Source organism: Epinephelus lanceolatus, chromosome 14 (genome assembly GCF_041903045.1).
Source record: "Epinephelus lanceolatus isolate andai-2023 chromosome 14, ASM4190304v1, whole genome shotgun sequence".
In the NCBI taxonomy this organism is placed as follows: Eukaryota; Metazoa; Chordata; class Actinopteri; order Perciformes; family Serranidae; genus Epinephelus; species Epinephelus lanceolatus.
In genome coordinates, this window is record NC_135747.1 from 43,003,538 (window position 1) to 43,105,540 (window position 102,003).

General features: G+C 43.2%; 2 protein-coding genes across 5 annotated transcripts; both read left to right on the forward strand.

The window, feature by feature from the left end:
- The first annotated feature begins 987 nt into the window (after positions 1-987).
- rbm44 (RNA binding motif protein 44) lies at positions 988-13,371 on the forward strand. Of its 4 annotated transcripts, none has more exons than XM_033617156.2 (19): positions 988-1,114; positions 1,471-1,588; positions 3,677-3,704; positions 3,802-3,908; positions 4,190-4,264; positions 5,101-5,318; positions 5,452-5,669; positions 7,287-7,845; positions 7,919-7,980; positions 8,068-8,217; positions 8,881-9,046; positions 9,153-9,187; positions 9,292-9,373; positions 9,516-9,615; positions 11,178-11,303; positions 11,408-11,475; positions 11,640-11,713; positions 11,976-12,198; positions 12,489-13,371. In XM_033617156.2, exons 1-19 carry the CDS (start codon positions 1,091-1,093, stop codon positions 12,780-12,782), a joined length of 2,727 nt encoding a protein of 908 aa, XP_033473047.2. In that variant the 5' UTR covers positions 988-1,090; the 3' UTR covers positions 12,783-13,371. The 4 variants fall into 4 exon arrangements, with proteins under 4 accessions (XP_033473047.2, XP_033473044.2, XP_033473046.2 ...); XM_033617153.2 differs by having other exon boundaries at positions 1,008-1,114; positions 1,388-1,588; XM_033617155.2 differs by having other exon boundaries at positions 1,008-1,114; positions 1,388-1,588; positions 9,295-9,373.
- A 1,504-nt stretch (positions 13,372-14,875) lies between these two features.
- itgb5 (integrin, beta 5) lies at positions 14,876-89,589 on the forward strand. The gene is made up of 16 exons (XM_078174745.1): positions 14,876-15,455; positions 17,564-17,649; positions 18,953-19,160; positions 19,281-19,530; positions 21,913-22,081; positions 27,358-27,519; positions 31,197-31,292; positions 31,381-31,470; positions 34,335-34,469; positions 43,286-43,460; positions 44,361-44,615; positions 76,826-77,048; positions 79,717-79,817; positions 84,154-84,273; positions 85,046-85,212; positions 86,827-89,589. Exons 1-16 carry the CDS (start codon positions 15,377-15,379, stop codon positions 86,920-86,922), a joined length of 2,412 nt encoding a protein of 803 aa, XP_078030871.1. The 5' UTR covers positions 14,876-15,376; the 3' UTR covers positions 86,923-89,589.
- Positions 89,590-102,003: the final 12,414 nt, after the last annotated feature.

Consider the following 102,003-nt stretch of genomic DNA (forward strand, 5'->3'; position numbering starts at 1 on the left):
GTGAGCTGAAGTAAAGAACAGGAGGGTGGATGGAAATCAACAGGAGAAGAAGTTAGACAGGAGTTTCTGCTTTTGCTGTGTTGTGCATCCTCAATCAGATATAGTAACAGGTGTATTTGTGTGGACACTACTCTGCAGTATCATGTCTGTTATTAATTCAGCCGGGTGTTTACCAAGGGTAGGTCCACACAGAATATTATACTGTCTGGCTAATGATTTCAATGTGCAACACTCTTAATTTAAAAAGCCAAACAGCTTTGATTAATTCTTCCTCCTTGACACATCAGTAAAGTCACATGCTCAGTGTCAGAGTTCAGCTCATATCAGCTCTGAGTTCAAATGCTTATTACATAGGCTACAACAGTGGCAGGAGGTGACAGTGATATTAATAATATAGTTCTGTACAATAAGAACAATAATACGTTTAAAAACATGTATGAAATATAAAACGGTATAAAAAGTAACAATGAACAATGTTGCACTTGGATAATAACGTACAGGGGCAACATAAGACTTGTGTTGTAGACTTGTGTGTAGTTAAGTGTTTCTATTGGTATTAATTTAACATTTTAATTAGCCCTGGAGCACTTTTATCGTTGGATATGTTGTCTGTGGTGTCTGGAACTGTGTCAAGAGATGACTGTTGTACTTTTAACTGCAAACCAAATCTACTTTGGGGGCAAATCAGTAACCCGAACCTGAACCAAGTTATGGTTGCATCAATTACTCAGCACAATACCCGTTTCATTCATTGAAGTTTTTATTTAAATTTTGGATTATTTACATGTCATACAAAAAAGACAAAACAAAACAAACAACAAAAAAAAAAAACACTGAACAACTACCTACTAACAGGGGGTCCTTTGTTACTTGGGCTGGTTGGATAAGGTTGGATAATGTTAGGAAACTGTTTGGTATTTTGGGTGGACAGGTCCTTTAAACGCTTCACTGTACTGTAGTTTCCAATTAATTTAATTAGCAGGTTGACCCACTGCAGGCCCAGATAGCTAACATCAGGCACCACCTCCAAACGTTTGCAACTAAAACCAACTGAAACCCGCCATTAAATATATATTTTATTTTTTCAAAGATGCTGAAAATGGCAGCTCGGCAGGTAACAAACGTTTAATGTCGTTGTTACTTTTTGTTTTTTGATATTCGTTTTGCTTTATCGAGCTAACGTTAGCTAGCTAACCGTCAATTAACTGTTAGCCGTTAAGATAGCTAACAGTGTTAGCCGTTAAGCTAGCTAACCGTTAATTAGCTGGCTAGACGTTAAGCTAGCTAACCGTTAATTTGCTGTTAGCCGTTAAGCTAGCTAACCGTTAATTAGCTGGCAAGCCGTTAAGCTAGCTCATCGTTAATAAGGCTGGTGTTAATTTTTCAGTCGTGATGGAGCCACACTGGTCGACGGCTGCTTATTCCGATTTTCGGACAGTTTCGCACACTCAACCCATGGCTGTGTTTCAGACAGTGTGGCCTGCTTTCCCCATCACGTTACCGGAGGAGCAGACCGTTCACAGGCTGCCATACGCGGTGGCGCCGTTACCCTGTTATTACAATATGGTGATTGGAGGGCCGAGTCCAAGTAAGTGACCACTGTTATTAAAAAGGAGGTGTTGGTTAATCTTTACTGGGTTTCCACGGTCATGGAAAACCTGGGACAATCATAGAAAATTGCCAGTCACATTTTCCAGGCCTGGAAAAGTCAGGGAATTAGTAAAAATCATTTTGGAAAAGTGTGTAATGAAATTGCTACAGAAATCTCATGTGGATAATCTTCCATGTAATGTAATATATTAAGGGTTAATTTATTTTTTAAAGCTGTTGAGGTAATGAAGCTCTAATATGCCTTGATGTGACAACATTTTGTTCATCATCACCCATGTTTTTTCATTTTCTGCCCACATTTGTTCTCTCCCTTTGTGTGCGCCAAACAAAAATCATGATGGGTCCTTGAAAACTCATAGAAAAGTGTTGAAATATTGTCAATGAAAATGTGTGGGATGTGTGTCTTTATTTAGGCAAAATATAGGGATGCACGATATTGGATTTTTTGCTGATATCCAATATGTCAGTATTTAACAACTCATCTAGCCGATACCAATAATAATTTAGTGATCACCAGGTCTCCTCTGTAGTGGAATTAACATCATATTGTATACTTTTATTGTGATGGCCCACCAGCAGATGGAGACATCAGTCAATCAATCAATCAATCAATCAATCAATCAAACTATTGTTTATTCAGGGAAATTGGCTGATCATTAAGCTCTTTTACAGCAGTGCCCTGCATTCACATTCAAAGGGCCAGAAGGATACAAGTATGTAATGTAATTGCAATATAAAGTGATGAAAAAAGTCCACACAAACAAATAAGTAGCAGCAAAGTCTAGTAAGAATTATAAATAGTAAAAAAAAGAAAAGTTAAATAATATGAATTAGGGATAGACCGATGCGGATTTTTTAGGGCTGATGCCGATACCGATATTTTTCCATCACCCTTAGCCGATGACCGATTATGGACTGCCGATTTTCTTGAGCCAATATTTGGGGCCGATACTGCTTTTGCTCCCTCAATTTACATCAAAAAAAGACACAATGATAACAAATATTACAGGTCTCAAGTTTAAAATAAGAAACATTTATTGAACAGTAAAAAATACTAAAACAAGATGGAAAGTTGAGGTAGAACAGGTAGAATGTTATTATTATTATTATACATTCAAATAAAAAAAAAGAGTTCAGTGCTCTTAAATCTTCCAGTAATGTCTTTATAAAATAAACAAATATTTAAGCTGAAGCATAAATAAAACAACAACTACTGTACACAGTAGGATTCGCTGCATGTGCGCTGCAGGGTCTTCTGGCGACACAGAGCTGCCTGTGGATGCCTGTCTGTAAATCATGCCAGGGAAAAATAAATCTGCGAACCCACGCACGTATCGGCCGATGCCGATACAAGTAAAAAAACTCAAATATCGGCCCGATATATCAGCTGGCCGATGTATCGGTCTATCTTTAATATGAATAGGGTCTGCTGTAAAGGACGGATACACCACCACAACAACAACAACAATATAAACAGTAAAATGTAGACAATCTTGCTGTCATTTAACCAAAGCAGGAACACTGTAAAACAACCGTATCATTTAGCATGCACTTGAAATGATCTAATGACACATACCTGTCTAATTTAAATACCTGTTGTAACACTTTCCATTTATATGGTGCAAAACTAAAGGCTAATTTACCGAGCTCTGAAATGATCTGAGGAGTTTCAAAGGATAAAAACTGTTGTGAGCGTGTGTGCTGAGAGATGGATTAGAGTTTTAAAAGAGAAGTGAGGTAGAAGGGCAGCTTTCTGCATTAAATGCAATACTTTTAAATATATCTAATATTCATTCTTGTGCAAATTAAGAAAACGCATGTTGGCTGATTCTGACCATCTGACTGCTGATATTATGGTGCATCCCTCGTTAAACCCCTACAAAGTGACTGGTTTCTGACTTGTCACACCATTTGTGCTGCTGCAAGAGGCTTTGAGTGTTTAATACTGTTTCTGAGTGGGCTGTAAATTTAATTACTTACATAAAACTCTCAGCAGTAATGTCTTGTTATGAATAACTTCCCAGGATGTCAGTCATTAATCCAACTGTGGTTTCTTCATCAACAGCAGAGATAAGGAAACTGTTTCTGAACAGGTAAGGTAATGCAGCTACATGAGCTCTCTCTACATGTTCAGTTTAATGAACGTGAATAACTATGAATAACCAGGAGCTGTTGTTCTGCACTCTACAGGTCTGTATTTGATTTGGTGGATGCTCATATCTGCCTCGCCTTAACTGACCCCAGGCTGCTGGGTTGGTATCTCAGTTTGTGTCCAGAGGACAGAAGGATCATTCAAGGTACGTTTCAGTGGGGCTGCTTATGCTGTTCATTTTGAGTTGAAGAATGAAGCAGAGAGGCTTATCCTGTTTAGACTGTTTTAGACTCTGTTTCCTTCCCTTTTCCTTTCTTCATCCTCTAAATGGAAGCTGAAAATATTTGGCAAAGAAATGATTAAGAGGGAGACGCCTGTAGCCATTATGTTTTATTAGCGCCAGTGCCCACCATTGTGTAATAAATTGGAGGAATAATATTAGTTTTAACATCACTTAATATCAGTTTTTGTTTTCCTTTCTGCTAGATGATGGAGGGTTCAACCAGTTCCTGCAAAGACATCCTGCCTTAGAACTGTCGAGGCATCATGTTTATGTGAGGAGTAAGTCTGTTAAGATGCTCTTATCTTCTAAAAGCTGTGCACAGATTACAGTTTTCCACAACACAAGTATTCACAAGCAGTGCAGATAACATCGACACTACGAGGCCTGCTTAGCTAATCATGACGTTAAACAGTCGTATGCACGTCACAAAGTGAGTGCAGTGGATTGATAACACGCCACATCAAATGAGTGAAGGTTTTAATTTTAAAGTGATTTGTTGTTAGACCTCTGTTCAAGGATCTGAAATGTCAGGAGCAAAGATGTGCGGAACTCAGTGATACTATGTATTTATTTATCTTTGCACTTAATATGATTTTTAAAAGAGAAACAAGGAACTTCTGAGATTCTAAAGGCATTATTGATTATTATTCTTTGATATAAATTTGTCTCTGGTACTGGTGGTGATGGCTGAACAGCTACTGAAGCTCCTGTAACATCATCAGCTCGTCAGACACAACACACAGAAGCTTTGTCTGGAAAAATCCATTGGCTTTGAATTTCTCTGAATCAATTTGAGCACCAGTGAGAAGCATGTCAACAGAATTGGAACAAAAAAAGAGCCAGTTTTCCAGACTTTAACTGAGCCTTGTGATTGACTGTAACAGAAATCTGTGACTGAAGTCTGAAACTTCAGTCCAGTAAATAAATCATTGTCTTGACGTTGTACTACCTGGATGAATAACCTTCTGGAGACATTTTTTAGTCAAGGACTGAGTTTAATAATCTGTAATCTAGTGGTCCAAGATATTTAGCAGTCAGCTATCAACAGTAAAGCCAGATTTTCATACTCAAAAAGCTTCATCTTACAGTTCTGTTCATTTGCTCCTCTTATAAGAAACACCCCGTACACATCCAGACATGGAGGTGCCTCCCAGAGTGAGGGAGACATTGACCCTGCTTGGCCGGAGCAACAGGGGGGATGGATCACCAACGCATCCACATGAAGGAATCTACCACACCAAACAGCAAGTCCACCAGCAGGACCACATCCAAACAACCTACGTCAGCCCCGTCACACAGGAACGAACCCATCAGAAAGCCCATTCAGTGAGGGTATGAACAGTTTTCTGTATATATATTAAACAGCTAGTTATGTCACTGGTGTAGCCTTTAATTGTTTCTAAAGTGTGAAAGCAAAGTTTTCGTTTTTTTGGTGGAAGGGTTAATACAGGATTTGTTTTTGAAGGGTTCCACCCATGTGAACGAACCAAGGCCGTCACAGCAGATGGCGAGCTGTAGCAGCAGTGCAGCTGTGAGGAAGGATCCAACAGCCCTGGTGAGCTTCTCTCTGGATGTGGAGCTGGAGAGATGCAGACAGGGAGGACAGCCTGAGCTCAGGAGCCAGACTGCAGTGACACAGTGCCAATGTGCTGAATGCAGATATGCTGAAGTCAGTCCCTTACAGTGAGTGTGCATCTTATTGCTGACACAGTACAGGATTTGTTCATTTCCTGCAGCTCAACCCCGCCCAAAGTCTTTGTTAAATAACATTTTATAAATGCAAATCTGGAAATTATTAGAAGTTTTGATTGTAACTCAGCAATTTTAGAGCTAGTCTATAACTCTACCTAGGCTGCTGTCAGCCCTGGAGTCGTCTCCTTTGGTCTGAATCAGGGACTCATGTTGTTCCAAAGTTGTATAATTGCCTAGAGTTGGTTCGTGTTATCACGGGAACATTTACAAGAGGACCAGATCAAATGCCTTGTGTGAGAAAGCTGCTCTTGATTGGTCAGAATTTCCATGTGGGAAAAATCCAGGAAGTAAAGCAAACGTTGAAGAAGAGTACACTTGCAAGATAAATGTGACACTTTCTAATGTCACAATGGAGGGACAACTACGCAGGTTGATTTTAGCGCTGCTCATCGTGGACTATATTGCTGTCATTGTTCATTTTAGTCAAACCATACAGTTTGAAAACGAGGCGCGGCTCCAACTAGAAAACAATGTTTTGATGCATTGGATGTGCTGAATGTGCATATTAAGGCAGTACAGGAGGAGGTGCACATTAATAATCCTCCAGGACTGTAACATGCTCATGTTTAACCCAAACAATGTGTCATGTGACTGCAGTTGCTTCACATCCAGGTTGGAACACCTTCTCACCACAAACCAACCGCACCAGAGTTCCTTTGGAACCGGACTGAGACCACCTCTTCAAGAAGGTCTCAGTCCGGTTGTTTTGGTGTGTTCACACCTGCACAAATGAACCGCACTGAGGGGGCAAACCAACTTGAGTTTGATTGAACTGAACCAAACAGGGCAGGTGTGAACGCACCCTTAGATCAACCAGGGCAAACCGCATCTAGCTGCAAGAGATATTTCACCTCACTGCGGTGTGTCCATTAGTAGTTAAATATCTTGCAGTTAATTAAGGAGCTAATATGAATACATTTAGATGTCCCTTATTACATGTCTGTAAAGTTAAGTCATGCGTCTTTCAGTTGAGACGCTCTGGTTGCTGTGATACGAATCTCCACATAAATAAAGATGTCAGCATAAGGTAGAGTACTTACTTTGGTTGAAGGTAAGGGTGAAGCTTGCAGGCAGAGAGGACAAACCCATTGGTCTGCGTGGGTTCATGGGAGTAAACATAGTGTATACAGTACATGAACAGATTCTCCCCCAGTGTTGTTGCTCAGCACCTATACATGGAAGATATGACAGTTTGTCTCCTGCACTGTGAATGAACTGCTGTGTTGCATGAACAAGCGCAGTGTTTTCACCCAAAGTTGAACATTTTTAATGCTCGGCACTCAGAATAAAAATGCCCAACAGATGGCGCTCATCACAGAATTCAGTGCACATTGCCTTGTCACTGCCGGCAACTGTAGCGCGGTGTGAATACCCAGCGCTAATATTGCAGAGCATTGCAAGAATATGCCGGCCTCAGAAAGAAATGCTTCAGTGGATACGGCCCCTGAGTGTATTGTTTCCTTATGAAACTGTTTCGGGTGAACTGTTATGTGTTTGATGTGCAGTATGAATTCTTGATGATATGAGCGTCATTGTTTCTTGTTGCAGCTCAGAAGTGCCAACAGCTGAAAAAGGTTCATCTCTTGAGTTCTGCAGCTTTGACAGTAACCACATGGATGCTGCTGAGTACAATGACGAGAGTGTCAGCTCTCCTCTGGACCCAGCTGAGGAAAACAGCACCGTGGAGGGGTGTCAGGATTACGTGGTTAATGGTAATGAGTACACTGAAGATAATGATGAAGGTATCCTTACTTTTGAAGACCACATGGACAGCTTCCACAGCATCATGGAGGACGATAAGAGCATTGTTGTCTGTGTGAGCAGCAAAGATGTGAAAGCTTGTAACAATGGGGTTCAGTCAGGTCCAGTCACTGCGGATAGTGAAGCAGCCGGCAGTGAGATGTTGAAGTCTGATCAGACTGTCATCAAGAAGAAGACTACAGAAAGGTACACCTCCCCTGTGCCCTGCGTTTCTACCTGTGACATTATGGTCAGCACTGAGCCGCTACTGTGCACGTCAGCTGTCACCCAAACAGATGATCCAGAAACAGCTGACAAGCATGTCATCACTGAAGTCCACATGGCAGATCTGGACTATCTTGCAGAGGTAAGGTTGAATCCAAAGAGCAGTCATTATCGTAGTGCCAGCAAACACTGAACAACCTCTTTTAACATTTCAGGAATTTATCAAACTCAGCACGGCTCAGCAGGAACTGAGAGCGCTAAAGGAGAACCGTGAAAGGTAATGTTTCAGATACACACAGTCCTGCATTAACGTTACGAATTTCTTCCAACAACAGGACTAATCTTTGACAGTATTTCTTTCCAGTTCTGGCTGTCAGTTGAGGAAGGAATGTGACTGTGTCCACCGTGCTCAGCAGGCAGAACTGTCCCTGCTGGCCCTGCAGTACAGCATGTGCAGACACTACTGCTGGAGTCTCTGCTGTACCTCTGCTGATGGAGGCCAGCTCAACCCAAAGTAAAGATAACCAATCAGTATTGATCACATTTGACTGGTGTTTATCTGTGCTCCTTCACTGGGACACTTCTCTAATGTATTCATCGTGATGTATTTTTATAATATAAATCAGCAACAAAAAAGGAATTCCAACTGTTAAAGGTGTAGTTCAGACCTTTTCAAGTGGGGTTGTGTGACGTATTAACCCACAGTCAGTCTAAAACCAACAGTAAAAAGTCAGTCGACACGCTCCCACTTCAGAGAAGCAGGCTGGAGTTTGCAACGTACTGTAGACGGGGGCAGCAACAAAGGAAGTGACCACCATGAGACGGTGTATCATCTCTAGTCAACAACTCTCTGTACTTCTGATCTCATTTGCAGCTTTTCAGACTTATTTTGTGGCTGAATATAATTTGTAGCTTCTTAAAATCTGAATGAGGATAGTGATAGTGAGATACTGGCTACAGTGATGAAACAAAACCAGCATCAGATGGATCATAATCAATACGCCACAATAATATAAATAACCAGCGCCAATTCATCAGTCAATGAGAATGTGTGTGTGTGGGCGGGGCATAAGCACTGACTGTGGATCAGTGCTCCATACAGCCCTATCTCAAAAAAATCTGAACTGTCCCTTTAAGGCTGACCGTTATTTACGTAGTTATTCCTCCTTCTCTGCAGGGCAGGTAACCCTGCTGTGGACATTGTAAGTGCTCTGCAGAAACTGGAAGCTGACTTTAATCAGATGAGAGAGAGGATCCTGTCAGGAGTTCCTCTGGAGCAACTTAATCCTCTGACTGTTGATTTTGGGAAGGTGACCACAGCAGCCAATTACACCCCTGCACAGGTGAGACTCAGCCGACTAACCCAATACTGTCTGAATACTTCAAATTATTTGTGATATATTTTAACCACAGTGGTGAGAGTAATAGTCTAATTCTGTCCCTGTTTAGACCACAGGTGATGTGCTGGGGATTGTTCCATCCTGGTATGTTAGAAAAGACACGCATGTGTGTTTGATGTGATTTAATTTCACTGGTTTATCAGAGTAGACTCTCGAGATGCTGTAATGTTGTCTTGTCTGATCCCAAGCAGCTCCCAGGAGCCACAGAAACAAGATACATCAGGTGACGAAAACAGACGTCCCTGTAACCAAAGCAGAAGTGGCAGCCAGGTACGCTCACACACTGAGACGTCACAGAAGAGTACTACTAAAACCAAACCCTTACTGTGCTTTATTGCTGCTTATTGATCCCAGTGTGGCATCAAGTCCTTGTCAGTCTGAACAGCTTTGGTGTTCGGCTCATTTCAAACAGGTCAAGAAGGAGGAGAGCAAATCGAGGAGAGCTGTCACTCTTATCCCTCAGGGTAGAGATGCTACACACAGAGCAGACAAGCCAGAGGAAAAGCAGACAAGTAACAAACACACTCTCACATTTGTAATTATTACCTGGCACCTCATTACAGAAACTTCCTCAGTCTGAAATCCTGTCGTACCTCAGTTTAGGATGACATTTGGGATTTGTGCGATTACAGAAACATGTTTGTGAACATAAAAAAAGAAGGACAAAAAGGAATTTAGCTTTTACAGAGCCATCCTAACTTTAGGGATTTCCCAAGTTAGGAATCCTAAGATAGGATGGTCCACACAGACCTGGTTTGAAATTCAGCATAACTGCCAAAAATGGCAGCAGCAATGTTGTTAGGTCTGTATGGCAGTGACAGTGAAGACTGGGAACAACATGGACACCAAAATATAACGATTTAAAGACTACTCAAACCATATGGTGACACTTTAAAGAAAACTACCAAAACTTTTCAAAAGGTTGGGTTTCCTCTTCTCCACCAACTCCAGCTCCTCATTGCTACAACTGAATGTCCGTCTTTTGTCCGTGATGGGGAGCTAGCTCACCACTGACAAGTAAGAGCCATTGGTATTATGGTTGTCGATCTCGTGTAGCCCACCTGTTCTAACATAAGCTGCGTTTCCTTCAAAAACTTTTGTTTTAGTTCTTTTTAAAACCAAAAGTAACCCCTATGAACATGTACCTAGACCATAGCTCCGTTAAGCGTTCCTACTGCAGACAGGACTCTTCAATGTAGGCATGGTTGTTGTCACTCACTGCTCTGTCTGGCTCTTCACTGGTGATGCGGATGGAAGTCTGCACCTCGTTTGTCCTCAACAGAACGGGGTGGGCACACTGACATTTTCAGAAAACGAACAGGCTGCAGTGAGAGTCTCTGTCAATGCAGGTTTGTGTATTTAGTCTTTCTCAGGCAAGAGCAGGAGTTTAGTGCTGCAGAGGTGCACCAGAATGATGCTCTGCCAATTTTTTCTCTAAGTGAGGAACCGGAATATTGGCAGTTCACATAATCTGGTTGATTCAATTTTTTTAGTCTATGGCTGCTTGCTGTTAAGTGGTTCAGATGAAGAGGCAGAAAAACATCCTTTCATGGTATAGTTGTAGTTCTCTAACATATGTAAAATATGCCACAGTATGAACAGTGGTTACATGAGCTTCAAAACCAGACACAACTCAGCCCTGAGCAGAGTGACCGTCCTCCACTCACAATCAGACTGCAGTGTTCACAGCTCCATCTTTTAGTACCAAATCTGTGTGCTAGGTACCCCAACAGAGGGGAAACCAAACATGGGGACAGGAAGGAACGGTTCTGTTGGTACCATCCACAACTTTTCACTGTGGAAATGGAAAAGTAAGCATTGTAATGTGGACCAAACTGAACTGAACTGCTACAGTCATGACAGGACGAGTGCTGATTGAAGAATCACATTTATACTTTGGTCTGAGATAGGATGGCACACAGCTGTGAGTTTAGAAATTGTTTCTGAAATAGGAAGATAACATTTTTCCTATCATAGAATCTTAAGATAAGACAAGCAGTTGGGATATTTTTCTGTAACAAGTTCCCTGAAGCAGCTGATTAAATAAAAAGATTTGCATTTCTTCATGGGACAGAAAGTGAATGCAAAGAGCTCAACACATCTGAGGCGTGGTACGATGCTGAAGAAGACCTGGAGTGTGCAGGACCTGTGGAGGCTGCTGACACGGGACAGGACCCAGCAGTGAACGCTGAAGATAACGGTAAGTGGTCACTGAGTGTAGGTAAAGCATTACAGCTGCATATGTAGAGATTTTCGATTTCATTTTCGATGAAATCGTTAGTGAGGAATTTTTCTTAACCACAGAATCAGCCAGTGAGGAGGTGAAGAGCTCAGTACTGTGTGTTTCCAACCTACCCAGAGATGTGACAGAGGTGAGTTTGTATAAACATTACTGTCTCAAAGTCTTACTCGTGAGAATAAGTTCATATGTTGGACATTTTTAATAGCAGTTTGTTGTCATGGTGATGCCTTGTACAGTACTGCTACAGCCAGCAGAGGGCACTACAGGCTTTAACTAAAACTTTGTCTTGGCCAGAGTGATGTGATGCAGTGGTTTGAGAAATACCATCCCACTGAGGTCAGCATCTTGGCTTTAAAGAATGATTTGAGGTGAGCGACTGCTCTGCTGTCTGAGTCAAAGTAATGTGTGAAAACAGATGTCAGTCTCATCTGTATCAGATTCATCTGTTGTTTCATGTAGAAGCATGACCGTTCTTCAGCTGTAACTGTGTCTTATTACGTCTAACGTCCGTATTCATCGGCATCAGTCAGTCAAACTCTTCATACAGCCGTCTGAGCAGCAGTTTGCTTCCCAAATCAACACATGAATGTCAGTGTAACACCCGCCTGTCTCGCTGGCTGCGTTCTCCAGAGTTGCCATAGTGATAGTAAGTGGAGTCCACTCTGCCGAAGCTGCAGTGAGAGAGCTGAATGGCTGCTGCATGGAAGGCCGTACTTTACATGTGAAGCACATCAACAGAGCCAGTGATGGAAGCCAGAGCCAGGCCTCCGCCTCCGTCAGTGGGCCGGAGCCTTCACAGGAGGCCGCCAAACCACAAAACTCCAACACTCACTCCAGCAGCTCCGAAAGAGAGGTGAGAATATGAGGAGGAAGAGGATGAGGTCTTTTTATGAAGAGAAACTGGTGGACATTGTCGTATATAAGAGTGAAATGAATCTCTTCAGCGTTTGGACTGTTGTTCAGACAAAACAAGCAAAAACTGACATTTTTATAGAGAAAACGACACCGACAGTAATCAGGAGTGGCAGCCTTAAAATAAAATATAATGGCCTTGATCATTCATTTTACGTAATCCTGAACATTTAAACAGCTGTGCGTGTTTTTATGTTTTGGGATTGACTCAATTTTCTGTCGTCTCTGTAGCTGATAACTCGGCCTCCGCTCAGCTCCAGCATCAAGACCAGGAAGGTGGTCTGCATCTCGCCCACAGCGAAGGGAATCTGCGTGCCCCAACACTACGGCACCATGGGCAGCTTCGAGACCCTGATGGCAGAGCTAACACAGCTCCACCCAGACGTCGGACGGCAGAGGATTGTGGATGCTTTGCTCAAGCTGAAGGCCAAACACCAGGGTGTCCTCAGCGGCCTGCCCCTCCGCACAATCAGAGAGATGATATCTGAGCTGCTGACCAGGCCGGCGAGAGCCACACAGTCATGAGGAGGCTTCAAAATGTTTCTTTTTGTTAGCAGTGATTTGTTAGAATGGCATCTAAACCCCTCAGAGTTTTCTTTACACCTCAGATATTTGAACAAATGGGGAAATTATTCATCTAAAAAGAGTTTGAAGAGTAGTTTATAATCCATCGTAGCATCAGATCGTTGATGAGAGCAGTTTCTTTTGGATGTTCAGTAAGTGTTACATTGAAAGTTGAAGGGCCTCACACAGCGCCTCCTCTGTCAGTTATCTGACAGTTAAATTAGTTTTAAAGAAAATTTTATTATTTTAATCTTATTTTTAATTAAAGTTTATAAAGATTTCTGAAACTGTTTTAAGTTGCACACAGCTGTATATGCAGCAGCTTAGTTTGGATTCAGTCAATAAAAGACTTAGTTTAAAAAACTTTCTACCTCAGCTTTGTTGTGGTCGTCGTGAGCATTGACTCAAGCGCTTTTCATTTCAGTTGTTCAAAGAAGCTGTGTTGGCATGGGAAACATGTTTACATTGCCAAAGCAAGCGTTAAAATGAAAACCAAACAAATGTACAATAAGTAAAGATCTACTAGAATAAAGATGTGCAAACAGCTCTGTGAAACTGCAGCATTGTTATTGAATTATAAATGAAAATACTTAAAGTTCAATTTAAAAATACAAACAGAAAAGTTGTGGTTTTGATCTTAAAGATATATATTTACTGATCAGTCACAACATTAATCGCTGACAGGTGAAGTGAATAATAATGATGATCTTGTTACAGCACAATGTCCTGCTGAGAAACCTTTGGTCCCTGGATCCAGACATCGCAGGACACCCCAAGAGGTCCTGTGTCTATCCATACCTCGACAGGTCAGAGCCAAGTGCAACCCAGAGAGGCCCACTGTGGATCCGGGGTCAGATTTGGATCTCGGTAATTTAGAGGCCAGGTAGACGTCTTGAGCTCAGTGAGAGGTGTACTTCCTGCAACAGTGTTTGGATGGATAAGTCCACATGGACACCAGGACCCAAGGTTTCCCACCAGGACATTGCATTGTAACGATTATGTTCACTTTACCTGTCACTAGTTTTAATGTGTGGCTGATTGGTGCATACGTACATACAGATAAGTAAAGATAGCTTTCTTTGATAGTCCTAATTGTTGGGAGGCAGCAGCTTAGTCCAGAGGCTCCAAACTTGTGCAGCCACAGGGTCCAGATTGTCCTTAGTCAGTAGTTCAATGTCCACACAGTTTAACACATTGAGCCTCATACTTGTGTTTGGCCATGTTGTCAAGCCAGTTTACTGTCTCTGTGAAGTAGCTGTTCATTAGTCACTCGCTCTACAGCAGGAAACAGCTCTTAAAAGTAAAAGCTTTGTGTCAGAAATTCACTGTACTTAAAAATAAAGTGTGTTTGCAGTCCATGCAGAATAGACCCACAAGCTACCAGTTGGGAACCACTGGCTTAGTCCAAGGACTTGGGTTGGGAGCCATTGGGTTGCTGGTTCAAGTCTCCATTCCAAATATGGAGTGTGGACTGGCTGCTGGAGAGGTGCCATTTCACCACCTGGGCACTGCTGATGTGCCCTTGAGCAAAGCACTGAACCCCCAACTGCTCAGGGCTCCTCTCCACGAGCAACTCTGACATCTCTCCATGTAATGCATGTATAGGCTCTGTTTGTGCGTGTGTATTTCAGGCCTGTGTGTGTATAACAGTGGAAACATTGAATTTCCCCTCAGGGATTAATAAAGTGTATCTTATCTTAATTGGATGATACTGCAGACACACCGCCCACCAAGAGGAGACCGAGGGAAGAAACTTCACATGTTGAATCTTCAGCTGAGAAGTTAAAGCCAGGTGAACACGGCTCCCTTTGACCCTGTGGACCAGGTTGTACATGGTGCACTGACTCCTCACAGATGGCACCACGTCACCATGAGCTGTTCTGTACTTCAATACCTTTTGATGCAACAAATGTCCCCCCTCAGTTCCGGGTCCAGTCCTCAGAGCCACCACTAGGTGTCCCCTCCGGCTGCAGTGTCTCAGGGCCGAGCGGGTGTTAACCACAGCGGAGTGCCAACTGTTCAACACAGCCACCAAAGGGTTAATGTAATCCGCAGTTGGGAATGGGCGGAGCCTCCAGCTGGGACGCAAACCGGACAAACCGAAAAGGCAACACTCAAATCTGGACAAGAAAAATCTTTGTCGGACTCATTTATGTATCTGTTGGATCTTTGTGTTTCCTCTGTGGCTGCAGCTCTGCACCGACCCTGATCCTGATCCTGGTTCTGAACCGGGCCGAGAAGAGCCACAAACACCGATGGAGAAGTTTTGGAGTTGCTGTCAGATATGGGTGAAGTAGTTAGGACGTGGAGAGCTGGAGAGGCGTCCCGACAGAGAAAGTCCAGACTCGGATCAACAGGGCTGAGAGGAGCGCTCCCTGTCTGCGCGCTGTGAAACTATGTATCCTTCAGCATGAGAGTAAACGGGGTGGTTCTCTAATGTGCTTCACACACATGCAGCAGGATTAACTCCAGTCACACAGGTCTGATGGTGGAGGAATAACTCGGTGTCAGAACAGAGATACAGATTGGTGTTTGCCGAAGCGCTGAGTGACACCATGTGGAGCCCGGGGACGTGGATGTGGAGAGCGGCTCTGTGCTGCATGCTCCTGGAAACATGTCTGCAGCCTGCCAGAGGTAGGACAAAGCGCGCTTGTGCTCTGCAATCACTTCTCTGTTATCTGCTATCAGCCTGTCCGTGCACAGCGGCTCAGTGTTTGGTGCTCACACACGAGGAGCTGCTGTAAACTGGAGCCACATGGAGGCAAAGTAAACAAGACAACATTAGGTTGTTTATGTTTACGGATTGTTTACAGAGGAGAGAGGTGGCTGTGTGTTTCACTCTGCAGTCAGACCCCTCAACAGATCAATGAGTAATATAACAGTCTGTAACACAGCCAGGCTCACAGGTCCTTGGTCTGACACCAGCCTGTCTCTGAGATCTGCACCTAGCAGGTCCCTCACATCCTCTGCTGGAAGGATTTCAACAAACATCTCATGGGGGACCAGTGTTCAGCCTCTGCAGCCCCAGAGCTCCACCTCAGTGGACATTTTTAGAAGAAACCTTAAAGGGTAGCTTCGATATTTTTCAACCTGGACCCCATTTGTCGTGTTTGTGTGTCTTAGTGACTCATGGCAACGACAGTTTGAGAAATTGGTTCAGTATTAGTGACACCGCTGCAGCAGACTGCAGTGTAACCACTTGGGGCAATTGTGCATCATAAACGTAGGTCCACCAACACTGCCAGGCTCAGATTGGTGTTCGAAAGCCCGTCTCCACCAAACACTTTAGGACACATCTTTAAGAGATGCACAATATTGGATTTTTTGCCAATATAAAACAACTAATTCGGCCGTTAACTGATGCAGATATATCCTCTTGTTTCTCCTCCTGATGTTAGTGATCATCAAGTCTCTTCTGTAGTGGATTAACATCATATTATACACACAGACTCTTATGGTGACGGCCCACCAGCAGATGGAGACATGAAATACTGTTCAGTGTCTGTAATATTCCGTCATTGTGCTAAATAAGAAATGGTGGGTGGGGGGACACTCCCCTGCCCGTATTGTTATTAATTATTATTCAATTATTGGTGTTAGTGGTAACAGGGTGAAGGTAGGATTAGTTTTAATATACTTTCTTCTGCTTTTTCCTGTCACCTGTCAGACCTGTAGAGTATAGACACACAGACACAAACACACAACAGCCAGTGCAGCCTTGTTGTGTTTTGTCAGTGTTCCAAAAAAAAGGCATGTTGGCTGATTCTGATTCTGATTTTCTTTATTTTAATTTTTTAATTTTAAAGCCCATATCTGCCGACAGAGATGACGCACTGACTCCATTGTGCATCCCTGATATCTTCTTATCTTGGCTTTTACTGAACTTCTTGTCGTTGGCTCTGTGAAGCTCTTTGGGCTGCAGGATTGTGTGAGAGGGTTAGGCCAAAAGAATATGAATCCTGAAAATGTCATCATGTCAACACACTTCACACTGACTGACCTGAACCACAGAAACACCTGTAAAATGTCATGCACACCTAGTTTTTAATATATTATATGCCTATTCTTTAATAGTTGGCACTGTGTCAGATCAGTGGTATGTTTTATTTTCAGGGATCTGTTTTATTAGGTTGCAGATTTGGGGGTCACAGGGGACACAGGGGACACATCCCCCTCTATAGTAATAACATGTGCATTTGTTCCTGCCACTAAAAAGATAAAAACAAGCAGAAGACTTATTTTGTTTCGATGAACTGTAAGAACATGACTCATAGACTTACCAGTGCCTCGGGTGAAGTAGCTGGTGACAGTGCGCAACCTCAAAAGCAACAGTTACAAATCTGCCATAAAACAGAAACTATGTGGGATGGAAATGAGTGAGACATTTCCACCATAAACTGGTGCATAAACTGGAATGTCTTCATATGTATCCCTCCAAATGTTAGAACTAAACCTTCATCCTGACAGACACAGATAAATAGAAACACTAGAAACATCTTAAATACAATGCAAATTAATGCAGCATAAAGCTGAATAAACGCCTCTGTAACAAACTGCCTACCTAAACTAAACTGACCACAGAGTGAGTGTTGTACTGTGTCACACAGCTTTGCACTTTGGGCTTTTGTTTCTTATCCTGTCCCCAGTTTGAGTCCCAGCAGCGACACAGTAGTGATTGTTTTTCCAGTTTTATTGTCAGCACTGTAACCATCTGTCTGTGATCTCCTCCCACCCTCTCTCAGGTCTAAACATGTGTATGAGCGGCAGCGCTACGTCATGTGAAGAATGCCTCCTGATTCACCCCAGCTGCGCCTGGTGCGCACAAGAGGTAGAACTCACCTGCTGCGTTATTCTCAAGATTTAAACATTGACGTTGCAGGTTGAGTGTTTCAGCTCCGTCACCAGGAGGGAATGTTGGCGTTTAATGTTTCTGCAAACCGAGAATACATCACATTTTCATGTGTGGTACCAGGGTGTCTGCAGGACCTTAAAATGTCTTAGATTCAGTTTTATAAATAGGTTTATATTTGAATCTGTGTGGTTTTAATTGCAGCAAACATTTAAATGAACCATCTTTTTATTTGTGTTTGTCAACATGATTCAAGCTCTTGCATAAACAACATTTCTGATGTTACAAACCTTTAAACCAACCACTGAAACTAATACTGTGTCTTTACTTTATACTTGAACTCACCTGTTGGCAAAATGTAGACTGACATGACTCACTCTAATAACCATATTCCTACATAAGACCTACCTCTGCAGGGGACAACATAATATTGTATACCATAAATTTATACTTGCATGCAATACTTGAATAAGAAAAGATGATTTGTCCAAAAAATGATCTAGAAAAGGTCCAAAAAAAGCATTAAATTTAAGTGTCTTATACCTGTAGACACTCTACATCATGTCAGTGTTTCTAAAGTGACGTACTATGTGAACTGACTTTGTCACCTGGAGGTGGAGGGGATGACACCTAGGCTAGACGCCCGCCAATCTGCAGACCGTTGTGTGAGACCAACAAACCATAAAACCTGTTGTGTTTTGGCGACCCATCACTGTTTTTCAAGCTGCTTTTTATGCAGCAAACGTGGGTGTTTTGTAGCAAAATGTTGTTGTTTTGTCATCTGGGAGAGCAGCACGAAAAGCATTTGTTTTTACTGAGACATGGCTGCATTACCTGCCAGGAGGGTGGCAGAAAAAATGTTCTTTTTTGTGAGACTTTGCTGCTTTACATTCTGTGATAGTGGCACAAAAACATTTTTTTCACAGAGACATTGATGCTTTTTCAGAGGAGATTGTGCCACCATAGTTAGGTATCTTAACCCAAAACATGATCTTTTCTGAACTACAGTATAACCAGGTGTTTTTTGTGCCTAAACCTAACCAAACATTAACCACAGCATTGTTGTCATGCAAAGTTTCAGTGTATCCTGCTTCATAATAACCTGCAAATGTAACATTCGTGGTTTGCAGAAACATACAATACCAACATTTTCTCTGTGCTTGGGTAGAGTGTTTCCACAGAGGTAAAACAATGATTTCATGCCATACGTGTCATCACAGTTAAACTCCTTATATTTTTATGACAGTCAGTAATGAAAGGTTTGTGGTTCTTCATCCTTCAGGAGTTCGGGAGGGGGCGGACTCTGACGTCACGCTGCGATTTTATTCAAAACCTGCATAAGAGGGGCTGCGAGGCGCGGTTTGTTGAGTACCCTACCAGCAGTCTCTCCATCCTGAAGAGCAGGCCTCTGAGCTCTAAAGGATCTGGGTCGTCCCAGTATGACGTGGTCCAGATCATGCCTCAGAAGATCTCCCTCAGCCTGCGGCCAGGTATGTACAGACAGTTAAAGTTAGGAGTAGTGAGAGAAGGAACACCTTTCTTCTCTTCTTGACTCTTGTTTGTTTTCCTGAGTACACCAGCTAACCAATTCCTCTATCCTTTCCATCCAGGAGCCCAGACGTGGTTTGGGCTGCAGGTGCGGCAGGTGGAGGACTACCCAGTGGATCTCTACTACCTGATGGACCTCTCTCTTTCCATGAAAGATGATCTGGAAACCATCCGTAACCTGGGCACCAAACTGGCCCTGGAGATGGGCAAGCTCACCAGCAACTTCAGGCTGGGCTTCGGTTCCTTCGTGGACAAAAACATGTCGCCCTTCTCCTACACAGCACCCAAGTATCAGGAGAATCCATGCAATGGGTGGGTGGAGGCAGCAGGGTTTACTGCAGGTTTAAAGAGGACGGTGCTGTTACGACGTTTGCATTCAAATACAGATACATACAGTATGTTAGCTCAGTGTAAATGTAGCTCTGCCAACAGGACTGTATGTGAGGTTGGTCTTAAGAACTGTTCTCTTGTGACTTTAACGGGCCAGGAAGAGAAATCCTGAAATAATAATTTACTCAAACCCACACAGTCTATTTTTGCACATTCATGAATCATGCATGGTCAGAGATCCTGCAGATGCAGGACGGGAGATTTTTCCGTGTTCGATAAAGCCGAGTGAATAAACAGTTCTTCAAAATGGCCCCTCTCCTCGCCGCTCCTCATTGTTTGTTGATGAGGGCGAACTGAAAGGGAGCAGAACAGATAGAGGCTGAAAAGCTGCGGCACACGATGTTCGCCCCTGAGGTGAGGCTGCACTGCACTAACTCAGCGCCCTCCATCGCGCATCACTTCCCATCTAGGTTATGGCTTTGGTCGGGTGCATGCATGTGTGTGTGTCAGTCACACACAGTGAAGCACGGCAGGGAAATATTAAAAGAGATAGATGACAGCACTTTGACCCCTAACCAACCCAGCTTCTCTTCTGCTGTTGCTCATCCCGTTTATACAAGACGAGAGCGCGGCCTACATTCAGATCGGTCGGGGCTTTAAAGGAATACGTCGTCCTAAAATGACCGCCACGTTTAACAACAGCAAAACTATACTGGTACGTGTCTGTGCTATAGAAAAAGGATTTTTCACGTCTCCATGGTGGACGAAGAATCCAAAAACCCAGGAAGTTCTTGATGTCATTAGGGTCCACAATTAACAACAGCGAAACTATATCAAAACATCGACTTACAAACTCACACAACTTGTCTAGTTTAATCTGAGTCTCATTTATCTAGTCCTGCGCTCAGCACTTCCAAACATGCATTCTCAGTAAAACTGTTATATTTAAAACTGAAATGGAAGTGAAACTTGAAGCCTTCCTATGAAAATTAGCACGTGTATGTAGTTAAAAATAGGTGGTAGACATTTTCCTAGTGCCAGCTGACCAGACCTATGAACAACGATCTGCAGCTGATGAAAATGCCTTTAAGTTTCTGTTTTTTCTGGTGCATCACGGTCAGTATCACTGGTTGGAAAACAGTTGACAGCAGCACGGAGGCCACTTAAAAATTGTAACTTATTTAGTCTCTTTCAAACCCAGTTCTGACTAAATTTTGAATTATTTTGAACGCTGCTCAGACAGAGACCGGCAGTATTTGGTGCAGACTGTCACTGCATCACACCGGCAAAGGAAGCTAAAATGAGTGCGTCCAGCCGGGTGTCATATTTCCATCACTGCTGATCGGAGCTGGAGCCGATAAGTACCTGTGACTACCGCAGAGTCATTTGTCCAGAGAGTGGATACAGATTGTAACCCAAGCACAAAAGCAGATGTCAGCGGGTGTTAGTGGGTTATTTTGTCCAGTGGTAAAAGGGGCTATACCTATGCTCTCTTCAAAGCCAGACTCCCCTGACAAAATCAGTAGTTTTAACTCACAACACAACACAAACTAACTAACCGATGGATGCAGTGGTAGAGCAGTGTTAATGGAGTCTGGCTCTGAAGAGAGCAGAGATACGTTTCACTTTGAGTTCAGTTTTAAATACTAACGTTTTCATAAAAATGCATGTGTTTGAGAAGAAACTGAGGATACGACTGGATAAATGAGACTTGGATTATACTGCACGAGCTGTGTGAGAGTTTGTAAATGGATATTTTGATTGATAATTGCTAATTATCAAGAGCTTTCTTTGTTTGTGGATTCTACGTTCTAGGTGGAGGCATGTGAAAAAGTTTTGTACACAAATTCAACACAGGGTGAGTAATCGATAAACAAATGTTTACTTTAGAGGTGAAGTATTCCTTTAAGAATACCCAGTGTTACATTTTACGTCGCTATCGAAGAAATATTAGCTGTTGGTGATACTTTAAAATAACGCTGCTTGGACTGATGCAACGTTTTAATGAATGTTATACAGATCAAGTCAGCTTCATCACGGTGGTGTAAATAAATAGCAAAGATAAACAGAGACAGATTTATTTTAGTTTATTTAAGAAAGGTCAGTGTAAATTAATAAATACACATGGTATAAAAATGCAAGAATCAGCCAAGAGGCTATTTTTCATCCGTACTCCCTCGGCTAAGATGTAACGCAAGGCTGCCTAAAATCCAACAAAGAACAAAAAAACCAAAATGACACAAAAAAGAAAACAGTGCATACAGTTTAAAAGACTTCTGTAGATGGAGGCTGAACCTTTGTGCTGCTTAGCATATTGTCCTGATCCAAACATCCTGATCTCTACCTCTGCGTCACCCTGCACAGATACAAACTGTTCCCCAACTGCGTCCCTACCTTCGGTTTCCGCCACATCCTCTCACTGACGGACAAAGTGGACCGCTTTAACGAGGAGGTGCAGAAGCAGATGGTGTCTCGCAACCGGGATGCACCAGAGGGCGGATTTGATGCCATCCTGCAGGCTGCTGTTTGTAAGGTGACGTGTCTCATTTCTTAATCTCTGTTCTTATAGACGCTGACATCCATCAGCTACTGAGGGGTCTTTATTTTGAGATTCCTCGACTGCTCCCTGACTCGGCTGTGCTGAGTGACAGCACACGTTAGGTTCAGACGGAGGGGGAAGCCGCTGTGGAACTACAGAGATTCCCCCGTGACAAGCGTCTGGCCTATTTGCCTGTTAATTAAAAGCACCGGGGGGATGGACAGGAAGTGCAGTCTGGTGCAGCTGGTTAAACATGAGGACGAGTCACTCGCAGGCCCGGTCATATCCCTGTTTTCCTCTCCCAATTTAATTGTTTTCTACAGGAAGAGAATGACTCCCTGCGAGCAGCTCCTGCCTTGTAATTTACTCATGCTGCACTATTTCAAACGCTCACTGGTCAGGAGGGAGGGCCGGGTCCGTCCACAACCCTCATTGATCCTGGCTCTGTCTTATTTTTAAATCTAAGTCCATTTAGGAGTTTAATGTGCAGGTTATCACGTGAATATGACTTAAAATAAACTAATTTATTGTGTGTAAAAAAAGAAAAGTACTTACTTAATTTGAGAAAAAGACAAGCTGACTCACTGTCACACAGATGTTCATTTTTATGTGTGCGTGTTGGCAACAGCTATAGCTGGATGCATTATGTTTTTTGGGTTGTCTGTCCATCCGTCTAACTCCTGTGAACAGTATCTCTCAAGAACACCTTCAGGGAATTTTCCTGTAATGTGGCACAAACGTCCACCTGGATGTCAGGATGAACTGATTAGATTAAGGCAGTCGAAGGCTTGTTCAACCAACAATAACCCTTCTGTTTTCATTCCTTTAAGGGTCATTCTGACTGATGTTAATGTAAAATATGCAATATTGTGAAACCGTGATATTTTCTGAGATGATTATCAAACCATGAAAATCTCATACTGTTGCAACCCTAATTTGGCACAAACATCCACTTGGACTGAAGGATGAAGTGATCAGATTTTGGTGGTCAAAGGTCACTGTGATCTTGTGGCTGTCTCATTCTCATGAGTCCAATATCTCCGAAACCTCTTGAGGGATTTTTTTTTTTTTTTTTTAAATTTATTAACAAACAAACAGACAATCAGATATACAGGCAAGCAAACAAACAGACAAAACAAACACAAAGCAAACAAAACAACAGTAGACATCGAATATAAAAGAGGGAGGAAGGGAATAGGACAAAATTATATTCATGGCAGAATGAGAGGGAAAGAAAAAAAAAGAAAAACTTATTAGTGACATGTTAGGCTGTATGCATGTGAGGAGGTGTGTGTGTGTGTGTGTGTGTGTGTGTGTGTGTGTGTGTGTGTGTGTGTGTGTGTGTGCACTTGTGTGTGAGCATATATAGTTATGTTTTGTATTATTATTATTATTTTTTTTTACTTTATAGGGACAATGCAGTTAACATAGTTTGAGTACAAAGCATGAATCTGATGTGCTGCATATAGAGTTATAGCTACAGCTAATTTCCAACTCCTGTCCCTAGTTGGGCTTTTAAACAAATACAACATACACAATCACAATCCTATAAAAATACAATATACAAATACCCTATACAAAAACAAGTACAACCTATCCTACAGAATTAAGTTCAAAATAATCACAACTCTAAACAAAATAGAATAAACTTATAAACCAATACAATATACAAAATACCCTGTACAAATAATCCTGTACAAAGAAAACTTAAACTACAAGGGTTAAGTTTAAAATCATCACAAATCTAAACAACAATAGTAAGGAGAAAAAAAAAAAATAAAATAAATAAAAAAAATAAAAAAACATCTTACAAATGTATTATCTGTTTATGTTAGAAATAATGTAATCAGTGTAGGTTCATGTACCGAAGATGCTATGGATTGTGTGGTGCTGTGAAAAGGGAGTCAGGCATCTATAGAAATCAATTTGTTGATAAATGAGGACCAGATTTTGTTGGAACGGGGTATGTTGTGATTAACTGATGCAGACATTTTTTCAATTGAAATTTGATCTATTAATAAGTTCTTCCAGTGGGTTATGTTCAGTTGATTTCTTGTTTTCCAGTTTAGGAGGATAGTTTTCTTGGCAACAGCTAGGGCTGTGAACAGTGTAGTTTGATACGATTATTTAGTTGTAGAGTTGACATGTCTCCTAAGATGCAAAGTTGGGGGGATGGAGGGATGCGGCAGCTCAATGTGTGTAATAAGTGATCTGTGACTTGAACCCAAAATTGCCTAACTGATGTGCAATACCAGAAAGCGTGTATATAGTTGTCGGTGGTGTTTTGTGTGCAATGAGTGCATTGGTCTGATGTACTGAATCCCATTTTATGTAACCTGTCTCCTGTATAATGTGTCCTGTGGTTAACCTTGAATTGAATGAGCTGTAGATTTGGGATTTTACAATGAGTGAAGTTATTTTTGCAGATTTGGTGCCAGAAGTCTGAGTTGGGAGTGATGGAGAGATCCTGTTCCCACTTTGAAACTGGGAGAGAAATAGAAGTGTTGGTACTGATTAGAAATCTATATATCTTTGAGAGTAATTTGTTAGAGCCAGAAATCTTTACAAAATCATCTATGACAGTGGTTTGATCCTGAGTACTGAATGTATTGTTAAGTTTTGGAAGAATGTTCGACTTAAGCTGTAAATACTGGAGGTATTGACTATTACTGATGCTGAATGTCTGGCTTAATTGTTGAAAACTGATAATTTTGGATTCCTGAATGATATGGTGGAGATGTGTGATACCTTTATCTTTCCATGATGTGAAGTTTAATGGTTTTCTATTTATTGTAAAATCTGGGTTGTTCCATAATGGTGGATGAATGGATGGTGCAACTGTGGAGCTTTTAATGCAAAAGATTTTCCACCAAGCTGTCAGAGCTGAGGCTATGGAAATACTTTGAAAACAGGTGTGATATTTAATTGTTTGACTGATGAATGGGAGATCTGAAAGATTTATAGTGATGCATAGTGCCTGCTCGGTTTCTAACCAGTGTGAATCAAAATCTGAGGGGTGAGCCATTGTTTTAAGTATTTTAACTGACTTGACAGATGATAAAGTTCAAAGTTTGGTGCTTCTAATCCTCCCTGAGTTTTGGGTTTCTGTAATGTTTTAAGCTTTATACGGGGTGTTTTATTTTTCCAGTAAAACTGTGATATTGCTGTATTAAGAGAATTGAGCCAGGGTGGATTTGGAAAGGTAGGGATCATAGCAAATAAATAATTATTTTTTGGGAGGACTGACATTTTTATTGTTGAAATTCTTTCTGAAAGTGAAATGGGTAGTTTTGTCCAACGATTGAGGTCATTTTGTATTGATTTGAATAATGGTGTGTAATTTAGATTGAACAGCTCTGACAGCTTGGGGGATATATTTAATATTTCCTATGGGGAGATGAAACTCTGAGGTGAGGGCTGCCACATCCCTTGAGGGATTTTCTCAAATTTGGCACAAACGTCTACCCAGACTGAAGGATGAGCTGATTAGAATTTGGTGGTCAAAGGTCACTGTGACCTCACAAGAAATGATTTTGGCCATAACTCAAGGATTCATATGCCCTCATGACAAAACAGACATTTGGTCCACTAATCTTGGGTGTCGACCTTGAAGCTGTGCTGATTTTACAGACCATCTGTGCTGTCGTGTTGAAGACGTGTGTGAATCGTCCATGTTTTAGAACTAGTAGCTTCTTTGCAGCAGCGTCCATATTTGAAGCATCATCTACTGTCATGGCTCCATATGAGTCTGGACAGACATGGATGTAAACTGTAACTGCAACTTGACTGGTTTTGAGGAGGGTTATAGCCTCAAGGCTGTAATTCTAGTTTTATATTTGAAGCCTCTGTTGAGGTTTTTGTTTTAAGCTTCGAATGTCTGTCTGTCATCCTAAAAAAAGTTGAACAAAATCATCAGTTAAAGTGAGCTAGTCCTTTTTTGTCATTAAATCGATGTTCTTTGGTAATTAATGGTGCTGTTAGACCGGCTCATTAACACAGGTGCGTGTTTACCTTTTGTGTAGAACAAGCTGGAGAGCAAAGTTTGTTTTGTTTTTACCGCAGTGAAAATGTTGTTACAAAAGGCTTAACAGATATGGACTAAAGCAGAATATTTTGATAGCAATTAACTTTGACTTTTGGACTTGACAACACTCTGGAGTTACTTGAAATGTTTGGAATCTAACTCTACAAATAGAATAATACTGATAATATTAGTGTGGCGTAATCTTTATCTGCAACTGTGCAGATAAAAACAGGGTTTCAACAGAATGAATAGACATGAAAAAACAAAACTGCACAGTATTTGAAAGTCAACATTCTAACTGGAGCTTAAAACTTTTCAGTAAACATGTTTAATGCACATACTTTGTCCATGAGTTGAACCCACTTTATCTCCTTGCAACATAATTGCTTCCCTCAATAACAGGAAATAGTCATTGGTGTGTATAAAACTTAACCTTCTCACACACAACTTAAATTTGTGGTGCTGAATGAGGCCTATGATGGGGGCATGATTCATGGCTCCTTTGTACAGAAGGTTCAGGGGACATATTGAACAAAAGAATGACAGAGTCCCTCTCATCAGTGGCTGAAACGTCATGTTTCTGAAGCGGCGTGCGTTAGTCAGCACTCTGTCAAACGCTCACTCTGCTGTAGGCTGTTGTTTCCTATTGATAACCAGCCTGCAGCAGAAAACTCTGGCTGCTGATACACTCTCACTGTGTGTGTGTGTGTTTGCATCAGTGGTTTTCAAGTTGTGGAAAATATTGATGAGTTTTAGTTAAATGCCGGTAGAAGCCAGAATATGAAGCCGTTTACTGATGTGTTTATGTTGTTGAGAGCTGGAAGGAGTTGATTGAGAGACAGTTGATGAGGTGAATAATTGTTTCAGTCATTTTGTAGGCAAATAAGTCAAACATTTGCTTCTTCAACGTGTGAATTTGATGCTTTTGTTCATCACGCATGATAATAAACTGAATAAAACTCAATAAAACACCACTGTAAGACGTCACCTTGAGCTATAAGAAAGACACAGGACATGTTCCACTATTCTTCTGACATTTAATGACCAAACGATGAATTGAGGATGTAACAGTTGTTTCTGTCGTCTGTAGCTGGAATGCTCTCCTCACATGCTGACTCTAACAACTAACCAAAATCATCTTTTTTGTATGATGCTAATAATCAAACATAATAATAGTACCAAGGTTATATTAAATTCTCTGCACAGACAAGAAGGGTACATAAAACGTCTCCTCTGCTGTAAACAGGAGGAGATCGGTTGGAGAAAGGAGGCCTACCACCTGCTGGTGTTCGCCACAGACGACGTGCCTCACCTCGCCCTGGATGGCCGGCTGGGAGGCCTCGTCCAGCCCCACGATGGACGCTGTCACCTCAATGAAAAGAACGAGTACAGCGCCTCCACACAGATGGTAAGACGAGCTGCTCCCTCTGTTATTTGACTCTCAAACAGAGCAATGTTTAATATCAGAGGTGGGTTAAAGACCCCTCCACTGGGGCATCAGTGGCTTAGTGGTAGAGCAGGCGCCCCATGTACAAGGCTGTTGCCGCAGCGGCCCAGGTTTGACTCCAGCCTGTGGCCCTTTGCTGCATGTCACTCCCCCTCTCTCTCCCCCTTTCACGCTTGTCTGTCCTATCAAATAAAGGCTAAAAAAATGTTTATCAGTCTAGACAGTTTAGGTGTGAGCTGCAGAGTGTTGGAGATATCGGCCGTAGAGATGTCTGATTTCTCTCCAGTATAACAGAACAGGATGACACTCATCAGTGGCTCTTTACAGAAATCATGACCTGGTTACTCAAGATAATCCACAGACCTTGTTGCTGCAGTTTCATGTAGGAACTATTTTCTTTCTACTGAACTACACCTGCCAACCGAAGCACTTCAAAGAAGGTGCATGAGCAAGAAAGAAGAAAGAAAATAGTTCCTGCATGAAACTCTCTATGTCGATGTCTGTGTGTGTTTTTTTGCCACTTTGAGCTCCACAAGCTGAGTGTCATCTAGTTCTGTTATACTGGAGAGAAGGCAGACATCTCTACGGCCCATATCTCCAACACTCTGCAGCTCACACCAAAACTGTCTAGATCAGAGGTGTCAAACATACGGCCCAGGGTCCAGTCCGGCCCACTGGATGACTCTACACACCTAATAGTGATGCACTTGTGACGACGAAGAGGTGCCAGGTTTCAGGAGCAAGTTAAACACTGAGTAGCTTTCTTCATTCATCCTCTCCTTCCATACTGACCAGAATACAGCTCTTTTCTGTCACTTCAGTTTGGTGATCACGACACAGGAGGGGAAATGTATGGAAAAATGCAGTGAGTAGTAGACTGTGGAAAAACTGTTGAAATTGCATTTATGCTTCTGAAAACATCACAGCGTGTGTTTACAGCGTTTAGCATTTTTTAAAATTAACTTAATTAAACCAAAAAAAAGGGGAAATTGGAGGTGTTTGTTATTTTTAGGATATTATGCAATGGTTTCACTGGTCAGGCCCACCTGCGATCAATCACACTGTATGTGGCCTGTGAACTAAAATTAGTTTGACACCCCTGATCTAGACTGATAAACAGCTCCACAGGTCAAACGAAAACGATGTATTTTTGATTATGGGGTGAACTGTCCCTTTAAGAGAGAAATACGAGCAGTGTTATTTAAGCAACATGATCCATTAACCAGTGTAACATTTGAATGAGCTGGAATTATGTAGATCTTACAGCAGCTTTTAATCCTCTGAGTTCAAACCTGGACTTTACTGTAACACACACACACACACACACACACACACACTGTAACACACGTTCCCATAGCTGAATGAAGCTCAGGTACTTTTCCGTACAAAACCCAGCTGTGAATGGACACTGGAATTTTCAGTGTTTACCCAAAGAATGACTAAGAGGTCTGTGTTATTCGTTGAACCTGCTTCCTTCTCTGATGACAAAGCTTTGTATGATTGCTTGTTCACCTTTTATGGATTTCTGGCTCCACTTGGCTCCTGTCAAACCACAGATTACTGGATCTGAGTGCATTCAGTGTCTGATGTGTTTGATAATCCGTCTTTATGTCAAAGAAAGACTCGAGTGAGTTCAGCTGAAGTAAAGTACTAATTTAACCCGACAACTTGAAAAGGAACACATGCTTATTAATAGCAGCAGTCTGCGGTGGTTGCTGCCGAGGGAAGGACCAATGCAAACGGCCACACCTGGAGGCTGCCAGTAAAACCACACTATGCACTGCTGACCTGTCAACACACGTCAGAAAGGTTCAAAGATTTCTCTTTGAGAACTTTGGCCCACATTTTCCACCAGACTCTTCCAGCTGGTACCATCTGATCTGATCTGAGTGTCAATGCCAATCAGGAGCCAGTGGATTTTTTTGTTGGATGCAGCAAAAGCTCACAAAGAAAGTTTTACTCACATGATGCAGTTACACAGTGTCTGAAGATGTCGGAGCGCTGATGCTGTAAACATGGATCAATATCATGTGGACAGCACTGAGCTCCCACAGCAGAGTCACCAGGAGAACATGTGGCATTGAACATTTCTGCAAACCACAAATATTTAACATTTGTGTGTTTCATACGGATCATATCAGCATCAGCAGTGTATGAGCTGACTTTGTCATCAGGACATCTAGACGAGACGGCTGCCAAGCTGCAGACCACTATTCAAGTCCGACAAACAACAAAACTGGTTGTTGTTTAGTGACCCATGGTACTTTTGCAGCGGCTTTTCAGCCCTCAAACATGGGTGTTTGTTAGTGACCTGTCACTGTGTTTCCGGCAGCTTTTCAGACCCTTATCATGGTATTTTTTTTAGCGACCCATGGCTCTTTCAAGTGGCTTTTTCTCTGTCAGACAAGAGTGTTTGTTAGGGACGTGTCACTGTGTTTCCAGCAGGTTTTCTGCCCTTAATGATGGGTTTTTTAGTGAGTCATGGTCTTTTTTTTAAGTGTTTTTTTTCTCCCCCAAATGAGAGTGTTGTTTAGGAACTCATCACTGTGTCTCCACCAGATTTACAGTCGCCAAATGTGGGTGTTTCTTAGGGATTCATCACTGTGTTTCCAGCGGCTTTTTAGCCTCCTGAGTGTTTTTTAGGAATCCCTAGCTGTGTTTCCTGCAGCTTTACAGCCATAAAAATGTTTTTTTCAAGTGGCTTTTTCATCCTCAAGCAAGGGTATTTTTAGGGACCCGTGACTGTGTTTCCAGTGGTTTTTCTGCCCCCAAGCATGGATGTTTTTTTAGGAATCCCTCGCTGTGTTTCCAGCGGCTTTTTAAAGTTAAAGTTAAACTCTCACTATGTTTCCTTTGGCTTTTCTTTTTTAGTGACTTGTCTGTGTTTTTCCAGCGAGGATAGTGCCGTGAAAAGACCTTCTTGCTTTTTCACTGGGGATTGTCCCCCAAAAGCAGTTTTTTATGCCAAAACATGATCTTTCCTAAACCATAACTAAGTGGTTTGTGCCTAAACCTAACCACACATTAACCGCAGCATTGTTAAAGTGTTAAGTTTCAATGTATCCACCACATAATAACCTGTAACTGTAATGTATCCAGGGTCTGCAGAAAAGTACAATGCCAGCATTTATTCAGGCGATTGGGTTGATTTTTCCGTTTGTTTTTCTGGTCTATTTTCCACTAAAAGCAGAATTTAAAAAAATCCTGTGTAGAAACTCTGTTGTGAAAGGAGAGGATTTATTTTTGACCTCAGTCTTATCATGCATGATACAGATCATTCAAGGGACACACTGTTCCATATTTCTGTTTTTGAGTAAGAACACTGGATGTCAGAGTTTGTTTCTTTTCCATTGTCCATCTGAAATAAGAATCTCAGTAGGAACGGAGCTGCATCCAGTGAAAATATCCACATCTCACAGTTTGATCTGGAACGTTGTCTTGATGCCGAAGAAGATGAAGATGAGCTCTCGTCTTAAAGGACATCAACCTTTAGTCTGGTGTCAGAGGGCCAGCAGAGCGATGTAAACACAAGAACTTCGACATCCGTTAGCGAGCTCCCTGACTGAACTCTACTTTATCTACAGACAGTATGTGTGGAGGAAAATACCCATAATGCCCTTTGCCACCTCTCTGTACAGGATTATCCCTCTCTGGCTCTTCTGGGGGAGAAACTGGCAGAAAATAACATCTTCCTCATCTTCGCTGTGACAAAACGGCTCTACGTTATTTATAAGGTACGTAGATTTTTATCTTAAAGGACACATACTTTTCCTATTAATGAAATATTTATGTAATTGATGCTGTATCTTATTTCCTTCAAAGAACTTTACTGCACTCATACCTGGAACCACCGTGGAAATCCTGGACCAGGACTCTAAGAATGTAATTCAGCTCATCGTGGCAGCTTATAATGTGAGTAAAGAAAAGTGTCAGTGTGTGTGGTTTCCTGTTTATGTACGTGTGTGTGAGAGTTGAGTAACGACACAGAGGGGTTTGAGAAGAAAGATAAGATGAGGGTGAGGAAACGGGAGGGAAATTCTTTAAAGTCTTCCCACTACTGTGACACTCTTAATGAGCCTCCAGCTGACATGGGTGGCTGCACGCAAGCTGGATTTCTCATCTCAGTGGAGAGGATGGGAGAGACGCAGGGAGTTCAACAGCTGACTTTGGAGCTAATTAGATTATTTAAAAATGCTGTGCACGTTTGTTCAGCCTCTCAAATGTGAGGATTTCTTGGAAAACATTTTTAAGGTTTGGACTGTTGGTCAGACAAAACAAAGAAGATGCCACAGTATAGCTAAGAATCTGTGATGGACATTTTTCAATGTTTTCTAACAATTTCTAGAATGATCGAAATTATTAAATGCTGCCCTGCTTTGGGACGTTTCGTTAAACCTGGGATCAGCAAAAATCTTCTTCAGCCTCCTCCTGCAACTCCCACCTCTTTGTCCTAAGCCCCTCCCACCAGACCCACAGGCATATGCACGGGCTTCATACAGTAACCCAGTGTTTCACATACACTGATTTATTTAATCACATTTCATTGCAGAGTTGTTTGCAGCTCATTCACCCCCTCCTCGCCACTCTCTCACAGTTTATCAGACCACAAATGAGACGAGAATTAGCTGCTAGTCGCCTTATGGTCCCTCCACCTCGCTCCCCGCCACTGTGGAGTGATTCCCCGGGAGGAGAGCAGGAAGCAGCTTGGGAACCTGCCAACAAACCCCCAAGTGCCGGGTGTCACAGTAGGCTATTGGATAGCAGCAGCGCCAGGTCTAACCTGCGTAACAGCAGCAACAGAAAGTTTGCTGATCCGGCGAGGAGTTGAGGCTGCTCAGTCTGGGGCTTACTGGATTCAGGTTGCTGGGGCTGCTGACTGGGGGTCAGTCTCAAGAGTTGTTGCCCGCTCTCCTCATGACGAGGTGGTCTTAAGCGACGGGGAGCTCCACTTCACTGTGACTGGAAACTTACTTATAGTGATTTGAGGCTCTAGCTAACGTTGGCTACGTAAACTGTTCATTTATTGTCAGGCTCTCTGTTTGATCAGTCCATCTTTCTTTTTCGGATTGTTGCTCTGTAGTGTAGACTGTTGTTACCAATGATGGAATAGCAACTTTCTCAGCAGGATTCTCCACCATTGAATCAGGCTTTCATACACAGGACACCCATCAGCTTTTGTAGAACAGCCAATAGGAACCCCCACTCTATGAAATGACGTGTGATTGGCCAAAGTCTCCTGTCACTGGCTAGATTGTCCAACGCCTGAAAACAGAGCCAAGAGGTGGTGCAGAGGTCTAGTTGTCTCTCAGTCCACTTGAATTATTATGCTCAAGTTTATGATGGAATTTTTTTACGCCAAAATCAAATTGCCTACCCTAGCTTTAATTAGTAAAAATAATATTATAAGTTCAAAGTTCAAAATCAAATCTTGATGAGTGGAACCAAAGAAATAAATTCATGCAAAGTAGTGTCAATACAATTTATGATCAGCTGTTGTTTTAAACATTTTTCTATTTCTGAACAGAAGATGCAGAGAATTGGCAAAGTAATCTGTTGTAACCTGAACAGTGAAAACCAGCGACTAGTCTCTGCTTTAAAGACGTTATGGACTCCAAAGCAAAGGAATGAAGATGCAGAGATCAGTGGTACACTCATGTCTGTGGTCGTGTCACGACTGGTATATCACTTTATTAAAGGTTTTTATATGAGGGTGTGTTGAGTCTCAGCAGATCTCACTGCAGCAGTTTGGACTAATAAGTTGTGACTGCAGACAGTTTCAGAAATATTAATTCTCTAGACTGTCCCTCCTCTCTCCGTCTGAAGCCTCCTCTGGCTGTCCGTCTCATGAGATTTATTTTCATGTGTTTTCTGAAACCAAAGAACTGCACTGCGTGTCGTCAACCTTTCCCTAAATGTTTTCCTGTGTGGGTGTACAGATTTTTTTCCTCGCCTCAGTCAGGAGGAACTGCATCTTGTTTTGGCCCGTGGCGGGGTATTCTGTGCGACAGAGTCACGTCTCAAACGCCGACTTGACACGCTCAGTGTGTGGGAGTTGGCCTGAATGAAGTGCTTTGACTCACGGCCTTATTAACATTCCAGCTGCCACATTATATCCACCGCTCCGTGTGCAGGACAGGCTTTGTCAAACACTGTGAGGTCACGTCATGTCACCAGCTCCTTTTTGCTTGAGCCTGACGGTGGCATGAAGCAGCTCCTCGCTGTGATGGTGTGAAGGGTCAGAAAAGTGTAAGTGTGTGTGAGACAGAGTGAATGAGCGCACCCGGTCCTGATTTATCCATGGCACGGTTACATCCAAGTAAATGTGCATGACTGACTGGGGGTCGGGTTTCATATGTTGCACAGAGCCACACGCAGCTGGCATTGCAAACAGCCGTGGTATTTCACATCCACACACATGCAACCTGCCTCAGTGCACAGCGCCTGCGGTATGGGTGAGATTAACTGTAAAAATGTGCCTAACCAAGGCAACACATTCCCCATGTTTCACTCTTTTCCACACTGTTACTCAACCAGAGTTACAAGCCTGATAGGACACACTGAGGTGGGTTTTAATATAAATGTGTGTGTGGGAGGCATCGCATTAACACAGCTCTGATTTCAGGACACTGGAAAATGTTCATGTGCACGAAATCCTCTGTTCGCTGCTGCAGAGAAGCCTCGGAGGATTTATTTTACCACGCAACAAAAGTTTTAAACCCCTGAGTCATTGACATGTACCAACAGTCTCTGTGTCCTCCCGGGTGTGTTCTCCTCAGAACATCCGCTCTAAAGTGGAGCTGTCAGTGTGGGATCACCCAGAGGACATCAGCCTTTCCTTCACCGCCACCTGCCAGGATGGACAGCCGCTGCCAGGCCTCAGGAAGTGTGCCGACTTGAAGATAGGAGACACTGTGAGTCCCTGTGCACGCTCCCCTCTCCACCTCACCTCACATTATTAATGTTTCATGCATCCTGTGTCACTGAGGAGTCATGAGCAGCCTTGTTGTTTTTACCTGCACCGTTTTATAACACTGTGGCTCAGATTGTTATTCTAAGTGTCTGACAACATTATGGAGAGGATCCCTACAGAGATAGAGCTTGAATTGACGGTGCAAACGTACCCTGAGTGGTGACATCGCAGCTGGTTTTGCTGCTCCTGCTGTAGCCCTCTCACTCAGTAGTGGACCAATATGAAAATAATTGTTCCAATTAATCACTTAGACACATAAACATGAGAATATAGAGTCCAGATTTAAAAATACGGACGTTACCTTTTTAAGGAGATGATTTCTTGTGTTGATGATCATCTGAAAGTTAACTGTCACACACATTCAGCTTTTGATTGTGACCCACGAGCTGTTTAAGCTACAGCAGATTACTTTAAAACCATCACACACTCATGTGACTTTTTAATGTAAATAATGGTGCTGTTTTGTGTAAATAATTTTGCCTGTATTATTATCAGTACATTCAAAAACAGGCGCCTTTATATGACACATTCAGAGCAGTGTGTGTAGCACAGCTGAGGGCAGGTGGAAATCTTTGTTTGAGACTTTACTATCTGAGAGGTTGCTGATTCAAGCAGTTGCAGGTAATGATTTCCTGTAAGAAATCTTTGAGGTTGGTACTGTCAGGCGCACATATTCCCCTCATGTGTGCAGATGTAAAAGAAAAGGTGTCTCTGTGTGAATTCCATGACCTGCAGCATGTGGTGTTGATCTGAGAGGTTGAGTTATGGGTTATGGGAAGTTTAAGTGTTGAGTTGTAATTGTTACAGAGGAAACTATTTTTTTTCTGCAGCTTTAAACTTTGCGTTTCATGTTAGTGTTTTGTACGCAGCAGAGATATTTTGCTATGGAAACGACTTCAGCTGTGCTCAGGAGGTTTAGTAAAAAAAGTCTTCATATGTGTCAGTACAGATCTTCATCATGCAGGTGAAGACAGTACAGAACAGATGAGAGGACACAGAATGATCTGATCCTCACTGTTGGAGAGTCTGTCACAAGACTCAATGATATCTCTTTGTCTAGGTGAAGGCTGCAGAGGGCAGTCAGGTGTCAGTCAGGGGTCAGGACGCAGCCAAAGGTTGTTGTAATGATCAGACCTTTTCTTTACAGAGATTTGTGCTTTACAGAGCTGCACTTCTTCTTCAGGGTGACCACAGGTCCTTAAGATATATTTAATTGTCTTGAATTAAGATAAGATGGGTCTTAAATGTTTATTAGTCACGTCACTATAAGAATTTCGGGTGTTGGAGCGACGGGAACTTCATTTTAACAAGAGGGAAACACAACACCTGACGCTGATCATGCAGTGTTAAACTAAGGCCTCAGCAGCCTGCCTGTTAGTTCATTTTCTTTTTGTGTTAAGCACGCGTTTAATGGTAAGGAGAATATTTTCACTTTTGGTGTGTGTTTCCATCTCAAGTTTGGTCTTAACTTTCATTTAAAGTGGTCTTTAAAAGGTCGTAAAAGTCTCACAGTGAACTCATTCATACCTGTAAACCCTAAATTATCATTCAAATATCTTTATTGATTTTACATTCTAACAATCACAGCAGTGCTCAGTCATGTGGAACATAAAGGCAGATAGTTGCCAGACGTTACAGACCGTCAGTGGAATACATGACATAAATAAAAAACTAATAAATAAATACAATTCAAATAACTAAATACATGGAAATATAAAAAAGCGACTTTTTTTGTCTGCCTGTGTGTCCTTGTATTAGTCTGTGCCCCCTCTCTAAATTCAGAGGTATTTGCAGGTCCGTGAACGCAGCACAAGCAGAACTTGTCTTTTTCCCCTCAGCAGCAGTTTGAGGAGTTTTGAGTTGCCGGGTGGATAATTGCTCAGTCGATCAGATCAGAGCTGATCAGATCAGATTGATGGATGAGAGGAGCAGCTGTTTGTGTGTATAAGTAAATCTTTAGACCTGCCGCTCTGCCGCTCTGTGCAGCAACTAATAACCGAACAGTACATATATATCCAACAGCACACCTATAAATGATCCAGCTCCAAAAATAGCAAATCAAAAAGTAGCAGCAGATGTTTAAATTGTGGCAGTCTGCCTCAAATAAATGAATGTGTGTTAAACCCTGCAAGATCAGTCCATTTAGGAAGGTGGACAGTTAAAGCTTAGCTCTTATGAAATACATAAATGGCTCCAAATTCTCTCAAAGTTATCAGATTAGTCACATTTTGTAAATCTTTATTTCTCAAGTCTGACATATTGCATCACCTCAGCCACTGAGTCCAACTCCTGCAGTGGAGAGGAATCAATCAGAGCTGACACAAGGATCAATCTTGTACCTTTGAGTTTAGGTCCAGGATTATTGTTAAAGTTAAAGTATAAAGTTTATTATTTCAATTATTATTACTGCCAAATTCACCAACAATTGACAGAGATGTAAATATTGAGTGCATAAAAAAGCCTCAGATCTTTAACTGAAACGTGAAAAATGGGGAAAACAAATAAAAGTGTTTTGCATTTAAGTTTTTGTTCACATCTGGGAACATTTTAGAAAAGTTGCACTTTAGAGAAATGAAGGCATCACAGCACCTTGAACTGAATACAGCCACACTCGGCACAGATTGAGGCTGACACACCGCTCCAGGGATTTTCTCTAAATATTTTTATATGAATTTAGAAATAGGTAATATTATATTTTTCGTTAAATTTGAAATTCATTCTAAAATATATTTCAGGTCGTGTCGTCCAGCATTAATCCTCCTGCTCTGCTCAGAGTGATAAAATAATCCCAGTCAGTGACTAAAGAGAGCGCAGTGTGACTTGGCCACTCAGACAAACACCGTGTGACCTTTGGATCCTTATAGAGGGACTTCCTGTCTGATGAACTCAAAGTGATATTAAAGGGGAGGGCAGGTTATGTTTCACCTCATGGTAACCACAGAGAAGGTGTTAGCACCTGAGAGGAAGTGAAGACACAGTAGTGAAAGTCACAGTGAGACTGTGTGAGGTTCACTTCAGGACACTACATTTATATTCTCTCCCAGTCTGAACCAATGTGCGTGTTGTTCCCTTCATGTGTACTTTCCCTGATCTGTAAGTTGTATTTGAACGTCTTGATAACTCTTATCTTGATCTGAGAGGAGGAAGGACCCAATTATCATCACACAGCTCTGTTGGCAGAGACGGTTGAATATTTGCTGTCTTGCATCTCAGCTGGCTTCAGTCAGCAGCAGATTCAGCTCTGGGAAACACTTTCAGTCTCCCCATCACTGTCCTCAGGCTGCGTTCACACCATCAGCAGTTCAGCAACAGTGTTGAACCTGGCTGACTTTCTGCCTCACAGTCATCAGGACCGGCGATGAAGTCGATTTCTCCTCTGATATTTTCCCAGACTCATGGAAACTGACTCATTATTACAAACAGCTGTGCTATGTTTTGGTGTCGGATGAGCCTTCAGGCTTTTGTGTTACTCAAACTGCTACCTGCAGCAACATGCCCACATTAACACTGCTCAGATGAAGGCAGAGGAGGTAGTGATATCCAGAGGTGGTGAAAATCTAAAGTAATGATACCATTACTTCTGCTCAGCTGATTCTTTTCTCCAAAGGGACCTGTGGTTTTAAGCAGCACAGTCAGAAACAGTTCTCAGCTCGGTGTCCGGCTGACAGAATATTATTGTCTGGTGCCACAATAACCTGACGTCTCCACAGATATCAACCTGAAAAATAGACGCTCAGGAATGCGTGCACGATGTTCTGGCGTTACTCTGCTGTTTGAACGCACCTGCTGCACGTCTACAATGAAAACAATAGATTTAAAGGTGCAAAAGACGCAGCATGTGTCCAACCCTTTAGACAGCAGGCCGGCGTTCTGGAAGCCAAAGAGCCGTGACGGGGGTGACGTGTAACACGACAGTGTCGCCCTCTAGTGTGACATATAACATATACATCAGCAGCACTTTCTAAACAACAACAACGGCTTTAACGTGTCAATAATAATCATTTAGTGTCCCTGTTCAGTGGCAGCCGATCTCGTGAGGCGGTGCAACAGAGTGATATTCCTGCCTTGAACAGGCAGCGTAAAAGGGGCTAGGTTCACCGATATTAGGGCTAGTGAGGCCAAGAGAGCCAGTCTAAACTAAATTCACTTTGTGATTTTTCTGAGCTCCCGACCTGAGTATCAGCTCTGTTGTTATCTTCAGGCAGGATTTCTGGATGATGCACAGATGGATGAGATGGAAAGGAGCAGTAAGAGTGCGTCTTGTACATGTGGATTATGTTATATGTTTGAAGACTTGTGTCTGTGAGCTCCAGCTGCGTTCACCCAGCCAGGATGCTTTCTCAGCTCTCTCTGAACAGAAGCAGAGGTCAGGTGATGCAGGATGATGCTACATCTTAATTGCCTTGAGTTTTGCACGGACCTTTCTCTGGTGGTCACTTTGTATTCTTCACAGGCCTCAGTTCAGATTTGTATTGAGTCCAGGATCCATTGAGAAATGTTCACCAGGGGCAGCTTCATACATGCTGTCACACAGAGAGCTTCAGCGTGGTGGAATTCTTCCCCCAAAGCCCCCCGTGCTCTTCTCTCAGCTGCTTTCTTCCCCTGGAACGGTTCGGGGATGGGAACGGGTGGTGGAGGAGCTGAGGGCGACTGAGGCAGAATAACAGCAGTGAATAGAAGGGGGCTCGGGGGTGATGGGCCTCGCTCATGTCTTTTATCCTCAGCAGTGAAAGGAGATGGAGGGTAGCGGCTCAGCCCGCCAGGTGCCAAGCTTCCCTTAGTCCTTACTGAGGATACGGCCCCGTCCACATCCCCGGTGTCAGTCACTGCGGCTGTTTGAGCTGCCATCGAGCCCGGTGCTGCATCTCAATGACCTCACACAAAAGTAGGCAGGAGGAGGCCTGTGAAACTGCAGGCTGTGAAAGAAGTGAACTGGCAGGAGCAGACATGTGAGCTGGAGTGTATGTCGTTAGGCCGGGATCCTTTTCACTGTAACAACACAGAAATGTATGAACACTGAAAAGGACTCATGTTTATGAATGGAGCTACGTCTGCTCGAACACACACCCGAACACACCACAGGTCCTGTTGAACTTTATTTTTGTCCCAACAGATTAATTAAATTATGTGACGTTGTGTTTGGTCTTTATCTTAATATATTTTGTCATAGTTCAATTAAATTTCAGACGGTCATAAGAATTCCATCATCCAAAAGTTTTTCCACCATGTGGAAAATCTTTGTGAGGATGAGTCTTTGTAAAATATAATTTTATGTGGTAGGGACAACTACCACATAAAAGAGTGGAAGTGGAGTGGAAAAGTGGAAGACTCAACCTCACAAAGTTTTTCCACCATGTGGAAAAACTTTGTGAGGATGAGTCTTTGTAAAATATAATTTTTAGTGCCCTTGTTACAGAGATCACATGATAGGGCGCCAGCAAAGACTCTTCATTACGGCGGCTTTGATGTTTTACTGAGTACCAAACAACAGCAGCAACAGGGGGCCGTGCACATGCTGTGTTTTTTGCACCCTCAAATCGCTCTGGCATCACTCTGCTGTTTGAGTGCGCCTGCTGTGCATCTATATTGAAAACAATGGACAAACAATACAATCATTTACCATCCCTGTTATATGGCCGCTGATCTCCTCCTCTGCTTGAAGGTGAAGGAGCTCCCTCACCTTATTGTCTCCCCAGTTTAGAGACATTTTCACTTACTGTTTTTGTCCTCGAGTTAGCTGCTAACTGCTGCTAGCCGCATGTCACATCCTGCCAGCTGTCCCTTTACACAGATGGTAATTCAGCGCTGTTACTTCCTCCACTGTCGGCTTCAAGGCAGTACAACTCTGTCCCCTGTTTCATGATGGTACCTTGAACTGAATGGCAGAGCGGAATAACGGTGCGACATTCACCCCTTGGTACAGGCTGTGTTAATATGGTCATTAATGTTATGGTCCTGTCCACCTGTGTTCCAGTTGTCCCACCTCTCACCGGCAGCTCACCAAGAAGGGAGACCAGTGGTGGCCACGTCCACCCTGATACAATCTCTGGCCTCGCCACTGCACACTGACAGTTTCAACTTGCCCATATTCAAATACATCATGACAGAATTCCTGAAATTCAGTTACAGCTTTGGTTTCTGTCGGCCACCCACCCCCCACAGCCTCACACACTCTCTTGACTCCTGACTCCATGTCTCTCTTTGAACGCTGTGGCTCATCCAGCTGTGTGTTGAGGTAATTTCTGAATGAGTTTAGTGTCACAGTATCATTTCCTCACTCCGTCCTCCGCCGTGCCCCCAAATGTCCTCTGTTACTACTTCCTCCCAGCTTTTCGCCCCCTGTGCTCCTCCACAGCCTCGTAGTTGTCCCAACCCGCCACATGATTGGGCGGATCGGCCTCCTCGCGACTCACATTTACAGTAAATCTAATTGAGTCTTTAATTAACTTGTTAAGCTTCCCGCGCTGATTTGGAGGGGAAATCCAGGCGACATGTGACGTAGGCACTTCCTGTGTTGTGTGCTGCTGCCCTTCAGTCCCCCGCCCCACTGACGCTGACAGATTCATGCATGCTTATTGATACTGGTTTGTGTTTTAACATGATGAAATATCTAGTTAGAATAATGAGTGAAATGTGTTTTTATGCCTCTGCAGCAGTGAGAGCTGTGACTGTAGAGGCAGTTTGTTTTAGTCTGTCAACGTTCACTTGGACTCAACGATGAGCTGATTAGAATACAGTGGTCACAGATCAAAGGCCAAAGTCATCCAGAAGATGTGTGTGAAGCATCCATGTTTTTTGTTGTTGTTGTTTTTTAATCAATTACAGGCAAATGACAATACATATAGCACAGATGATAATATAGTCTCACAAACACAAATGTTTGACTTGTACAGGACGAGATGAGTAACAGAGAGGACACATAACAGTTAGTAGGATCACATCAGTAGTTTGAAAGATCAAGTTGATGGTATTAGTAAAAAAACAAAGCTGACAAACGTGTATGGGCATGATTTCAATTGTCAGGTAACATTGTTACAACCTGTTACATTGAGCAATAGGCCTACACTAGAGGGATGCAGTCAAAAACATAGCTAGATTATCATACCCTGTGTGTAACTAATTTCATGCCTTACCCTTATTGATCCTGTTGTTGAAATTGTCTAGGAGTAGGAGCAGGAGTAAAGTTTGTGTTTCCAGTTAGTTGGAATAAAAGTGTAAGTGCAACTTAACTGATTGGCAAAAGGCATACAACAAATTCTAGTTTGGCGAAAGGAATGATGGGTATTGAGGTTCAGATTTGGGGACGTTGTTGATGAGTTCTGCTGCCGGATTGACTGAATGTAACAGTCGGTTTTAAACAGCCTGTAACAGTAGAGTTTCTGCCTGGCTTCCATTCTTTACACCTTGCAGAGGTCTTTTCATCGCTGCAGCTCATGTGATGTATTTACAGTTTGATAATTCCTTAATTAATTAGTTGATAAAAAGGCTACACCCAGGATCTGTGCAGAGGAGGCTGTTGTTATCTCTCACATCATGAACAGGCGTTGCCCAGGTTGTGACATATTTGCTCTTGCAATGCCCTTTACTCATGAGCTCCAGATCCAAACACTCAGATGTTGATGCCAAGAACAGCAGGTGCTGTTAGGGTGGAATATTTGGTTTCAGTGCAGGACTTCAGTTTATCTTCTGAGGGTCAAGTGCTTCTAGTCAGAACTTCAAAGCAGAGACTATTCCCTCCCCTCTGGAGCCAGAATAGATGAGAATATTCAGCCTTATTTCACTCTCTCTCCGCAGCTCTGTAAAGTTCAGTTCTGGCCCGTAAACCTCACAATCATTGTTTTATTTCAGACCCAGTGAGCTGGAGCGAAGAGCCAAACCAGCAGAACATGTGTGCTTTTCTGTTTAGCACTTCGCCAGTCTTGTTTGTGGCGTTTGAGTGAAAAGCTGCAGCAGTCAGCGATCAAATTCATAGCAGCGTAATTTCATCAGTTTAAGTCGAGGCAACATGAAAGAAAGAACTCAAGCGTGGCTGCTGTGATGGAGGAAATATGTGGAAATACCAGAAGTACATGCTCATGTTGGAAGAGAAGAAGCAGCCAGGGTCGGGTTTCTCTTCTTGTCAGGGCTTCCTTCCTCGGAGCGATCAGATGGGTGGAGGTCGTGTGTCATGTCCCACTTTCTGTGCAGACAAAGCCACATCAGCTGCACACTGTAAACTTGTCTTTGGGTGAAATCAGCCCACTGCTGTAAACATAACACAGGGTCGTGTGTAGTTCATGTCCGCAGGCGAGCTGGCAGCTGCCAAGAGTTTGCATGCTGGCTGTGTTTGCTCAGATGAAAAGATGCAGGGTCACATCAGGTCAGTCAGAATATGGAGACTCGGGGGAAGAAGGGATGACGTATGAGCTTCTTATTCATAGACAGATAGTAGATGTCAGCTGAAGTACCGACACAGAGGCTAAGCAGTGTGCTGCTGTGGACTAAAGGTGACTATAATACATTTTACCAGCAGCACACTACTTAGCCTCTGTGACGGTACTCCTGCTGCTTCTCCAAACTCGTGGCGTTCCAAGCCCTGCCTACTTTAGTAACACACTGACTTTGGTGAAGTACCCCATAAAACTCTACTTCAGCAAGTCCGAACTATCCCTTTAAGAGTCTGTACGATGTTACATCTCTCAGATCATCTGAACTTGACCTGAACCCTTTTTATTCCAAAAACAGGAAGTCCCATTTCTCTCCACTTCTTCTTTGAAGGTATCGTTCAATGTGAGTGTGGAGGCGAGGAGCTGCCCTCCCCGCGGCACCGACCAGAGCTTCACTATCAAGCCGGTGGGGTTCAAAGACCGTCTGGAGGTGGCTGTGGATTATCAGTGTGACTGTGGCTGCAGCCGGAGGGCACAAACCAACAGCAGCATCTGCAGCTCCATCGGTACTTCATCTACATCACAAAATGTTAAAACCATAAGATGAATCAATTAATTAAGCCTGCCTTAGATTCACTGTTATTTGGTGTTAAAGAGTGATTTGAAGGCATTCAGGAGAGGAAATTTGGAGTTAACGCTTCACTGAAACATAATATTCTGTCTTTATTTCCCTCGCCAAAAAATCCAGGAATTTATCTGTGTTGCTTTTGAATAATAAAAATCTGATTATAGAAAAACCTTTGGCAGCAAAATCATTCTGCAGTTTGTTTGTAGTTTGCTTGACAAACTTTTAAAGACTGAAATGTGAAGCAAACTGTAGGACTTGTCTTTCAACAAGAAATGCAGCAGTTTGACAGCAAGAGGACATAAAAATCATCTCCTGTAAAACCTTGTTAATCACACAGGACAGAAAACGACTGCTGTTCAGCTTCGTGTAGGTTTCAGCCTTGGAGGAAGTGGAACACCTCAATCAGTGATGTCTGACCTGGTACTTTGGCCTCAGTAACTCAGGAAAACTCCCACTCTTCAGCCGTAAATTGACGACTTTCTTTGGCATGATTATGGAGAGACTCTCACTTGTGGTTCCTGTTGTCGAGATAATGACGACTGTAAAAGCCTGAATTATTCTCTAACCATAATTTTAAACTTGAGCTACATATTGAGACATTTGAGACAGAGTAGGTATTGAGTTATATCAGTTCTGCTATTTTTAGGGAAAAATACATTCAGTTATTTCTGTGCACATTTAAGATGTAGAGAGTGCCTTAAATGAGTGACTGGGAAACAAAAGCTGATCAGTGTGTCTGAATAATCCTGCAGAATTAATTAAGAATATACAGGGATGTGAAAGTCATGTCTGAAAGCTGTAATCTGTCAGTAGATTAAAGTACCTCTTGCCTCTGCAGGTACTTATAACTGTGGGACGTGTCACTGTGAGCCGGGCTACCTGGGCGCCCGCTGTGAGTGCCAGGAGGGCGAGGCCAGCAGCATGTACCTCAGCGCCTGCCGGGAAGCCGAGGGCAAGCAGATCTGCAGCGGGCGAGGAGAGTGCAGCTGCAACCAGTGTCTCTGCTACGAGTCGGAGTTCGGCAAGATTTACGGCAGCTACTGCGAGTGTGACGACTTCTCCTGCGCCCGACACAAAGGCATCCTCTGCTCAGGTAGGAACGGCATCCAAAGGTTGTCTGTGCTGAAGCTGAGCTGGTCTGCAGGGTGTGTTTGAACCCTGATGTCAGAGAATCCTTTGATTTAGGCCTGTCGGGATAATTACGTTATTGACTTATGAGTTGCGTCTTGTTGCAAGAGGCAATATTGGTTTAGTTTTGTTGGTCAAATTTTGTATTAAGTCTCAAGCTGAGTAATGTTGTACTACTTCTATAAAGGTACTATAAGATTAGAGGATAGTTTCTGCACACCTTAAGGTAAGAAAGGCAGAGCAGCAGGAGAGACTGTCAGCGTTGACCTGCTCCAGGCCGGGTCGCCAGGTAACGATACAGATTAGTGGCTAACTGCAGCATCACAATGTGAGCAGTTATTAAAGAGTTAAACAGCAGAGTTGAGGCTTTTAAAAGCTCGGTGTTGGATGTTAGCCGCTGCTGCCAATCAGCTCGTGCTAACACTCAGGAGACGGTCCTTCAGCGCTGTGTCTAACCTGTTTCACAGCTGCAGGAAGTTTGCTGATCTGATGGGGAGTCTGGTGGTCGGAGATCAGACCCTTAGCGCAGTCCTTTTGCAGACGTCCACACCTCGATGTTTTGCCCTCTAGACAGCGTGCTGCAGTTGTTGTTACCTCCGCCAAGGAGGTCATGTTTTCGCCGGCGTTGGTCTGTTTGTCTGCAAAATAACTCGAAAAGTTTTGAACGGATTTTGATGAAATTTTCAGGAAAGGTTGATAATGGGACAAGGAACAGATGATAAAATTTTGGTGGTGATCGGTTGAAGCGAAGTAGATAGAATAATAAAATGGCGGGAAATCCAAGCTGCTTGGCGGATTTCTGCGCTCTCCGAGTGCTCTAGTTCTTCTTCTTCTCTGTGTTTATTGGCGGCTTGCAAACCAACTCAATGAAAGCAGTCTGGCTTCATATTATCGTCACTATTTATCGGCTATAACTTTAATTATCGGAATTATACATAATAATAGAAATGTCTCATTGTAGTTTGATAATTTATCGGCCTGATACATATCATGCATCCCTAGTATAGTAGAATATCATATGTATGTGTTCTTTAGTGTATAGTCTATAAAAGATGAGTCGTGTTTTCGTAACCTTGAATGAGATGTTTATATGTACATAGGAAGCAAGTTCTAGATGGAGACATTAACGTTTTTGGATTTTTGCATCAGCCTCTGTAGTGAGAGGTCCTTCCACAATAAGTGCATTGGAAACACTTTCTTTTTTAAATCCAAACCTGCTTTCTTTTGTGTTTTTACTGCTCTCTTCAGCTCAGGTACAAACCTCCTGAACGTCTGGATCTGAAGTTATCAGAGAAAATAGGTGAGCACACATCAGCAGGTGTTGTGCTAGCGGCCTGTCTCTGGCATGCCAATCAGTGTCGGAAAAACACTGCTGTTATTCAGCAGTCTGATGGCCTGTGGGTAGAAGCTGTTGGTCGGTCTTGTTGTCCTGGATTTCACACTCCTGCAGTGTGAGTCTGTGGTTGGGGTTTGTACTATCCTTGATGATGCTGTGGGCCCTCCTGATGACCCTGCTGTTGTAAATGTCCTGAACTGAAGGAAAGGCTGCTCCTGAGATTAGTTGTGCTGTGTTTATCACATGCAGGAGGGCCTTCCTGTCCTGAGCAGTACAGTTTCCATACCAGACTGTGAATGAGCTGGTGAGGACACTCTCCACTATACATCTGTAAAAGTTACTGAGGATGTTGGTTGGCATGCCAAATTTCCTCAGCTTTTATAAGAAGTACAGACACTGCTGGGATTTCTAGATGATCTGTTGTGAGACCAGGTGAGATGCTGGCTGACGTGGTGCCAAGAAGTGTCATGGTTTTAACCCTCTGTATCTCTGTCACTGATGTGTAGTGGCACGTGCTCCCCTTTCCTCCCCCTAGGATCAATAATCATCTCCTTACTCTGTTCAGTGTTTTTACTGGTTTTAATCAGCTGGTCCGTTGAGGAAGAGACCTCTGATGATAATTCAGCTCCTGGTAAAAACCTCTTCAACAATGAACACTGAAGGAATTCTAACCAGGAGAAGTTTCAGCTGGTTGTAATCTTCAATCCTCATCGCTAGACGCCACTATATCACCCTAAATCTGACACACTGGACCTTTAAACATATATTTTGCTCCAGTTGCAATGTCTGGATATTCTTTGAAAGGGTGGACTTACATTATTGTGCTGCAGTACAATAATATAGTTTATTTCAGTTATTTCTGGGACAAAAAATCGTCCAACAGAAGCAGTTTTCGTGACAGGCCTGTTTGTGTATGACTCCTCTGAGTTGCTGTGCTTGTAGTGAGGTGGTGGTTTGAGCTACAGCTGCTGAGAGACCGCACCTCCCTGAACTTAATGTGAATACAAGCTGACATCAAACATGCTGTAGGCTCTTCAGATCTGCTGCTTGTTGTGGGTTATGATTAAACATAATGCACATTCATGATGTTGAGTCACGTTCCCGTGCCTACTCTGGGTGTGTCCCCGTGGTTTGGCCCTCTTTTGAATTCACTGTAACCACCGACCTCTTATCCTGAGAGCGAGCTCCAACGGTCACCTGCAGGGCCGCTGTCGTGGCTCCCAGAAGAAGCTCAGAGCAGCAGCTGCAATAGTAGTTCAGATGCTCGGCTCCTGTTGTGTTGCCTCAGAGGGCTTGTTGTGGTAAGATACTTGTCTTGGAGTGATGGAGGACCTGAGAGAGGTGGACGGATGGTTTCTGGAATAGAGATTGAAGTAAATACAGTGTGAGCCTGATTTAGAGACATTTACAACCCCAAAAAGTTAGGACACTGTAAAACTAAAATAAAAACAGAATCTGAGGACACTTATTGTTGAAGTCATGAAAATGTTCCCATTCTTGTTTGACATACGACTTCAGTGTCTCAACAGTCAGGGGTCCATGTTGCTGTATTTTGTGCTTCATAATTTGCCGCACATTTTCAGTGGCAGGTCAGTATAGTACCTGAACTCTGTCACTATGAAGCCACGCTGTTGTAACATGTGCACAATGTGTCTCATTGTCTCACTGGAATAAGCTGTGATGTCCCTGAAAAAGACGTCGTCCAAATGGCAGCATATGTTGCTCGAAACCTGTTTATACCTTTCAGCATTGATGGAGCCTTCACAGATGTGAATTTACCCATGATGCACCTCCATCCCATCACAGATACTGGCTTTGGACTTTGAGCTGGTAACAATCTGGATGGTCCTGGAGGACAGGACGTCCATGACGGACTGATCAAACCACAGCACACCTTTCCACTTTGTGTCAGTCCGTCTCAGATGAGCTGTTTCTGGATGTTGATGGCTTTCACTTTGCATGGTAGAGTTTTCCAAAATGTTCCTGAGCCCACGTGGTAATTTTATTTATACAGTCATTTTCATTTTTGAGGCAGTGCAGTCTGAGAGGTCGAAGGTCAAAGGTCATTCAGTGTTCAGTGCAGACAATAAAAACACACAGAGTCCAGTATCACACTGTCAAATCATGGACATTAGTGGTCACCGCTGGTTAAGATCAGTGATAGCAGACGGGACAAAGGACAATCTGTAACTCTTAGTGCTGCATTTAGGGAGGCAAAACCTCCGTCCTGATGGAAGCATCTGAAGCTGAAAGTCTCTGTTGAGAGTCTGAGACAATAGACGGAGCTTCAGAGGGGACCCTGTCTTCTTTATTATACAGACGCTGGAGGTTGTTCAAAGTAACACCAGTGATCTCACAGCACAACTCGACCAGTTTCTCTTTTCTTCTTTCATCTTCTGTGATTTCTCTGGATTTTATGAATCTTTTGTCTTTTTAGATCATTTTTGGGGCTTTTCTGGCCTTCATTTGGTCGGACAGCGTAAAGAGTGAAATGAGGAGAGATGATATGCATCAAAGGGAAAGGACACAGCTCTACCACATGAGCTACTCAGCGCCCCTTCTCTGAACCTTTTGATGATATTTTGTACTACAGATGGTCAAATCCCTGAATTGTGCGCTGAGAAATGTTGTTCTTGAACTGTTTGTCCACACAGATTTTCACAAAGTGACAATCATTGCTTGTGAACAAATGAGCCGTTTGAGGATGCCCCTTTATATCCAATCATAATACTTTAAGCTGTTCACCTGTGGGAAGTTCCAACCAGGTGTTTTTTTGAGTATTCAGCAACTTTCCCAGTCTTTTGTTGCCTCTGCTCCAACCTTTTTTGGAGCATGTTGCAGGCTTAGAATTCAGAATAAGTGTATATTTGATGCTGTATGCTGTATTTAATTGAATATTGGTCACCAAAGATTTGCGAATCATTGCACTCTGGTTTTATTCACACAGCAGCTTTTTTGGAATCAGCGTTTTATGACAGATTGATAGCCGACAACACTGAGATAGTACTGTGACTGAGCTGAGGCTCTGTGGCCTTTAATTATCCCCATTTTGCCGTCCTGGGGCCTAAATATGCTCTGTTAATCAGAGATTCATGCACCGATGCCAACTTTAAATCCTGTTCCTCTCACTGAGCTTCACTCAGATGCCCAAAGAGCCTCGGTATGAAAAGGCAGGTTTGGCTCAGTGTATCTGCTCAGCTCTACCAAACAGGCCGAGGCTGTTGTGTTCCCAGAACATCGGGTCCGCTGGCTCATCCCCAAGCCAACGGCTGTTTCTGTGAAACCACAGAGAGCGCTTTGTGACAGTGGGGCCAGCTTTGGCGCGATCCCCTAACACAATGCCTGCCTCTATTTATCTATAGCCAGTAGAAACAGAAGTCTTTCGTTTAGTCAGCAGCAGAGCCGGACACACTGAGCGCACAGATGCAGAATGGCTGTTTGTTTGTGCCGATCATCCATAAGCGGTCATTAAAATCTTAACAGTCCACTACGTCCTGCTGCTCCTCACCTCTCCTTGTCTCCTCGTCTCCTCCTCTCTCAGCGTGGTTGCCCACTGTGCAGCCATAATGAGTTCCTAATGATACCAAACGGTACGCCTCCTCCACACTTTCCTCTGAATCTGTCAGTTAATTATCGTGGAGCACCCTGTGGAAGGCGTGCTGTAAAAACTACTCTGTGCCCGCACGTTTGTGAAACCCACAGGAAATACTGTTAAGCTCTGTTTAGAGCCCCTCAGCAAGCTAAACTATCTTGTAAACGATATTGAGCTCCACCTGGATTGGTCACACTTGGCTGAGAGCTGCTCGTTTGTGGCTCATGTCTGGGAAAATGTGGAGTGTGAAGACTGATAAACTGCCTCAGGGCGCAGCAGCTTTTATTAAAGAGGAAATCAGCTGGCACTGTCCTCTGGGTTTTGTTTTTTCTTTTTAAATCGCTCTTCATCTCCTTGAATGTCTGAAAGTAGTTTTCCCATGGAGCTCACTGAGGTGCAGCTATCGGCCTGTGAATCTGAAGTGCTGGTTTCAGAGTGAGCCTCAGTCACAGCGGCAGATTATGTCGTTGAACTTGTTATATTAATTGTAATATTCTTGCCTTGGTAACATGAGTTCTCTGCAGTTGCACCAGTACTGAGAATATGTAATAATACGGAGAACGGCCCAGGAGTGCACTCTGTAAGGGCCAGTCCCAATACCCCCCTTAGCCCTACCCCTTAGCCCTACCCCTAGATTTGCGCGTTCCCACGACGGGTAGTGGTGTCCCAATTCCTTTTTGCGTGTAGGGGTAGGGGGCATAACGAGGGGTAGTGGGTATGAAACTAGCCCTTTGGAGCGAGGGATTTCACATGCTGACTTGCCAGCGAGGGGTAGACGTCGCCATGGCTACCACCGAGCAAGAGATGGGGAAAAAAGTTCATACATAGCTAACGTTACTGTCGTCAGGTTGCTTGTTAGCTAGCTAGCTAGCTCGTACTGTCTGGCGTCTGTCATCTGTCCTGTTCTGCAAAATTGTCGTATTTTCACATTACGATAACACGCCAGCTAACATAACTACGCTGCCTTGTGATGTTAGCTGATTAGCTAGCTAGCAGAAGTCCCCTGTCGTCTGTCGTTCATCAGACGAAGCATGATGAATAATGCAAACGTGATCGGTAGGATGAACTCAACTGGAGACTCCATTGTAGATGCCAGTTGGAAATGTAGATGGCTCGCAGCTTCCTGTTTAAAATAGTTACCTATGCGTGAATGTAACCGACGCGGTGACGTAGTGAGTGGTGTCCTAATTCCTAGGGAAAGATTTCAACCCCTACCTCTCGTTGCTTCATTTCGAGGGCCAAGGGGTAGTGGGCAAGGGCCAAGGGGTAGTGAGCAAGGGCTAGGGATAGTGGACGAGGTATTGGGATTGGGTCTAAGTCTTTTCATGTCTCCACACTGACAAAATCTGTGGCTGAAGGTGTTATGATAGCAGGTCGTGCGTCCGTCCCATTCGTGTGAACGTTATTTCTCAAGAATGCTTTGAGGGAATTTCTTAAAATTTGGCACGTGTCAGACTAGATAGAGTGATAGATAGTGATAGAATTTTGGTGATCTAAGGTCAAAGGCCACTGTGACCTTGGATCTGTCTAATTCTTGTCAGCACAACATCTCAAGAGCGTCATATTTCCTCATATTTGTCACTGACAACAGTAAACTGATTAGAATTTGGTGGTCGACAGTCAAAGTGTCTCACTTCAGGGGCTGCAGCCTTTCTGGTCTGGTCTGCGGAGGATTTCCTGGTTGCATCATCAGTGGTTCTTGCCCCAACCCGTTTGCATTACTGTTACCTAGCAGCCAGCTGCGCTTGACAAAAGAAGGAGTAAGCTAGCCCTAAATCATGGACACACAGATTGTTATTGTATATACATATATATTTTATTTAACACTTGAGGAGATGATTGATCGCCACAGACACTGCCGTCTGATATATTTCAGGCTGATTTCAGGTAAATTTATTAAATTAAGATTGTTTAAGCTGTGTGCTTTTAGCTGATAGTAATTTTAACAACAGTTAACCGTTAGCTACTTAACAACTGTTAGTTAACTAAGTATATAATCACGCAATGCATCTTGGGATACACTGGGCCACGAAGGATTCATCCGTTGCATCCTCCAAATTCTGGGAAGGAAGGCTGCATTTCTCTGCTGCATTTGGAGGAGCCTTCAAAATGGGACGGCCTTGGTCGCGCTGATGTGACGCAATCGGTTTTCAAAGGCTGCAGCCCTGAACTGAGACACAGCTGAAGTGACCTCACAAAACATGCTTTGGTTCAACTGGTTTGCAGAGGCACACAATCGCTAGGTGGTAATTTTTTAAATCCCTATTCCAAGATTTTTAAGATTCATTGTTCACTGTTGTTTCTTGTGTTTAAATTCTGTTGTTTTCTTGGGTCTGTGAACGCAGCGCAGGTGAAACTCTTCATGAGGTCTTTTGTCTTCAGGAACAGTTTGCAGAGTTTGAGTAGCAGGGTAGATAATCGATCTATCAATAGTCTGATGAATGAGAGGAGCAGCTGCTGCAGAGGCGAGTGAGAGCAAACTTTTAGACCCATTGCAATGAACGGATGTGAAGTTTTACTTTCATTGCGCCGGACGTTCTGTTGTTCCATTTGTGCCCAGAGTAGCTCTGCACTCTCAGTGTGGTGCAATGAATAACCAGATATGTAATAAATTTTCCTACAGTGCTCCTAATGAAGGGTCCAGCTCCACAGATAAATGAATATAAAGGGAAAGTCTGAGATTTCATCTATAACACATTGGAAACTGTGTCGGCTTGACACTTCAACATTTTGGCCAACTTTTGACCTGGAAAATAAAAGTTTGACGAGACAATACCAACTCAGAGTTCAGTTACAGCTTCATCAGGAGTCTTTGTCAGTGGGTGGAGTTTGATCAGTCATAAAGATCATGGAGATGAGCTCAGGGACAAATCCAGTAAGTGGACTTTGAGTTTAGGTTTTTTGAGGTCAAGAATGAAGTTTAATGCTGAAAGAATCCAGTTTGATGAATTTAATTGGATTGTAGGACTCCTTATTTTCTCATCCTCATGATAAGTTGATGAGATAATTAAATCCTGGTCCACTGTAATCTGCTGGTTTCCAGTCTGAGTTGAATGTGAGGACACAGGCAGCGCTCCACACCCAGCTGTGGCTCACACCTGCTGGACAAACCAGCTGCTGTGTGTGTGTGTGTGTGTGTGCGTGTGCTGAGCTGTGTGTACGTGTACACGCTGTAAATGGGTGTGTGTGTGCTGTGGTGACACGAGGCAGCCGAAACAGCCAAAACCACTGAACACATAGCTCCCCAGTGAGCTTTATACTGTGAGTGTAATACTGGAGTACCAGGCCTCAAATATGACGGATATATTTTATATTTACTGGTTTTCTTCTTCTCCCAGTGAAACAATAAAAGTTGCCTCGACAGCTGCCATGAGGGACTCCATCTTACTGAAGTTGTTTTTATGATGCTCAGCTGTGATATGATATCTCTGTGACAGCTCAGGTAAACTTTCTTTAAGGCTGATGAACAGATTAGATCCCTGCTGGTCTGTTTTTGCCTTGTTGTGTAGATATATACATGTAAGGGTTTTCACTGTGTTGTGAAGCGGCTAACTCAGGTTCAGTGGGAGGTCATGTTTTTGGTGAAACTGCTCAGTGCATCATATCAGTGTTGAAAAGACGTGTGCGTCTCTCGTTGGTTTTTGGTCCGCCAGTAAACACAAACAAGAAGACGAAGTAGAAAAACCTCACTCGGATTGGTTGGGAAAACACATTGAAGACACACAACACTACTTAGGTATTGCGCCATGTGACTGAGTCGACTTTTTCATGAGACAGTTCAATCGTTTGTTAAATTTTTACCAGGTTAATAAAATCCACCCATCGCTGACCAAATTCACCCTCATTTGGCGGGTGGTGGGTGCTAATTTCCAACCCTGCCAAACACACTGTTCTAAATGTCCTCACACACACCAAGAATCCAGAGTTTTAAAGCCTTTTTTTTAACCTAAAACTGCATTTGAGTGTGAAAGAGAGGCCGAAATGAAAAGGAAAATATCCGTCATCCAAACTATCTGTATGTGCAGACCAGGCCTGAGTGTAATAATCTAAGAGAAGAAACATCTCGACAACAACTTTTCTGTAGCTTTTATATCATCATGATATTTATTTAACACGCAGACATTATAACAGAGGATACAGATCCAGGAGCAGGAGCTGAAGCAGGATGTTCTGTGTGTGGGGTCAGATGACCTGTGCTGGACGACTGTCTGTCTCTGAATGTTCCTGAAATCTTATCCTCACAATCTACGCAGCCATCTGTCTTTGTCTTTATGTCTCTGTGTGTGTGTGTGTGTGTGTGTGTGTGTGTGTGTGTGTGTAGCCCCAAGGCTCTCTGAGGAGAATCTTCAAGGTGAACGACACGTGCAGACACACGAGTGCGCTTCACAGACTCTGTCAAGATTTGTAGAAGGACCTGCTGCCAAAACACCCACATTTTTTTCCTTAAGTTTGACACTTAAGGCTTAATTTTTCCTTTTCTTGAGGGACTTACAAAAGCGTGTTGCACAGAATCCCTTAGAAGGTTTCTCAAGTTAAGAAAAAATATGAAAATAAGATAAGATAATCCTTTATTCGCCCCACAGCAGGGAAATTTGCAGTGTTAAGACATTTACTGCATCGAAAGAGATTTTACAGCGGTAACATTTTTACAGTTTCCATGGTAACCATATGTTTGCTGGCACCTGCAATGGTTTAACTAACTTGAAGAAATTCCTTAAGACCAAGATAAGGAGAAAATCTTAAGATACTTAAGTGAACATTTTAAGGAGACTTGAAGGAGAAGACATGTTTTGTGCAACCAAAAACCTTAACCTGGACTTTAGGGACAATCTTAACTTAAGGTGTTTGTGCAAACCCCTGAGATGGTTGATCAAAATCCCCCAACTTTATGGAAGTGCAATACGAAATCACTGGTGAACCCCTTAAATTCAAAAAATACTATAATGTCAAAGAAACAAAGACCAAGTAAAGTTTCACTTTCTTTTTAGATTTATTTGATGAATTAACTCTCTTGTTTTTTCTTTGTGAGTCAGGACATTATTTTATCAAATTGCCTCATGGTCAGTTGATAGTTTGCTAAATCATGTTAGTGTGTGTGTGTGTGTGTGTGTGTGTGTGTGTGTCAGTGGGCAGATTTACTTCCCAGCATTTGTTAATGTCTGTTTCTCGTCAGTAGAACTCATGCAAGGGTGACTCACTGGATCTCTGCACTGTTTTACAGATTAATTAGTATCAGTGTGTGTGTGTACAAAGATGTGCAGGCAGACGCTGTAGATCATAAATGTTTTACAAAAGGAATTTGAAGTATTTTTCACCCTTATTTTATTTCTTGATTTTAGCCCTTATTGTAGGAGCTGAGTCTACTACTTGCAGCTACTGAGATGTTTATGGCCTGACCCGGCTGACGCGTACTCTTCGGTTGATGCCGCATTTTGTGGTGGTGCGCCATTGCATCTCACCGGTTAACATTAAAACTAGCGCGTCCATCTTGGTGTTGTGATCCCATCACTGCCGATCAGAGCTGGAGCTGATAAATACCTGTGCCTACTTACGGTCATCTGACCTGGGTGTGACAGCTGATTGTGTCCCATTACATTACACGACCAGATGTTAGCAGGTGTTTGCAGTTTTTTTGTGCAGTGGAAAAGGGCCTCAATATAAGCCCACATGTTTCTCTGATGTTAGCATGTCGCTTCATGTAGCCGTGCAGGCTGAGTAATGTGAACACTTGCAGTAGCGTGCCTGGAGCAGATGACTATGTAAAGACATCCAACACACAATGACGTCATACTGAAGCCAAAACAGACAAATAACATTGAAAACAGAGTACTGAGAGCGATCTGGAGCCTGAGGAGTTTTTGATTTCACCTTAGTGTTTGAAACTTTGGCCACGTTTAATGTGAACATCCTTCAGTGTAAAACGCCTTCGGTCTACAGTTCAAAATGTTGTCACTTTTTGGAATTTTCCAGACAAACTAAAAGATGAAATGTTTCTCTTTGGGTCGAGAAAGCTGTCTGTCTTCTTTAAGAATAGGTTTCCATTTATCAACACCTCCCTCAGTTTACAAATGGACGTATGACTGTTGTTTACTGTTCAGCTGAAGAACTTCGTCAGGACGTAACTTTGCACAACCAAATTTAGAGAGTCATCACCCGAAAATGTCGAGCATATGTTAAATGTTTGTTGAAGAGAATCAGCTGGTACTGATATCATCATCATCATCATCATCATCATCATCATCATCATCATCATCATCATCATCCTCAGAGATCCTGTGTTGTTCAGGCTCTTCTCTCCTGTTTGTTCGTCACTGTTGAGTCTTCACTTCCTGGTCCTCCTGTCCCCCTGACCCACATCTTCTCTGCAGACTCTCCAGCTGGGTCTAAATAATGATCTCAGCGCTCAGCAGGCTCCAGTTGCCAGAAATAGCGCTGCTTTATTTTCCAGACTTGCGCAAACCCTCTTTTAGCCTGTAAATAAAACTGCTGTCCCTACGCTGTGTCCTGCCAGTGTGTGTGTGTGTGTGTGTGTGTGTGTGTGTGTGTGTGTGTGTGTGTGTGTGTGTGTGTGTGTGTGAGTGTGTGTGTGTGTGTGCATGTCCACCATGTGTATGTCAATGTCTCCTTATAGGGTAAATGGGAACATGTGTGTTTATTCATGTTCGTGCCGAGCGTTACTGGCTCTGTGCTCCTCTGAAGGAAACAGCTCTCCTCAGGCTCACAGGGCTGTTTGCTTGAATGAGTCAGTTAGAAACCAGAGGTGAACTTTACTTTAGATTTAAAACAGTGCGACAGGAAGGGGCAGAGTAGGTGAAATAAAGAGGAGTTAGCTGCAGTGAAGACATGTTGAAACACAGGAAGTGCTCCTGAGCGTCACTTTCACCGTGAAGACAATATGTGCAGCTTCAGCTCAGAGCTGCTGTCATTAAAATATTTCTCATATTTTTGCAGTTATAAAGAGAAAAGCATCTGGTTAACATTCTATTTCATGCTCTTATTTTTACGTCTTATAATTATTTATTCTTTACATCGGAGTGACTGTAACGACTCACTGCTGCGCTAGGATGACCGGCCAAACCAAACCAAACCAAACCAGGCCAGAACAATGTGTTGGAGTCTTCTCACTGTGGCGGGCTCTGCTTTTTTTTAGCCTGACTATTAGACTGAAGTTGAAATACTTGATGTAATTAGTTTTGAAACATGTTGCAATGAGCATTAAATCATTAACTGAAAAGAAACACGTCCTCAGATTCACCAGTCGATCCTTGTTGAGTGTCAGCTGCTGTTTGTTAGTTTGAAAAGAGGGCTGGGGTCAGTCTGCTGTCTGTAAAGTCTGGTTCAAAGTCTTGCACTTCACATGAGTGTTTCATGTGTCACTACTGGACACATGCAACAATTAGTGAGTCTGGTCTTCGTTAAAGTTTGGCTGAGAGCCACTCAGGCAGTCCAGAGATCACCAGCAACACCAGGTTCATTACAACTGAATAAACTTTTTATTTTTTTTGTGCTGTTAAAAAAGCTCAGCATCCTCGTACGCTCATGTTTAAAGGCCCTGCACACTCCAACAGGTGTTTTAAGATTGACCTCTACTTAGTTTAAAGGTGGGCGGAGTCATGCTGAGATTTCTGTTAATTATGTTTAGCAGGGAAAAAAATCTCTGTTGGTCCCAAACATGCTACCTATCTTCCTCAGAGCCCTGCTGTGTAGTCCGTGCAAAATTGACGTGACAGTCAGAAAAGCATCGGCTGCTGCCATCAGTGAATGTCTTCTTCTTTGCATGGTGAATATCAGCCAACACTTTATGCCACTTTCCTATTTTCCGCCCTTGCCGCCCCCAGAGTTAAATGCATTTCCCCCCACTCACTCTCTGCTCGTACATCCTGGTTCCTGTAGCCGCTCCTCTTCTCTGCTCCTATGGCAGCTCGACTCCTCTCCTAACCATGGATGTATAAAGAGAGAGGGGCGGCACTTGACGTGTGCACTGCAGCGGCACCAGTGTGTTTTCAGCTTAACTCCTCCCACACCTCTCTCTCCACACAACCGTCAACAGCTGCTAATGGAGCTAAAGCTATGGCTTATACAGTTTTTCATTTTCATCTGACCTGCACAGCAAGTCATTCAGGAGATGTTTGCACTGCTGCCAATCAATTTTTCCCCAAATTTCTGTTTTGCAAATGTGACATTTCTTGTCATTGTTCGGGCGCACATGTGTGTGTGACCTTATTGTCATCATGTGAGGCGTTTCAGGGCAGAGCTCCGTTGTCAGACATGAGTCACTTCAAACATGAACAGTTGAGCAGGAAAATCAGATCTGGGGAGCGTTGGGCCCTGTGATGTGAATGCGGCCTTTGGGTGTATTTTCTGTGTCTGACTAAACAGAGCTCCCTGAGCAGCACCTGGGCACCTGACACTCAGTGCTCACACCCCGAGGTAAAGAAAACACTGGATGACTCCTCCCTCTCCTCCACCGCTCTTTGAGACTTGACTGAACTTGACCACTGCAGACAAAGACCTCAGGTCTCTGTGGTGAAATACTGCAGGTACAAGGACACACCCTGATCCTGTCGCTGTGTGGAGACTAATACAGCTACTCAAAAACCTGCAGGCGTTTCTCTTTAAGTCTCAGTCTGACGCCGTCTGGGTGTACTCAGTTCGTTTTTACAATAACTGGGCTTCGGACTGAGCAGAGATCTCAGGAAATGCTCTTTTAAATTAAAAAGCATCTACAGGTTCACATTTTTTAGCAAAGCTCAAATAGACACGTGCACACTGTTCCCTGTTTGAGCCACACAAACAACCCCATCGAGTCAGACTCACCACAGAAGTCACCATGTACGTGTAGGGGAGAGCGGGGTCTGTTGGGACATTTTTATATCGGCATGAAATAACTTTCTGTGACAGACTGCTTGAACAGTGATGAAAATATTTTTTTCTCTTAACAGATGAAGATGTCTGTTTTTTACAGCTCAACCCAAATATGAAAAGCACAGTTTTGTAAAATGTACAGGGAGTGCATCTTCGAAAACGCAGCGCCCCCTGGGACAGCTGTGACGCCTCGTTCTGGGGTAAAAAAAAAAAAAACGATAAGATTGAAAAAACTCTAAATTTGAACACCTAATATTTACACTTGTTTACTCTGATAGGCCAGAAAATCAGCTGTCCGACTATATGTTGTTTGTATATAACATAACTAAAACCAGTATGGATGAAGAAAAATAACAGATGAGCCAAATATGTACTTGTATGCTGTAGATTTTAAAACTGTGAACAAACTGTGAGGAATAAGGGCTGTGTATGAGCATGGCGAATAGCAACTATGTTGTTGCAGCACTGTCCCAACCGACCCCGCTCTCCCCTACTTGGCAGAAAGCCATGTTTCCACAGTAGGGTGAAAAATGTTTGGGTTTCATTATTTGGGCTCATTCTGAAGTCAGTCGGGCTTTGGGGCAGCTCAGCCTCGTGGGTGGTTCTTCAGTATCAGGAGGTCCCCAGGATTTAGATCCTTAAATATAAACAGCTGTAATTGTTTCAATCACAGCTGCCTGCTCCGTGTTAGATTCATGCTGTGTTGTCCACAGTGTGATGATGTGAAAATAAATAAAGGAGAGCTCCTGAATTCTACAACTCCAATTCCAAAAATAATTGGGACGCTGTGTAAATCATAAAGACAAAATGTAATGTTTTGTAAAAACCACTTTGACCTTTACTCAGTTTAATACAGTACAAGGACAAGATATTTAATGTTCAAACAGATAAACCTGACAGCAAAGACCCTGAACGAACCCACTGTACCTGCTCAGTAGCAAACAGCAACCTGGTCTCACTCCGACGTCATCGAATACCAGCGCTTGGTCAGTGACTTCAAGCCCCTTTGCCGTCACAGTGAAACACCACTACATACGTCGGCATGATACGTGGCCGGTCGCCATTAACATTTAACAGCGCCTGCAGGTGTCAGGGGGAAACATGGTGGGACAACAATGAAAGATAAGATGGGGGAAGTCAGTTTGATGAATAACAGAACAAAGTCGATGAGCTTCAGTTGGTCTTACTTGAATACGTGAGTTTATTCAACACAAATCTGTCCAGAGAACCTCACCCAGCTTTTTACAGAATGTCCCACATCATCTTCAGGCACATACATAATCACGCCTCCCTGGAGGAGTAATAAGTAACCCTTGGTCCGGTCTGTTGACAGTCTACAAGGTCCTCCTCTTATCTTGACCTCCAGACACCCGGAGCCTCCTCACGTGCTGACAGGGAGAGTTTTAAAAATACCAAAGTCAAATCATGGTGACATTCACGTACCTTCACGTCTGATAACTCTTCCCCCACAGTCAGCCAACAAAATGCTGACACAGCAGACGTCAGGCTTTAACAAACAGAGTTTCAGAGATAAGTGTGGCCACAGAGGTGATCATTGTGTCTCCGTGTCCCCTCCTGTCTGTCTTTTTGTAGGCCTTTGTCTTCTGCTCACTGTGAGCAATGCCAGTGGATGTTGAGGTGTCCTATGACTCTGAGGCCGAGGACAATCTACAAGTAAACACTGTTTTCATGGCTGTTAATGACTGTTGTCCGTCAGACATGGGATGTTCTCCACATGAAACCAACGTCAGAGCTGCTGCTGTGTGTAATTGATCCTGCTGCTGCTGCGTGGCCTCTGAGCGTCAGGGAGCTGTGCAGGCTGCTTATTTTAGAAGTGGCGTTCTTCTTCTTTTACTGGCACATAAACATAAACCACAGAAGAAGAAGAAGTGGGTTCCTTTGAAGGCCCCTCCCCCCCCCACATCTCCTCCAGACCTGATATTGGCTCTGTGTTTGTTTCTGATGACGAGCAGCTCTGCTGAGTGTGCAGAAGGAGCCTGTCTCAGCCTGCACATTTTAATAGCCCGCATTTTTTAGCTGTTTTACCCTGACGGAAACACACACACACACACACACACACACACACACACACACACACACACACAGATAGGGTGGTAATATTGTTGTGACAACCCTTTAAAGGGGAACACACTAATTTAAGATCAGGTAGCATGAGTTGAAATCAGTTCCTCCAGGACTTCCAGGCTTTATTTGGGACCAGGCCAGCCGTCAGGAAATATGAGCAGGGAGACAGCATGTTTCACACTGATTACTTCCTGCAATTGTAATCCCAATAATCATACTTTCACATGTATTTTGTATGTTTATTGGCCAACAAAATGGCCTCCAGTGAACAGTTAGAGAAAAGTGAAATCAAACATTGACTGAAGAAATTACTGCGAGGTATAATGACATCATAACGAGTCATGACTGATAAAATACCACTTTAATCAAATACTGGTCAGATTGTGTGCAGGAGTGAAACAGTGTAAAGAGTATTTGACTGTTGCCTCTCTCAGTTTTCCAGTCAAACCAAATGTATGTAATTATAAGACTGATAAAGATCCCCAGTGTGCAGAAATAATTTCGAAAAATAGCAATGTTCCTGTTTCCCTCGCCAAAATTTAGCATAACTTTGGAGCATTATTTGGCCCCTTTCTGACAAGATGGCAGAGCATGGTTGGTTCTGCCTCATGCCTCAGGTCCTCTAGTTTAATATGACACCTGTGTCTTCACTGTGGCTTTAAAACTGCCAAACTATTGCCTTTTTTTATTGACAGCCAAACAGCTGTTTTCCCATCAACCACAGATCTGTGTACAGTAGCTTACAGCCTCAGCTCCTGATCCTCAGATGGTTTAATAAAGCCGTGCAGTAAAGAATATCTGTGTCAGTGTTGGGCATGAACTAGACCGCAGTCTGACACATCAGTTTCCCCACAAAAAGGTCTCTCTTCCCACAGCGAGTGTTTCACTTCTCCTTCCTGCTCTCATGTGTTGCTCTGTGCTGCAGTGATACTGGAGGGGCAGGTTGTTGTTGTGTCCTTTGGGCCTCTGAATCTGACAGAACTGTCTGGATTTTAAAGATGAATCATTTGTATTTTAATCTCAGGAGAAATATCTGAAATCCTTGTGCCTCTTACAGGAATTATTCACCCCCCAAATGATCTTTTGGATATCCACTACTTACCTAATGTTACGTTGAATTCATGGAGACAACTTTGTTTTTCTCTCACGCCTCCATGGTGGAAGAAGAATCCAAAAACAGAGAAATTTCTTGGTGAATTAAAGTAAATGGGGTCTGCCTTTAACAACAGCAAAGCTATATCAAAACATCCATTTACAAACTCTCACACAACTCCTCCTTTTTAATCCAGTTCTCATTTATCCAGTCGTACACTCACTACTTCCCAAACACGCATTTTTGCTAAACCTAACTATGTAAATGTGAACTGAAACCTGCTGACATCTGTCTTCTTTTATTGAGTGGGAAAGTTTACAGTCAGCATTCACTCCCAGGACAAATGACTCAATTGACGATTGGCTTCGATCAGCAGTGATGAAATGACCACAGGTGGACGAGCTGATTGAAGCCCCTTCACTGTCACAGTGAAATGACTGGTCACCACTTCATACTGTCCGTCTCTGTCCAAGCAGCTCTCGAACATCACTCTAAATTACTCCAAGTTTAAGAGAGACACTGAAGGAGTACATGAGATATAAAAAGGAAGTAACTGCTGTAACATTTTCACTGGCCTTCATGCTGCTTCCTACTGTTTATTTACCTGCTCTCTGGTCCATCCATGAGGTCCAACCACGCCAGAAAATAAAAAAAATCATTACTTTGTACACGGTTCTAGTCTACTGGCAACGGGAAATGACACTATCACTTATTTTTAGTGGAATTTCCCATGTCTAAAAAACCCACACACATGCAAATTTTGTTGGAAAAAGGCTACTGTCTCTGCTCTCTTCATGATTTTACCTCGTTGAACACAGGAGCTGCTGATCTACCACTGCCTGTGTCCTTTGGTGTTTTAAAGGTTTAGTTCGGATTCACCAAAGTCACACAAGGACACAAACTGACTAACTGATGGAGGCAGTAATTATCCAGCAGGGTCCCTTTTTAACGAGGTAAAATTACTGCTTTTGTCAGTGGAGTCTGGCATTGAAAAGAGCACTTTTTGCTCAGTTCGCCATCTGTTAGGAAAGTACTGAGCATACGATACGATAAATGAGACGTGGATTATACTGCACGAGTTGTGTGAGAGTTTGTTATGGATATATTGCATATTTTGATGTAGTTTAGCTGTTGTTAAACACGGCCCCCTATCTCTTCAATTCATCAACAATTTTCTCACTTTATGGATTCTTCGTTCGCTGTGAAGGCATGTGAGAAAAACAATGTTTTCCTCGTGAATTCAACATCACACGAGTGAGTAATTTATATACAAATGATCATTTGGTGAGTGAAGTGTTTCAGCCGATCACAAGAAAACGTATTGTATTGTACGTTATTTTGTAGTGGATACATTGAAATTTCTCAACGGCGCTGTGGTGACGGTGTGGTTTGTTTTAGGCACAAAAAACACTTGATAATGGTTTAGAAAAGATCATTTTCGGCTCAGAAAATATACTGACACTGTGTGAGAAACACCAGTGTTCATGACTGAAATGCTTCCAGGAAACTCTACGATGCACCGAGGTCTCATGCAGCCAACACTTTGGGGAAACTGTGAAGGGTCGCCACAAGTCAAATGGTGTTGAAGCTTGTTGGTCACAAACAGCGATGTGCAGCTTGGCGGGTGTCGCCAAGGTGTCATGCCATCCACCATCCTCCACCTCCAGATGACAGTTCAGCTCATAAACTTCACCACTTAAGAAACGTTGATATGAGACGTATGAAATCTGCAAATGAAACATATCTGTGGTTAGCAGAAATGTTTAATGCCAACAGTTTCTTCTAGCGACTGGGCTGAGTAATTCTTTAACATGTAATTAATCTCACGCAGTATTAAGTCGCTGAAAATGGCTGTTTGACAGTGATACTTCCTAGTTTCCTCTCCCTCCATGCAGTTTGCTTATTTTCCTCCCGGGCAGAGAAGCTTCAGCAGCTCAGAGTTTGGGGAGTCAGACAGAAAAGCCTCTGTGTGTTGTGTCTCTCTCTCATCTTATCAGAACAGTCTGTATTTCAGCCCTGGAGGAGGATTACTGATCATTTCTGATGATTTCTGACTGTGTTTAAACTTTGAGTCTCGTGTCCTTGAGTAAACTCAAAGAACCTCAAGTCTCTGCTCGGGGAAATGATCTGAGTGCCTGCTGAGACACCAGAACTGATTTCTGATGTTATTTTGTCCCGTCTGTGAATTTTCTGTGGAAAAAAACCCCCAAAAAAACAAAGTGCCTCATCAGCAGTTTGGGCGCTCGCTGACTTGCCTTGTTTACAGAAGCCGCTGTCTGTCAGAGGTTTCACAGGGTTTACTCAGAGGCTCTCTGCTGCCTGTCTTTGTGGTTCTTATTGAAAGCATCACTTCTGTTTCCATCTATGCTCGGCAGTTGTTTGTTTCTGGAGGGGAGAGCTCTGCTGATGTGGAGCTGAATGATATCTGACCACAGATGTGCAGGATTCTCTTGTATACCTGAACATATTGAGGCCTTCACTGTGATGCAGTGTGACCTCGGACTGAATTTAAAGCTTCTGTTTAATGTTTCTCACTCCAACACACAATAAGAAGAAACAGCCTCTCAGCCGTCTGAGCCTGCGACCAAACAGTAATTTTATCTCGCAGCCTGCTGTGTAATTAGGTGGAGTGGTTTTGGTGATATTGTTCTGCTGTCAGAGCTCTCAGTTAAAGTCCTACACTCAGATCCTGCCTTCCTTCCCAGGGTCAGGGAGGGGCTGCAAGCTGGGATCGATTCGTCTGGCTGAAAAAAAGTCTCTGAAATTAACTCTCGGAGCTGTCTGTCATTTCACATATTCAGACAAAGAAGCAGCGCCACACACACTAGCTGTGGTCATATTAACTGGAATGCTCAGAGCGCATCGTGGTACGTTTAAATGCTTTATTTAGAAAACTATGTGGCGGCTGTCAAACTTGAGTCTGTCTCAAAGACCACCACTGTGGCTGCAGCTGAGTCACACAGCAATACACTCCAGTGGTGACATATTTTTACTGCAGATAAAAAGTATGAAAAATTAACCCTCATCTATTTTCATAAGAAATTAATTGTGTAAGTAGCAGTGCCAAAAAGGAAGGTGAGTATTTACCTGTATTTTGTTTTAGCTTTCTACAAAACAAACAATTTAAAGACGCCACCGTGGGCTCTGGATATTTGTTTTTTCATAACCTTTCAAATTTGTGATATTTTATAGACCAAACAAATAATCAGGAGATTAATTGATAATAAAAACAAAGCTCAGGGGCCTCATTACAGCGACTTCCTTAATATGAAATCTTATCTCTAGTTTAGAACAACATGTAGGATGTTTTAGTGTTACAGAAACAGAAAGGAAAAAACTCTTATGTAAGGATAGGAATTTAGATATTATACAACTGTTCTAACTTTGGGATTTCCCAAACTAGGTCATTGTGTATTCTGATAGCATTGACCCTGTCCTAAGACGTCCTTGTAAGATCAAACCTGGGTGTTTTTAGCAGCACACCAAGACAACAGGAGCCTTGATGACCTGTGACCTGCTGACAAACGCTGTCTTTCTGAACATGCAGAGTCACCTCCCTAAACACAGCACTGGCAGTTCTGTAAATGTCTCTAGAGAGGAGCTCAGGCCAGGTGCAGGATGAGCAGAGCTTTATTGGAGATTTCCTCAGAAATCCCCCCAAAAAAACCCTGCCCCCCCCCCCCCCCCCCAACCCACCCACACACACACACACACACACACACACACACACACACACACACACACACACACACCTCGTTGACTTCAGGATCAGGAATTCTGTGTGTGGCAATTTCAGTAACTCTGAAACCTTTGTTCACTTCATGCAGGTATTGTTCAAGTGTGTGGAGGTGAGAGGACACACAGGGTTTGAACTCTCAAGGTCTCTTTTTTAAATCATGATAATGATGTTACCGACTTATCGTACGTTATGTCACCAACATGATGCTAGAATAACCAGCAGGGTTGTCCCAACCATTATAAGACTTGGGCGCAGTGATTCTCTCCTCATTCTGCTCTCCCCATCCCACCTACTCATGCAAGTTTAAGAAAAATAGAACAACTCCTCAGAGACGACACAGTGTAGCTCACTGGTAGCCTGCAGCTGCACTTTAGGAGCAGAAGACGCTCAGTCCTGATGGTCGTTAGCTTGTCAGCCGCTGACTACGAGCCAAAAAGTCTGTCGTTTGTAGTTTCACCCTCCAAAAACTTCATCCTCCACTTCGTAAATCCATCAGCAAACCGCTCAGCTCCCAGGACGTCCATCCTCAGGAGCCGACTGCAGCACACCGGCCGTATTGTGGAGGCAACTGCTGCATTCCTGGAGCTTCGCTAAGCTTGTCTGTGGGTCACTGAGGCATCACTTGATCTTATTTTTGTATGTCAAACTTTGTATTTAGTCTCAAACTAAGTATTTTTAGTGTAATTCTAGAAAAGGTTGTATACTTTCATATATACTTTGTTGTATATATTAACAGGTGTCTTTTAAAAAATATGTTTGTTTTTTTCATATTCCAGTGTTTTATTATTCTTAAGAATTAAAAGTCCATTTCTCTCTGAAAGTCAGTGGCATAAAATGGTCTTTAAATGACAATAATATTGTTTATTGTAGGAACAATTTGTGGGACAATATAGCGTCCTGACAGACCTGCTTTTTGTGTTTAACTGTGTCAAATATGAATCAGTTTCAGAAAAGACTGTCCAAAAGTGAGCGTCATAATCTTCATATTTGAATGAGGACAGCGTCTCGCCCTTCTCTGTGACGGCCAACTGTCACCCCGCCTTCAGATGCCTCCCTGTGGAGGTATTCTGAGCACACACAGTGAAACTAACAGGAGATTGTGGGGCTGATACCCAGCAGGATGTCTGGGTCACTGTGTTTACCCTGCAGCCGCTGTGACTCAGACCTGACTCCAGTTAAACGAAACAGACATGACCTTTTCACTAACATCTTAAAAATCAGTGACAGTGCACTGTGTTGATTCTGAATATGAATAATGTGGCTGTATGTTTCCATGGAAACAGGAAGTTTAGCTGCTGATATTTACCTTTTTATTCATATTCTTATAGCGACATTATTTTAAAGATTAAATGCAGGTATGTCAGTAATGTGTTGCAGGATTTCCCACAGGAAACTGGTACAGGAAATAAAGCGTGTACGCCTTCTCCATCCTCCCTCGAGACAGACTCTTTTTTTTTTTTTATAAATGTAGGAATTCTTTGTGTGATGGCGGCGAATCAGGGTGCACCACAAGCATCTCAAATATTCACTGGAGCTTTTCATCAGGCTCAGCTGAGAGCAGAAAATAAGGCCGAGCCTCAGACTGCCACTGGAGATGTGCGAGGTTAGAGGCCGTGTTTTCTTTCCACACACACACAAACACACCACAGCCTCTGGGACACAGGCAGCTCTTTGACCGCCACTGCAGCACAGGAAGTGACTGTTTCTCTCTTTGGGTCAACAGTGGGAAGGAGAGGGAGCGTTTCGGCCCTCCATCCCGTCCCTCTGCGTGCTACCACATCATATCACACACTGCATTCCTAATGAGGGTTACTGAGTTCAGTGTGACGGCCGCTGTCGCTCTGCAGCACAGGATCCTCTGCAGCAGATAAAGAATCTGGGCTCAGTGTGAAACTGATCGTATCTGTTTTAGTCTGTTTCAGATCTGAAAGGAGCCTGTTACATGATGTTATCTGCAAACCACAGATCTGTTACATGTGTGATTCATTCAGATTATATTAACGTTTCCAGAGTGACGCAGTTACTTTACACCTGCTGAACTGCAGACCAACAAACAACATCAGGTGTTTTTTTTAGCAAGCCTTAGTGGGTTTTTTCCCAGTGTGTGTACGATTAAACCTGGGTGTTTTTGGCGATACACAACGACGTTTCCCAGTGGCATTTGTTGCTCTGAACTTTGGGGTTTTCACTGACACTTTGTGGCGTTTCAAAGCAGCATTTGAGCCACAAAACCCTGATGGTTTTTCATCGAAATATCACAGTATTTCCCAGCTGTTTGTAGCATCAAATCTGGGTGTATTTTACTGAATCTGTGGGTTTTTAACGACACATCTTTGTGTTGCTCAGCAGCGTTTGAGCTGCAGAACCTGGGTGTTTTTTACCAACACGTGGCAACATGTCCCAGCAGCATTTATAGCATTAAACCTGGGAGTTTTAAGCGGCATAGCACCTTTCCAGGTGGTATTTGGGCCACAGAACCTGGGTGTTTTAATTGATATCAGGGTGTTTCCCAGCGGCACCTGTAGCACTCAACCTGGGTAAGGTGAGTGTTTTTAATGGCACATTGCAGGGTTTCTCAGCAGCGTTTATGGCATCAAACTTGGGTGGTTTTGGCGACACGTTACAACTTTTCCCAGCAGCGTTTGTGGCACTGCACCTGGGTGTGCTTCACTAAACTTGGGATTTAGAAGCAACTCATCGTGGCGTTTCCCAGTGGCATCTGAGCTACAGGATGTTTTGAGCCAAACCTGATCATTTCCAATTTATAACCAAGTGTTTTTGTGCCTGAACATAAACACACCTTCACCACAGCGTTTTTGAAAGATGTAAAGTTTCAACGTATCTGCTACAAAATTCGACATTTAGAAAATGTGGCTAAGAATTATAATTGTGGGTTTAAAACAAAAAGGCAGAGAGTTGAATAACAAACGACGAGATGATTCCCCAGCAGCTCTGAAACAACTGGGACTGAGTTTGTAGACATCTGACGGATTACACATCTGCGTCCCGTCCATCTCACCCTCAGTTTCCTGCACAGAACACGCAGCAGAGAGGATGATGTGTCTGACGCTTCTCTGTACACTGTAACACTGCATATGGGAAATATTTGGATATGCACAGAGGGCTGTTGCTTCCAGATGTCAGATATAATTTGCTCGGGGAACATTTAGTTTATTTTGAAGGCTTTCATGAAAAAGGCCGCATTAGTTTTGTTTCCAGAGCCAAGCTCTCCCCGTCTGGCACATTTGCATGATATGGTGCAACAGCTATCCCTCTAAAAATAACCCAACAGCTCATTTCCTCTTCATATAATCTCCAAATATTTACAGAGGCCTGTTTAAATGTGATGTTGAAACCCAGCATGTCTCCAGGCAGAAAATGTGGGAATGCATCTACATACAGTCTGTCTCTGCTCTGAGTCTGCTGCTGGCTCGGGTTAGGAAAAAATATATTCTTTATCCCGTAATTGTGCCTTTGAAGGCAGCAGTCTGACAGAATACAGCCCATAATTCATATGCTGCGTTTTAGGGGGGCGATGCTTCACTAGTTGGAGATATAAGAGGAAGAGTATTTCACATCTTACACAGCTCTTCTCAAACTGTTCCCCACAGTCAGATTTACATTATGCCTGAATCAATAGGTAAGGTGTTTTTAGAAGCACATCACGTTGTTTCCCAGCGGCTTTTGTGACATTAACCCTGGGTGTCTCAGACTCGGTTATCTCCTTCACCTCAGTGTACAACTGCAAGGCGGCAATTCTAGTTATTTTCTTTGAGCACTTTAAAGACATCTCCTCCACATATTATTGTACAGAATTTATATCTTTAAATGAGAACTAGACTATACTCTCTGGTTTTTATTCTTTTTTTTCATCCTGCTTTGCAATCGTGATGCAACATGTGAATTAACTCAGTGAGCTGTAATCCGCTCTGCAGAGGAAGAGAGCAGCATGAGGGAGACTCTGCTGCAGAAGGCTGAGCTCTCTGACAGCCCGGTGTCTGCTTCAGTTTGCTCATTCTCTGCTACACTTGTCACTGTGTGGAAGTATACTGATGACAGAAAGATATGAAACTGTGAGTGCTACTGAGTGCACATATTAGTATGAGCAGAGTCATATTTGTAATGCTGATCATTCCTCCAGCTGTTTTGTTGACTTCAGATGGTCTCAAATGTTACCCAACACCCTGAGCACGCTAAATCATCTGTCATGCTCATGACTCTGTCCTCCCATGCACAGGAATCTCTTGCAATCTTAAATGATGAATTGCAGACTGAGTGCATCAATATACTTCCATATCACTCTTGTCTCTTCTGATCTGACGGCTAACAGAGCAAACAGATCGCTGGAACAATCAGCTTTGTGGTCACATACTGTGTCTGTAAGACGGGACTGGATTGTTTGACAAGATGCATTATTCAGAAAAGAGGAAGCACCTCCTGTAAGAGGTCAAATTCTCAGTTTGATTTGTCTTGAACGACTCTTTGGCCTCATCTGGGCAGCCTGTCCGAGCTGACTGAATGTCTTGAGGAACGTCATGGAAAAGTTGCGAGTCAAAAGAGGAATGTCACAGCTCTGAAGGATCTGAACACATTCCATATCTCCTCCTCTGCCACAGCTGTGTTTATCACCAGCGGTGTTTAATCTCACAGTCGAGCAGCGAATCAAAATGCCCCGACAGCGCAGCCAAGAGAAAGAAATGGAGCGACTTGGCAGCTCAGTAAGAGAAAGGAATGGTGGGTAAAGAGCTCATGCACTTGCTCCAAACATCTGTTGTAAGGCATGTTGATGGTTATCGAATGTGAGCTGCTGCCGTGCTGAGTGCTGGTGTTCTTCTCTGTCAGGATGCCAGTTTATCTTAAGTGAGGTGTTGTGAGCCTGAAGCTATCAGGATCCAGATAAAGAGTCAGTACCTGGCTGTAGCTGAGCTGGTTCACTCAGGCTGCTTTTATACCATCAGCATATCGGGATCTTGTAACCAGGGCATTATTCTGCAGAGTCAGATAGCCCCATGTGGATAAGAGGTTGTTGGGTTTGAGGCTTCAGTGGAAGTACGTTAACTCTTTGCTTTTGGTTACTGGGCCTATTAATGCAAATACGTTGTATAAAAACAAATTAATTCAGGTCAGAATTGTGTTTGTCCTGATGTCATATTAACCTTTGTCGCCGTAAAGCTGCGACAGACAGTTTTATTTTTGCTTCATTGGGCAAAAATCCCATAATAAGCTTTGAGCATGTTGTAATGTGCAACTCATCCTCACTGTGACCTCGTCACATGTCAACGTTTGGTCATGGACTTTGCACGTCCACATATGACGTCCAAGGTACCCTGGGTGTGTTGGTTGTTGACGTTCTGGGACGCCGTGTCAACTTCAGCCTGTTACATGCATTGTCTGTTTTCAAAATACACTTCTGTTGTCACAGGAAATGTACAGTTTGCATACAATCTCTTCAAAATAAAAGCACTACAACAGTACAACACCACCAACTGAACCTTCAACACACACACGTGGTTGGGTTTAGGTAAAAAGAACAGGGTTTGGCTTTACAATCTTACAGGAAGTGAACAGCAGCTTCCCGGGTGAAAGTCAGTGGTTGTTGTCGCTCTGCTGCTCCGTCTCCACAGACAGAGTGTCCAGAGTGCGCTCTGCCACTCTGAGAGTGCCGTGCTCTGGATAACCCAACGCTACATTCAGACAGCGCTCCGAATTTATGAACGGTCCAATTTGTGTCAGAGTGCGCTCCCACACTCAGAATGAGTGTTTCCAAACGCACCACTCACATCATCTTTCTCCATTGTCCAAAACAAGCCAACAGAACTTGCTAGCTAGCACCAGCTAATGTCTTGGACAACTGTTTTGCCTTCATTCAAGCTCCGCCCACAAAAACAACATCACAGTTAAAGGGTATTTGTAGTTTTTTATGGTTTTCATTGTGACCTTATTGTGACGTTTTAGTTCATGTCCAGAATACTTGAAGCATCATTAGTTTTCACCTTGCAAATGTCGGTCCAATGTTCCCTCTCCTTGTTGCTCTGTTTTGGTCTCCACCTTCTCCTGAGGGACATATTTGGCTCTTTAGCTGCTGAATGCTTCGTTGTGTTCACCAGCTAGTCACTGACTTTGTCTGATTAGCGGCTCGCTGCTGCAGGAAACAACAGTGAATCTGAAACAAAACAGAAATAGGTGTGAGCTGAAAGACTCTACAACACTCTGTAGATCTGTGCAGCTTTAAAGATGCAGAAAGCAGTGCAGGAGAACACCAGGCAGCTCCTTCCCAAACTAAGGTGGAACAAATACGCAGGCATGTATAATCTACAGTGAGCAGAGTGTGTGTAGACAGCAGACCTGGGAGCAGCTCGTCAGGACTTGTTGTACAGTAAGCCGATGTCAAAGCAGCTGCACTTGCACTTCTTCTATCCTCCCCAAACCCTCCCATAAAAAACACTTCTCACCGTCTGAATGCCCAAGCAGGAGCAGAAGCAGGAACAACAGCAGTGTCATTTAAGGACACGTTCCCAGGATTGGTACCATGACTCAGCCAAATGCCACTCATCATGTCAGCCTCCACCGGCTGAGGTTTGGGAGTGGTGCACCAGACTCTTATAAAATAGGAGGTAATTAGATCAGTCTCAGTTTTTCCACCTTTTAAAAATGAACCAAAAATGCATTATTAGGAGGGGATGAAAAAAACCCAGGAAGAATTTACAGCGCGTCTGTGACTCCAGGCAGTTTGTTACACAACCCTGACCGCTGGGTTCATGATTGAACTGAACGCTTCCTGTTCATTTGGAGAAGTCTCCGTGACCTCGTTGAGAATCTGGGTTTAATCACAGCCTGTGTTCTTCTGTGTCTGAGGTCAAGTGGCAGCACCATCTGATGGTTCTGATCCCCGACTGTCATGAGTGCATGTTGGACCGGAGGAGAGGGAGCCACTCCTACACAGACAAACAGTGATTTCATTAGTTTGTGACCCAGTTTCTCCTCAGTCCTTACAGTCTTTACTCCTACCTCACATCATAATTCTGTTTTCACTGTGTTTCTATTAGAAGTGTTCAGAAATGGAAATGTAATCACAGTTATCGGAAAAATAATTGTTGATTGATTAATTAATTTTTCTGAAAGGTTTATGATTTGACAAACACATGACTGACCTGTCAGCATGAGACTAACCAGCGTTTTCACTGCTGTAGCAACTTGTCAATGGACAGCACCACCTGTCATTCGCAGCGGCCGTGCCCCGAGTTATACATATCTATAAGCTTCAATTAAATGTAAACAGGTGTGTTCTATAAAACTTTACCCTCGTACATCTGTCGTGAATGTTGAAATTAGTTATAGAGACACAAACTATTTTTTGTACCAGGCTGTAAACATGTTTATTTCTGCAGTTGAGCATTTTAATATGGGGCGTCTGTTGGGACTGACTCACTCTCGGAGACACCCTCAAGTGGACATTAGAGGAACTGCAGTTTTTTTCCATGGTGTCTTAATTATTCAGCCCTGGAGGTTGACCCTTGGCTGCAACTAACAATTAGTTTAATTCTAGTTATTTAATTGTATGGTCTATAACAGTGTTTCCCACCTGGTGGGTCGTGTTCCAAAAGCGGGGCGCAGGTCCACTCTGAATGGACCGTAAGTGACTCACGAACATGTTTGTAAAAAAAACAGTCTTTATTTGGAGGTGCTGTGTCTTGCTGCAGAGTGAGTGACTAATGGACAGCTACTTGTCAGAGACTGCAGACTAACTCAACAACACGGACAAACCAAGTACGATTCTCTCCATATAATAAACTTGAAAAAGGAAAAATCTAGACTCTGTTGCTGGACCGGTTTGGAACCACTGGTCTAACTAAAAGATGTCAGAAAATGGTGAAAGATTCTCATCATCCATCCATTTTCAGCCGCTTATCAAGGTTATCCAGACGTCCCTCTCCCCAGGAACACTTTCCAACTCCTCCTGGGGGATCTGGAGGTGTTCCCAGGCCAAATGAGATCCCTCTGGTGTGTTCTGGGTCTGTCCGAGGCCTCCTACTGGTTTTGATGTGCCTGGAAAACGTCCTGAATCAAATTCCTGAACCTCCTCAACTGGCACCTTTTGATGGGAGCAGCAGTGGCTCTACTCCGAGTTCCCTCCTATCTCTAAGGCTGATCTCAGCTTCCCATCGGAGGAAACTCATTTTGGCTGCTTGTATCTGTGACCTCATTCTTTATGTCAAAAGTTCATGACCGTAGGTGAGGGTTGGGACGTAGATGGACCAGTAAATTGAGAGCTTTGACTTCTGGCACGGCTCCTTCTCCACCACCCCAAGATACTTGAACTCAGATAAGAATTCCCTTCACAAGTTCACAAAGCCATCGTTGACAGTCCAAAACCTGAAGGTGTTTGGTTTCTTGTCACATCACACAAAGAAAAGCAGCAAATCCTCCCAGTGAAGAAGCTGGAACCAGAGAATTAATTAATTTGTCATGCATTAATTGAATTAATGATTCCTGATGTCCACATTGAGAATTGTTCCCAAAACACTTTGTGGTTTTCACAGGGCTTTGGTGGTCTCTGGGCTCCATAACGAAGCCACATGTTACTTTTTACAGCAGCTCAGATCCAGTTGGGACTTCTGTTAGAACAGTTTGCCTCTGCAGGATCATCACCAGCCGTCCTCTGAGGGTCTAATGACCAGCAGCTGCCCTCGTATGTCCAACACATCACAGTACTGATGTTTTCTTCCTGCTATTGTTCCGCACATTTCTTCTAATACAGACCATGAATTGTTGATTAGATCCGCCTGCAGCCTGTCCTTGATAAAGTGCGCCCATCTCCTGTCTGTCCACTCCTTACCCAGCTGAGATAGCAGCCTAATGAATGCTGTCTTTGTGGAAGGTCTTGGAACAACTAGTGTGAAACAAGCTTGTCAAGTAACGCTTCCCTGATTACAGCTGCTGTCCTCCCTCCATCAGGGATCGCTCTGGTCTGCACAGGGAGAGCGCTCACACAGAAGACCGAGACCAATCAGAGCTTCAACAAGACCTGATGGGACGCAGCTTTCCCCCAAAGAGTTGCCTTCTGTTGGTGTTATCCCAGCGCAGATAACAAGTTAATGCGTGTGGCACAAAGGGGCAGTTTGCTCTGTGTGGACGTGGATTAGCTCGGCGCTGTGAAGCTCCAGCTGCTCCAGCTGTTCACTGCTGCCCTGGAAGGTTAGATGGTTCTCTGAGGAAGAAGAAACTGAGCTTGACTCTGTGTGTGTGTGTGTGTGTGTGTGTGTGTGTGTGTGTGTGTGTGTGTGTGTGTTTGTGTTCAGACAGAGAACACTGATGTTGTTTCAGATCACAGATATCTGGACACTGGCAGCACTTTTCTTCACAGCACTTGTTGCCTCTCGTCAAATTTTGTCATACTTTATGTGGCCAAAAGTATCCGGACGCCCGTGTGTACCTCAGGTCTGGGCCTGTTTTTCATGTTTTGGTTCAGCTTCTCAGCTCCAGCTGAAATAAATCTTAATGCTGCAGCACATAATTGGATTTTTTCAAACAACTCTTTGCTACTGGCGGCTCTTTTTCAACATGACAGCACAGCTGAGCACACAGACAGTTCCATAAAGAAATGGTTTAATGTGGAGGACTGTTCTGTGCATAATCCTCACCTCAACTCCGTCAAACATCTTCAGGATTTATGAAGCAAATTTCTGCAGCCAGACTCCAAAATCTGGTGGAAAAACTAAAACCAGAAGAGTGGATCTGTTATAACATCATACAGATTAATTAGTTATGTTGATTCCAACCTTTAAAACCCTTAAAAAGCAACTTGCACATTAATGTTTTTGCAAAATTCATACTGAATCTTTGCTGAAAAATGGCCATATGAAAAATTAATGCAGGATTTTATATGTTTAAAAAGACATTAGGGCGGAATTTCAAAGGAAATTAAACCATTCTAAGCAATGCTTCTAAAATGGCTCTTTTTTAGCATCAGACATCAGACGTGTCATATTACGTAACGGTGGGAGTCGTACTTGACTCTGCCTCAGCACATTGCGCAGTAGTAGGCATTAGTGGTTGTGAGCTGTCATGAGCTGGTACTTATCAGTAGATTGGCTTTGTATTTTATCATCTTCATCATGTTGAAGGATTCTGTTTGTGCAGGTTGCACAAATTCTGTTTTGTCAGGACACTGAGTGTATGGTTTCCCCAACAGGGGAAAAATAAAGCGGAGCTAATTTTGTAACTGGGTGAGGTTTGTGCAGGTGAAGAGACAGGACGTCAGCAGGGATACTCAGCTTGCCTTTGCAGGGGGCCACTTTTGCAAAATGACAGGAGGCCAGGGGCCAGTCTAAACAAGCTCTATGTTGATGCTGTTTTCGCACTCCAGACTTGAATCATTATTTTGTGAATTAGAAAATGGTCGGTGGGCCACCCGGTGTCCTGTTGTGGGCCAAATCTGTGCTGCCCGCCAGGCTGTAATTTAAATAAAGTTTGCACTCTGCCTTTTTGGTTTTTGTGCATGCAGCTGCTCTCAGCTGGCTCTGGATTGGCCACTGGTGTGATCCCGTGGTGTATTTATAATTCTCTTTATGGGAAGTTGCACAAAGTGTGAATATGAAGGTATTTGATCATAAAAATAATGGACAAAGTCACCCACTGGTTTGTGAAGTCCCCTTTAGAAGCCTCAGTTTTGGCAGTTTGGATTTTTGGAGCCAGAAGTGACCATATTTGGAAAAGAGGGTGGAGCTGTGGAGGAGCGAGAGGTGGACCTGACTCAGAGAGCCTTTCCTGAACCACACCCTACACCTACTCAGGGTGTAGAGGGCACAAGGTGTGAGAAGGAACATAGGGCAATAAAAGATCAGTTATATAACTTGGAGTGAGGCCTCTCTGTAAGTAATCTCAGTTAAATCTTAAAATCAATATTAAAAGCAGCAGGTCACCAGAGGAGGGACGCCAGGATTGGTGTGATGTGGTCATCACACTCTAGTCTGAGTCAAGATTCTGGCAGCAGTTTTGGATGAGCTGGAGGCATGAGAAGGAATTTTGACTGATGCCAGAAAGCAAGGAATCACAATAATCTAGTCAACTGGTTATGAATGCATGAATAACAGTTCCCAGATGTTTGTTGGAAAGGAATGATCTGATCCTGGAAATATATTTTTGAGATTAAGCTGCAGGGAGTTTTGTGACATCCATTTGTGAATGTCATGAAGGCACTTTAGCATGTTAATAAACATGTTTATTTCTGCTGTAAAGTTAGACATTTTAACATAGGGGTCTAAGAGGATTGACTCTCTCTCAGAACCAGCTTCAAGTGGACATTAGAGGAACTGCAGTTTTTTGCACTTGTGCGTTGGCTTCATTTTTCAGCCCCTGTTGTTCCCACTTGTATCCCTCTATGTTTTTAAGTGTACCTGGATGGTATCATGTTATAACTGTCCCAGTGAATGACTATGCTGACCTGCTCTGTTCTTCTCTCCCAGGTCACGGAGAATGTCACTGTGGGGAGTGTAAATGCCATGCTGGTTACATCGGAGACAACTGTAACTGCTCTACAGAGACGTCGTCCTGCATCTCAGACGACGGGCAGATGTGCAGCGGGCGAGGAAACTGCATGTGCGGCCGCTGTCAGTGCACCGAGCCAGGAGCCTTTGGAGACACCTGTGAGAAGTGCCCCACCTGCCCTGACGCCTGCGGCACCAAAAGGTAACGTCACATCAAACTGCAACGAGCACTTCACACCACTGATGGAGACAAAAAGACTAAACTATGAGGCATCAACACGTGTGTTTTAATGATGCTTTAAACGTCTGCAGTGATGAGACGCAGTCAGCCGAGCAGGGAAAAGGTCAAACCCTCAAACAGATCAGGTCCAAAACCAGAGTCAGACCGTCACATAACTCACCCTCTGATGGACTTATCTCAGCTTTGATGATGAAGTCATTACAGGCTTGTCCAGATAACTCTCATACCATTTGTGACCTTAAAAAATTAAACTGTTGCCCCACCGTTTGAACTTGCATCTCTCAGTGTGGTCGCTCAGGGTCTTTGAGGTCAGAGTTAAATGCCTATCAGACGTCTAGTAAAGAAGACAGTCTCCTGTGAGGACAGAAAATCTGCTGTGTCCTATCAGCAGCCCTCCTTACGTACACATGGCTCCAGTTTGCCAAGGCAGTGGCGATCTTTATGGACCGACCTTTAACCCCCAACCTGAGTTTAGAGGCAGGTCATCGCTGCTGTGTCAGCTGTGTGTGCTGCACTTGTACGGCCAGCTAGTAGGTGTTTGAGACAAAAGAAGCTGAGCAGGAGACAAACTTTGTATACTAACAGCAAGAGGCATTTACAGGTGTACACGCATCCTTAATTTACAGTTTGTTACCTGCACTGTGAGGTTTATGTTTTACTGTAGTGTGTTTAGAGAGCAGGATATCAAAAAGACACATTTATAACTTTCAGGAGTCACTGCAGGACTGTTGTATCAGACTGTAAGGTGTTCCTAATAAACCGGAAACTGAGTGTGTAATATCCAAGGAAAGAGGAGTGTCTGTACGTGCTGAAGTTGGACAGCATCTCATTATCTATAGCACAAACAAAATAAAGACATTCAGGTCCAAGCAGCAGGATCACAGACTGAAGCACAGTCAAACATCAGGAGTCAGAATCAGTGGCTGCAGTTTATTATTCATGCTGCACAGGCCTGTCACGATAACTGTGATATAAACTTACTGTACATGATATATGAACATGACCGTGATCCTTTTCCTAAACTCAGTGTTGCCCGTTGTGTTGACATGCATGATTATTTTTCTACATGAGAATGTCACCAACATTTTGGCCGAGATGATGACAGATAGAACAGCAGGGTTTTCCCCGCTGGTGCAGTGATTCTCCCTTTTTCCCCTCCACCCCTGTCTACTGTCATGAGTCTGAAGAAAATTAAAACAACACAGCATGGCTGGAGCCTATCCCAGCTGGCACTGAGTGAGAGGCAGGGTTCACCCTGGACAGGTCGCCCGACTATCACAGGGCTGACACATAGAGACAGACAACCATTCACACTCACATTCACACCTACGGACAATTTAGAGTCACCAATTAACCTGCATGTCTTTGGACTGTGGGAGGAAGCTGGAGCACCTGGAGGAAACCCACGCTGACACAGGGAGAACATGTCAGAGCACCTGGAGGAAACCCACACTGACACAGGGAGAACATGTCAGAGCACCTGGAGGAAACCCACACTGACACAGGGAGAACCTGTCAGAGCACCTGGAGGAAACTAGCAGCTAACTGGTACCATGGTGGACAACTTTACAGCTCTGTACATTTGGTCCGTCCAAAAAGTCAAGCTGTCTCTTACACATTTAATGCTATTGGACTTCCGGGTCAAAGCCCGGGACGGAAACTGTGGAGCATGCTCAGAGCGCCTCGGCCAGTTTGGGTCTGATTGACTGTATACATGCAGGAGTCACATGATCTGGGTGTGTTAGTCCCACCTCAACTCACCTGTCGCCTGCAGCTGCACTTTTGGAGCCAAAGAGACACAGTCCTGATAGTCATTTGTTTTTTAACCTCTGGCAATGAGCCAAAAAATCTGGTGTTTGTGGTGTTACCCTCCAAAAATTTCACTTCACTTCCTCCACTGCGTAAATCTACTAACAAACCACCCGACTCTCCGGCCGTCCATCGTCAGGAGACGACTGCAGCACAGCAGCCGAATTATGGAGGCAATCGCTGCGTTCCTGAAGCTTCACTGAGCTTGTCTATTGGTCCCAAGAGAGGCATCACCTGATTTTGTTTTTGTGGCCAAATTTTGCTTTAATTCTCAAACTGAGTAATGTTGTGTTTATCCCATGAAAAGCACTGTGCTTTTATATTTAGTTTTCTTTTTCCAAATATGTTAAATATTTTTTCAATTTTCTAATTCCAATGTCTGAACATTCGTAAAAATTAAAATGTCATTGCTCTTTGAATTTGTGAACTAGCATTACCATCACATCAGAGGCATAAAATGGTCTCAAAATGACAATCACATAATTTATTGCAGTTATGTCTGGGACAGTATATCATCCAACAAAAGTAGTTATGGTATCAGGCCTCGTGGTGCTCTGTTCACCTGCTTTCCACCTGCTGACACTTCACAGCAGAGAACCTGAGAGTGTTTTAATAAAGAACAGGCGACATGTTGTCAGCTGAGCCAGTAAAACTAACAAACAGCATTAAAATTAGTTTAAAGGCTGTGCAGCCCTGGTGCAGCTTTGTGCTCTCTGAGTTCTTTCTAGCTCATAAATAAAGATCAAAGAAGCATTTTTGAAATATTTGAGTAGAAGTGTGTCCTCGTCTTTTCCATTGGACTTCCTCTCCTCTGGTTCAGGGAGTGTATCGAGTGCCGGCTTTTCGACTCAGGACGTCTCGCAGACAACCAGACGTGCCAGCGCCTGTGCAAGGATGAAATCATCACTGTGGAGACCCTCAGTGAGTAAACACACACACACACACACACACACACACACACACAGCTGGATGGCAGAGACAAGTATTTACATCTGTGGCGTCTTCACATCCCGTTCTTCTTCCTCTGTCACGTTTTATTAGACTCTTCATGTTGTTGTTGTGGAGCTGAGCCAGAGTCCAGTAAATCTCTGCTTTAATGTGACATGTTAACAAGTCTGATGGGATACAGTAAATATTAACTCTCACACCAGGCTCAAGCACACACACTTCAATATTTACACACGCATACTGGAGTAATAACAAGATGGAGTGAAGAATGTGTCGTATCGTGACATGTTATTGTGATCACATTCATTTTCTGTTTGATTTTAGTAATTACTTTAGTCCTGGTGTGTAGGAGACTGTGTCACTACACACTGTGTAGACACACCACAGATTTATGATGCAATATCTTGAATTAAAGGACAGTTATTTAGCCTGGGCTCAGTTGTTAGTGGGAGGAACACCATCTGTAGAATGTGCCTGTAGAGGCAGGTTCACACACACACACTCTGTTGTTACAGTATTGACATGATAATGACGCTGCTGTCCAAATCTCCATTAAGGGCTCTGACACATCAGGCCGATGGTCAATGTCAGGCCGTCAGTGAGTCTGTCACCCGAGTTCTTTCAGTGCGTCCTTCACTTTTGGCCCTCGCTGGCTGATTTTTGGCTGATTTAGTCTGTTGACTCGGTGGCGGTGCTGGTGGAGCTGGTGGAGCCCGCCGGTGAGTGAAATCACTCTAATTGTCAGCTCAGCTCAGTGCACGAGAAGAGACACAGAAGAAAGCAAACACATGACTCAAGTCAAGAGGGAGTGAGATCCAAACAGACTTTTTATATTCAGTAAGATTTATTTTTTAGCCGTTGAGCTCTTCAGCAAAAACAGTGTAACTGTTTCTGTTATTGTTCACTAACAAACGGAAAATATCATTTTTTCTTTCAACAGGTTGTGTTGTTAATGTGCTAACTAACTAGCGACTTGAATCCGTCCTGTCCGTCTCTCAGTTTTCCTTTTTGAATGATGACTTCAGACACCTGTCGCCTGCTGGTATAAAGAGTTTCCTCCTCTTGCACAGGTGCACAGTGCACATGATAGTTGCAGCAGCATCACAGTGCGTCTGTGATAACAGTGTGTTGTGACACATTTTACCTTATCGAAGAATTGCAGCTGCTGTGATTTGAATATTTCACTTTGCCGTATATTTCAATACTATTTCAGTTAATTGTGCAGATCTGTTAAAGCTATAGTGCGTAACTTCTGTCGCCTCCCAGCGGATAATGCGTTATTACAACTAATAAGCCAGCGGCACTTCCATGTACACAGAGTAACACTCGCCAGTCGCCACACACCGTGTACACAATGCTACACAACGTGGCGAACACCAGGCTGCTAACATTACATTACGTTCATAGCACCATTTCCAAGAAAATAATAAAGTACTAGGTCCAGTACATGTAACAGCAACACATACTACTCATAATATAATTATAAACCAAGTCACTTACTTATCCAACAGCAGCAAGGCAACATCCGTGTCTGCCCTCAGCCCAGTTTCTTCCTTCAGGGCTCTCCACCGAGGAAAAGCGACGCCAATACAAATCCTTGTTTGCCTTCTCCGTCGGTCACTTTCCTTCTTTGCTAACAGACCTTCAGCCCAACGTCCAGGCTTTTTCTTTGTGGTAGGATCCACTTCTGAAACGTGTCTCGGCCGCTTCTCCACCATGTTGCTTTCTCTTTCTACCTGAGCTCTACCTCTTGCTGTGACACTTTCCGCTCTTCCTCCTCCTGCCCTTCATTTCCTGTGCGCCAACGCAGGAATGTCGCCGGTCGACACGCAAACTAAAAATGATATATATTGAAAAATACCGCGAGATGTTAGAGGAGCCGATCGGCTTAATCAGCATTGTGTCATCTCCTCTAGTAGTGGCTTGGGTGAAACGGACATTTACAGACCTGTAGAAGTTACGCACTATAGTTTTAAATGTCCCACTATATTTGCTGCAGTGACATCACAGCTCTGACTGCGTCACTCAGCAGAAAACGCTTGCTTCTTCAATTTTCCAATAGCAGCAAACAGCAGCGCACCAGGTGCAGGCTCACCTAGTTTATAAAGGAAATGGGAGATGACACTCTGATTGGTTGAATTCAAGTTGCGCCCAAAACACACCTATGATTTATTAAAGTGTAAATACGCCCACATTATGCACCGTTTAACCATCAAAGTAGCGTCTGACACTCCCTAAATGTACTTGAGACTATGAGCCATTGATCGTTGTTGTTAATGCTCAGCTCTCTGTGGTCGGTCGGTCGGGGCTTCACTGCTTCACATCTTTTCCTGTTTAACACCTCACACACATTCTCTAATTCAATAATGAAATCACACCCAGTGAGCAGCGGTCAGCCCTGATGTTATTATATAGCAGGTGTCACTCTGGGCAGCTCACAGCTCAAAACACACACTCCACTCAGCAGGAAACAACACACACCCTCAACTACATTTCACCCTCTCATCTGGTTTAAAGAGTTCAGTCCATTCAGGTCTAAAATCTGAGCTGAGAGACAATCCACCCACTAAACAAACCCTGCTCCAAAGCATCGTCTCCTTCAGGTGTTGCTTTAAAAAGCAGCAGCAGCGTCAGGTGGAGCTCAGTCCCACTCTGAGTGTTTGTAGGTACCGTATAAAGCTTTATGTTGCTGGCAGCCTGGAGGGAAACATTCAGGAGATGTTTAGGAATGCATTAATAAGCTCACAGTGATTTATGGCCTTCACGGCACTGTGATGCTGCGCGGCGTCTCACAGAGGAGAAAGAAGAGTCTGTTGGTTGTGTGTTTAGTTCCAGAGACTATTATAAGAGCGCTCCATTTTGGCCCAGTGTGGCCCTGGCCCAGATCTGACGTGTTTCATAGCATTCCCAACGAGTTCAGCCATCTGACTGGCCTTAATGGACTCCACATGTACATTCCAGATACTTTGTGCATGAAATAGGAGGAGGAGGAGCTGATGGAGAGGAGGAGGAGGGGGGGGGGGGGGTGCAGGGAGGGGTGGACCAGGGGCAGCGTGACCTCACCCTCCCCTGTGAGCTTCTGAGTCTTTTTGGGTGATGAAGATTGACTGAAAACAAGGGCACGCAGGATATCTGCGTCTCAGCTATGATTTCACAGCAAGGAAATTTAGGCTATGTGACAACCGCTCACAAGTGTGTTCTGTTTTTCCCTCAGCAGCTGATTCCTCCTCAGCTTCTCCTCATTTTTTCTTCATTTCTCACAGAATCTGAAGCCAAAGCTCGACAGATAATATCAACGATAATCTGATAAAGTGTCCCCCAGAGCAGCAGGAGAACACGAGGTCCTGCAGAGAGAAGGAATGAATAAAACTCAGAGATGTAGATGGATACTTGTCCCGTCAGAAATTATTTTCCCTAAGGGACTGTTCCTTATTTGTCAGAGAGGAGGAGGTGCTGCAGAACAGGGGATATATATTTTTATTTTGGCTCAGAGGGGAGACATGCAACTTTAAATAGTTGTTTTTTTTTGTATTTATTTTTAATACTCTGACACCAAAACCTGCTGGTGGGTACAAAAGGCATGATTTCTAAAAAGCTAAATATTAATAACAAACTTTATTTATATAGCGCCCTTCAAAAACAAGTTTACAAACTGCTTTACACACAAAAACAAAATTCAAAGTGCAACTACAAGATCAGAGTGCGTTCAATGGAGCTAAAGATGTAAACAAATTAAAGAAACAAGTAATAAATGTTTAAGAGAGTCAGAGTTAAAAGAGTAAATGCCAAAATTAAAACATTCGTCAGAGCCAGAAACTCTAAAAACAGAAATTATTGTTGAATTCCCAAATTTCAGACAGTCCTTGAACACATCATGTGTGACAGATGCTTCCTCCAGGATTCATCACCAGAACTGAGCTTCAAATCAGTGCACAGACATTTTTGGTGGGCAGGTGCTCGAGCAAATGAAGGAGGCACCTCTCTCATAATTATTAACTCAAAAAATAAAGTTATACACAGTGACACATTTTGCTTAGTTACATATTTATTTTAATACTCATACAGTGACGAGGGCGCCATTTTGTTTTGGGCGTCTTTTGGGCGCATTAATCCAGTAACGGGGTGTGTGGGAGGTTTTTTGTTTTGTTTTTCAGTCATTTGTCGTGTAAAAACAAAAAAGTAAAAAGCTGCAGAAATGAACTTGAAGATGATTTTAACTGATCCAGATAAACACTTCAGCAAAACTCTTATTATTTTTCCTTCTGGTTTAAACTCAGCATGTTTCTGTTTTCCTCTCCTTCCCTTCCAGGAACGGATGAGCCCGGCGCTGTGCTTTGTCTCTATAAGACAGACAACGACTGTGTCATGAAGTTCACGTATTCTGAGCACGCCAGTGGACAATCCATCCTCACAGCTCTCAAAGAGCCAGGTCAGTGCTCCAAACACGTCCTCCTCTTTAACCTGCTCACAGCCAGCAGCCTGCAGACTGTGTTTGTGATTATTAAACATCACCCAGCACAACTTTTAAAGGTCCAACAGTCTCTGCTCCTGACCTCAGATCTAGTTTTGGTTTTTTACCTCCATGTTGGCTGCAAACTGTGAAGCTGTCACATTAAAGCACAGACTCAGACTTTAACTAAAACTGGCTGCACATGAGTTGATGACTTCTTCATGACTTCACCAAATGTCAGACACAGATTCAGATCAAACTGTGACATGTTTAAACATTTAGATTCTTGTTCTTGGCTTGTAACCGAAAATCTTGCATTTGATGATTCAAGAGTAAGTTTGGTATTTTCCAGCCTGGACTCTGTTTTCAAGTGTTTGTGTCTGAGTGACTAACAGAGAACAATTTCTGAAATTGATTCAGTGCTGGGCGTCAGCACTGCAGCCAGCAGCAGTGAGACAGGCTGCAGTTTCACCACTCAGGGCATCTTCACACCGTCCGTTTACATCCACTGAAACTGCTGTTTTGATTGCTGTTAGTGATTAGATCTGGACACATCACTTAAATATATTTTGATATTTAAAATGATTTTGAATGAACTCCCTGCTGTTGGCTCCTCTCCTCCCTGCTGTGCTGTGCGCTCTGCACTGGGCACCAAACACCACACAGACAGTGAATTTAAAGGTCAGGAAAATACCAAGCTGTCAGAGCGCCGCTGACTGTTGGGATTCTAATGTTCCTCTTCCTGTGTCAGAGTGTGCCGCCGGGCCCGATGCTCTGACGGTGCTGCTCGCAGTGGTCGGCAGCATCCTGCTGGTGGGGGTGGTGCTGCTCGCTGCCTGGAAGTTGGTCATCACCATTCATGACCGGAGAGAGTTTGCACGCTTCCAGAGTGCACGCTCACGAGCCCGATATGAGATGGTAAGGACGAGCATCCTCATCTGTGAAATGTTGTTCTGGTGCCTTGTTTTCATTATAAGGAAGAGTGTCAAGTAAAAATATGATGCTCATAAAACACCACAAATTACAGCCACAAACAAATCACAGAACAGAATCAGAGAGGAAATTCCAACACTACACAAGACACAAGTGACTAAATTCATACCTCAGGAAGACGCTGAAAATGTCCTGAAATATTTTTTCATGAAACAGTAGTAACCACGGCGAAATGTTGAGAGTGAAATAATTCAGTTTTGATTTTCAGCTGATGTTGTTTTTCATATTACTTTTTTTTGCCTTTGTTTGAAAATAAAAGTGTGACAGAATATTTCTGTCTGTCAGCAGCTAATCTCACAAACTACTAGACCAGTCAGCCATATTTCATGTGCACATTTACGACTGTATGCTCACGGACCTCCTGTGGTTGCGGGGATACACGATAGTTGAAAAACCTGCTTGACTGTTTTACACCATCATTAGCCTCTTTTACACTGCTCGTTAAAGACGAGAATATGGCACCGTTATGCCGCCTCGTTGTGCTGTATATAAGGTGTGATTGCTCAATGGGGCGACAGAGTTTTCTCACCTCTGAGCAGGGAACGAAGGTAGAAACAACTCTGAAAAGATGTCTGTACAAATGGGACAGCGAGCAGGACGGGGTTATGGGCGGGGTGTGTGACGTTTTGACAGTGTGTCGTGTGCAGCTCACTGCGGGAGATTTAAACAGTAGCAGTTAGCAGCTAACTCAATGACAAAGAGCAGCGGCTGAGGATTTCTACAAACTGTGAAAACAGTGAGGTTCAGGAGCTCCTTACCCTCCGAGCAGAGGACAAGATCAGGCGCCATATAACAGGGACGCTAAGTGATTGTTCTTGTTTATGACGTGTTTGTTATATGTCACACTAGAGGCAGATGCTGTTGTGTTATATGGCAGCCCCATCACACCTATTTTGCTTCTGGGATATTGTATATAATAGCATCATCATCATCATCATCATCATCATCATCATCCATATTGGCCTTAAAATGACCTAGAAGTTTGAGGTGTGCAGCCCGTCACCTGCAGCTCTTCATCTGACCGATTATTTCTTGCAATATTTCAAACTTATCCACCGTCAACAAATGACAAAAATGACCATCGTCTTTTTTTGTAGATGCATTTTTGATGAATAATCAAATTAACAGTGACAAACATTTTGCATTTCCTGCGACTCCTCCATAGTAAAACTCCTGTTTCGCCAGTTGAATGTTTTTAATGTGAAGCTGCAGGAGCAGAAAATGTTTGCATCAGCAGTGACTTCATCTGACGCCACAGACACTGAGCATCACTGGGAAATATTTGTTATTGTTAAATGCCCAAAATAATCAACTCTTCATTTCCTCACCATCACGTTCCTGCTCTGGAGGTAGAATTGTGTTATGAAGACATGCTGTTGGTTTTCTGTACTGTAGTTTCTTACATGCTGATATCATCGTATCTACAATAAGCTAATATGAGCAGGGCCTGTGTTTTAGAACCCTGGACTTTCTCATGTAGAGTTTAAAGCTCTCATCTCGTGCCGCTGTGTGACTTCCTGTCTCCTGTCTCACCCTCAGGCCTCCAACCCTCTGTACAAGCAGCCTGTCACCACACACTTTGTCGAAACGGATTTCAACATGTACGGGAAGTCCTACAACGGAGGGGTCCACTGATCCCTCAGCACGGGGCGCGGCAGGACCGGTCCGACAAACAGATCCCTGGAGGACGGGGCCCGAGGTGGACGGCGGACTGAACACACTCATCCCTCTGCACGGCTACAACACCAGTGACATGAACTAGACTGCGTGTGCGAGGGGGGACTCTGTGGCCTTTTCTTTTCTTTACGCGGGAGATTCAAGCCTAACCACACAGACGCAGCGTGACTTCTTTTTTCTTCTTCTGTGTGTTTTTCACTGACGGCAGCGGCGGCCGGTGGAGGAGCGACGAAGCATGAACTCCTTGGTGTTGTTTAGACAGAGAGGAAGAGAGAGTAGAGTTAGCGGTGAGTTTGTCTGCAGTTACACAAGAGAAACAGACTCATGGACACCATCACTCCAATAACACATAAACCCAGCAGGCAGGCTGTGTACAGAGCCGCACAACATTGGCTTATATTTGTATATTTTTATAAACACTAAAATGCCTTTTCTCAGTATAAACTTTGCACCCAACAGGCCTCAGAAAATATGTCACTCCAGATACTTTCAACTTCATGGGATTAGTAAAAGCACATATTTGTGAAGGTGGCTCTGACGACATCGTGGTACTACTAACATTTACTAAGCAATAGACGTCTTACCCTCATCTTGCACAGAGAATATTAAGAGTCAAGTCTCATAAAGATTTAAATTTTCTTCAGTGTGAGTGTGTGCGTGTGAGTGTGTGTGTGTGGGTTATTGTATGCTCCAGTTGCACTCCCTTCTCTGGATCTGATCGCAGGGTACCGACTCACCGCTCAGCCTCTGAACCCTTAAAGACTACAGCTGGTGTGACTCTGTATTTGACTTCCTGTTAACACATCCCATGAACAGACCGAAACCAAACATGTGGTCGTCTCTGTGGCGCTCAGAACATTTTTGTTTCCTACTGAAGGTGTAAATCTGTAGAGCCCTCCTCTAATAACTGTGATGAGGCAAATATTTTTTCACAAAGAACTTAATTTTGTGCTCAGAGTTTAAAAAGAAAAGTTAAAGTTGTTACTGAAACAGGAAGATGACGATAGTAGAAGCTGCAGGTTGTATGTCGTCGGGTGCTCTGTCATGCCACTTTGCGTCTGAGCGGTAAACTGACAAACATCACTGTGAGCTAGACTAATGTGGGGTTCAGACTACACCATATCACAGGTGATTATAGCATGACGCAGCATCGTACGTGTCAGCTCGGATCATGAAAGACAACAAGTGTCGTACGCGATAATCCATCGTTTAATGTTGTGTAGCGTGTCATCGTAGACGACAACCGACGCTACATCTTCTACGTCTTAATATAAAGTTTAATTATAAGGAGTTTGCTGAAGCAGTTGGACTCTGTGGTTTTTAGGAAACTAAACTTAAATATGAGAAAACCATAAATTTGATTGGGACTATTTTCAGCTGCGGATTAACACATTTAAAGCTGTAGCGAGTACTTACAGTGAAGCTGAAACAGATGATGATTTATTGATTACTAAGAATCTAAAGATGTCACCTTTGACTTTAGGAAGTTGTGACAGGATTTTTTTTTTCCCCTTCTCAGGCATTTTGTTGTGACCAAACGATTAATCTGAAATTAAAATAACAGATAGTTGCAGTGCTGCGGTGTGGCTCATTGATGTGTGTCTAACAGGGCTCTGTGGCACAGAGGAGTGAGCGCTATCAGGTGTTGAATGCACAGGAAATATTTGATAGTTTGATCAATACATTGTTGGTTTTGGTCTCTGTGTTGACAATAATAAATATTAAAATTTAAAATATCACCAGCATCTGAACCGTTAAAGGCGACCTGTTTTGCTCAGACTTGTATTTTAAGTTTTTATTTGAACAAAAACACTTTATTTTCCTCATATTGTCTCTGCTGAAGCGCCTGTATTCACCATCTGTCTCCGTTATAGCGCCTGTGTCTTTAAGACCTCCTCCTGCTCTGATTGGTCAGTGTTTGCTTCATTTTAGGTCCCTTTAACAACACTTGATGATAAACATTGTGTCTCCAGCTCTGTGGTTTCTGCCTTAAAGCCTCCTCAGATGATGATACAGTAGATGTGTTGCAGTCATGCTCAGTGCTGACACTGATCCTCTCTAACCTGGAACATGCAGTGCTTTGAGTCAGAGTGGGTTTGGTACGCGCTCTGACCGGCTGCTTTGTTATATAGATATAACGTCCCTGTGACGCCGTGTCCACTCTGCAGCTGTGGGAGTGGGTGGAAACTTTGAGGAACCTCAAAGGAGCGTCCAGACTTATAAATCTACCATCCCTGTTCCCACAGGAAGGGGCGGAGCCTGAGCTGTCGACGGGTTAGAAGGGCGCTCTGTGGCCTTTTTTATTTTATGTGACAGTCTTACAGTAAACGTGTCAGGGACTTGGAGCTTGTGTGTGTCAGAGTGTGTGTGAGTGCAGAGAGTGTGTGTAAATAATATCACATGGTATGTATGTACATACAGCGCCAAACGATGAGTTGTGACTTGGCTCGGCTGTGTCTTGGCACAGTTTCCTAAAACTCACCCACCCACACAGTTTCCAGCTCAGACATGAAATCTTTAGTACTTCCTGTACAGTCCTTTTCACACGGTGAGCAGACTTACACCACTACATGTTTATGTAACACCGCACACGGAGCAAGAACAATAAATTTGCTTATGTCAAAAGCCGGTGAGTCTGTTGTGTTTGGCTCAGTCGTACGTTCGACATCTATGAAAGCGGCATCCGAAGGAGGGGCGTAAATCTGAGTTCTAATTTTAAACATCACACATAACTCTGCCTGAGTGTGTGTGTGTGTGTGTGTGTGTGTGTGTGTGTGTGTGTGTGTGTGTGTGTATCTGCACACTTCAAAGTTCAGTAAAACATCTGTTTGGACCACTAAACCGTGCTCTTACATGTTTGATGTGTGATGGCACAGACACAGGCTGATCTGATGCTGTAATTTACACCTCGCTGGTTAGGCCCCTCCCACTGAGATGATCATTATGACACTCAAGCTTTCACAAAATGACTCTGTAATTATGCACTGACTGTAAAGATTCAGTGTGAAGGATTTAGGGAGCAGAAAGGGAACACAGCGAAGTGTTCTTTAGTGTTTAATCACCTGAAACTAAGAATCACTGTGTTTTTGTTACCTTAAAATGAGACGTTTGTATCTACACAGGAAGCAGGTCCTCGACTACAGAGGTCGCCATGTTTCTGGCTCCAGATAGGGTCATTTGCATTTTGGCATCAGCAGCCCCTGGGCTACGAGCCAAACTACATTGGGAAAACATAGATTTTTAACACAAACTGCTTTATTCAGGGTTTTTACTGGTTGAAATTAAGAAGTCCATTTGTTTTGGAGAGGAAGAGACCTCCTGCAGATAATTCGGCTCTGAGTAAAAATCTCCTGAACGTCTGGATCTTAAGTTATCAGAGGCAAAAGGTGAGCACACATCAGCCGTCTGTGAAATGTTTTAATGTTGGTTGTTGAGAAAATTCTCCCGTCTTTGGGCTTTAAAACCTTGCACACTTACAAATGTAAAAGTTTAAGACAAAAACACTTTTTCTCTTCTTATATAAACTATTCCTTCTGGAAGTGTAATGTGTTCACTTTAGGAAAAAATGCCCTGTTTTTCTGAATTAACAAGATAATCTTGGTAATTTAAAAAAAAAAAAGAGAATTTACAAGATTATTATTTTCATTATTATTATTATCTGTTATCTTTCTGTATTAACAAGATTTTAATCTCAAAATTATGAGAAAAGTTTTCATAGAAAAACATCTGCTCTTTTTTTCTAATTTAACAAAATAATCTTAGATTAGATTTTTTTTTTTGTTTTTTTTTCAAAAATAATATTAAAATCATGTTAAAATATTATTTTGTTCAATATCTGAATAACAAGATTATCATCTCATTCAAAACAAAAAATAAATTAATGTGATCATTATTTTGACAAGATAATCTCTTAATTCAGATTTTTAATCTGAATTAAGAGATTATCTTGTTAATTAATAAAAAAAAGACCAGAATTTTCTCCCAGAATTCCTTTTCCTAATTCTGAAATAATGATCGTGTAACACCCATTTTTCTGAATTAACAAGAATATGATCTTTTAAATTCAGAATAATGAGAAATGTATATTTTTCTGAATTTATATTATTATCTTGTTAATTCATAAAAAAGAGGACATTTTTTTCTCTAGAAAACAATTCTCAATTCTGAAACAATAATCTCATAAATTCTAAATTTTCTGAATAAACACAATAATCATCTCATTCAAAAGCTGAATCAACGAGATTATTATCTTTATTCTATTTAAAAAAGAGCAGAATTTTTCCCCAGAATTCATTTTCTTAATTCTGAAATAATCTTGTAAATCCAGTTTTTCTGAATTGACAAGAATGTGATCTTTTTAATTCAGAGAAACAATAACAGAAGTGTTTTCCTTTGAAAGGTACTGATCTTGTTTATTCAGAAAAACGAGCAGATTTTTTTCTTTCATGACTGCGTTATGTTTCTTATGTTCAGCAGGAGGAAACTTCAGCTGTGATGTGGAACAAGTCGATGTTTGTTCTGTTTTTCCTGCCTGACTGGAGGTGAGCTCATAAATCTCAGCGTGCTCCCTCTTGGTGGTTTTGGGTTGGTTTCCTCCCTCCTGACTGTGTGAGAGTCGTCTGCCAGCACAGCGACACGCTGGTGAAGTCACGGAGCAGTCGGGTTAAATCTGGCTGTCAGAGGGAGGAAAATAAATCTGCAGCTGTACAGAGCAGAGAGGTCGGGCCCTCGTTAACACGATCAATGTCCTGATGAGCTGCTGCTGAGCCGACACACAGCTCAGGGCGACGGTCGATTGTTGGAGAGGGGATATGCTTTTTCCTGCCATGTACACACTTTTTAGTTTTAGGAAACCTGACTCTCCAATATGAGTACAAACAACAAACATACACTGTTGGCTGCACTTAAATAATAGTAGGTCTATTATTAATTATTATATTTAAAGACTGTTTGGCTGAGCGCCAAAGAGCACGACATGTTTGAACACAACGTATTAAGAGATAATTAATTACAGTTAAACCAATCACTTATCTTTATGAGTTCTTGATTTATTACTTAACTGGTTTCTTCAGCGTCTTAATGCGAGAAAAAACACAGATGATAACACGAGACAGTTTGTTTGAAACATGACTTAGATCTGTGGTTCCCAACTGGTGCAGCCACAGAGTCCAGATTTGTCCTTGCTCCTTGGAACCTTGTGTTTGGCCATGTCATCAAGCTAGTTTGTTGTCTCTGTTAATTAGCTGTCCATTAGTCACTCATTCTACAGCAGGAAACAGCACTTCAGAGTAAAAGCTTTGTGCCAGAAATTAACTGTACTTCAAAATAAAGTGTGGTTTTTTTTTTACACGTTTTCAAGTCACTTGCGGTCCACTCTGAATGAACCCACGACCCACTTTTGGACCTCGGCTCATCAGTTTGGAACTGCTGACTGAGACTGAGATCATTCATATAAATTAAAATTAATAATGGCCCGAGGACAGAGCCCTGAGGTACTATGATATAACATAAGAATGTATTGATGTCATTATAAGAAACGTACTGTTTCCTGTCCCAAAGGTAACTTGAGAACCTGAGCGATGCAGATTTATTTACTACAGAGAATTTTGGAGAGTTTTTCTTAAGCTTTAAGACGGTATTGTTAAACTTTGTTTGGCGTAAACAACGATTTATTGGTGACAAAAGTGCCGTGACATTCGTTACACACCTTGATGTCCTTTACAGAATCAACAGTGATCTTCAAATTTTCTTTCAGCACCATCGTCTGGTCTCATTTTTGATTTGTCACATACTTAGTTTTATTACCAAACACTTGTGAAACTGACACTCCCATCAGGCCCAACTGGTGCTGTTTAGCAAACGTTAACATGCTAAACTAGGGGTAGGCTACCTGTGTTTTGTTCATTTTCATTTTGCATTGTCGCAGGCCCTGAGCGATTCTACCATTCTCAATTGTAAAAATGTGAAGCCTACACACAGAATATGTTACATTTCTCTCGAGCTAAGCTAGCTATGGATTCAAGACCGACAAAAACATCTTGGAGGACAACAGAAATTTTAACTGTGCATGGACTTACTTGTTTGTGTTTACTGCCAACCTTGTAAATTTCTAAATTAGCAAACAGTAATACATAGCCCACTGCAGAGGAGCGGCCTTGTGGTAAAACATATTAATAAATGCTCAGTGAGGCTGCTGTCAGCCCTAGAGTGTCTCCTCTGGTCTGAATCAGGGACTTATGTTGTCACAAAGTTGTATAATTGCCTAGAGTTGGTTCGTGTTCTCACGGCAGCATTTACAAGAGGACCAGATCAAATGCCTTGTGTGAGAAAGCTGCTCTTGTTCACACCTGCCCAAACGAACCGCACTGAGGGGGCAAACTAACTTGAGTTTGATTGAACTGAACCAAACAGGGCAGGTGTGAAAGCAGCCTCAGAGCTATTAGTAATGTTGCTGGGTGAATTTAGACTTCCTGTTACCTTCAGTATGAGGCTCAGATGTGTTTTGCAGCTCCAGGCAGATTATTTGAGAGCTTTTTTGCCCAAAATGGCTCTTTGATAGTGCAGGTCAGCGACCCCTGGGCTAAACTGAGATGGTGAACACAGCATGTTAGCATCAGCACTGTGAGCATGTTAGCATGCGGCCGCTTTCATCCACATATCAACCACCTCTGAACCTGAATACAATCTCACAGAGCTGCAGGCATGACTGGAGTCTGGTTACAGTAACTTCACCCAGTGCGTGTGTGTGTGTGTGTGCTTATATCTCCCTGTGCCTGCTGTATTATAACAGACAGGCAGCTGAGCTCATACTGTCTCCTCCTTCTCGTCCTCACACTTCACACCCGTCTGAGAAAAGTTTTTCCGCTGATGAAGCTATTTCTGACTTTTGAACACTTTCAGTTCATTTCCTTTATTTGGCTCCTTCCCTGTTCCCTTCCCTTCTACCATCCTTCCGCTTTATTCCCTCAGCGCAGCATCTTTCCATTCACGCTGCTTTTTCAGCGTTGTTTCTCTTTTTCAGTTCTTCTCAGCCCGACAGCTCTGCTGCTTAGAGGAATTGAAAATGAGGCTCCACCTCAGCAAGACTTGGCAGGCATCGCAGACAGCTTTGGGATCAAGATAATGGTAATGGTGCTGCTCAGTGGTGGAGGAGGCTCTGAAATCCCTCACTTAAAATAAGCCTGTATAACTTTTGCTCACCAGCAGCCACTGTGACATCAACCCACAATTATGGTATCAGGCTAAATACTGAAACTAGACACTACACACAAGTCATGAAGTCAGTGAAATGATACAGTAACGTCAGATCCACAGGAATATCCATCTGTAGTTTGCTGATATGAGCTGCTGGTCAGACCGAACCAAACGAGGCTGCAGCAGCAAAACCTCTGAGTGGATTTAAGTGAAAACAGTTTTATTGCTTAAGAACTTTTCATCTGTAAGAGGAAGACTGTGCTGTTTCTTCTCTCAAAATGTACACAGCCCTGCTTTAAATAGCAAATATTACAGTGTTATTGTAAAACATCCATCTGTTTTCATCCACGTATCCGGGACCAGGTCTTGAGGGCAGCAGGCCAAGCAAAGCACCCCAGACGTCCCTCTCCTCAGCAACGATCTCCAGCTCCTCCTGGAGGATCCCGAGGTGTTCCCAGACCAGATGAGATCTATAATCCCTCCAGTGTGTTCTGGGTCTGCCCCGGGGCCTCCTACCAGCTGGACCAGGAGGATCCTGATCAGATGTTGAACCACCTCAACATGAAGGAGCAGCGGCTCTACTCCGAGCTCCCTCCAGATGTCTGACTCCTCCCCCTATCTCTAAGGCTGAGCCCAGACACCCTACAGAGGAAACTCATTTCAGACGCTTGTATCTGTGACCTCATTCTTTGAGTCACTACCCAGAGCTCATGACCATAGGTGAGGGTTGGGATGTAGATGGACCAGTAAGTCGAAAGCCTTCTGGCTCAGCTCCCTCTTCACCACGACAGTCCTGCGCAGCGCCCGCATCACTGCAGATGCCGCACCAAACCGCCGATCCATCTCACGCTCCATTCTACCCTCACTGTGAACAAGACCCTGAGATACTTGAATACCTTTGCTTGAGGCAGAAACTCTCTCCCAACCCAGAGGGGCTTCTCCTCCGAGAATCGCCACCTTAACGTGGTGAAGGGGTCTGTGTGTCACTGTGATCCTGAGAGCTGTGTCGCCCGGGACAAACAGCCCCTGGTAAGGTCTCCAGAGGCAAAGTGGTCCCAGAGGAGGGGCCAGACGAAGAGTGAATCAAGAAGACCTTGATGTCTTGGCAAATTTGGACTTTGAGTACATCACCCAGTATGGGGACACTGGGGCCGCCCCTGGAGCCAGACCTGGGGGTGGGAGCTCGCCTGCAATTGTCAGGTGAGACCAGTGAGACGCTTGGGGCAGTAACTCTCTCCCAACCCAGAATAGCTTCCCACAGACACCACAGGAGATATGATAACTCGCCGTGTGTTTGGTTACTCGTAGTTTATTGTTTGTGGACGTTGTTTAATGCCCCAATGATTTGAACTTTGTTTTTGTAAAGGCCTGTTTATTTGGGGATGTTTGTTTTTGTTTTAACGCAACAGTCAAGACCATCAGTTTATAAAGTCATCCTGCATCTCTCCACACATCCTGCAAATCAGTCAACTCTTAAACCAACCAAAGCACCTGGATCATCAAACAGTGAGGAGAATTAAACCAAAGACAGTGAGTTGATCATGTCTTCCTTTATGTTGTCTGTCGGCAGCCATTTTTGGACTTATTCAGAAGTGGCAATACAGTGAGTTCCCCGGGTCAGGGTCACACACTGGGCCTAGTTTTTAAAAACAATAGAGTATTAAATATCAATTAAAACATTCCAAATATAGATAGGAGGGGTTCAAGGAGTAAAACCAGTGCCTGTTAGTCTAACAGCAGATGTAAGATGAGAACAAGAGTCACTAAAAATGAACTAAAATGGTGAAACAAAGCAGATTGCACCTGATAATTAACGTTATATTGTATATGCTATAACATTGAGAAGTAGTGTTGCACATGATATTGATTTTGAGAAAAAGATATTGTAGTAAACTGACAATTAAAAAGTAATATTGCACAAGATACTGAAAAGTACTGATGTCCGTTACTGTGACGTCAGGTGTGTTTATGTCGGCGACCTCGGGCTGGATGGATCTTCCAACTGGAATTCTGACTTGTATCAAAGCACCACTGCACTTTTCCATGTCGGAGGTCATGTTTATCCAAGTTCCCTTACTCACCCAAACTCACTGTGTGTATCCTCAAGGTCTAACAGATGTGATGAATGCATCTCCTTCCTCATTTTCAGAGTCTTGAACATTTCCAATGCAGCATCGTTTACGTCCTTTACAAGGTTCTTGGAAGTCTTTGCAGGAACAAGACGACAGCTCCCGTGTTCACTGTGTCTCATGTTTACTGAGAGATCTGTGAGTTAACTCTGAGAAATATTTTTCATGTGTCTTTGAGTCTCTGAGAGCAGAAATGAGAGATGACAGGAAACAAGAGGAAACAGAGGAGATGAAAAAGCTGTGGGGGTTACGTACGTGGTCACTTTCTTAATCAGGCTAATTTATGACACAGTCTGCACTAATGAAGCAAGTCTCCTGCAGAAGCACAAGCGTCTGTTTCTCTCCACAGAACGAGGAGGAAAAGGAGCTTTGTGATGTAAATGCTTTGTGTACACTGCGGTTTAGTTCCCAGGTCTGAACGAAGACGACGATTTGGGGAAGGAGAGAGTTTCACATGAACCCCAGTGAGTGAGACAGCGAGTCACTCGTCCTCACGCCTCCATGAACACAGCGCTGATGTGCTCTGACCTCACATGCCGCTCGGCCATATGCATCACAAAAGCTCTTTGAACCGTTTAAAATAACATTGTCACAAAGTCACAATGTTTTGACCTTTGACCTCCTGCTGCTGAATGCTGTTATTGTCGGTCTGATCCGAGAGTTGGGCGTGAAACACACGTGATGTTGGACAGACAGAGCTGCAGGATTTTCCTTTTATTTACCTGTTTAGTTTGATAGTTTTATATTACTATCTAAAATCTGAGCTCAGGCACCAGGACTCTCTGCAGAGGAGATATCTTATCATAACGGGACCTCTCTGAATAAGGTCTAAATCAGTGAAAGAAAATAAAATGAAGAGGACAAAATAAAGGACATACCCGTCATACCCGATCACCAGAAAAAATGTGAGCATTATACGTTTCTGTAAACCACAGATGGGTTAAGGATACGTTGAAATTTTTCATTTCTCTATGATTCTACATTGGTCTCTGGTTGATGTATGGTAACTGTATCAGGCACAAAAATACTTGGTTTGTTTGGAAAAGATCATGTTTTGGCTGTAAATACCCACGTTTCATGGTAAAATCCCCGCTGGAAACGCAGCAGTGTCTGAGTAAAAAACAACCACTTTTTCTGGCGCTGTCCTCAAAGAGACGCAGCAATGTCTTGGTTACAAACAACCACTTTTTTAGGCACTGCTCCAGAAGGAAATGCAGTTATGTCTGGGTAAAAAACAGCTGTTTTGTGTGGCACTACCTCCGTTAGAAAAATGACAGGTTACTATAAATCGACCTAGTTTGGAGGCTATGAAGGCGCTGGAAATGGAAACTGGTATTGTTGCTAGCTGGTCTCAAGTGGTAGTTGTTAGTGGTCTGCAGCTTGGCAGGTGTTCCTCCAAGGTGTCACACCATCCACCACCCCCTGATTACAAAGTCACTGACAAAGTCATCAGGAGGTCGCAACTTGGGTTGGGAACCGAAGGGTTGCGGTTCAAGTCCCCGTCTAGACCAAATATAGTGTGGACTGGTGGCTGGAGAGGTGCCTGCTCTCATGGCACCAAACCCCAAACTGCTCGGGCGCCGGTCCATGAGCACCCCTTCTTGTCTCTGTTTAACGCATGAATAAGTCCTGTTTGTGTGTGTGTATTTCAGGCCTGTGTGTGTGACAGAATGAAACAATTTAATTTACCCTCAGGGATTAATAAAGAATAGAAAAAGAGTGTCTACATACTTTTGTCAATGTAGCATGTCAGTACAAAGTGTGATCTTGGCAACACAAACAGCTGATTTATTGTTCAGGAGAAACCTGGTTGCTCCTCATCATCGGCCCTCTGCTGCCATCTAGTGCACAGACATGTCAGTAAATCTGAATTTAGCTTCACACACTTTTATCTGTGGAGACTCGTGTGAAACAAGAGAGCGCAAATATGTGGACGAGGACACGTTCAGCTTGTTAATTATTACATCGACTACCTGTATGTTTGTATGAGGGCTCACCAGGAGACCAAATACAATGAGAAAGTGAAATCTCTGTTGATCTTATCTTTCATATCAGTGTGAATAAGATAATCAGGAACACGAAGCTTCAACAGACACAGGAGCTGAGCTGCAACTGTCTGTTTCACATGGGAATATTATACTTTTTACTCTGCTACATTTATCTGACAGATAAACTTTACAGATTCAGAATTTTCTTGCGATGAGCTTGTTAAACACGATGCATCACTAAAGACTAAATCACTGACATCCAACCTTTATGGCTCCTGACTGCTTACAGAAGAAGCTTCATCTAATCAGGGCTTCTTGTATGTTTTCCAGACATTTAGCAGTTCTCTCAAACAGACATTTACCCTCTTAACTTTTAATAAGGCTGGGTGCCAGCACAGGTGGCTCCACCTGCTGGGCATTTCTCCCTGATGCACCTCCAATAGTGCCACTGTGCTGGCTGCAGGGTTGTCAGCGTCAGAGGTTTCACTCCTTTAATCCCAGAACATCTACAGGTGGTGGAGCAGCACCCTTAGGATCCTTGCCTTCCTCACGCCTTGTCCTTTCCCTGGAGCCAGAGCCAGAAGCTCTAACCCCAGAGAGACTTCAGGAACCACTGGGTGGATGTTCAAGTGCAGCCTCTGCAGCCAACCTCCACTGGTTAGGTGATCACCCTCCACCCTGTGTGTGAACACTCAGCGACCAGCTCTGTGCACTTCTCAAGGCTCCATTCCAGCTTCCTATGGGACAGTCAGTTTGACTATGATGACAGTCCCAGAAGGGCAACTATTAGTCCAGTCACTGATTAGTCGATGGAAAGAAAATTAATCGGCAACTGTTTTGACAATCGATGAATCGTTTTAGTCATTTTTCAAGCAAAAATGTTGAAACATTTGTCGGTTCCAGCTTCTTAAATTTGAGCATTTGCTGCTTTCTTTTGTCACGATGAAAGTAAATACAGAGTCTTCAGGTTTTAGATCAACATTTCTAACTCAGGAGTCCTTGAGGGAGTTCTAGGGGGTTTATTTTTACTGCTTATTGCGCTATTGATATGAGAACGAAGGTGAATATTCTGATTACAGGTTTCACTTCCTCTACAGTCACCGCTTCAACTGTTGCTGATAAAATGTTGCTTTTAATCTTCTTGTTCTTGATATAAAAAAGGTGAGAACGACTGATTCAGACTGGTGTTTGGACAAAAGATGCAGTTTGATTACGTCACCTTGGAAAACCGTGATGAGCTGTATCACTTTTTTTTTTCTACATTTTTTAGACTGAGCAATGCATCAGGAAAATAATTGTCAAAGTAAATGAACAATCGTTAGCTGCGGCCCTTCTTCTCACATGGTTTCATTGATATTGGAGTCCTGAAGAGGTGAAATTATCCTGTATTTCACACATTTTGTAGAAAAGTCTTAAAGAAAAAGTCTGAACTTAGTTTTTCCTCTTTCCTCTGACTGATGACCTCACCTCAGATTTATCTTGTAAGCCTTTGGAGGGGCCTGATCCTTAGATTTGGCACCCCTGGGCTTCGTTACAGCACTTTAGATTACAATTATTTCATTATATTTGTATACTTTAACTTAATTTTGTATGAAGGACCTTTTTATGTTGTTGCACTGATATTTTTATTTCAGTAAATGATCCATGTCCCTGTTCCACCACTGACAGAAAGTGTTCCTGCCCATCTGTGACCACCAGGAGGCGCCAGCAGGTCATCACTGAGTGTGAGAGGTCACAGCAGAGGAAGTCATTGCAGTAGGTGAGGTTTCCTTCATGCTGCTGATAGAGGCCACTTGGGTCCCTACAGTACAGCACTTCGGTGAGTCCTCAGACTGAAGCCTTTATGTTTTAATTTTAACTCTGTGTGTTTGAAATCAGTCTGAAAACTTTATCATTAACTCTTTCTGCTGACTCCTGTGAAGAAAGCAAGTAAAGCAGGATGTGTTAAAGGTAGATTCCAGACAGTATGATGCCTCCTCCAAAGAAAAATATTCACAAGTCAGTTTAATTTAATTTAATGAGAGATGTCTGGTAAATAAGTCAGTGTTGAACTCTATAGATCAACTACAGTGGGTACGAGTCTGTGGAAGCAAATAAGAGACATAAATATTTGCCTTTAAGAGCCACTGACTATTTAACATTAAAATCGTGTTCAGTGGTGTTTAAATTCAAATACTTAACTCTCTTATTTGCTTCCATACGAGCCAAACATTTAAAAACACGCAACAGAATTGACCCTGAGACATTTGTGCTGGGTTGATATAATGCTGTCAAAAGTGAACAGATGTTCTAAAACATCACCCTAATGTAAAGCTGAACTTGTCACTGTAAATCCTGAGGCATGAATCTGCTGCTGTAACGGCCTCTGCTCCTCTGGTGTCAGGATTTTCACCAGATGTTGGACCGAGCTGCAGAGAGTTTTTCCCGCTCAGCCTCAGGAGAGTTATTGACGTTGATGCTGGTCAGAGAGATCTGGCTCACAGGCGACATGTGAGTTCATCACGAAGGTGTTTCTCAAGTTCTTCCACACCAAGCTCTGCAGCTGGTCGCGTGCACCGAGATGCACTCTGACATGTTTGTCATCACAAAGCTGGAAGCGCACAGTCTTTGTCTGGAACATGATCCTGATCACCCAGATTTCCAAGGAAAGTTGGAACAGTTTTTGTTGATGAGATGAGAGGGCTGATATTTTGAAAACCAGGTCAGATCTAATCAGATCACATCACATCAACACAGTTCGTCCTGAGATGAAAACAGATGTTTACTTCTGAACTTAATGTTTCATTGTTGTTTTTTAAGCATGAATTTTTAACGTTACCCTTTGCATTGGATTTATTGGACCCAAAGAGACCTCGCCTAAACCATAAAACACAGCCTGAGGCTTTTAGTCAGAGTTAAAGGGTCTCAACAACTATGGGATGGATGGCCGTGACGTGTTAGTGCAGACTGTCGTTATGTGGCACAGAAAGGCAGCAGACGCCATCAGTCAGCAGCTGCACATGTCTGTATGAATGTATTTATGCAACATGAATGACAAACACACATTAGCGGCGAGAGAGCAGCAGCAGATTTGCTTTGGAAATTGGGTTTATGGAGGGTCCATGTCCTCAGAGCCAGTCTGCGACGCCAGGGATCAGCCCGTCTGGGCCCCGCCCCTGCCTGCCACCTAGCGCACAATGCACCCGACCCTGATTCCTGTCCCTGTGGGTGGTGGGCCCACAGGGCGGCCGCTCCAGTCAAGGCCTGGCCACCAGACACTCTCTGGCGAGCTCCCACCCCCAGGTCTGGCTCCAGGGGCGGCCCCAGTGTCCCCATACTGGGTGATGTACTCAAAGTCCGACTTTGCCAAGACATCAAGGTCTTCTTGAATCGCTCTTCATCTGGCCCCTCCTCTGGGACCACTTTTCCTCTGGAGACCTTACCAAGAGACACACAGACCCCTTCACCACGTTAAGGTGGTGATTCTCGGAGGAGAAGCCCCTCTGGGTTGGGAGAGAGTTTCTGCCCCAAGCGAGGGAGTTCAAGTATCTCAGGGTCTTGTTCACAGTGAGGGTAGAATGGAGCGTGAGATGGATCTGCGGTTTGGTGCGGCATCTGCAGTGATGCGGGCGCTGCGCAGGACCGTCGTGTTGAAGAGGGAGCTGAGCCAGAAGGCTTTCGACTTACTGGTCCTTCTTCGTCCCAACCCTCACCTATGGTCATGAGCTCTGGGTAGTGACTGAAAGAAT

What these genes read in the sequence shown, in the direction of transcription:
- itgb5 (XM_078174745.1), top strand. Translation starts at nt 15,377, where the DNA reads ATGTGGAGCCCGGGGACGTGGATGTGGAGAGCGGCTCTGTGCTGCATG. An exon ending in CATCACTGTGGAGACCCTCA is followed by an intron (nt 79,818 to 84,153) that starts GTGAGTAAACAC and finishes CTTCCCTTCCAG; the next exon opens with GAACGGATGAGCCCGGCGCT. An exon ending in CACAGCTCTCAAAGAGCCAG is followed by an intron (nt 84,274 to 85,045) that starts GTCAGTGCTCCA and finishes TTCCTGTGTCAG; the next exon opens with AGTGTGCCGCCGGGCCCGAT.
- rbm44 (XM_033617153.2), top strand. Translation starts at nt 1,393, where the DNA reads ATGGAGCCACACTGGTCGACGGCTGCTTATTCCGATTTTCGGACAGTT. An exon ending in GATTGGAGGGCCGAGTCCAA is followed by an intron (nt 1,589 to 3,676) that starts GTAAGTGACCAC and finishes CTTCATCAACAG; the next exon opens with CAGAGATAAGGAAACTGTTT. An exon ending in GCATCATGTTTATGTGAGGA is followed by an intron (nt 4,265 to 5,100) that starts GTAAGTCTGTTA and finishes TCCTCTTATAAG; the next exon opens with AAACACCCCGTACACATCCA.